This window comes from Lepus europaeus, chromosome 12 (genome assembly GCF_033115175.1).
Source record: "Lepus europaeus isolate LE1 chromosome 12, mLepTim1.pri, whole genome shotgun sequence".
NCBI classification, from domain to species: Eukaryota; Metazoa; Chordata; class Mammalia; order Lagomorpha; family Leporidae; genus Lepus; species Lepus europaeus.
Genome location: NC_084838.1, coordinates 97,392,690 through 97,536,868, shown reverse-complemented (window position 1 = coordinate 97,536,868; position 144,179 = coordinate 97,392,690). Strand labels below are relative to the sequence as shown.

The following is a 144,179-nucleotide window of genomic DNA, read 5'->3' as shown; positions in this document are numbered from 1 at the left end:
CTCTCCAGCCCTCAGCTCACTGGCCTTTGAATGACACCACTGGTTTTCTTGACCTCCAAATTACAAAATTACATCTCTCCAGATGGTGGAGCACCTCAGTCTCCATCACCAATTGTGTCAATACCTTCAAACAAGTCTCTTCTGTATCTCCTATTGATTCTGTTTCTCTGGAGAACACGGCTAATACAGACCCTACAGTGGATCTCTTCAGGTCCTCCTCGCGCTCAGTGTACTAAGCTTGGGAGGAAAATGTGAATTTGGACAAAGGCCAGTTGGTTCAAGGCTGGACTTATTATTAGAATTTTCTCAGGAAAGAATAAGAAAGACTCTTGTTTATATGTTTTATTGTCTTATCTAGGGAACATCTGGAAAACATCATGGTTGCTAACTCACTCCATTTGTACTGTTCCCCTAAGAAATAAAAAAAAAGATATTAAAAGTAAAAAGGAAATCCCAAATAACAATGTTTTCCTTTGCGGGGCCAAATATTCTCTTTATCATAGACATATTTAACTATAGACACTGATATGTCTCTTAACATTTGGTAAGTCAGGGTTATGGTGAATATACACCATCATAACTTTTTAATGTTTATTTTACTTATTTTTATGTTTATTTTACTTATTTGACAGAGAGAGAGAGGTCTTCCATCTGCTGGTTCACTACCTAGATGACCACAAACCTGGGCTGGGCCAGCCCAAAGTCAGAAGCCAAGAACTCCATCTGGGTGGCCCATGTGGAAGACAGGGACCCAAGTCCTTAAGCACCACAATGTTGGCCCCTAATCACAATTATTGTTAATAACAAGTGTTCAGTGAGTATCTCCCATATATGCAACATAATGTTTCAAACTGTGAGAGATACAACATTTAAATATGGCTCCTGTCTGTGGGCAGCATGGGGTCCCATTGGAGAGAGAGCTGTTCATGTTTCTAATGCAGTTTGAGATAATCCCTTGTATGGTTTTGACAGTAAGTGGTCAGTAAGGAGGGTACTAGAAGCCGTAAGGTGTCTGGGCTGCTCCTTCAGGGCTGGGCTTGCGTTAAGGAATTGAGATTTGCCTTGCTGTGTAACAGAGTATCCCAAGCCTCACCAACTTGAACCAGCATGTATTTCTTCTCTCTCGGGTTCTGCGAGTTCTGAGTGATGTGGCTCAGGGTCTCTCATGAGGCTGTAGTCAGAGCGTTACCCAGGGCCAGGGCTCATCGGAAAGCTGAAGTGGAGAAAGATCCACTTCCAAAGCCCTGCCTGTGATTCTTGGCAGGCTTCAGGCCCTGACGTGGGTGGGCAAACAGCTTCTCCACTGTGGGCTCTTAGGTGGCTGCCACCCTCAGCGCCTTGCCGTGGAGCCCCTCTCACCGGGCAGTGTGCTTCCTCAGGTTCATCAAGAGGGGCGGGCATTTGGCCTAGTGTTCAGGACACTGCCTAGGATGCCCTGCATCCCATATTGGAGGTACCTGGGTTCGAGTCCTGGCTCCATTCTTGCTTCCAGCTTCCTGCTGGTGCATAGCCTGGAAGTTAGCAGGTGCTAGGCCGAGTAGCTGGGTCTCGGCACCCCTACATGGATCCAGGCTTCTGCTTGGTGCAGCCCTGACGGTTGGAGGCATTTGGAGAGCGCACTAGTAGATGGAAGGTCTCTCAGTCTCTCTATCTTTCAAATAAAGTGAAAATAAATAAATGATTATTTTAAAAATTATTTATTTGAAAGGCGGACTTACAAAGAGAGAGAAGGAGAGACAGAGAGAGAGAGATCTTCTATGCTGGTCCACTCCCCAACAGAATGAAGTGTTTGGGAGGATGTGCAGAGGTCCCGTGCAAATACCATACTGTTGTGTAAGAGGACGTGAGCACCTGCAGACTACGGTGCCTGTCGAAGCTCTGGGAGTCAGTCCCTGCACGGATGCAGAGGGCCAAGTGTGCCCTATTGGTTTCTGGAGGGACGGTGCGAGGCATTCAGGGATGACGTGTCATGAACGCTGTCATCGATGTTATAATGGTTCACAACAATGTGTACGTAGTCTTGCACTGGAGGAAGCAAACTACTCAGACTTGGAATCACGGCGGTACTCATGTACTCTAAACAGCATCTATCTCGCTTAGCCTTATTGGTCACACTGGGCATCTCCCCTCAAACCAGCACTATACTCACTCAGCAATTCTCGCTGTGATTCCATGTTGGATTGGAAGCAGTCAGGTGTTGTCAGCAGGCTTTCTCCTGGTGGACAGTGGCTAACTTGGACAGTGCTTGCTTTCTTACCTGACGGGAAGACTGGAAGCAGTAGTTGCTAGTGTACGTTCAGCGGCTCCCTGAAGTCCTCTGAACTCAGGATCTTCCATCTCCCTGTTCCTCTGTCCTAGGTTGGATGGGTTTCACACTCACATTCCCTGCCTCCTGGCGGCAGGTGGCTGTGACACCCTCTTGGGGTGGCATAGTCACATTATTCTCTATCAAGGAACCTCCCACTGAACCATGGGACGAAGCGAGCTGGAAGGGAGGGAGTTCAGGAAACCAGTATTTCCCTGTCGTAACCTCGTTCAGGTACAAGCCAGGGAGTGGGGTTCCGGAGGAGCTGACGTAGAGGGTTTAACTCCAAGCAGAACCTACAATACCTAGACATACTTCTTTTTGAAGATTTATTTATTTATTTGTAAGTCAGAGATACAGAAAGAGAGAGAGAGGGAGAGACAGAGATTTTCCACTTGCTGATTTACTCCCCCAGATGGCTACAACAAGCTAGGGCTGAGCCAGGCGGAAGCCAGGAGCCAGGAGCTTCATCTGGGTCTCCCACATGGGTAGCAGGGGCCCGAGTACTTGGTCCATTCTCCACTGCTTCTCCCAGGCACACTAGCCAGGAGCTGAATCAGAAGTGGAGCAGGTGGGACTCGAACCAGCACCCATACGGGATGCCAGCCTCACAGGCGGTGGCTTTACCTGTTAGGTCACAGTGCTGGCCCCTACCATTTCACAGGTATCTCTAAAAAATTAAAATAAAACCCAAAGTTGAAAACTTTCCATCTAAAATTCATTGAATTTGGTATCGATAGAGCATTACTTCCTTCTGGAAACATTTCACAAGCCTCCAACTACCTGCTAGAAATGGGGCTAAAGACCCAGGAGACAGAGGTGGACATGGGCTGTGCCATGTCCTAGGAAGGTTTACAGTACCATCGAAGAAACAGGCCTGTAAATAGTTATAATGTGGGAAAGATCCTGAAAGAAAAAAAAAAAAAAAAAAAACCACTCAATGGGCAATGACAACCTCGCCTGGGGACCCAGCAATGTTTTGGAGAAGCGTTGCCTTCCCAGTTGTTAGAGAAGAAAATAACTCAAGCAAAGGTCTAGTGACGAGGGCAGCTGGCTCCGCGGGGAGCTGCAAGTGGTTTCGTGTGACCGCTGGTGGGAGGGGTTTGTGCATGTTCCTAGAAGAATTTCCATTTTTCAACTTTGCAGAAAACGTGCAAGGCGGGGAGTGAGGAGTCTTTTGGTCCTGCTGCTGATTAACTGCCTGAGAGATGTAGTGGAAGATTTAACTCAGGGAGCCCCTTTATGTATCGCTACAATCTTAACAAGGTTTCTAATCAAGCAAGAACGGGAGGCGCGTGCTGTGTGTGCACCGTGCTCTACCGGGTAGCTGGCGGGGCGGCGGCAATTGTAGCCATCTGCTCGCACTCGCTCGAGTGTTTTGCCGAACAAGCCAGACATAACTTACTACAGCAAATTTGTACCTGGAAATCACCACGATGTGATGGCAGACAAGCTCTGTGGTCCTTGAGGGAGTCTTGCCAAATTACAAAGAAACCTGCGTTTTCGTGTGTGGGGATTTCTGAGGACGGCACCGGCTTCCCAAGGGCAGCAGGCACCACCAAAACAAACCATTCACAGAAGGAAAATATTTTCAATCAGGAAATACTGAAAGACGCTCGTATCTGCCAAGTGGGGAGAGAGCTCACACCACGTCATCAGCACCTTGCTGCATTTTCTTCTCTCTTCTTTTAAAATAGAAAGCTTTCGCCTCTCCTTTTTTGGTCACTAGAGCTTTTTGCTAGTGGCTTTAAAAATGTCTTTTATTCCATGACATTAGGCGAAAGGCACTTTCGGAGCTATAGTTTAGTTATAAATGACTCCGCCACAACTGTTTTTTATTTCCATTTTGTTTCACTGACTGAGAATGTAAATTGAACTTTAGTGCTATTGTGCTTTGTTCTGCCTCTCTTTGTGAAAATGTGTTCTGAATTAGAGTCCACGAATACACCAGGGCAGTCGCAAATACTGCCCTTCAGCTTTTGAACAGGCTGAGCCAAGAAAAGACAGAATGTGGTTTTATGAGCCCCAGATGGTGCAGTGGGTGTCACAGATGTCTTTACGTGGAGAGGTCACGGGTTCAGGTTCCATCTGGAGCCGTCCCAGAGCCACTTCACTGCCGGGGAAGAAAGGTGGAGTTTGGGGCGGAAGGCGGCTACCTGCGGGGAAAAGGTGCAGGCTGCTTTCTCAGCCAACTGCTCCCCCGAGCAGCGCCACGGCTGCCCCCGACTCAGAACAACGTACTCTCATGGAGGTGGGCGTTTGGTGTAGGGGCGAAGACACCACTGGGGACTCTCACAAGCCCTATCTGAGTGCCAGTGTTCAAGTCCCGGCTCCAGCTTCTGAGGGCACCTGCCTGTTCATGCACACCCTGGGAGGCAGCAGTGACGGTTCAAGTACTTGGGTCCCTGTCTCCACTCGGGAGACCCGGATGGAGTTCCTGGCTTCCAGCTTCAGTCTAGCTCCGCTTTGGCTGTTGGGAGCATTTGGGGAATGAACCAGTGGATGGCAGTGTTCTGTCTCCGCCTTTCAAATAAACAATGTGTTGTCTTATGTGAATTAACGGTATAACTAGTACTCAAACAGTAACTTCATACTTTGTGTTTCTGTGTGGGTGCAAACTGTTGAAATCTTTACTGAGTATATACTAAATCGATCTTCTGTATATAAAGAGAATTGAAAATGAATCTTGGTGGGATGGGAGAGGGAGCGGGAGATGGGATGGTTTCGGGTGGGAGGGAGGTATTGGGGAGAAAAAGCCGCTATAATCCAAAAGTTGTACTTTGGAAATTTATATTTATTAAATAAAAGTTTAAAAAAGTATGAATGTTACTTAAGTATCTTTATTAAACTTTTACTTTTTGACACAATAAACTTCTGAATTCATGGAAAAAAATTAAGAAAAAAAAACCCTCCATGGTATCATGGGTTAGTTCCCCACAGTCTTGTCTCCACCAACTTTGTTGTGAAGATCCTTGAATGATTGCCTTCCCTCATTCATTGCTGGGAAGCCTAGGCCACTCCCTCACTGGGTCAACTCCTGAAACAAGTGGCAAGTAGGGTGCTTTATAGGAATATTTTCTGTTCCTTCCTTTGCTGTAGTCCATCAGAGAGGACTTAAAGCTAGACCTATTGATGCTTTTTGATCTGGCTTTCAGACAGTACTGAGACAGTAAAGACACAGTCAATTTGTGGCCATGCTATTAATCCGTGTACCATTTCCCTTCCATTGTTAACAGGATTTTTAGTTGTAGTGAAATCTACATCATATGAAATTTATTATCTGGACCAGTTTTAAGCATGTATTCAGTGGTATTAAGTACATCCACATTGTTGTGCCATCACCATCTTCTCTCTACAGAACTCTCGTCATAGTACAACAAAGAAACTCACCATCAGACATTAACTCCCCCGTCACTACCATGCTCCGCTCCCAGGCTAGGGCAATGTACTTCATTCATATATTTTTGCTAAATCTTCAGGTGTGGGCTAAGTAGAAAATATTTTCCCTCTTTTCTCAGTGTTCAGAGCTTGGCCCATAGAGGGGAGAAAATTTTTTGTTTCTCCTCTTCCTATTTTAGGTTCATTGTTTGGACCTCTGTCAATTAGATGGACCAAAGACAGGTTAATAAGAGACAAACTGGAGTTTATTAATGTGTGCACTCTGCATACACATGGGAGCACACAGAGATGAGTAACTCAAAGGAATGGTGACAATTTGAGCTTGTATACAATCTTTTTTTTTTTTTTTTTTTTTTTAAATTTTTGACAGGCAGAGTGGAGAGTGGGAGAGAGAGATAGAGAGAAAGGTCTTCCTTTTGCCGTTGGTTCACCCTCCAATGGCCGCCGCGGTAGCGCGCTGCGGCCGGCGCACCGCGCTGATCCGATGGCAGGAGCCAGGTGCTTATCCTGGTCTCCCATGGGGTGCAGGGCCTAAGCACTTGGGTCATCCTCCACTGCACTCCCTGGCCACAGCAGAGAGCTGGCCTGGAAGAGGGGCAACCGGGACAGGATCGGTGCCCCGACCGGGACTAGAACCCGGTGTGCCGGCGCCGCAAGGCAGAGGATTAGCCTGTTGAGCCGTGGCGCCGGCCTGTATACAATCTTAACAAAGAAAAATAAATTTTGCAGAGAAGTGACAAGACAAAGGAAAAGGATTTGGAGTTTCTTTGAGCAGCAAACCGTGGAAAGACAGGTGTACAGGGACATGGCGAGTTGGGAAGATTTGTCAAGTGGGTTCCTCTGGAGATCTCTCCAGCAATTCACTTTTGTCCTTGGCACAGAGGCAATGGGGCGGCTTCACCTCTTGGTGTCCTGCTTTTAGGCAAATAGGACAAGAGAAGAGGGTCCTCCTTGTTTCTCTCTCTTTTTAAGATTTCATTTATTTATTTGAGAGGTAGAGTTACAGACAGTGAGAGGGAGAGACAGAGAGAAAGGTCTCCCATCTGCTGGTTCACTCCCTAAATGGCTGCAGCTGAGCTGATCCGAAGCCAGGAGCCAGGATCTTCTTCCCAGTCTTCCACACAAGTGCAAGGCCCCAGCCCTTGGGCCATTTTCTACTGCTTTCCCAAGCCATAGCAGAGAGCTGGATTGGAAGTGGAGCAGCTGGGATTCGAACCGGTACCCCTATAGGATGCCGGCACTGCAGGTGGAGGATTTACTTATTGTGCCATGGTGCCAGCCCCCTCAGCTGCTCCACTTCTGATTCAGCTTCCTGCTAATGGCCTTGGAAGGCAATGAAAGATGACCCAAGTGCTTGGGCCCCTGCACTCATATGGGAGACCCAGAATAAGCTACGGGGTCCCTGGTATCATATCAGCCAAGCTCCAGCCATTGAGGCCATTTGGGGGAGTGAACCAGTGGATGGGAGACCTCTCTCTCTATCTGTAACTCTGCCTCCAAATAAATTTTTAAAAAAATGAATGGAACAAAAAAAAATGAATGGAACATAGAAAAGAAGTACTATTCTCCAGTCATCTTTAACACTAATATAACTGGCATTTTGATCTCTAATTTTCTTGATTATCAACTTGGATTATTTACAACTTGGAAAATGAGGGGTGTCATGTCCTTTTTCTCTTTCAAGATCACATCCAGAGACTTTCTTGCATTTAATTGTCCTGGCTAACTCCCAGGGATAATTCCTTGGCCTTTCCTGGCGTTTCCAGACCTAGGCATACTTTTGAAGAATGTTGGCCAGTTCACTCCATAGAAACTCTCTTGATCTGGCTCATCTGATGTTTTCTCATGATTAGGCTGAGGTTATACCTATAAACCTATGCAAGGTTGTGCACACCTGTGCACAACGCATTTTATCAGGAGCTCATCATTCATTATGTCTCATTCTTGATGATGTTAACATGATCACTTGAATAAGTTTATCCTGCTGGAGCCAGTATCATGGTATAGCGGGTAAGGCAACCACCTGCAATGCTGGCATCCCATATGGGCACTGGTTCATGTCCTGGCTGTTCCACTTCTGATCCAGCGCCCTTCTAGTGGCCTTGAAAAAGCAGCAGAAAATGGTCCAAGTGTTTGGGTACCTGCTACCCATGGGGGAGGGCTGGAAAAAGCTCCTGGCTCCAGATTTCGGCCTGGCCCAGCCCTGGCCATTGCAGGCATCGGGGGAGTGCACTAGCAAAGGGAAGATCTCTTGTTCACTTTCTCCATGTCTCTCCCCTCTCTCCCTGTAATTGCAACTTACAAATAAATAAATAAATGTTTCTTTAAAAAAGATTGCACCTGCTGAATTTCTACACTGTGTAGTGTAATTCTCAAAGGTGTGTGTGTGTGTATGTGTATGTGTGTGTGCTATTTTCAGACAATCCAAATGTCCCGATTCTCCTCAAATCTTTTCTTTTTTCTTTTTTTTTTTTTTGACAGGCAGAGTGGACAGTGAGAGAGAGAGAGACAGAGAGAAAGGTCTTCCTTTGCCGTTGGTTCACCCTCCAATGGCCGCCGCGGTAGGTGCGCTGCAGCCGGCACACCGCGCTGATCCGATGGCAGGAGCCAGGTGCTTCTCCTGGTCTCCCATGGGGTGCAGGGCCTAAGCACTTGGGCCATCCTCCACTGCACTCCCTGGCCACAGCAGAGAGCTGGCCTGGAAGAGGGGCAACCGGGATAGAATCCGGCGCCTCAACCGGGACTAGAACCCGGTGTGCCGGCGCCGCAAGGCGGAGGATTAGCCTAGTGAGCCGCGGTGCCGGCCAAATCTTTTCTTATCATCCAGCAGTGGATCTTGCCTGCGACACCTATCACCACAGTATTTGCCTAATAGTGATTTTCTTTTTCCCTATTTGGTTCTACCTTTGCTAATTGAAATTCATCTGTAAGAAACACCTGTTCTGGGGCCAGCACTGTGGTGTAGTGGGTTAATCCTCCACCTGTGGCGCCGGCATCCCATATGGGTGCCGGTTCGAGTCCCGGCTGCTCCTCTTCCAATCCAGCTCTCTGCTCTGGCCTGGGAAAGCAGTGGAAGATGGACCAAGTCCTTGGGCCCCTACATCCACGTGAGAGACCTGGAAGAAGCTCTTGGATCCTGGCTTCTGAACCTGCTTAGTTCCAGCCCTTGTGGCCCTTTGGGGAGTGAACCAACAGTTGGAAGACCTTTCTCTCTGTCTTTCCCTCTCACTGTCTGTAACTCTACCTCTCAAACAAATAAATAAAATCTTTAAAAAATAATTTAAAAAAAAGAGTTTTCTTTCTTCCTTATTTATTTATTTAATTATTTATTTGATGGTAGAGTTATAGACAGTGAGAGAGAGACAGAGAGAAAGGTCTTCCTTCCATTGGTTCACTCCCCAAATGGCCGCTATGGCCTGTGCTGCACCGATCTGAAGCCAGGAGCCAGGTGCTTCCTCCTGGTCTCCCATGCGGATGCAGGGGCCCAAGCATTTGGGCCATCCTCCACTGCCCTCCCGGGCCACAGCAGAGAGCTGGACTGGAAGAGGAGCAACCGGGACTAGAACCTGGCACCCATATGGGATGCCGGCGCCACAGGTGGAGGATTAACCAAGTGAGCCACGGCGCCAGCCCATCTTTCCCATTTATTGATGCAAGTTTTTATATCAGTATGGACTTGAAATTATTTCTTTTTTTAAATACTGACTTATTTGAAAGGCAGAATGACACAGAGAGAGTGGAGACACACAGAGAGAAACAGATCTTCCATCTGCTGGTTCACTCTCCAAATGGCTGCAACAACCAGGGCAGGTCAGACCAAAGACGGGAGCCTGGAGTTTCACCCAGGTCTCCCATGTGGGTAGCAGGGGCCCAGGTACTTAGGCCCTCTTTTGCTGTTTCTACAGGCACATTAGTAGGAAACTGGATCAGAAGTAAAGCAGCTGGGACTCCGACGGACTGATACATGATGTGGGTGTCAAGCAGCCACTTAAGTTGCTGCACCACAGCGCCAGCCCCTATCTCTTTCATTCTAAGGATCTCAATCTACTACTATATTGCCTGCTTTGTTACTCTGACTGGCATCCACTACTCTTTTTTAAAGGTTCAATTATTCATATTTATTTTTATTTGAAAAGCAGAGTGACAGGGAGAGAGGGGGAAAGAGGAAAAAGTGTGAGAGAGAGAGGGAGCGCGATTCTATTCGCTGTTTAACTCTCCAAATGCCCACAATAGCCAGGGCTGGGCCAGCCAGAAGCAAAGAGCCAGAAACTCCCTCTGGATCTCCCACATGGGTGGCAGGGACTCAAGTACCTGAACCATCATCTGCTACCTCTAGGAAGATGGATTGGAAGTGGAGGTGGGATTTGAACCAACGCTCCAATGTGGGATATGAGTGTCCTAAGTGTGGCTTATCCCATTGCACCACAATGCCTGCCCCTACTACCTCTCTCCTGGTGTGCACAGTGGAGTGTATGTGTGTATGTGTGTGCTGTTCTAAGACCAGATACAGGTACTGTTTCATGTTCTTTAACACTCCAATGAGTGTTCCATGCAAAAGTCCTTGGATTTTTTTCTAGTATCTTAAAATAATATTCTACAGCCGGCGCCGCGGCTCAGTAGGCTAATCCTCCACCTTGCGGCACCAGCACACCGGGTTCTAGTCCCAGTCGGGGCACCGATCCTGTCCCGGTTGCCCCTCTTCCAGGCCAGCTCTCTGCTGTGGCCAGGGATGGCCCAAGTGCTTGGGCCCTGCACCCCATGGGAGACCAGGAGAAGCACCTGCTCCTGCCATCGGAACAGTGCAGTGTGCCGGCCGCAGCATGCCTACCGCGGTGGCCATTGGAGGGTAAACCAACGGCAAAAGGAAGACCTTTCTCTCTGTCTCCCTCTACTGTCCACTCTGCCTGTCAAAAAATAAAAAAAATAATAATAATATTCTACTAAGTCATATTCATTTCATGATTATATTTATCAAACATAAGAAACTCAATGTGATAGTGTTTGCCTGGTTTTTGAGTTAAATACAGTGTTAACAAATTGTAGGGGGTTGGCCGGTGCCGTGGCTTAACAGGCTAATCCTCCGCCTTGCGGCGCCGGCACACCGGGTTCTAGTCCCGGTTGGGGCGCCGGATTCTGTCCCGATTGCCCCTCTTCCAGTCCAGCTCTCTGCTGTGGCCCAGGAAGGCAGTGGAGGATGGCCCAAGTGCTTGGGCCCTGCACCCGCAAAGGAGACCAGGAGAAGCACCTGGCTCCTGGCTTTGGGTCAGCGAGATGCACCGGCCTCAGCGGCCGTTGGAGGGTGAACCAACGGCAAAGAGGAAGATCTTCCTCTCTGTCTCTCTCTCTCACTATCCACTCTGCCTGTAAAAAAAAAAAAAAAAAACAAATTGTAGGGGCTCATTAAATGATAATCATTATTGTTCTGAGTGGTTTTAACACTTATATACATTGTTCAGTTATAAACAGGAAAATCCATGAAAATGCCAGTGGAAATTCATTCAGAAAAGATTCCTCATATACGGAGTGGGAATATGCCTGCCCCCAGAGTTAAACACACACATGCACACACACACAGTGCAAACATGCATAGCAGATAAATTTCTACTAATATATTTTTCTTAATTATACATATTGAGATATATATATATGTATATATATATATATATATATATATATATATATGCAGGTCTTCAACAAGTTTGTAAAAAGGGAGAATTAAAACATAATATACAATTTCCAGGGCTGGTGCTGTGGCATAGTAGGCTAAGCCTCCCCCTGCAACACTGGCATCTAATATGGGCACCAGTTCGAGTCCCAGCTGCTCCTCTTAAGATCCAGCTCTATGTTATAGCCTGGGAAAGCAGTAGAAGATGGCCCAAGTCCTTGGGCCCCTGCACCCATGTGGGAGACCTGGAAGAAGCACCTGGCTCCTGGCTTCGGCCTGACCCAGCTCTGGCCATTGTGGCCATCTGGGGCATGAACCTGCGAATGGAAGGTCTTTCTCTCTGTCTCTCCTTCTCTCTGTACCTCTGCCTCTCAAATAAATAAATAAATAAAATCATTTTTTAAAAGGATAATATACATTTCCATGAATTTTTGTAGTATTCTCACAAATAGATAAATATCTATTGCTATAAATAGGTAATAATTATTATTTATTAAATGTTACTCGTGTCTTCTTCAAACATTTCTTCTTCAAGGACTCTCTTCCTATTCACTGATCTCTGCTGCTGATTAAGTTACTTTTTTCAAGTCTTAAAAGTAATGTTTTAGCTACTTCTGTGAGGTAGGAGTAAGGGTGAATTTGGGGCACAATGTTTTCCTGAACTTATAAAGCTTTTATGCAAAAGCCTACCTTTCTTATACTACAATAAAACGTTATTTTAAATACTTCATGGTGTAATCTCGCAATTTTGCTCAAACTGGAGTAGAAGTCCCACTCTACAGGAGAGATACGATCCTTTTTTCCTGTTCCTGGTATTGAAAGGCAGTGTGTCCCCTTGGGCACACAAACTTGTTTGTTTATGCATTAGAATGGTGTTAGGTAGATTATTTTGTTAGCTTGTAAAATACACACAATTTTATTCCTGGTGCTCCTTTTGAAAATAGAACCACCAGGAAAATATGATCAGTCAAACTCTCCCCCACACAGTAAGGAATTTTAATTTACTTATGTTTTGGCTTTGAGAAGCAGGATTGCTTAAACAAAGTCCCTGCAGACCTAGAGTATGGCAAATACTGGATTAAATTAAACAAGTCGTGTTTCCTTCCCTAAGTGGAGCTGCAGAAGAGTATTAGCACAGCATTAAGCCGGAATTTGTTCACCATCTATTGTTAAAACCTCGAATGCAGCTTTAGCCTAAATCAGTTTAATTCAGAAAACCCTTTCTACAGACGTAAGCCTTGAAAGTGTTGTTGTTCAAGCAAACATTTGGAAGAAAGCCACCCACCCTCACTGCAGTCGAGTGAAGGGAGCTGAGTGTCAGCCGTCTGTTCCCGAACTTCTTCCGAGGTCGGGAGTGGCTCAGGAAAAGCCCACTCCCAGTGGACAGGGCTGGCCCAGCACGGCTGAGATTCCTAGCAAGGGCCCAAATTCCAGCCCCTCACACATCCTGTAAGTCTGCGAAGCATTTCTTTGTAGAGAATGCCCATTCTAGTGAAAATCTCAGGCTGTGCTCTTGCTTAATGAGGATTAAGGACCCTGCCCCCAAGAAGCCTCGTGGGGCATTGGAAAAGCAGGGGCCTTCTCCACCTGTTTGCTCTTCTGTGTCCACGCCTGCCTGAGTAGCTGCTTTCCCAAGCCCGTTAGCAGGGAGCTGGATCAGAAGCAGAGGAGTCAGGAATTGAACAGGTGCTCCAGTATGGGATCCCTGTGTCACAGGCGTGGCTTAACCCACTGTGTCACAAAGCTGGCTCCCAGAAGAGGCTTATTTATTTAAAAGATCAGGCCGCCTGGTCAGTTCCCTCTGGTGAGGTCCTCATGGTGAACGGTGTAGGAAAGGTGGGAGAGGGTGTGAGATGGCACACGGTGAGACAGGAAATCAGAGAGTCAGAGGTCAGGTTCACTCTCTGTTTTGTTTTATTTATTTATTTGAGATGTAGAGTTACAGACAGAGAGGCAGAGGCAGAGAGAAAGAGGTCTTCCATCTGCTGGTTCACTCCTCAAATGGCTTCAATGGCCAGAACTGAGCCGATCTGAAGCCAGGAGCCAGGAGCTTCTCCTGGGTCTCCCATGCGGGTGCAGGGGCCCAAGGACTTGGGCCATCCTCCACTGCTTTCCCAGGCCACAGCAGAGAGCTGGATCAGGAGTGGAGCAGCGGGGACGTGAGCTTGTGCCCATATGGGAAGTCGGAGCCATGGGAGGAGGTTTAGCCTAGTACACCACAGCGTTAGCCCCAGGTTCTCTTGGAAACAACTGTCTCCATGGAAACCAGTTAGGTCTGCAACAAAGCATTAATCCCATCTAAGAATGATGCCTCTATAATGTTTATTTTTTAAAAGATTTGTTTTATTTATTTGAAAGGGGGAGAGAGAGAGAGAGAGAGAGAGATATCTTCCATTTGCTGGTTCATTCCCCAAATGGATGCAACAGCCAGGGCTGGTCCAGGCTGAAGTCAGGAGCCTGGAACTCATCCAGGTCTCCCGGGTGGGTGCAGGGGCACAAGCACTTGGCCCATCCTCTGCTGCTTTCCCAGGTGCACTAGCAGGGAGCTGGATGGGAAGTGGAGCAGTTGGAGCCCCAACTGGTGCTTTCATGTGAGATGCTGATGGGGTGGACAGCAGTTTAACCACTGCTACAACACTGGCCTCAGCCCCCATAATCTAGTTCATTTCTACCAGGCCCCATCTCTACAAGAGTCTACCACCTCGGAATACCGCCGCATTGAGAACCAAGCCTCCAGCACAGGCACCTGGGAAGATAAGCCACATCCAAGCCAGAGCACTCCCCAAGTTCCAGGCTTCCTGCCACTCTCTGCTTCTCCATCTTCAGCATCTTGGTGAGGCCACTCCTCATATACAGGAGATGGCTGCACCAGCTTCAACCAAGGAGAGTGTCGATACAATAACACCAACCCCAGAAGATGTCCAATGACTGGCCGAGGGGCCCCACAGGACTGTAGCTGGCACGACCATGGTTCCTCCCGGAGTGTCCTCAAATTTCAGTCCTGGGAACAAGCCACAAAGAGGAGACAGCTGTCTGGTGCCCAGGCTACAGTGTCTGTTGCAGTAGAGACCTGCATTGCTTCCTCTCTGGAAGTTTAGGATTACCAGTCCTTGATGGTGTTTTGGGAGGAAGGAGATAAACTCAAAGCTTCACAGCCCTTAATACAGACTTGGTCAGAAATCTTGGCTGCGGTGGAGGTATTTAATGAAACCTCGGGAGAATGGGAATCTGTTAAAACAGGTATTTGCAAAAGAACAGCATTGAACTTTTGTTGGGTGCAGAAGGGAGTATTCAGGGCTCAGCCTGCTGAAGCTCCATTTGTTCTGGATGTCGTCATCGTGCGGGAAGCTTCTAGGTAAGTCTTTGGGATAAGAAGGGTAAGGGGCTTTCTTGTCATGCTGATAATGTTGCATTAACAGTTCCAAGGATGGCTTTCTTGTAATTTTGAGACTAGAGCATGTTTAACACAAAACAGTCCACACTTTCAAACTAGACAAGTGTAGACTGTATTTGCTTATGGGAAATTGCAAATTGTATTTTTTTTTCAGAAGATTTATTTATTTGTTTGAAAGTCAGAGTTTCAGAGAGGGAGAGACAGAGAGAGAGAGAGAGAGAGAGGGGTCTTCCATCCGCTGGTTCACTCCCCAGATGGCCACAACTGCCAGGGTTCGGCCAAGCCAAAGCTAGGAGCCAGGAGCTTCTTCCAAGTCTCCCAAGTGGGTGCAGGGGCCCAAACACTTGGGCCATTCTCTGCTGCTTTTCCCAAGCCATTAGCAGAGAGCTGGATCAGAAGTGGAGCAGCCAACACAGGAACTGGCATGCTGGTGTTGTACACAGCTGCTTTACCCGCTGCGCCACAGCACCGGCCCCTGCAAATTGTATTTCTTGTTGAAAGCTGACTTTGCTCACAAACCTCAGTGACTCACAATGACTCAGTCCCTTTGCTTTAATTAGCTTACCCGCCTCAAACTAACAATGCTGATTCTCCTAAAATTAGAAACATAGGTCAGGCATATAGCCTTTAATGAATTTATATTTATAAATGGAACAACAAGACTTTAACAGATTAACTTTAAACACAGTTCAGAAACTTTCCTTGCTATGACAGCTGAAATTTCATGATGATGCACTTTGGTATGTGTCTTTACCTCGTCCTGGGAAATTTCTATGAATGATTTTTTAAAATTTATTTCAAAACCAGAGAGACAGATCTCCCCTTCACTGGCTCACTCCTCAAACGTTCACAATAGGCAGGGCTGGGCCAGGCTGAAGCTGGAAGCTAGGAACTCAGTCTGGATCTCCCACGTGGGTGGTAGGGGTCCAACTACGTGAGCCATCCCCTGCTGCTCTGGGTGCATGGTAGCTGGGACCTTGAATTAGGTGTGGAGATGGAACTTGAACCTGGGCAGTCTGATATAGGACATAAGCTTGCCACGTGACATCTTAACTGCTATTCCAAGTGGCTGCCCCATATATTAATTTTTGAGTCCCATTTATCCATTTATTTATTCTAGAAGGCCTAAATCAAATATTTCTGTTGGCCAAGTTTTTAGATAGTTTAAACATTTTTCTGTTCTTAATTTCCAAAATACCTCCAATTCATTAACTAGAATGTTACAATTAGTACTGCCTAGAATGTTTCTCTAATTATCTTTTCTACTTTCCATTCCTTTTGGGAAAAAAAATTTATTTGAAAGGTAGAATGACAGAGAGGGAGGGAGAGAGTGAGGAGAGAGAGAGAGAGAGAGATCTTTTATTTGTAGGCTCCTTCCCCAAATGCCCGCAATAGCCAGGTCTGGACTAGCCTGAAGCCAGGAGTCAGGAACTCCATCTGGGTCTCCCACATGGGTGGTGGAGATCCAACTACTTGGACCATTTTCTACTGCCTTCCCAAGTGTGAGAGAAGGGAGCAGGGGTTGGAGCTGTGGCCTAGCAGATAAAGCTACCGCCTACAGCGATGGCATTCCATATAGGCACCGGTTTGAGTCCCAGCTACTCCGCTTCTGATCCAGCTCCCTACTAAAGTGCCTGGGAAAGCAGTGGAAGATGGCTCAAGTGCTTGAGTCTCTGCACCTGCATGGGAAACCCAGGAAAAACTTCTAACTCCTGGTTTTGGATTGGCCCAGCCCTGGCAATTGCAGCCATTGGGAAGTAAATGAGCAGATGGAAGACTTTTCTCTCTGTCTCTCCCTCTCTCTGTCTTAGCTCTACCTCTCAAATAAATAAGTAAAATATCTGTGTTTTTTTTTTTTTTAAAGGATGGAGAGCAGCTAGGACTCCAGCCGGCACTGTGACACGGGATGCTGGCGTTACAAGAGGTGGCTTAACCCACTGCGCTACAACACCAGCCTTTGCTTTTCATTTATCTACCCCTCTTACCCTGATAATTCCTTGGCTTTATTTTCCACCCCACCTTTTACCCGAATTGTCTCTGTTTCTGTCTGTTCATTTGTATTGGGTCTTCCCACTCCCATGCAGATAATGCTTGTGTATCTGTCACATTTAGTGGGAAGGGGTAAGCTTCCTGTTGGTTCTCTGTGGGTATGAAGCAATCTTTTTTTTTTTTTTTAAGATTTATTAATTTATTTGAAAGGTAGAGTTACAGAGAGGCAGAGGCAGAGAGAGAGAGTCTTCCATCTGCTGGTTCACTCCCCAGATGGCTGCAATGGCTGGAGCTACACCGATCTAAAGCTGGGAGCCAGGAGCTTCTTCAGGGTCTCCCACGTGGGTGCAGGGGCCCAAGGACCTGGGCCATCTTCCACTTCTCTCCCAGGCCATAGCAGAGAGCTGGATCGGAAGTGGAGCAGCTGAGACTTGTAACAAAAGGGTGCCCATATGGGATGCTGGCACCGCAGGCGGCGGCTTTACCTGCTGCACCACAGTGCCGGCCCCATGCAGGGATCTGAGGTCTGGGGGCTCCCCATTCAAGTGAGCTTGGAGGGAGCCAGATGCTTCACTCCACATGTCAGTGCCTGACAGTCTCTTCTTCAAAGCAGGGTCCCCCGGCAGGGTGGCCCTGGGCGGTGAGGGGTTGCGTGCCCGGATTCTGGAAGGAAGGTAGGGCAAGTGTGCAGGATATATCCTTTCCAAGCAGACCCTGCTGCCCCAGGTGTTAGCAGGCAGCGTTCAGCTCTCAGCTCCTCCTGGGCGCCCCCACCCATTGCCTGATGGAGGTGAACGCCTGCTGTCTACCTGGAGCCCTGAGCTTCAGTGGCACTGGCGGGTCTGCCATTGCACAGAGAACAGGGAGAGGCAGCACAGGCCAACAGGGGGTGCCACCTCCTCTTGTTCCTAGGTTTAACGCTGAGCGACGTGAGGATCCTCCGTCACCGCGGGGCTCTCCTTTGCCAATCTTGTGACCCAGCGCCCCATTCCCTGAGAGCTCGTCTGTCCAGAGGAGCGCGTTCCAGGCAGGTGAGAAGTGCTTGGAATTAACATACCTGGAGCTGGCCTCAGTCAGCAAGAGCAGCGACCTGGAAAATGGGCCAACTTCCTTGTGCACCAAGAAGTGAACCCAGGGGCTCCCTCCAGGGCTGAGTCCTGGCTGCCCATGGGGGAAGCTTCTCACTGTGAATGCTCCCTGCAGTCACGGGGTCGCTCCCTCTTCACTGCCTGCGGGAACTCCTGGCACTGTTTGCTCTTGAGTCCTTGTCTCACTACCTGCTTCTGAGTCGAGATTCAACTCATCGCCCTGACTTGCCCTCTCCTGGGCGGCACCGGCCTCCAGCCTGCTGGGGTATCCTTTCCACATCCCAGATACCCCCTGTCTCGCGCAGCAGGGTCACCTCATTTCACGGATGAGGAAACTGGGGCCCAAGAAGCCGCCCAAGGCCGCGCAGCTAAGAGACTCTTGGGCTGTTTCCGAAATCCCTATCTTCCTGACCCCAGAGCCCGACGTCCTTAGCCATGAAGCATCTGCCTTGCTTGGAAAGAAATCAGATGAAAAGTGATTGAAAACTACCCTCACAATGCTAGCCTCCCAAGACTGTCCACGTCCACTTGCTGACAAACACGTTAGTTTCTCTCACTGTGTTGTAAGTCATTTTTTTTTGACAGGCAGAGTGGACAGTGAGAGAGAGACAGAGAGAAAGGTCTTCCTTTTTGCCGTTGGTTCACCCTCCAATGGCCGCCGTGGTAGGCGCACTGCGGCCGGCGCACCGCGCTGATCCGATGGCAGGAGCCAGGTGCTTCTCCTGGTCTCCCATGGGGTGCAGGGCCCAAGCACTTGGGCCATCCTCCACTGCACTCCCTGGCCATAGCAGAGAGCTGGCCTGGAAGAGGGGCAACCGGGACAGGATCGGTGCCTCGACCGGGACTAGAACCCGGTATGCCGGCGCCGCAAGGCGGAGGATTAGCCTAGTGAGCCGCGGCGCCGGCCTGTAAGTCATTTTTGATACACAGACACACATGGACACCCCAGAAGTTGAAAGGGCAAAACCTCACATTTAAATGTAGAAGGTGGGGCTGGTGCTGTGGTGCAGCGGGTTAACGCCCTGGCCTGAAGCGTTGGCATCCCATAAGGGTGCCAGTTTGAGACCCAGTTGCTCCCCTTCCAATCCAGCTCTCTGCTGTGGCCTGGGAAAGCAGTGGAAGATGGCCCAGGTCCTTGGGCCCCTGCACCCGTGTGGGAGACTCAGAGGAACTCCTGGCTCCTGGCTTCGGATCAGCGTAGTGCTGGCCATTGCGGCCATTTGGGGAGTGAACCAATGGATGGGAGGCCTCTCTCTCTCTCTCTCTCTCTCTCTCTCTCTCTCTGCCTCTCCTCTCTCTGTGACTCTGACTTTCAAATAAATAAATGGAGAAGGTGGTGGGTGGGGAGAACCTTCTAGTTCGGTGGCACAGAGAGGGCATTTTGGATGAGGAGTCCAGGGCTGACTCTGGGTCCCAGCTGCAGGGGGTGGTCTTCAACCCATCGCGCTCCTTCTCTTTCCTTCAAATGCATGGCGCGGGGTGGGGGTGGGGGCTTGGATGACTTCACGGAAAATGCGTGTTATGCAAACCTGGGCAAGGAATGGAATTCTTTTCCACCAACATCAATACATCTTTTCATTCCATTTCGATGAACGTTTTTGCATTCCCCCTTGTATACCCAGAAGTAGGCTTGCTGCGTCACACAGCTGATTTTTCATTTTTTGAGGACGCGCCTTTCTGTTTTCCGTAGTGGCTGTAATAGTTCACATTCCCAGCAACAGGGTGCAGGCCTTCTCCTTTCTCCACGGCCTCATCAGCATCTGTTATCTTTGGTCTTTTGGATGACAGTCGCTTTAGTGGAAGTGAGGTTTGGTTTCACAGTGGAATACTATTCAACATAAAGAGATAAATCCCGTCACTCGTGACAATATGGGCGAACTTGGGAAACGTAAGCTTCGGTGAAATAAACCAGGCAGGAAAGGCAAACACTGCTGGATTTCACATTTCGCTCGCACGTGGAATCTGGAGCAGCTGATGGAGAAGAGACAGAGGGCGGTTACCAGCCTGGGGAGGGTGCCGGGAAGGATGGGGAAAGGTTGGTTGATGGATACAAAGTCACAGCTAGACAGGAAGAGGACATTCTGGTGGACTGGGGCACAAAGGGGGTGATTATTGTGCAGTTCCAAGTAGCTCCAAGAAAGTATTTTTTTTAAATTAATTATTTATTTATTTAAAAGGTAGAGTTATAGACAGTGAGAGAGAGAGAGAGACAGAGAGAAAGGTCTATCCTTCCATTGGTTCGCCCCCAAATGGCTACTACGGCTGGTGCACTGTGCCGATCCGAAGCCAGGTGCTTCCTCCTGGTCTCCCATGTGGGTGCAGACCCAAGCACCTGGGCCATCCTCCATTGCCTTCCCGGGCCACAGCAGAGAGCTAGACTGGAAGAGGGGCAACCGGGACTAGAACCCAGCGCCCAAATGGGGTGCCGGTGCTGCAGGCGGAGGATTAACCAAATGAGCCACAGTGCCGGCCCCTCCAAGAAAGAGTTTTTAATGTTCTCTTCACAAGGAAATGATAAATGCTCAAGAAAATGGACAAGCTCAATATCCCAAATTGATCACTACACCACATGTCTGTGGGTCAAGCATCACACTGCATCCATAAAAATGTTGTTATTGTGTATATTTTTTTTAGATTTTATTTATTTATTTGAGAGGTAGGGTTACAGAGAGAGGGAGTGACAGAGAGAGAGGTCTACTGTCCACTGGTTCCCTCCCCAAATGGCCACAATGGCTGGAGCTGAGCTGATCGGAAGCCAGGAGCCAGGAGCGTCTTCCAGGTCTCCCACGTGGGTGCAGGGGCCCCTTGGGTCACCTTCTACTGCCTTCCCAGGCCATTAGCAGAGAGCTGGGTCGGAGAAGGAGCAGACGGGGCATGAACCAGTGCTTATATGGGGTGCCGGCGCCACAGGCGGAGGCTTAGCCTGCTATGCCACAGCGCTGGCCCCAGTTATTGTATCTTAATGAAAGTGGTTTTTAGAAAGACCTCAAGGGAGGTTCACAGAGCCTTTGGGAAATGATTGTTTTTCTAGGATTTTATCTTCCCTCGCCCTTTGCAGCCGTGTGTGCATTTCTGTGTGGTGGAGGGAAAGCAGCAGCAAACAGACTGGGAATCCAGAGCCAGGACTGGGCTCTACCCTGGCTGGGAGCCAGAGGCAAGTTCGTCGGTCTTTTCTTCGGTCTTGAAGAAGGTTTAAATGAGATGCAGTTTATTAGTGACCTTTGAGGCAAAAGACCGCAGATGCAAACATTCCACATCCTTGGGTACCTCTAAAGTTTTACGTATTTTTTTTTTGACAGGCAGAGTGGACAGTGGGAGAGAGAGATAGAGAGAAAGGTCTTCCTTTTGCCGTTGGTTCACCCTCCAATGGCCGCCGCAGTTGGCGCGCTGCAGCCGGTGCACCGCGCTGATCCGATGGCAGGAGCCAGGTGCTTCTCCTGGTCTCCCATGGGGTGCAGGGCCCAAGGACCTGGGCCATCCTCCACTGCACTCCCTGGCCACAGCAGAGAGCTGGCCTGGAAGAGGGGCATCCGGGACAGGACTGGTGCCCCGACCGGGACTAGAACCCGGTGTGCCGGCGCTGCAAGGCGGAGGATTAGCCTAGTGAGCAGTGGCGCCGGCCAGTTTTACATATTTGAAAGGCGAACAGAGACAGAGCAATCTTCCCTCTGCTGGTTCACTCCCCCAGATGCCCACAGCAGCCAGGGCTGGGAAAGGAGCCCAGGACTCAATCTCAGCCTCCCACAGGGAAGTATGGGCGGCAGGGACCCAACTTCTTGAGCCACCGCTGCTGCCTCCCAGGAAGCACCTTAGCAGGCAGCTGGGACGGGAGGCAGAGCTGGGACACCAAGCCAGGCGCTCTGATACAGGGCGTGGGCTTCCCAGTGGGGTCTTAACCACTGCAGTAAATGCCCACCCCTTGGGTACTTTCCGGGTAAGTCTGGGGGAGGAGGCTGGCGTGTGTGTATAAATGAGAATCTGGGGGGCTGGCGCCGCGGCTCACTAGGCTAATCCTCCACCTGCGGTGCCGGCACCCTGGGTTCTAGTCTCGGTCGGGGCGCCGGCATCCCATATGGGCACCGATTCTGTCCCGGTTGCTCCTCTTCCAGTCCTGCTCTCTGCTGTGGCCCGGGAGGGCAGTTGAGGATGGCCCAAGTGCTTGGGTCCTGCAGCGTGCCGGCCCGGCCCGCAGCAGCTATTTGGGGGGTGAACCAATGGAAGGAAGACCTTTCTCTCTGTCTGTCTCTCACACTGTCTAACTCTGCCTGTTAAAAAGAGAGAGAGAGAGAGAGAGAGAGAGAGAGAGAGAGAATCTGCATTTGAATCCACAGAATTGGCACAAATTCCTTCTCAGTACAGACTCTCTTCCCCAAATACTTTGCAGTGTCTTTTACTGATACGAAAGCTCTTCAAAATATCCTCATCTTCGAAAAAACAAATGCACTTGGAACTTGGTTTCTAGGAAATTATTTGAAACAACTGGAAGGAGGCAGCATAAAAACTTTTTAGATGTGAAAGTGTTTTTTCCTTTTAAAAAAAAACAAAACTGTGATCCTGAGGGTTATGCGCACCTGAAATCAGAAAACAGTATGGACAGATAAACTTCAAGAATGCTTAGAACAAACCAAATATGGACATCAAATATGTTTTGCACCAGGATAAACTTCTCTTCCCGTTCCGTTTCCCATGAACTTTTAGAAGGACCTTTGTATTAGCTGCTGAAAACTGGGGCGGGATCCAATTTCACACCCTCTTGTTTGACTTAGGGAGGGAATGCAAAGGACAGCTTTGTTTTGAACCTGTGACCACTGAATGTGCAGAAGTGTGAAGACGCCCAGTTACGGTGAGCAGGGAAGACCGCAGCCCCGCTGAACCCCCGGGGCTCTCCCATGCTTGTTTTTAATGGTAGGTTGTGTTGTAGGAGTTGCCCTTTCATTCTGTAAGTAGTCCTTCAATCACCTGGTTAGCATCACTTACATTTCAGAGGGAAGAAATGAAATGCAAATTGCTGTAGGTTGAGTTTATCTGTGGGGGTGAAGATGGGGGACTGCAGATGCCATCTAGAAGGTGCCATTCTAAAAAACTTACGGATAGGAGACTGGAAGACAAAGCCAAGCGTTAATAGAAATGCTTGTATTTCTAGCTCTTCGGAGCCTACGTGCACCTCCCGGGTCATCGCGAGATGCACGGTCGGCCTGCAGTAGCAGCTCCACAGGGGAGTGGATACCAGCGCCCCACAACCTGATTTAAAGTAATCAGGTCCAGATGCTGCTGCCAAGAAAGAGGCCTGGGCCGTACACCGCCGTGACCTGGATCGTATTTCAAAAGTGTCAAATCAAAGCCGTCCCACCGAAGGCTGATTTCGTAATGAATTCCGTATGTGCTTCATCTCATGACTGCAAAAGTGGGGTATCCTCTGGGGAGTAAGATTCAGACTTAAGAAAACAGAACCTTGCGGGTGTGAGCCCTCGTGGAACCCACCCCCGCGCAGTTGGTCTCTCTCTCTGCAGAGCTATTTACTGCTCCATTAAGATGTTTTCATTTAAAGAGCCACGCCCGAGAGTCATCATAATATTTACAGAGAAAGGGAACCGTGAACGCAAGGAAGTTCAGTGGAAATCTCAATGTTTTAGGGAGATCCTGAAGTTCTGTCCTATTAATCCAGGGCTATTAAGAGCAAAAACTCACACCAGAGCTGTGGTATAGCTGGTAAAGCCTTCACCTGCAGTGCCGGCATCCCATGTGGGCGCCGGGCCGAGTCCTGGCTGCTCCACTTCCCATCCAGCTCTCTGCTGTGGCCTGGAAAAGCAGTGGAAGATGGCCCAAGTTCCTAGGCCCCTGCCCATGTGGGAGACCCAGAAGAAGCTCCTGGCTCCTGGCTTGGGATCAGCTCAGCTCTGGCCATTGTGGTCATTTGGGGAGTGAGCCAGTGGATGGAAGACTCTCTCTCTCTCTCTCTCTCTCTCTCTCTCTCCTTCTCTTTCTCCCTCTCTCTCTGTAACTCTGCCTTTCAAATAAATATATAAATCTAAAAAAAAAAAAAAACAAAACCCCACACACAAAGAGTAAAAATTCACACGTTTTGTCATTTCTATATGCTGAACACTGCCATTGCTCCTAGGAGAAGGTTCTGGCAAAACAGGTGTTCTTCAGTCCTAACTCATTCTGAGTATGTCTGGATACCTAGCTGCAAGTGTCCTTTTTGGGGAAGATAAAAGAACGGGCAGGTGTGGTGCAGTGGGTTAGGCTGCCACTTGGGACACCTGCGTCTATACTGGAGGCATTTGGGGAGTGAACCAGCAGATCAGCAGATGGAACATCGCGCTCTCTCTCTTTTTGCCTTTTAAATAAATAAAATGTCTTTTTAAAAAAGGAAGTGAAGATTGATCCTCAAGGTGAATGGATAGAGATCCATTCAGAAAGACAGATGAATGAACAGACAGATGTGTAGGTGGATGGATGGATGAATGGCTATAAGGTGACAGTAGTATCCTCAGCTTTTGGAAAATAACAACGTCCTACTCCCAGGTCACCAGTTCAGGTGCTTTTTTTTTTTCCCCCAGAAATATTCAGCCTTAAAGCCTAAGAGATACTTGCCCAATAATTCAGGGAAAACCTTAAAAATAAATACTGAAATTGGAGCATGAGGCTGGCGCTGCGGCTTACTTGCTAATCCTCCACCTGTGGCGCCGGCACCCTGGGTTCTAGTCCCAGTTGGGGCACCGGATTCTGTCTCGGTTGCTCCTCTTCCAGTCCAGCTCTCTGCTGTGGCCCGGGAAGGCAGTGGAGGATGGCCCAAGTGCTTGGGCCCTGCACCCGCATGGAGACCAGGAGGAGGCACCTGGCTCCTGGCTTCGGATCAGCGCAGTGCCGGCCGTAGCGGCCATTTGAGGGGTGAACCAACGGAAGGAAGACATTTCTCTCTGTCTCTCTCTCACTGTCTAATTCTGTCAAATTAAAAAAAAAAATTGGAGCATGAAACATTCATTCAACAGGTAATTCTAGAATGTCCACTGTGTACCACAGTCCAGCAACGATTCCTGCCATTGTGGTATTTAATTGGTTTACTCCCATTTGCATTTGCAAAGTCTCTATGGCACTTTCCATTCCAGGATGACAAACCATACTCACTTCCATCTCCTCTTTTCCTCTAAAAATAATTAAATGCCCTTAAGACAATTCAGTGGACAATGATAAAATGATTCTGAGTGACAGGAAGAAGAAGGTAGACTGGACCTCAGGGCTTCGGGAAAGACAACGTGGTGAGTTCCTAGGATTTTTTTCTTTTCTCTCCCATGTGACTCAAGCCTAAGAGGCCCAAGGCCTCTAGCAGGCGTGGATAAACAAACAGATATGGGACCCCCGGCCGCAGAATTAGAAAGAGGAAGCCCAACAGAGGCCAGACCAGGAATTCTAACCCTTATTTCACACCCAGGCACAAGCAGGTGGCCTGACTTGGTTCTACAATCGTGGTGGGCTGACCCACCCCCTACTCCATAGCTGAGTGATTGGTGGGTGGTAGCAAAGCCCAGCGACCCCCGCCCTGTATGCAGTGACACGGCCTGCACACCTTCCCAACCCCTGTGGCAGACGGCGGCCTCACAGCACCAGGTGGTCACGGACGGCGCTCCACTCTCCGGGCGGCAGGAGCAGGGACTGAGCGAATGTCCCCAGGCTGCCAGAACCATGAGGCAAGCCACAGCAGAACCGCAAGTGCCCTGGAAACGAAATGTCACTGCCGTGCAGCCACTGAGGCAGACCGGAACCTAGGAGTGTAAATGTCTGCCAACGGAGATTTCAGTGGCATCAAGGCGCTCGCAACAGAATACAGTGTTTATGATACAATACACATGTACTCATCCTACTAGGAACCAGGAAAATCACACTTTTAATGGAAAAAAACTGATGCCAATACTGTGATTTTTATGGTAAGAATTTTAAAACAGACACAGTAAGAATGTTTCAGCAAGCAATTATGAATTCTCTGGAAACAAGTTAAAAATAGGCACTCTCAGCAAAGAAATAGAAGTTACAAAAGAGGAGAATATAAAAATCTTAGAATTGAAAAGCATGACAATTGAAATTAAAAACTTATTGGATAGGGGACGGCGCCATGGCTCACTTGGTTAATCCTCCGCCTGTGGCGCCGGCATCCCATATGGGCACCGGTTCTAGTCCCAGTTGCTCCTCTTCCAGTCCAGCTCTCTGCTGTGGCCCGGGAGTGCAGTGGAGGATGGCCCAAGTCCTTGGGTCTGCACCCGCATGGGAGACCAGGAGGAAGTACCTGGCTCCTGGCTTCGGATTGGCGTAGCTCCAGCCGTGGCGGCCATTTGGGGGGTGAACCAACGGAAGGAAGACCTTTCTCTCTGTCTCTCTATCACTGTCTAACTCTGTCAAATTAAAACAACAACAACAACTTACTGGATAGACCCAATACTAGAGCAGAGATGAAGAGGGATAGGGCCCATGACCTTGAGGACAGATCAATAGTTATTTAATCTAAAGAACAGAAATAGACAGGGAAGCCACGAACGAAGCCTCAGGGATGTGTGGGAGTGATAACCAACTAAATGTCCACATGTCTCGCATTCACGTCATCAGAATTCCATCAGGAAAAGAGAACAAGGTTGAGGTAGGGGCTCAAAATCCTCAGAGAAATGATGACTGACAATTTCCCAAATTTGGTGTGAGACATAAATCTACAGAAGGAAGAACTCGAGCGAAATCGAAACAGCACAGGGGCCGCGCTGTGGTGTAGCACGAAAAGCCGCCATTACTTCAAGACTTGCGTCTATCAGCATCCAGTGCTTCATAGTTTCTCATGATCCCTTGTGTTTCAGTGGTGGCAGTAGTAATGTCCACTGTTTCATCTCCAGTTTCATTAATTTGAGTTTTTTCTCTTTTTTCCTTTGTCTAGAGGTTTATCTGTTTTATCTTCTCAAAACAGCTTTTTGTCTTGTTGATCTTGTATTTTTTTAATTTCAATTTCATTTATTTCTACTTTATCTTGTTAAAAACGAAAAAAAAAAACTTCTCACTCGCTGTGATTTGGGGTTTGGTTTGTTCTTGTTGGGAAGATGACATTAAAAATAAAATAGGCAGAGATAAAAGGATGGAAAGGTATATAGTGCGGACACAAATGAGAAAAAAAGCAGAAGTGAGTATATTATTGTCTGATAATTTTATTGTTAGAAATAAAAGGACGGCGCCGGCACACCGGGTTCTAGTCCCGGTCGGGGCACCGATCCTGTCCCGGTTGCCCCTCTTCCAGGCCAGCTCTCTGCTGTGGCCAGGGAGTGCAGTGGAGGATGGCCCAAGTGTTTGGGCCCTGCACCCCATGGGAGACCAGGATAAGCACCTGGCTCCTGCCATCGGAACAGCGCGGTGCGCCGGCCGCAGCGCGCTACAGCGGCGGCCATTGGAGGGTGAACCAACGGCAAAGGAAGACCTTTCTCTCTGTCTCTCTCTCTCTCTCACTGTCCACTCTGCCTGTAAAAAAAAAAAAAAATAAAAGGAGGCACTACATAATGGTAAGGAGGCTATCTTCCAAGATACAGCAGTCCTAACGGAGTTAGGATACAATAGCTTCAAAATATATGAAGTACAATTCTAAAATTCATATGGAATCACAAAAGACCCAGAACAGCCAAGGCAATCCTTAGGGGGGGGAAAAAATCAAACTGGAGGCATCACAATATCTGACTTCAAAGCATACTACAAAGCTATCGTAATTAAAACAGCATGATACTGGCATAAAAACCAACACATGGATCAGTGGAAAAGAAGAGAGAACCCGGAAATTAATCCACATCCATACAGCCAACTGATTTTTGACTAACGTGCTCAGATCATACATTGGAGTAAAGATAATCTCTTCAACAAATGGTGCGGGCAAAACAGGATGTATATATGCAGAAGAATGAAATTAGATCCATTCCTCTCATTGTATACAAAAATCAACTCAAGATGGATCAAAGGCCTGCATTTAAGACTATGAAGTTGCTGGAAGAAAATGTAGGGGAAGCACTCCAAGACTTTGGGGTAGGGGAAGATTTCTTGAATAAGGACCCTAAAGCCCTAGGCAATAAAAGCAAAACTAAACAAATGGGGCTAAACCAAACTCAGAGCCTTCTGCACAGCAAAAGAAACAATCAATAGAGTGAAGAGACATTCTAAAGAATGGGAAAAAATATTTGCAAATCATCTATCCAACAAAGGATTAGTATCCAGCACTGTGGCATGGAGAGTTAAGCTGCTGTATACATATGGGCGCTGGTTCCAGTCCCAGATGCTCTGCTTCTGATCCAGCTCCCTGCTAATGTGCCTGGGAAAGCAGCAGAGGATGGCCCAAGGAGCTGGGTCCCTGCCACCCACATGGGACACCTGGTTGGAGTTCCAGGCCCCTGGTTTCAGCCTGGCCCAACCCCAGCTTTTGAGGGCATTTGGGGAGTGAACCAATGAAAAGACGATCTCTCTCTCCCTTCTGTCACTCTGCCTTGCAAATAAATAAATGTTTAAATAATAATTAGCCTTGGGCTTCTCCCTTGTTCTAGTCGTGGTGTCCTGCCCCCTGGTGTTTCGATTTGCCTCGTCCTGTCCTACATCATGGATTTCTTTCTAAATGCTTGTTACGGGCAACACGGTAAAAAAAGTATTTGCCATGATGACTCCAAGTCCACTCACGCGTTAATACCCATGCTCCGTGTCCAAGGTTAATGCTTGTTCTCGAGTCAACGGTCTTTAGTGTATTCACGGAGTGCTGTGTCTATTGCGACCAGCCAGATTCAGAGCTTCCCTATCGCTCTGAACACAGCACATCCCTTGTGCTGCTTTCCAGTGAGCCCCATTTGCAACTGGAAGAGCCAGGGGTGGGGGAGAGAGAGAGAGAGAGAGATCTTTTATCTGCTTGTTCACTCTCCAAATGCCTGAACCTGAGCCATCGCCTACTGTCTCTGAGGGTGCACATTAATGAGACATTGGAAATAGAGCTGGGACTTGAACCCAGGCACTCTGAAACGCAATGTGAATGTCCCAAGTTGTGTCTTAACTGCTGCACCAAATGTTTATTTTGTTTATTATGTTTATTTTGGTGCAATTATTTTGAAGTCCATGCATTTATTTTAAATAATGCTCAATTTCCATGAACTTTTTGAAGACTCCTATAATCTGCAAATAATTTTTAAAAATATTTATTTGAAATATTTATTTTAAAATATTTATTTGAAAGACAGAGTTACAGAGAGAGGTAGAGACAGAGAGAAGCCTTCACTCCCCAGATGGCCACCGATCCGAAGCCAGGAGCCAGGAGCCAGGAGCTTCTTCCGGGTCTCCCACACGGGTGCAGGGGCCCAAGGACTTGGGCCATCTTCTACTGCTTTCCCAGGCCATGGCAGAGAGCTGGATCGGAAGTAGAGCAGCCATATGGGATGCCGGCACTGCAGGCAGTGACTTTACCTGCTACGCCACAGCGCCAACTCCACATTTTAATTTATCATAATCTACTTCAGAGCGACACTAACTTAATTCTGGTAAAAGAGAAAACTTTTTTTATTCCTCACTCCATTGAGCTATATTCGGCTACATAGGTTTATTACTCTATCACAATCTTACATATTTTAAAGGAGTCAACGTGTTTATAGTCTTAAAAAAGTTTACTTACCTTTGCCCGTTTTAGAGCTCTTCATTTCTTCTTATAGATTTGACCTACCGCCTGGGGCTTTTCCTTCCAGGCTGAGTCCTGTGTTAAAAACCTGTTGTGCGTAGGAACGTTTTGCTCACTCCAAAAGAGATTCCAAATCCTTCTGTGGGCTTCTTAGCTGTAAATGACTCTGTGGCGAGTGATGAGACTGTGAAACTGAACACGGCTTTGTTTCTGGGCTTGCGATCAGCTCCCGTTGATGAAAATTGGCACGTGGTGAATGGTCCCATCATGACGCACACCCGCAACCGTTTCTGTCCAGGTGCCTTTCCCCTCGACCGTGGTTTCACCTTCTGCAGGGTCAGGGGTGTGTGGTCAACAGCAGTCCAAACATTTTAGATGGAAAATTCCAGGTGGAAACGTCTACGTTTTAAGTCGCATGTCATTCTGACTGTGGCAAAATGGAGTCCCATCCTATCTCCTGCACACCCTTGTCCACCACGTTCACACTGTATAGACTACTCACACGCTCGTTAGTCATCAGTTGTCAGATGTCTCAGTGACTGTGTTCAAATAACCCTTTACGGTAGCCTACCTGCCCAATGCTACGTCACAACGCCTATTGTCATTCACACTTCATCTCATCAAATGGCATTGCAGCATGCTCTATCCTAGTGGCATGAGTTACTCTATTTTATTGTTAATCTTTTACTACAGCTAATCAGAGGTGTGTATGCACAGAGAAACCACAGTACATATAGGGCTGCAGATTGTCTGTTTCCAGGCACCCCTTGGAGCTGTTGGAATGCAACCAGGGTCAAGGCGTGACTACCAAGGTTCTTACAAGGCATGTCTGCTTGCAATGAATTCTCTTTGTTTTCCTAGGAATGCTTATTTTTCATTTTCATTACAGAAGGATTATTTTGCTGGATATGGAATTCTTGGTTGCCAAGGGTCTTTCTGTCAGCACTTCAAATACGTTTGTTCATTGCATTCTGCTTTCTTACTTCTGATGAAAAAATCATTGTTAACCGTGTGGTCCACATATACAGTGAGTCATTCCTCTCTCCCTTTTAAGATTTTTCTCTTTATCTTTCACCATTTTGACTAAAATGTGCCTAGGTATAAATCTCTGTATGTTTACCCAACTTGGCGTTGTTGAGCCTTTATTTTTTTTTAAATCAAGTTTGGGAAGTTTTGGGACTCTACTTTGTTCAAAAATATTTTCTTTGTCTCTCTCTCTAACTCTGCTTGTCCAAAAAAAAAAAAAAATACATACTATATATATATATATATTCTGCTTTTATCTGCCATCTGCCTTTGCTGTCCCAAATGTGTTGTTGAGCCTTGCACTGCCCCACCGGGTCTCGGATGCTCTATTCATGTTTCTTCAGTCATCACAACTCTCTCCAGACTGGCTATTTGCTATGGATCTGTCTCCAAGTGCCTTGGTTCTCTGCTGTGTTCCTTTGAGTGAATTTTTCTTTAAGTAATTTCTATCTTGGTTAAGATTATTTGCTGTTGTCACACTTCTAATTTTACTAACAGGGTTTCCTACAGTTGGGGTCATATTTGGAATAGCTGTTTCAAAAAAAATTTTTTTTTCTAAATCCAGTATCTGGCGACGACAGAGTTTCCATTGACTTGCTTTCCCCTCCCCTCCTCCCCATGTTGTACTTTTTCATTTTTGAGAATCAGTTAATAAACGGATTCATGGGGCTGGTGCCATGGTGCAGTAGGTTAATACTCTGCCTGCAGTGCCGGCACCCGACATGGGCGCCAGATCTAGTCCCGGCTGCTCCTCTTCCGATCCAGCTCTCTGCTATGGCCTTGGAAAGCAGTAGAAGATGGCCCAAGTGCTTGGGCTCCTGCACCCATGTGGGAGACCAGGAAGAAGCACCTGGTTCCTGGCTTCGGATCGGCATAGCTACGGCTGTAGCGGCCATTTGGGGGAATGAACCAGCAATGGAAGACCTTTCTCTCTGCCTCACTCTCTCACTGTCTGTAACTCCGCCTCTCAAATAAATAAATAAAATATTAAAAAGAAAAAAGAAACGGATTCATGCTTGCTGTGGACCAGGATCTGTAAAATTCTTAGTTCTGTTCTGTAATATCTGGGGTGTGTATTGATAAACCACACACACACGCCACACATACACAGGGTAAAAGTCGATCTACTGCCTTGTAATCTTGTCTCACTGCTCATGTCATCTATAGCCCTAAGTATTTTTTGCCCACTTGATTTTTCTGACTACAAGTTCAAACCCCCAAGTGTGCTCTACTTTTCCTTGAATGTGCTGCAGCAGCATTGGGAACGTGGGTTGTTGTGATATTTAGAGCATAACTATTCGTAACTGTCACTATTTTGAATCATGTCCTTTAGAAGTACATGCTTAAGGTCGACTGGCTTGACTTCCATCTTGTGTGATTCCACTTCAGCTTGCCATTGACTTTGGGTGTCTCTCCTCCGAACAGAGCAGCTGTCTCTTGCTGTGTGAACTGTTATGAAAACTTTTCACTGGAGCAGACATTAGGTGTGTGTACATCTATTTGTGTGATTACTGTGCCTGGTTTCTACTCATGCTATTTTGCTGTATTTTGGTCTTGTTATCCCCTCCCCAGCTCCCAATCCCTCACCAAGGTCTTATTTTGCTCTTTATAAATTTAGGTTGATTTGTATTTGCTACACTAGTTATCTTTACAACAAAGGCCCCTCACGATGTCCTTAATCCCCCTTTTCTTAGTTGACCTTCCAGCTGACACCCTTACCCTCCACTCCACCTAGTCCCTGCACCGTAGGTGGGCTTCTTCTGCTCCTCCTCTCTTCTCCCATGTATTAGTAATGTTGTATCAGTGTGTAACATTTTACCTCCTATTTTTCCACTTGTCTCCATATTTTATTCTAATTATTTTCATGCCCCCAATGGTCCTTTTGCTGAAATTTTGTTACTTCTTGATTAGATTCAGTCTCTTAAGTAGATTCTTAAGAAGGAGGACTCTGTAAGAAGAGACTGTCTAGAGTTCTCATTGTAAACTGCTTTTCTGTAATCTTGTTATTAGAAAGACGGCTTCGGGATATAAATTCCTTTATTCGTGTTTTTCTTTTGAATCCCCGGAAGATGCTGTCTCCTTGGCTTGCTGCTGTGGAGACGGCGCTTTCCCATTCTGATCACTCTTCCTCACCACGCAGCAAGGAAGGAGACAGCAGCAGTCTCTGAGCAGGAACCCACACTGCAGGTGGCAGGTGCGGAGGTTTTGACTTGATGCCACCAGGAAGGAGACTGTGTTTCTGGGAAGACGTATGGAGACAGTCACTGTAGGTGGCTACCGTTAGCCCTGGACATCTTCATCTTCCGGGACTGAAGTTTTCTGTCCACGAGGAAAGACGGCACCAGGCTCCCACAGCAGATCATTCAGTCTGTCTGCACAGGTTTTCAGAAGCACCTTTTGCACACTCTGATACTGGAGTCCATGTTACAGCTGACAGCACATCAGACAGCAGAGTTCTTACCGTGGCACATACAGTCAACGGACACAGCACAATCAGTGCAGTTCTGCATTTTTTTCTGTTTCAACTTGCCTCAAAGCTCCTGTTTGGCAGAGCTGGAATCTGGCTGTAGACAGTATGGAGGGAGCAGCCATGAGGGTCCTTGCTCCCCGTGGGCAGCTGTGTTGAGTGGAAATGGGTTACACACTACATACCCCAGACTTCTACCTTTTTACACACGGGGTCGCTGACAGCTCTCAGAGCCTTGTCATGCTTTGTAACACAGAAGCGTGTAGCCTGCATCAGATCTGACAACGGTCCTCAGCACTCTGCCTCAGTTTGATCCAAATGTTTTCTTTCAGTGATTTGTGTGTGTGGTCTTTATTACTCGACTGTGGTCGCTCCACAGTTTTAATACACTTACTGAAAGTAAAATAGAGCAGGCTGCTCCACGATCTTCCCCAGAAACTTCTCATGTCCTTAAAAGCAATAATCAACATCTGGAGACTACCTGACGTTGTAAGTTTTTTTTTTTGTTTTTTTTTTTTTGACAGGCAGAGTGGATAGTGAGAGAGAGAGACAGAGAGAAAGGTCTTCCTTTTTGCTGTTGGTTCACCCTCCAGTGGCCGCTGCGGCCGGCGCATCTCGCTGATCCGAAGCCAGGAGCCAGGTGCTTCTCTGGTCTCCCTTGCGGGTGCAGGGCCCAAGCACTTGGGCCATCCTCCACTGCCTTCCCGGGTCATAGCAGAGAGCTGGCCTGGAAGAGGGGCAACCAGGATAGAGTCCCGCGCCCCAACCGGGGCTAGAACCCGGTGTGCCGGCACCGCAAGGCGGAGGATTAGCCTGTTAAGCCACGGCGCCGGCCCGTTGTAAGTATTATTAAAGAAGCTAAAGTTATTGTCTGTTTATAAAAATAACAGGTATTTATGACTAATGCTTAAATCAGTAGCAATCCAGGAAACTTCAGATATAATTCTTTCTTTAGATATCAAGTAAGGGACTTAAAAAAGTAAATTACTTTCTAAAAAAAAAACAAAAAGAACACTGGCCTAGGTTTGCAAAAGTGCTTAAACATTCTGCTGAATATATTACATATGCAAATAGATTGATCATCAGGAATGCAGGTTTATTTCATTAAAAAACAAACATAGATTCACATCCCTAGAGAACTATATCCTTTAAAGCAGCAGCAATCACAAGGCACATACGTATGAAATAACTCAAGAACAGAAACTGAACATTAAAAAATGATGTTATTTAAAAAGATGGTGACGACCTCTTCTGAATGTGAATACAGATTATAAAAATGACCTTTTATAATTTTATTCCTCTACCTTTAATAAAAGAAGGACTAATGGTGTCATATTTATGCAAAATTTTTATAGCACATATCACAAATCCTTACCCACTCAACTTGATTTGCTAAAGAAAAAACAGATAGCTAAAGCACAGCTTAAACATTTAACTTCTTAGTGACTTTACATCTTTCTTATATATTTGAAATTCATAAGCTTAAAAGAAAAGTTCTCATTTCTTTGAGCTTAGGCAAAGCCTATAGTTATACATCCTGAGGCAATCCATCTCTATATAAAGGAAATACATCTGAGATACCCTAAGGTACCCAGGATATAGTTTCTCTTTTTGGGATCAACATGATAACCTTCTTAAAACAGATTAGAAGTCAACATGTAAGTGCAAAGGTCAATCATATTAAAATAAGATTTGATTTAAATTATTGCTTATGTAGAAATTATAATGAATATTCTCTGGTTAGGAATGCTTAGATTAGAAATGGTGTCACATTAATATTTAGTGTATATAAAAATTCTAGGAATAAAATCTAATGAAAAGTCCGTAGTAATCTCACAACAAAGTGCTCCTTTACGTGGTTTTCGATTCACGTGATGTGGCTGGGTTAGATCTTCAGTTCCACCCTCTGCACCAGGAGCGAGCATCCTCCTGGCTCTGCTGCCGCACGGTCCCTCCCCTGGGCAGTCTTCTGGAGTGCACACAGAATCATTCCCAATAGAAGGCAGAGGAGACAGACTGAGGCTCCAGTTTTAAACAGTGACAATGAAAAGAATACAAAATACGAGGGTAATAAAGCTTTTAAACAGTACTAAAGAGCACAATTTAAATACATGTTATATGCTGTCATTAGCTGTCCTCTTTAAAAAAAAAAATCAGTTCCTGGGTTTTTAGAAGTGTTTTCTTTTTAAAAATAATCAGCTTCTTTCTCCTGGGCACACGCTTGGTCCATACGCACTGTTTGGTGATAATCCTGTCAAACACCCTGGAGTTCTCCTTAGGGCTCTCCTTGGCCTGTGGGAGGTCTCTGTTCTTCTGCATGTCGTGCGGTAAGAGCCACCAGGGCTGAGCTCGGCCTAAAGCAGGACAGCCTGGGCCACCTCCTTGATGGTGGCTGCAGCTCTCTCCAGCTCGTCCTCTGTCTGCTCCACTGTGACCACGACCCTAATGCTGAGAAGTGAAAGGCCACAGTTACCGAGTGAGAATACACCACGGCTCAGCCGGCCGTGGCTACGAGGAGCTCACCCTGCCCATTAGTTCACCTCATGCTGTGGCAGCTTTCTCCCACCGTGGTGGAGGTGAGCAGCTGTCCCAGGCACCTGCTCTGCTGCCTGGCCCCTGCCGTGAGTACACTTCTGGTGGCAGTGACCCTCAGTGCACCTCTGTTCCTGAGGTCGGAAAGCCAGGTCCTTTCCCCAGTGCCATGCTGGGTGTCCGCCTGGAAGTGCTTTGAGGACAGAACCCGGGCTTCCTCACTGCCTTTCACAGCTAGTGCACACCACCGACTCTAGATCTCTCCAAGCCCGCCTTGTTCAGGGTTTGAACACGTGGCCAGCAGAGGTGGTGTGGCAACCGCATCTAGGTTGCCATCCCTTTCCTGCACGCTGTCCTCATGGGGCAGAGAGTGAGACTGCTGGCAAGGGACATGCCTCCCTCAGGACACGGGAAAGGTCAGCTGACGGGACCCTCACTTGTTCCCACTCATTCTTGGGACTCCAGACATTTCACTGAGCTAACTGGAGGGTGCACAGTGGGTCCTGTGGGGCTGGATGCTAAAATGTGAAAACACTTAGGTTAAGAATGAAAACAGGTAATGTACTACACTTATAGGAAGTTCTTTCTTATTCTGTGATAGTTTTTCAAAATTGTTCAAAACATGATTTCCTACAGAGTTTAGGGTAGGAAAAAAAGGTAAAGTCCTATTTTAACGTCAACCAACCTCGGAGGAGGGAGGCACTTCTCTTCTTTGTCCAAGTAGCGTGCCTGAGTTAATGCAATACTTCTGTTCATGCACTGTATGAAGAAAAAGGAATACATTGGCAGCAGGAAGTTCTGACACTGCGGTAAGTAAACCAGGAAGCTATGCTGAAGTCCCTCAACAGTTTTCACTCACCTTCCCCAGCATATATCTGCTAGAAGACAGAACTACAACACCATCTCCTAACGCCCGCCAGCACCCGCTCTCCACAGAACATCCTGCAGGCACAGGCACGTCCATGCTGGGCACCCACCACAGTCACTGTAAGCCCCACGGGACTGCCCTGGAGACACGGCTGCCACCACTGAGGCTGCTGTCTGTCTACCGTGCTCAGCAATGATGAGTTCCAGGTGTTACATCTGGTCCAAGACTCTATCCTGACAAATTTCTGCCCGTCTTTCTCATACTTAACCACCATTCATCCTTGTTCTTTTTTAAATAAGAACACTCTCTACCTAAAAACAAATAAATAAATAAAGCATAACACCCAGAGCAAGGTAATAGGCTATGTAGGTTTCTTTTGGGGGTGATAAAAATGTCCTGGAATTTGTGATGGATGCACAACCTTGTGAATATACTGAAAACCACTGAGCTGCACACTTTCCAATAAACTACTTTTATAGTATGTGAATTAAATCTTAAAAAAAAAAAAAAAAAAAAAAAGTCGAGGCCAGCACTGTGGCGTAGTAGGTAAACCCACCTCCAGCAGACCTGGCACCCCATGTGGGCACCAGTTCAAGTCCCGGCTGCTCCACTTTCGATTTGGCTCTCTGCTATGGCTTAGGGAAGCAGTGGAAGATGGCCCAAGTGCTTGGGGCCCTGCCACCCATGTGGGAGACCCAGATGGAGCTCCAGGTCTCTGGTTTTAGCTTGGCTGTTGTTGCCATTTGGGGCCTGAACCAGCATATGGAAACTCTCTCTCCCTCTCTCTTCCTGCCTTTCAAATAAATCAATTAAAAAAAAAAATTTTTTTTAGGGGCTGGTGCTGTAGTGTAGTAGGCTAAGATTTTGCTTGGGTGCCGTATTCCAAATGGGCACAGGTTTGTGTCCCAGCTGTTCCTCTTCTAATCTAGCTTTCTGCATATGGCCTAGGACAGCAGAGGACCGCCCAAGTGTTTGGGTCCCTACACCTGTGTAGGAGACCTGGAAGAAGCTCCTGGCTTTGGATCGGCCTAGCTCCACTGCGGCCACATTTTGGGGAGTGAACCAGCGGGTGGAAGACCTTTGTCTCTGTCTCTCCTTCTCCCTGTCTGTAACTCTACCTCTCAAAAAATAAATAAAATTGTTAAAAAGACATATTTTTTTTAAAGATGGAAGCTATGATTATGCAAAGCAATGGTGAGATTTTTCTGTTTTCTTTCTACTTTTATTTATTTTTAAAATTTTTTAGATTTTTATTTTATTTATTTGAAACACACAGTTACAGAGAGAGGTAGAGACAGAGAGAGAGGTCTTCCATCCACTGATTCACTCCCCAGATGGCCGCAACAGCCAGAGCTGCATCAATCTGAAGCTAGGAGCCAGGAGCTTCCTCCAGGTCTCCCACATGGGTGCAGGGGTCCAAGGACTTGGACCATCGTCTACTGCTTTCCCAGGCCATAGAAGAGAGCTGGATCAGAAGAGGAGCAGCAGGGACTAGAACTGGCACCCATATGGGATGCTGGCGCTTCAGACCAGGGCTTTAACCCGCTGTGCCACAGCACCAAGAGTTTCTAGAGTGCTTTGTCCCTGTACTTCCCCACTCCCCATCCCTTCCTGCGCATTCTCTCCTTTCTAGACCCTCCAGGTGACTCCCGACAGCCAGCACCCAACTGGGGCCTACAGGGAGGGCCCTGGGATCTGACTGTCCTCATGGATGTGCACTTCTCTTTTCACTGAGGATGCCTACGTGTGGGTGCTGACTGGTCTCTCGGGAACAACGCAGCTACACTGCTCTCTACTGAAGAGAGGGTACAGTGGATTCCATGTGGGACTGACTCATGGTATGCGGAGGCGGCCGTGTCTCACAACATGACGTACGTGCAGACCTGTTCCGGGGCAATCCGAGGGAGACGGGAGTCTGAGGGAGGAGGATGGAGCCATGGGAAGAATCCAACACAGGACAGAGCTGCAGTTTACCAGTGCCTGCGACCCACACTGCCAGCGTGGCCCCAGGGAGTTTCACTCAAAGTCCAAACTACCTGTTACAACGTTACATCATGAATCGACGGCTTGTCCATTCAGTTTGTGTTGAACTTAGAAACTTGTTTTGGTTTTACTTTTGTGTAAGAACCCACATCACAATGATGCTGTATTTACTCATGTGTTTGTGGATACTTAAGCAACATGAGAATAAAAGCACTGAGGGCGTAAAGGGAGCAGTGGCACATTTTGGATCTTTAAGGATGGCCTGCTATCGTCATGCCTGCAGAGCTGTGTCTGAGAAACACCCGTGACATCGCCTCACACCACAAGCCTAGTCACTGCAGCTTGATCGTTCCTACTCTCTCCTCAACGAGGACTCTCAGGGTCTGAGTGTTTCCAGCTTTGGTTTTTGGATGTGAGAGTAAGAGAGTGTAAGAAGGCCACCAGTTGTATGCAAGTCTCCATGGCTCCATTTTTCCAGATTACGTGGCTCAAACACTGTAGGACAGAGGGAAGTTGAGGCAGGCCGTGCAACCAGAGGTCATCTGCACTTAGAGCAGCCATGGTGACAGGAAGTGCCATGGACAGAAACAGGCAAGTCTCTGACAATTCCATTCAACAATGAAGTTGTCATTAGTAGGAAAACGATTTTCAGAAGATAAAGAATTCTTTAAAAATGTCTCAAGTTAAGCATGCTACAGAAGGGTCTTCCTTCCTTCCTTTTCGATTAGCAGTGTCATGATGGCAGGACGACAGTTAACAGGCCATCTCTGAGAACGCTGGGCATCCCCCAACTCGGCCTGCTGTCCAGGAATACAAGCAATTCCCACTGCTTCCCCTCCTGTATGCCCCAAAGCCTGGCCTTGTTTACAGGGAGGAGTGGTCGGCTAGCTCATTACATTCAGAGTAGAAGTCAGGTGTATTTAGGTTCAATGTGGCACTCGGTGCAGCAACCGCAGTGGGAGCTGAGAACTGACACTGTGGAAAGGCCACGGCCTGACCCTACGGGGATGCTGTGAACTCGGCTGAGCAGAGCTGGGCACCTTGAGGGACCCTGAGCCTTAGGACAGCAACTTCAGTCACACCCTATTTCTAAGGACAAAGGTGCATTTTTTAAAAACGAGGTTAAAAAATGAAGTGCTCAAGGAGGCAGGCATTTGATACAATGGTTAAGGTGCCCTAGTCCCACACTGGAGTACCTGGGTTCAAGCCTTGGATCCCACTGCTAACTCTAGCTTTCTGCTAATGCACACCCTGTGAGTCAGTGGAGATGGCTCAAGTGGCTGAGTTCTTACCACCCAGGTGGGAGACCTGGGTTGAGCTCCTGGTTGCTAGGGCTGGCCGGACCCAACTGTGGCTGTCGTGGGCATTTGGAGATTGAACCAGCAGATGAAAGTCTGTCTCCCTAATAGACAAATGAAGATTTATAAAACAAACCAACCAACCACTGCTTGGAGTGAGGACAGAAACAGGAAGGTTTCCTGGAGTCACTGATACCTACCTGATTTACGATTTCCTGAAGCAGTTTAACATCCTTCTCTCGAGACCCAGTGCTCTCTTCCAGATGCAGGTGAAATGCAGGAGAAAAGGATTCCCCCATCACTCTCAATCCAGAAATGCTGAGGAAGGAAACACACACACATCCGTGAATCCCTTCCAGGCCCAGAAATAACTCACAGACAGAAGTTAAGTCTAAGCTGTCAGGGCTCGCTGAATGCTAAAGAAACCTGTGGCAGCTGGGAAGCATCATACAGTGCAATTCCAACTCCAACAAGAGGGGTAAACAACACGCTCTGGAGAACATCGACGTCTTCTGTGAGTGCAAGGCAAGGAGGACACCTGGCCACCTACATGGAGCCTGGACATCTACGCATCCCCTTTGCCTGCCTGCCAGTGCAGCAAGCTACACCTCCTTCCCCTCATCTCCCTGCTGGCCCCCTGCTCTGTTCTTTCCTTTGTGCACTGCACATGCCTGGTCCCGGCTCCAGGGTTGCCTTCCTGAGGGTCACCCTCACCACCTATGTTAGGGAAAGGTCTAAGGTCCGCTCCATCATTTTCTATTATTTATCCTGCTTGACTCCTTTATGGACTCTCTACTCCAATTTATAAGATTATGTTTCCTTGCTTTATTATCTAAGCTTTCAATTGTATTTTGTCTCTCATAAATTATAGAAATGATTTCTCACACTGAAAACATTACGTTTTTGACCACCAGCAGCTGTACACTTAGACTTAAAAATTTCTTTCTTGTTTACATGTTTAATTCGACTTGGATTAAGATTATTTTCTTCTTTCTCAGGATCAACAGCACAGAGAGGGGTGGTTTCTCAGGGAGAACGACCGGTTTCTTTAGGGTAAAACGCTGTATTTTACAATGATTTACAGGTGTTATGAAAACTGTATGCCATCCCACACAGTCAAGTCTATTTAAACTCCATGTTAGCCTACAATATACTGTTTGGTTCTGGCCTCTGTCCTGAGACACAAATGGTGACTGTCTTTCTGAAGTTGAACGGAATGACTGCTCCTCAGTCTTACTTAGAAAGATTTGTCTTTCTCTTAGAACAAAATGACCACAGAAAGCACCAGGCGGCACATCTGAGCCATCTCAGGTTAGGACTCAGCAAGCTTCACAGAACGGCTACTGCGTGCTATGAACCACGTGCAGTGGGAAGCCAATCTCACCTTGGTGCAAACCACCCTGAGACTTTGTTAGTCAGTGTCTTCTTTAAGTGTATACCTCACGCTAGGACCTCTCATGAATGCAGGCTGCAGGTCCGTTTGAACTGTGGAGTCTCAGAATGTGGGAGAGCCTTCTAGATCAGTTCTTTAACACAGAAACCATGCAATGTGGTTTTGAAGTGTTAAACCCCACACCAAGAATTATCACTCTCTTTTAGGTCATGTACTCTCAGGGGAGAACTTAAAAAACTGCTTTTCAAATAGCACGTCATATGAATCAAATAGCCTTGATTTTCCTAATATCTACAAGGTACATGAAGCCCAAAGCTGTCTTGGGCTTTGATCAAAAGGGCTCATCTCACGTGGCAGATGGGACAGGCTGCTGGGAATGAAACAAATGTCTTGTGTCTGACTGCTCACACGCTGAATGTCAGAGGTGCTTAATGTAAAATGGACACAGAATTGTAGCTCGAGTTCAGAAACTTAGAAGCTCTTTATAGAAAAACGTTGGTAAACATCACTTTATCCACGTGAGTAAATAAATACTGAGCACTAGGCTAAGTACCAGGGACAGAGCAATCAAAAAGGCAGCCAGGGGCTGTATGTTCACAACCTGGGGAGACAGCCAGAAACCAACAACCACGTCTGCTGAATCTGGGCCATGTTCAAGTTTCTGATACGTCAGCCTGGCACATGCTGCTGCTTCCCTCTCCCACTATTCCAGAGATGAAGGCAGGGGATCACTGATTACAGGAAATCTTAAAAAAGTATTAAGAAGTAAACTGCCTCTAAAAATGTTTACCTTTACTATATTGATTGGAAAATAAGAATAAACTAACTCTAAGAAGCTGATAAAGAATAAGATACAATCCAGTGAAATAAAAGTATACAAAAATAAAGAAAAAATAGAAAACAAACAGGTAAGAATGCACAAAACCAAACCTGTAAAAAAAAGAATGTGCTAGGGAAAATTCTGTAAGATTGTAGTGAAGACAGAAAGAAAAAAGAAAGAAAGAAGAAATAAAATGGGGAGATAGTATACACACAAGAGAGATAATCACAGACTATCACTACCCAAAGGCCCCAAACCTAGAGAGTGGCCCTGCCCAACTTTTAAGAACTAATCAGGGACCAGCACTGTGGCATAGTGGTAAAGCCACCGCCTGCAGTGCCAGCATCCCATATGGGCACCGGGTGGAGTACTGGCTGCTCCACTTCCAATCCAGCTCCCTGTTAATGTGCCTGGGAAAGCAGTGGAGGACTGAGACGTGAGAGACCCAGAAGAAGTTCCAGGCTCCTGGCTTCAGGTTGGCCCAGTTCTGACCCTTGAGCCTATCTGGGGAATGAACCAGTGGGTGGAAGACCTCTCTCTCTACCTCTGCCTCTCTGTAACTCTGCCTTTCAATAAAATAAATTAATTTAAAAAAAAAAAAGAAAGAAAAAGAAATACTCAATCAAGCCTGGTCTCGGTGGCTCCACAAAGCAGAGTAGAAATGGCCAAATCATTTACTGAATTTCCCATAACACTGATTCCCACATTACTTAACAATGGTACAGGGGTCAATACTGTGGTGTATGGTTTAAGCTGTTGTCTGTGATGCCGGCATCCCACATCAGCGTGCTGGTTCTAGTCCCAGCTGCTCTGCTTCTGATTCAGCTTCCTGTTAATGTGCCTGGGAAAGCCCAACTACATGGGAGACCTGATGGAGTCCTAGGCTCATGGTTTTGGCTTGGGCTAGCCCTGACACCTGCAACCATTTGGAACCAGCACATGCAAGATCTCCATCTCTGTCAGTCTGCCTTTCACATAAATAAATCTTAAAAAACGGAAAACAACTGGGGCCAGTGCCGTGGCTCACTTGGTTAATCCTCTGCCTGCAGCACTGGATTCCCATATGGGCACCGGGTTCTAGTCCCGGTTGCTCCTCTTCCAGTCCAGCTCTCTGCTATGGCCCGGGAAGGCAGTGGAGGATGGCCCAAGTGCTTGGGTCCCTGCACCCACGTGAGAGACCAGGAGGAAGCACCTGGCTCCTGGCTTCGGATTGGCGTAGCTCCAGCTGTAGTGGCCATTTGGGGGGTGAACCAACGGAAGGAAGACCTTTCTCTCTGTCTCTTTCTCACTAACTCTGCCTGTCCAAAAAAAAAAAAAGGGGGGGGGGTATAATAATATTACAGGTACATGTAAGTTATAAATATAGATACAAAAAGCCTGATTGGGGTGGGCTGGTGGTCCAGAGATTAAGATGCCACTTGGGCTACCATATCCCATATCAGAGTGCCTGGGTTGGGGCCTCTGCTCCCATTCCAGCTTCCTGCTAATGCACACCCTGGGAAGCAGGAGAGTGACGGCTCAATTACTTGGGTCCCTGCCACCATGTGGGAGACCTGGATTGAGTTCCAGGCATTTTTTATGGGATTTGGGGAGTGAACAGCAGATGGAAGGTCTCTATCTCTTTCAAATAAATAAAAATAATTTACAAAAACTTTCAGATTAAAATATTAGCTAAGTAAATCTAACTGTAGAATGACAGACTGTAATCAAGCAGAGGTTTTCTCAGGAATATAAGGACAGTTTAACATCAGAAAATCTTTTGATGTAATTCAGTCATGAGACAAATGTATGAAATTTCTTAAGTTTGAAAATACTCTGATAAAGTTTAAGACCTATCTATATTTTCTTAAACCAGGTCTCCAAATCCAGGAATAATTTGGTAAAAGCCATGCACCTAAAACCTAAATACAGTGTTCTTAACTTAATGAAGAAATGCTCTGTATTGGGAATTAGAAAGACAAGTGTATCTGCTGTGATAGAGGACTTCCCAAAATAGAAACAGAAAAAGAAAAAAATAAAAAAAGAAAGTTATCCTAGGAATGGAATGCTGTCATTATCTACTTTCTTGTGATGGTTTCAACTTCTACTTGTCAGCACAGAGTGCTGGTGTTAGCCCATGCCACACAGCACAGCTTAGTATGTGTTTGGAAGTAACATTAGGTATATTACAGGAAGCTAAACATTATCAATAACTATATATGCATGCACAATATTGTATCAATTCCTATAGCTGCCATGTTATCATTAGAATATCCAATCAAATGCAGGTATGTAATCATATATGGGAGAAAAAGAAACTAAAAAGACATATAAGAAAATACCCCTCTTTGTTCAGGGCTTAGTCTTCCTGAACTTGAATCCAACTGAGCCTTATGCAATAATAATAATAATAATAATAATAATAATAATAAGAAGAAGAAGAAGAAGAAGAGGAAGAGGAAGAGGAAGAGGAAGAGGAGGAAGAGGAAGAGGAAGAGGAAGAAGAAGAAGAAGAAGAAGAAGAAGACGAAGACGAAGACGAAGAAGAAGAAGACGAAGAAGAAGAAGAAGAAGAAGAGAATACGACGAAGAAGACGAAGAAGACAACGACGATGACGACGACGAAGAAGAAGACTGCTTCCTGTTAAAGGCCTTGGTGTCTCATCTCTGTTTATGAATTCCGCTACACTGCTGTTATTAATTAACCCAGTATTATAGAACCTGGTGAAAGTGGTAAGAAGAAAAAGAACCAACATGTTTAAGAACTAGGAAGGAAGAGAAAAAAGCCATTCTGGCACATAATAGGATTTTTACGTACATCATCATACCTGAAGGAAACCAATACTAAAATTAACAAGAACTTAGAAAGACTGCTCAATTTAAGACCAGTTTAGAGAAAATTAATATTCTCATAAATCAGCAATAATCAAGAAGAAAATAAAAGACAGCCCTATTTGTAATAGCAACAAAATCAAAAGGACATCTAGGAATTCTTTAAGGCCACAAGGATTTCAGAGAGAAAATTTAAACTCTACTAGAAGACACAAAAGATTCAAATAAATAAAGCAATCATATTCATGGACGATGATTCCCTTCACATCAATCAAAAACTTTAATGCAATTCTAGTTAAAATTCTAGCAATAATTTTGGGGGAACCTGTACTCTAAAACTCATACAGTGATAAAACAGACTCAGGTACAAATGGGACATCGATGCATGAAAGAGACAGTACCAGCAATAAGCAGAAGAAAGGAAGTAGAGTTTGGATGTTATTCAAAAACTGAGCTCATTCATCTTAAAATAAACAAGACATCATGCCTTGACCCAGTTCTTCCTCCAGCCACCATACTGTTTCTTGGTTCCTCTTTACAGCAAAACTCCTCCAGTTGTCGAACCTGTGTTCAATGCATCTCTTCTGAGTCTCTCTTGAGCCTACTTCCATCAGGCATTTTGCCCTTAGCAGTGCTCATTGTCACAGAAAGCTCCACCTTATGAAATCCAAGCATCAGCAGCTGGCTCAGAGGTGGCAGCACGTCACAGCTGACCTACATAAACTTTCCTCACTGGGCTCTGGGACTACAGGCTCCCCTGGTCTGTCTCTTCTTCACTGGCCATTCCTTCTCCTTGGCCAAATCTGACCTCTTCACGCTGAAATGCTATCACGAGCAAAATACTCAAAAATTTATCTCTAGCTCAGAACTTTCAAGTGCTCTCTCATACTTAAATCTGCATATCCAAATGCTGCTTTCCACAAGGTATCTGACATTTCAAGCTAAACAACACCCAACACTGAACTGTTCCCACGACTGCTTCTTCCACAGGTGTGTCCTCCCCCTTGCAATTCTATCTAGTCACTCAGACCAAAGACCTTAGGGTGAATGCTAAGTGTTCTTCAGCTGGCTCTCTCTTAAAAAAATTATCAGAATCCAAATACTTCTCATTGTCACTAAGAAGATCAGTCACACCATCTTTTGCCTGTATCAAAAAACTTTTTTTTTTTTTTTTTCACATCATGTGAGTAAATTCATTTAGACCGAAGTTCATTGGTTCCAGGCTACTTCTCTGCTCAGAACTATGCCATGGCTTCCGACCTGAGTCAAGGGTCATGTCATGCATGGCCTGCAAGACACTGCAAGGGGTTCGTGTCACCTGGCCCTCACTTTCTGCCAGGTTCCCCACTTGTCACATTGGCTTCCTGGCTGTTTTGTTTGGCCTACATCATTTCCTCTTATTTTGGTGTGTGGTTGGTGTGAGATAGTTACCAAGTAGGAATTGCACATGAGACCTAAAGCCTTAGACAATACACAGTGGAAACACAAACCTGCAAGTTATCCACACACAGGTGTCATGAAACCATCTGAAGTTCAGGTATGGGAGAAGGTAATTCTCCAACAAAATAATGAGAACAGAGGACCACGGGATGCCGGTGCTGTGGTGCAGGGGGTTAAAGCCCTGGCCTGAAGCGCCAGCATCCCGTATGGGTGCTGGTTCGAGTCCCAGCTGCTCTACTTCTGATCCAGCTCTCTGCTATGGCTTGGGAAAGCAGTAGAAGATGGCCCAACTCCTTGGGCCCTGGCACCTATGTGGAAGACCCTGGTAGAGAGGAATCCAAGGAAGGAAAGAATGGCCACCCATGCTGAAAGCTCCTGACACATAAACAAGCTGCACTCTGACGATGGCCCACCATCAGAGCACCAGGGCAGTTGCTGGTCCTCCCCACAGGAATAGTCTGGGTAGAAGTCTGATCTCAGTAGTTTCCAGGGTAAATGGGAGATGAGGATGTGTAAAAAGCCTAACAATTCTTGAGAGTAGCTACAAAGAGAAACAAAGAAATGGCATAGTTGCTAGAAGGGAATGTAGAGTCAGGGCAAGTGAACTTGAATGCTAATGAAACGGCTTAGGAGAAAGGGAGAAAAGACTGATGGCAAGACAGAGGGAACAACCAAAGGCACCTGGTCCTTACGAAAGAAGGGTCCATAATGGCTATAGGAACACTCCTTTGGTTACCACAGGAAGAAAGAATGATTCAGATGCATATAGGTATATAGATTTTTTTTAATTAAAAAATGAGGGGGTTCCCAAATGACAGTATGAGGCCAGGATGTAAACTGAAGGTGGGTGGAGTGAAGATTCAGGGTCAGGGATTTCCAAAACAGCTGGGGAAGGTGTAGGATCAGACTTACAGCATTTGAGGTTGTGTTCATGAACTTGAAGTGACTCCATTGTACTGGCATATTAATATTTCACAAACCAATGTACCTGGAGCCAATCTATCATAAATCATGCAAAACTTGTTACTATCAGATAGACACACCCAGAATTTTAACTGTCCTTGCTCCTGTTTTATCTGGAACAGCTGTGATATACTCATTTCTCAACTCTCCTTTTCTTTTAGCAGTATCCGGTTTCCGTATCTGGAAATAGAGACGTAGGACTTTCACAACTGAAAAGGCAATGCTCACCTTAGGAAAGGCAAAAGAAACAGCTTGGGCCATGTGAGAAAATCTGCTTGAAGACATCACCAATCTCATGTTTCTTCTCAACTCTGGAGGAAGCTTACAGCACTACCTCTGTGGTTTTTTGCTTTTGCTATTTAAAGAAATACTCGTAAGAGTCCCTTCAATTTCTTTTACGTCCTTTCCTTGTCTTAATTTAAAATAAAACTCACCTACTAAAAATGAACATGGACATGAGAATCTGGTGTCATCTACTTACTAATGCATAATTGTATCCGTTCATCTGCACAGGTGTGAGGAGATGCTCCAAGGTTTAACCGGGTTAATCCTGGGGTAAGACGCTGGGTTACTATAATTTTTATACCTTCTACACTATAATATTTTATTAAGAGTTTGATGCATGTTTAGAATAACAAAGGCATGACTCTAAAACAGAGACAAAGTGGCTGCTCTGGCTTTATATAAATAAACCAATTGGTGTGAGCTAAGTTTCTGCTTTCTTAGTTGCAAATTCGGTCAAACCGACCCAGGTCTACCATATTTAAAATTACTGACTTGCGGTTTAAGGGTGGTATAGATAAATAATGTGCTGACTGAAAATATCTAAAACTTACCCTTGTAAAGCTTTATGAATTTTTTGGCACTTTTCCTTCAAAACTGCAAAAATACCTGAATGAAAAAAAATAACATATGACATGGAACATTTGATAGCACTAATTTAAAACATATTTTTGCAAACTAACACTTGACAGCACTAACTTAAAACTGTGCCAGCAAAATCTGGGACAATGCCTCTGAGCAAAATGGTAGCTCGTATTCTTATCAAGATTCCACAGATAAAATGGCTAAGAAAAAAAGTGTACAGATCTATTACTTATTCTTGTTTCTAAACAATTTGGTAAAAAACAAACAAAGTTGTACCAAAGTAATTCTTTGGTCGTCTCTTGATATTTTCCTTTTGTTCAAAGAAATTTAAAATCTAAAGAATTCACCAGGAGGCAGGAGTGCCAGACCGCACGAACAGCATGTAGGCGTTGCACCTGCTGATTCTCTGATTTATCATCCACCTTTAGGATTCAGGAACCCTGGGTAAAGCCTGCTTCTCCCTTCCTGTTTTAAGCTTTGGTAAGGCAGTGCTGTAGCAGACAAAGACCACATGTTAAATTCTTAGCTGACTTTTTATCTTGCTCACTAAGTTCTTTGTTGGCAAATTTGTTTTGGCTTTAGTACCAAATGATGATTAGTTATGCAGATAAAAAGGCAGTACATTTCAGTTAATTTCTCTAACAACCATAAGCTAAACAATAGGCTTATTTACATGATTGGAAATCTTTAGGCCCAGAATTGGAAAAGAGGCCCTCGTCTTCCAGGCACCTTCACACTGAATGGGCCAGCCTTGCTCTTGGCTCCAGCTCTGACCCATGTTCCCAAGACACAGTTTCCTTACTGCCACTATTTCTACAATGCCAAATAATACCATTTAGAGCCAGAGTTTTGCCTGGCAAATAATTTCTTCTGGATAATTCCTCCAAAAGCAGACCAGTACATGGGTAATGTAGCTTGAGATCTCTGACTTCCTGGGTTTAAAAGATTATACCTGGGTTCTCTTCCATGATGTTGAGGGCTTCAATGGCAGCAGCAGCTAACAGGGGAGGTAACGAAGCTGAAAAGCAGTATCCCTGCCCAGAGAGTCGCTAAGAAACAAACACATCAAAAACATACACATAGATTTTCTCCATCTTTTTGGGTAAACATTTGAAAGTTATTGATTCTCCTCTACACTACCTACTAAAGTATGCACCCATGGTAAGGGAGTTAAATCCAGCCATCATACATGTAAGAAAAAAAGACCTTTTGTTAAGAGGGCAATGATTTCTTAATACAAATATTTACATTGCAAATAAAAATAGTGTGATAAACTCACAGTAGAGTATTGTGAAGTTTCATTTGCAGCAGTTTTGGTTTTTGCTTTTGTTTTCAAAGAGAGCCTACTTGGGGGCCAGTGTTGTGGTACAGTAGGTTAAGTGGCCGCCTATGATGCTGGCACCACATACGGCAGTGCCAATTTGAATCTGTTTCTGATCCACTTCCATGCTAATGTGCCTGGGAGAGTAGCGAATGATGGTCCAAGTACTTGGGCCCCTACCATCCAAGTAGGGCACCCAGGTAGAATTCCAGGTTCTTGGCCATTGTGGCCATTTGGGAAGTGAACCAGCAGATGGAAGACCTCTTTCCCTCTCTGTGTGTCACTCTGCCTTTCATATAAATAGTAAATCTTCAAAAAGAAAAAAAAAAAGCCCACCTGATGGTCAATGACAAAGGACCTTCCACAGCAGAAACCTCCCACAGAAGCCAAGGAGTTCTCCATATTGGCACTAATCAGATCAATGTCATCAATCTGCCAGAAAATCGGGAGACAGTCAGCTACCCCTTGATTGAAAGGGAAACAACAGCAAACTCAAGCCTGGAGAGAAAAAGCTCAGCATTTAGCATCAGCATTTATTGTAACATCTGAATTTCTTAAAGAGACGACCTATACGAGAACAAAGGCTATATCACAGAGAATCTATGGCTAAAAAGGATGGTAGTCTCATGGCCCATCTCTGAAAAGTATGTCAGTTTATATACTTTTCAGCCATTTCATCATACACTGACATTGTTCTCAAAGTGAAAAAGATAATAAACGATAAAACCCCAAGCTGTTTGGTATTAAAAAGTCAGAGATCCCTCCAAAGATTATCTCGTTGCTAAAATAGTACTCTAACAAGTCTTCATTACTGAAAGCAATTGAGATAAACAGAAACAAATCTATCCAAGTTTTGAGCACTTGAATCCTACATTCAATTTACCTTCCATTGTTTCAAAAATCCCAACATCATCACAACAGAATCCAAACCAACTGTACCACCCCAAGTGCCTCATGGGCTACTGGGTTCCCATGTCTTCTTAAGTCCTCCCTTGCTGCCCTGGCCTGCACAAGCTCCAATCATCCTTAGTAGGCACTGAATAAATTCTTATTAAGAGCCAGGATGATGGCTCCTCAGATCATATCAATCAGGTGTATTACTGTTTCCCAGATCCAACAGAGAAACCCCTGTACTCTTTTCTTAAAAAAAGAGTTCTTATCTGTTATGTTGAAAAATTTCAAACACACACCAAAATAGAAAAATAAATAATCCCTACCACCCAGGTTCAATCAGCAATAACTCAAAGACAACCTTGTTTCATCTATGGTAACTCCTGCCTTCAGCATTTCTTTGGAGCAAATCCTAACTTCATGGGGTTCCCTCTCTAATTATTTCAGCAGATAAAATGATCAAACACACAATCATAGGGGCATATTTGGCCTATGGGTCTAGACACCAGTCAGGGTATCCATGTCCCACACTGGAAAGCCTAGGTTAGATAACAGCCCCTGATTCTAGCTTCCTGCTAATGTGGACTCTGGGAGACAGTGGTGATGGCTCAAGTTACTGGGTTCCTGACACTCACACAGCAGACCTGGACTGAGTCCCCAGTTTAAGCCCAGGCTGCAGGCCATTGTGGAGATTTGGGGAGTGAACTTGTGGATGGAAATTCTTTCTCTGTGTCCCTCAAATAAATTTTAAAAATGTACAATTTCGAGACTATTATCACACCCAATAAGTTAACAACTCCTTAATATCATCAAATATTCAGTATTCAAACATACTTGATTGTTTTACAAAGTTTGTTTAATAGCATTTGTTTGAATCAGGATCCAAGTAAGGCCCATAAATTCTGCACTCTAAGACCTTCATTAATATTATATCTCAGTAACAACCGCTGAAAGCATTTAGAAAACTACAAAAGTCAAGTTAACATTTTTCCCATTTACAAACTTTTCACAATGGCTCTTCTGCATGGATTAAACTTGCTTGGATCATATTTCCATGACCCTGAATTCCTCAGTGCACTGAACTGCCAATACCAGTCTGCCTAAGAGGAGTGTGCTTCCACCTACCTTCACGCTGCTATTCACTGTGCTGTTTTTCTCTGGGACTATATGGGTGCTAGGCTATAGTTAACTTAAGGTGATTTTTTATTTTATAGCTTAATTCTGTAATGCAGGTTGCAGAGCTTTTATGAATATGATTTGGAGAACAAGCTTCCTGTAGCTCTCTCCGTGGTGGATGATAAAGGCAGTTGCCCACCACTGAGGTTCCAGAAGCAGAACCCACTAAGCACTTTGGGCCTGGGGCCAGTTCTCTCCAGCTAAAAGAAATATGACAAACTTAACTCCGGCTTTTTGGGACCTCCAAGGGCTCTGCTTAATCCATTCCAGTGGTGTTTCTGATAGTCTCTCTCTATATAAAAAGATGGCATATCTACCATCTACCACCTCCAAATCACACAGAATTTTAAATGCTAGAATCTGCTTCACTGACACAATAAATACATTTAAAAGGACTACTAAAGGAACTCTTAATGATTTTAAGAAATAAATGGAAGGCAAAATTGGTCTCTAGAGACATTATAATCCTGATCAAATGCTCCCATGTGAACAGAATATGAATGCCAGGACTGGCCCTTTTATGATTACAGGTAGGCAGGGAAGAGGGCCCAGGTCTGAGACAGTGGATAAAAGCATGCTCAGCAGAATGAACTTCCTATTTCCAGGATGAGGGGAAATGCTACAAAAAGAACTCACATTGATTCCATAGTGTTCAGTGACACCTCGGCCATGCTCCCCAAGGACTCCAAAGGAAAGGCTTTCTTCCAGAAAGATCCTTGCTTTGTATTTGTATTTTAATTTAACCTAGGTGTTAAACAAAACACAATTTTATCAAATTGATGATTAGCAGCACAAGAGAGCACCAGCATACCATACGGGGGCCAGTTTGTGTCCCGGCTGCTCCTCTTCCAATGCAGCTCTCTGCTATGGCCTGGGAAAGCAGTAGAAGATGGCCCAAGTGCTTGGGGCACATTAACAGGGAGCTGGATCGGAAGTGGAGCAGCCAGGACTTCACCTTGAAGAAGCTCCTGGCTCCTAGCTTCAGATCAGCCCATATCCAGCTGTTGTGGCCATTTGAGGAATGAACCAGTGGAGCCAGTGGATAGAGGACCTCTCTGTCTGTCTGTAACCCTGCCTCTCAAATAAATAAATAAATAAATCCTAAAAAAAAAAAAAAAAAAAAAAGTAAGGACATGTAAGGATTCTGGAATATCTGCTCATTTAGCTTCAAGACAGTTTGTAGAAATTTATACTTCCCAGTGTTACAGAAGCAGTCTTCATGCCATCACACTTGTATTCTATCTCTGCTTGTGTATTATTAAATATGTGACCTATTTAAAAAATTTTTTTATTTTTTTAAGAATTATTTTTATTTATTTGAAAGACACAGTTACAGAGAGAGGTAGAGCCAGAGAGAGAGAGGTCTTCCAACCACTGGTTCACTCCCTAAATGACCGCAATAGCCAGAGCTGAGCTGACCAAAGCCAGGAGCCAGGAGCTTTTTCTGGGTCTCCCATGTGGGTGTAGGGGCCCAAGGACTTGAGCCATCCTCTACTACTTTCCCAAGCCATAGCAGAGAGCTGGATTGGAAGAAGAGCAGCTGGGACTTGAACTGGCACCCGTATGGGATGCCGGCGCTGCAGGCTGCGGCTTTAACTCACTGCACCACAGCACCAGCCCCAATATGTGCCCTATTCTGACAGGCAAAAGTCCTTGCTTAGTTTCCTTGGGCATGAATATCACAGCAGCTCTACACATAATACACTAAAGGTAGAGTAATGCAAATATCCATCAGTGGATGGATAGAGAAACAAAATATAGTATATTGATAATAGAATAGAACTTCGCAATTAAAAAAGAATGAAGAGTTGACACAAGGTACAATGTAGAAGAACTTTGGAAAAAATAATAAGTGAATGAATCTAGACACAAAAGTCAAACAGTGTATGATACTATTTACAGAAAATATTCAGAACAGGTGAATCTAAGAGACATACATAAGACCAGTGGACTGTGCCGGCGCCGTGACTCAATAGGCTAATCCTCCACCTAGCGGCGCCGGCACACCAGGTTCTAGTCCCAGTCGGGGCGCCGGATTCTGTCTCGATTGCCCCCCTTCCAGGCCAGCTCTCTGCTATGGTCCGGGAGTGCAGTGGAGGATGGTCCAAGTGCTTGGGCCCTGTACCGCATGGGAGACCAGGAGAAGCACCTGGCTCCTGCCTTTGGATCAGCGCGGTGCGCCGGCCGCAGTGCGCCAGCCACAGCGGCCATTGGAGGGTGAACCAACGGCAAAGGAAGACCTTTCTCTCTGTCTCTCTCTCTCACTGTCCACTCTGCCTGTCAAAAAAAAAAAAAAGACCGGTGGACTGCAGAGAGCTGGCCGGGTGGGGTGGGGAGGGGTGGGAGGAATGCGGAGATGGGCAGGGACTGCTCAATGGGTATGAAGTCTTCTGTTTTGTTGGAACTAGAGTTGAAGGATGTACAACATGGTGAATTTATTCAATGCCACAGACCTATACATTTTAAAAAATGGTCAATTTTGTTTTATATGTGAATTTTACCTCCACAAAGAAAATTTCAAAGATTACAGTTTCCAAAATCTATACATAGTTTTTACCATTAAAAGGTGACTTCTACAGAATAGAGTTTATTTATATAAAATTATCCAAAAGGCAAAACTAATCTATAGTCTTTACATGGGTACCATGAAGACAGAAGTCTGAGGGAACTTTCTAGAGTGATGGAGCCAGCGCTGTGGCTCAACAGGCTAATCCTCCGCCTTGCGGCACCGGCACACCCGGTTCTAGTCCCGGTCAGGGCACCGGATTCTGTCCCGGTTGCCCCTCTTCCAGGCCAGCTCTCTGCTGTGGTCCGGGAGTGCAGTGAAGGATGGCCCAAGTGCTTGGGCCCTGCACCCACATGGGAGACCAGCAGGAAGCACCTGGCTCCTGGCTTCAGATCGGTGTAGCTCTGGCCGTAGCGGCCATCTGGGGGGTGAACCATCAGAAGGAATACCTTTCTCTCTGTCTCTCTCTCTCTCTCTCACTAACTCTGCCTGTCAAAAAAAAACCTCACTGAATTTATATAATGCATTTTATATGGTAATTTTACTGCAATAAAGTTGGTTGTTAAAAGCTAATTAAGTCTTGCTTACTCCTTAAAGGCTGGCATTGACATTTAATAACATTTCCCTTATATGATTATAAGATGCTTATGATACCTACTGTACAAAGCAGTATGGATGTTATACATTAAAAGTGAGAACTTTTGGCCGGCGCCGTGGCTCAACAGGCTAATCCTCCGCCTTGCGGCGCCGGCACACCGGGTTCTAGTCCCGGTCGGGGCACCGATCCTGTCCCGGTTGCCCCTCTTCCAGGCCAGCTCTCTGCTGTGGCCAGGGAGTGCAGTGGAGGATGGCCCAAGTGTTTGGGCCCTGCACCCCATGGGAGACCAGGAGAAGCACCTGGCTCCTGGCTTCGGATCAGCGAGATGCGCCAGCCGCGGCGGCCATTGGAGGGTGAACCAACGGCAAAGGAAGACCTTTCTCTCTGTCTCTCTCTCTCTCACTGTCCACTCTGCCTGTCTAAAAAAAAATAAAAAAAAAAAAAATAAAAATTAAAAGTGAGAACTTTTAACATAGACAAAAGGTATTTCTGCCAAACAGTCTAAATACTGAAATAACTACCTATGGTTGCTTACCAGTTCTGGAAGAGGACAAATAGTTCCAGTATTCATGTATATTCCTTCCACTACAATGAAACGTCGAGTCACACGAGCCTTGCGAGGATTCTTTAAAAGAAAAAAAGAGACGTCTTAAATTTCAGTAGCTGCAAATACCAGCTCTGTTACATACTCCCTAGCACTTTACCTTCCAAGATTTATTCATTAACAAATTCAAAACCCAATCTGAATAAACAGTGACAACGTTTTCATGTCACAACACCAACTACAAGGGGGAAACCCAAAAAGCTCATCAAAATGGAATTAAGAGAGTACAAAAGAATTCTGAGATCCAAACAACAAAGTTTTTTCATAATATGCATTTTCCATGAACTTTTTTGAAGACCATACTAGGCACCCTCCCGCCCCCACCACTGCTGAGGAATTCTAGAATACTAAAACACAAATAAACCCTCCAACTCCAGAATGATTGGGAAGGGATCTGAGGGAATTTTCTGGGACTATGAGAGTGTTGTATATCATAACAAAGTGGTGAGACCTAGTTTACATTTTAGTCAAAACTGTATGGCTGGGACTTATGCATTTAAATGTCTCTGTATTTTTATCTTAAAGACCCATAATGAAGATTAGCATCATCACCATGATGGAGATGGGGAGGCGGCTAACTGGACAATGGCAGACTGCTGGTAACAATTCCAGAGAATGGACCTTCATTGTACACAGTTTCCTTATATGTACTGGCAGATTTCCAGAACCCAAAAGCCACAAAGCAGAACAAATCCCATTCTCCTTCACCCGGCCAAACCATGAAACTCTTCCATTCCTACTCCTGACCGACCCATCCTGGGTCAAGTAGAAGTGCACTCCGACCTTGCCCAGTGAGGTTCCAAGGCAGTCAGGCACAAGGGCCTTTCCAAACAACACACACACCTCCCATACCCTGCTCCAAAGTAAGTCACACAAAGACCCCTCACACATATAAATCTGTACATGTTCAGGAGTGCTGGACTGAAAAAACAGAGAGTTCCACCAAGAATTTGCTAATATCTTCCTATACAAAGATTTCTTGCCTCTAAGCTTCTGCTCCAATGAACTATTAGAAACTCAAGTATCATCACACAGTACCCCCTACATATGTAAAAATAATGTTATGTGCCTGTTAACGTCTTCTTTTAAGTGAGAGAAATAAAATTAAAAAGCAGGCACTGTGGTGCAGTGATTAAGATGCTTCTCAGGACACCAGCATCGTGTATCAGAGTGCCTGTTCAAGTCCCAGCTGCTCTGCTTGCCATCTATCTTCCTGCTACTGTGCCAGGGATGGCAGCAGATGATGGCCCAAGTACTTGGGCCCCTTCAAACATGCGGGAGACTAGGATAGAGCTTCTGTCTCCTGGTTTCAGCTTGGCCCAGGCCAGAATGTTGCAGCCATTTGGGAGTGAACCAGTGGATGGAATATCTCTCTTTCACTTTCTCTCTGTTGCTCTGCCTTTCAGATAAAAAAAAAAATCTTAAAAAAAATTAGCTACTCATATCAAAAATAGTAAGTTTTGTTTTTCTTGTATATTCATATAAAAGCACTTCAAAAAGCCTGTGAAAAATTGGAATTAAAGCATAAAAATGGGGCCAGCGCTGTGGCATAGTAGGCTAAGCCTCCGCTTGTGGTGCCGGCATCTCATATGGGCACCGGTTTGTGTCCCAGCTGCTCCTCTTCCAATCCAGCTCTTTACTGATGGCCTGGGAAAGCAGCAGAAGATGGCCCAAGTGCTTGGGGCGCCTGCCCCCAACACGGCAGACCAGGAAGAACCTCTTGGCTCCTGGCTTCAGATCAGCCCATACCCAGCTGTTATGGCCATTTGGGGAGTGAACCAGTGGATAGAGGATCTCTCTCTCTGTCTCTCCCTCTCTGTCTGTAACCCTGCCTCTCAAATAAATAAATCTTAAAAAAAAAAAGTAAGGACATTTAAGGATTCTGGAATATCTGCTCATTTAGCTTCAAGACAGTTTGTACCAATTTATACTTCCCAGCGTTATAGAAGTAGTCTTCATGCCATCACACTTGTGTTGTGAGTATAATCTCTGTATATTATTAACTATGTGCCCTATTTTGACAGTTTAGTTTCCTTAATTGTTGGTGAGGTGAAGTTAGTTTTCATTTATCCATAGTAATGTATACATTTTCTATGAACACTATTCATAGCTACTGCCCATTCTTTAGAAGAATTAACATGGGACAAGAAAACATGTTGGAAAAGGGATGAAAAAAACCTCTCTGCTGACAAAGCTTGACTCAAACCTGGATTAAATTGCAATATTTTAATTTGTTTTCAAGTAAAGGTATGTTCAAGTAGAAAACATTCAAAATAGCTAGTCAAATTTATTATTTATATGAAAATGAAAAATATTTCTAAAATCCAAAATGTAAAGTTATTTAGAAATCTTAACTCTTGGCAGGAAAATATGGCATAATTTAACTTGTAAAAAAGTAAAAATCACAGAAATAAATAAATTTCAAGATAATTAATTTTATTTATTATTCACAAAAAAGCAGTTCCATGGATTATAAATATTAAGGGGCCAGTGCTGTGGCATAGTGGGCTAAGCTGCTGTCTGCAATGCCAGCATCCCATTTGGGTGCCGGTTCGAGTCCTGGCTGCTCCTCTTCTGATCCAGCTCTCTGCTATGGCCTGGGAAAGCAGTAGAAGATAGCCCAAGTGCTTGGGTCCCTGCACCCTCATCGGAGATCAGGCCGGAGCTCCTTGATCCCGGCTCTGGATCAGCTCAGCTCTGGCCATTGTGGTCATTTGGGGAATGAACCAGTAGATGGAAGATTTCTGTCTTTGTCTCTCCCTCTCTCTGTCTGTAACTCTACCACTCAAATAAATAAAATTTTTCCAAAAAATCTTATTAAAACACACATGAAAAACTTAGATATTTCTCCAAAAATTGTACAATACTAATTTGGCCAAATAAACTACAAGAGACTGATTCCCTGTCATTCTTTTCAAGGCTGTATTCTTCAACCTGGTGGGCTGTATTCTATTACTGAATCAGAATAATTCTAATTTGTAGGAAGACATCAACCAGTAGAATGGTCTCAATTTTATGATTTTTTTTCTCCTGTAGATTTTTTCTAAATTGAATAAATAAAAACTACTGGCCTAGTACAGACCTAGCATAAAATGGTAAATCTACGCATGTTCATCACATGAATTGTATATTCAGGAAGTACTGCACTGAAGAGGACATCTAAACCAAGACAACAGGATCCTAAATGAATAATGCAAATATTTGGGAAAATGGAAAATTAATGGATGTGATGAGCATTTTTATGGGTTCTGAATTACACTGGCAGAGTCCTCTTGAAAGTGGTATTTGAACAACCGATAAAAAAGATAGGGTATGTGTCAAAGAGATTTCACAAATAAGACCAGTGTAAGCAAATAATGAAGGATAGAATTAAAAGGGAGAGAATGATCCTGTGGGGGAAGCAGGACACACAGCAGACTCATAGAATGGCAAATGCCCAAAACAGCACTCCTGCCTCAGAATCAACCCTTGGGACATTCAGATCTGGCTAGAAGGTCCATGAGAGTCTCACAGGCATGGAAAGCCATGACACAATGGCAAAAAACAATATAAATGAAAGACCCTGGTGAACAAGACCCCAGCAGAAGGAACAGGCCATCAAGGAGAGAGGCGCCTTTCTCTGAAGGGAGGAAGGAACCTCCATTGTGACACGGCCTTGACTAAACAAGTTCAGAGTCGGTGAACTCAAGGGACTTCCATAGCCTAGACAGCTCATAGCAAGAGTCTAGGGTGATTGCTGACGTCACAAATAAGAGTGCCAATTGTTAAATCAACAACGGGAGTCACTGGGTACATGCTCCCCATGTAGGATCTCTGTCCTTAATGTGTTTTACTATGAAACTTAAAAACACTACTAGTCGAACAATACCCTATACCTTGTGCGGTTGTGTGAATGCAGCCTGTTGAAATCCTTGCTTAGTATATACTAAGTTGATCTTCAGTATATGAAGATAATTGAAAATGAAACTCGATAAAGGGTGGAATGGGAGAGGGAGAGGGAGAGGGAGAGGGGAGGGCCACGGGAGGGAGGGAGGTTGGGGGGGAAGCCACAACAATACAAAAGTTGCACTTTGTAAATTCACATTTATGAAATAAAAAATAAATAAATAAATAAATAATAATAAAAAAAAGAAAGTGGTATTTGAGACAATACATAGATGACCAGGCTCCCAGATCCCAGGGAAGTCTGCACCACAGTGTCCTGAGGCTGAGCCACAGAACACCACTACCTTTTCCATGCATGTCATCAGGGGAAAATAAACTATAATCTATAATCCTAACAGTGGGGCTTTGAACACAACTTCCTCCGTTTCACTCTCTAATCAGAACCCCACGGAGCTGCTTCCAAACCACCAATGCCAGCAGCAGGAGCCAAGTGGTCTAAGAGGAAGAAAACCAAGCTGTAGGTGAGGAACTCTGTCGGCGCAGGTGTTTCCCACAGGCAGTAGCTGCTCAGAGCTCCAAAATGAAGGTGGGGTGGGAAGAAAGGGTCTTCCTTTGTTCATAAATTAATGTTAAAATCTGCTGCCATGATTTATACTGAAATAAAGAAGCCTATTGTGAGATGAATAGGTGCATCTCATTAAAACCTTAATGAGTGTGGTGTTACTACGCAGAGCTTAGATCACACATCCCTCACCTACCAGTGCCCCAATACATGTTGCTATTTCTCTGTCTGCCTCCCCCTGCCCCTTCTGTCTTAGAAAGCTGCCTGGATTACTTCCCTGCAAATTTGCTATATGTAATTATGGCAATGACAAGGCAATTACAATCAGACTTGGCTCTCCAACACGAAGTACATTTAATAAGCAAGAACACCCTTCCTTAATATCCAAATGTGATCCGCAGGCAAGTTTTCAATGACAAATTACCATTTCATATATAATTTAGCTGGTTAGAAAGTACAAAAGAACTGTATAATTTTCTTCAAAGGACTCATACCTTTTGATCTTCAATCTCTTGTTCTTTTAGTAGTCGCTCCAGGTCAGCCATATCATTATGTTTAAATATCTTAATGTCACTACGTGATGCCTGTAATCCTTTCTGAATAGCAAAGCAGGCAGCTTTATCTCTGCAAGGAAGAGAGACCCACAAAATTGGGGCTTAAGGACCTTGTCAACATTCTCAAAAAAAGAATGCTTGCTTTTGGAAACTGATCAATCTCCAGCTGTCCATGTGAACATGGCAAATAAATAAAACATGCTTAAACATTAGTATGTCCTGTCTGCGCTTTTCAAGTCCTTTCCATACAACTACAATGTTTAACCTATTCTAAGAAGCACACTCTCGCCTTGTTTTAGCCTCTCTGAAATCAGCATGCATTTTACCACGGATGTCCTATCAGTAAACTCATACATATACTTTCCTCTGAGAAATACATAAAATACAGGTGCATCTTACCATCAGCAGCATCTCTGATCTAACTGCCACACTACTCTATTATCATGCCATGAGAAACAACTGGCAGCCCAGCTCGACAGACAACTTGTGGACAATAACCACTCTGAAGCCAAACAACGCAGGAAAAAAAAAAAAAAAAAGAAAAAAGAAAAAAAAAAAACACCCTCACCAGCAAAGGCTGAATGGGGAACCAACACTTCAACCCTGGAAAGGCCACCCAACACCCCTGATAAAGTAGTGTCTGAGAGGGCCAAGCAGGGAGCAGGGATTTTCATTCCAGCCAGCTGCTATCAAGTGGACCCTTCACCCTCTAGTGTGGAATGCATGAAGACCACGTGGACAGACTGACCTCCCACCCTCCTCTGATGGAATGGGACACCCTACCCACTTCCACTTGGACAATGCGGAGCAGACCTAGCAGAGATTCAGCACTGTCACCATCAATCTGCAGCAAGGAACTCCCACTGGAGCATTAATCACAAAGGCCAAACAGGGACCCTGGACTGAAACCCCTACTTCCCAGTGCTGGCAATAATGAGGCAACCGTTCCTGACCCCTTTCCCTGTTGGAACAGTGTCAGAGAAAGCCAATTAAAACAGATGACGTAAATAAGCTATAGACTTATTATATGGATATATCTAGGTTATAATCAAATATCACTTATACCAAGAATCAGAAAATATCAACTAGCATGAAAGAACATGATAAATGCTAATATCTGAGATTATAGCTCCAGCAAAGAAAAATATACAGAGAAGAATCCTAAGGAGATACTAGTAGAACAAAAAAATAAGAAAAACTCATTATCAACATGGAAATGACAGCGGAAAGGATCAGTGAACTCAGAGAGAACAAGAGAAATCACTCACTGTGTACAACAGACAGAAGACAGACTCTCAGACATGAGCAGAGTGGGAGTAAGAGAAAAGATTCAGATTACTGGAGTTCCAGAAAGAGAAGAAAACAAGGGTGGGGCTAAAAAAGTACTCAAAGAAACAACTGCTAAAAACTCCCCAAATCTGGCAAGTGGGTTAAGCCCACAAATTATAGACGCTGAGTGAAATCTAAACAGGGAAAACCAAACAAACAGATGACAAGACACATCACAGTCAAACTTCTGAAAGCTAATGGCAAAGCAAAATTCTTGAAAGCAGCCAGAGAAAAAGACTTGGGAAAAAATACACAGAAGGGGACGGCACTGTGGGGCAGTGGGTAAAGGCGTCGCCTGCAGTGCTGGCATCCCATATGGGCACCGGTTCGAGTCCTGGCTGCTCCACTTCCGATCCAACTCTCTGCTATGGCCTGGGAAAGCAGTGGAAGATGGTCCAAGTGCTTGGGCTCCTGCACCCACATGAAAGACCTGGAGGAAGCCCTTGGCTTCTGGCTTCGGATCAGCTCAGCTCTGGCCATTGCGGTCTTTTGGGGAGTGAACCAGTGGATGGAAGACCCCTCTCTTTCTCTCTGACTCTTACCTCTCTCTCTATAACTCTTTCAAATAAATAAAATAGATATATATAAAAGAATACACAGAAGTCCTGTATGTTTCCTTATAATACTTGTGAATCTATAATTGCTGCAATATAAAACAGGTTAATTTAAAAAGGTATGCAATATAATATGGACATAGACTTGGTAATCACAGCACAGACCAGCACATGATTGCCCAGTGTGCTGAAACCTACTACAAGCAAAGCACTGTCATTTTTTACCCAAAGGAAAGAAATGAGGCCTCCAACACAGTACTTATGTCTAATGTGAGTTTTCAAAATCAGTTTCCCAAACACCATATTTACCTTTAGCACTTTTGCATTCAAACCAATTTAATGCAGGAATAATTGAGTTTCTAATAACTCACTGGTAACTGAAGTTTTAAGACCCTGGGCATAATATAGGAAGTGAATTTAGCTTAGGCATCCTAGCAATAAAAATAAAAAAAAGAAAATATATAATTTATTGTCTGACAAAGAAAGCATAAAATTCACCTGTAACAACAAACTTTTTCAGGACTTAAACTTAAAAGGGAATTTACAATGGGGTGCTTGCATAAAGTGATACTGAATGACATGGCAATTCTAACTGCTTTTACAAAACCCTAGAAACTTATTTCTATCAGTGAGTCTCAAGCTTGCACTAAGTCAGTCATAGTTGATTTTTTAAACTGCAGCAGAGTCAGCTAAATGCTATAAAAGACAAATACAGCGAGACTGATGCAAGTAGGCAGAGGAGAGCGAGTGTGTGTGACTGTGGGAGGGAGGTCTGAGACAGTGATCTTGACAGGTAGCGAGTGCCCCTTTGGGCAGATTCATGAGGATACCAAGTTCTCTCTGTCTTGAGCTGTTCTCAGAGCCTGAGAAGGGCTTCCCTACAGAGGAGTTGCATGTAGAAGATGAGCAAGTAACAAGTAGAGAAGGAGAAACAGTAGAGTAGGCCAGAGGGCCTGGCGAGTGCAAAGGCCTTGAGGAGAGGGGGAGCCAGCACATAAAACTGCCGAGCCTCCAGCCCTTCTCATCGAGGGAAGATGGTGCAAAAGGCGTCTGAAAAGGCACTCACAAGATCCCAATAAGGACTTGGGTCTTCATTTTGGAGAACATGGAAATTCTTAAATATATTAAATGGAGTGTGACATAATCAGATGCGTATATTTTAAAAAAATTACTCCATAGTGTTAAAACACTCCATAGTGTTAAAAAGGAAAACAGGAAACAAAAGTAATTTTGAGACTTAAAATTAGAAGACCTTTAACAGCCGCCTCATAAGATGGCAGAGGCTCGGGCTAGAGGGGCAGGCGCTTCTGGCCGGCACAGTCAGCTGCTTGCTGCCCCTTCCTTGCAGCACACATTCAGGCTGCACATGTACCACTTCGCAGATCTGCCCGTGGGCGGCCAAGGACATTCCTGACTCACGGCTCCAAAATCCCTAATAAGCTACGAAGCAAGGTCAGCAGACACCAGAGGCTGGGAGATGGGTGATGAAGAGTGGAGTGAGCTCATGAAGTTGTGACCATGCGCTTCCAAGGGCCAGCAGATGATAGGTCTCAAGCGGACATCAAAAAATAAACTCATAATGATAGATAGGTGACTACTGACACTATTAAGCATCCTTTGAGTGGGAGACTCACATCCCTTAGCAGGGGCTATCATGTATTTCTTTAAAAACAAATGAAAAGTCAATATTATGTTGGGCCAACAGTTTCTGATAAACGAATCCTCTAACAAGTCAGTATTATTTCCAGAGGGATTCTGTAAAGGTTGCTTACACAAACACAATATCTCCTCTCTTAGAGTAAGCAGGAATAGCGCTGGCTATGGTGGCAAATCCATATGAGTATATGATGGCCTCTTCTGTCTTCATAAATTTGGCCAGGCGGTCTTCCAAATCCAAATGAACATCTATTTCAATAAAGAAAGGTAAGCAGTTAAACCATCTTATAATTCTTTTTCCTCTATTAAAGAATAAAGAAAAAAACATAAGCAGTTTAATTATTAAAACTTCTACCTGATGGCCAAAGTGAAATTGCTTTTAAAGAATAAGTTATACAATATCTACCAAAATAATTCTAGGCCAAAATTACTTCTAAAATAGATAAACTAAATCAGTTACTCATCTGTCTGTAAAATGTGCTACTGGGGCAGCTTTGCATTTGTATTATTCTACAATAAGCATCCAAGGTCCACTGACCACCTCTTTAACTTCCCTCATTCAAAAACACTGAGGCTTTACCATGGTTGATTTTAACTTATCAATACATTTTTGGAAAAAAAAAAAAAAAGTCCTGTGTACTCTGCATCAAAATAGTGACACCTCTCAGATCGCCAGCAATCTCTCTCCTAACAATCTAAGTCACAAATCAGTGTGGTGCCTGTCATCCCGTTATAGGACACAGCTTCATCTGAACTCCCAAAAAGTATACTGGGAAATTCAAATTTATGTACCAAAAAGAATTATGACAGGGTGGTATACGGTACAGGAGATAAGACGCCACTTGTTATGCCAGCCTTCCACATCAAGACGCCTGGGTCTAAGTCCTGGCACCACTCCCAACTCTAGCCCCCTGCTAATGCATACCCTGCGAGGCAGCAGGTGATAGCTCAAGTACTTTGGTCCCTGACACCCTCGTGAGAGACCCAGATTGAGTTCCATGCTCTTGGCTTTGACGTGGCCCAGTCCTGGCTATTGTGAGCACCTGAGGAATGAAACAGCAGATGGAATATCTCTGTCTCTTTCTTTCTAGATCAACTTTTTTTTTTTTTTTTTTTAATTTTAAAAATAGCCCTTTAATAGAAGTAGCTTAAGAAGAGTGCAAATATAATGGTGGGATAAATTAAACTTCATGGTTCTTGTAGCCTTTCCCCTTCCAGGCTGAGCCAAAAGGAGTCATGCTCTAGCAGGGAAGGCCCAATGAGGCTCAGAGAAAACAGGTTACGGACTGGCTCTGAATCTTAAAACTTCAACATGGCCTTAAACAGAGCATTCCTGAGGCAAGAGATGGGTTTATAAACATCCCTTTAGCTCCTCTACTTCAGGAGCATTTACGAGTGGAGAGCTAGATCAGAGCTTCAGCACGTGGCCTCTGGAAGAGTACGCAGATTCTGAAACCAGCCCCGGAGCTCTGCGGGAGGAAGGGAGGATCAGCGGTCACAGAGGCGATTTTTGAGATGGTGGAAGAGGGAGCTATCATGTGTCCACTCAGGGAATTCAATGTGTACGAAAGGCAAGGGGTCTGGAAAGTACTAAGTAAAGGATGGGCAGAAGGTGCTGCCTGGCAGAGTCCGGTTTGTTTACAGACTTCCTACTGAGTATTATAAAATTGTTAAAATTAACTATCCCACTCCAATCAAGCAGTGATAAAATATTAAGCATGCTTCTTCCCATTTACAAGTTAAAATGAACACAAACATAGTCTGGAAGTATCATTAGATTTCCATTACCAATCAGTTAACAGTAATTTTATTGAAAGGATATTTTTCATTATGTCAACATTAAATAAATATAGGATTTTTATTTTATTTACTTATTTTGACAGAGTTAGACAGTGAGAGAAAGAGACAGAGAGAAAGGTCTTCCGCCAGAGCCGCGGCTCACTAGGCTAATCCTCTGGCTTGTGGCGCCGGCACACCGGGTTCTAGTCCTGATCGGGGCGCCGGATTCTGTCCTGGTTGCCCCTCTTCCAAGCCAGCTCTCTGCTGTGGCCAGGGAGTGCAGTGGAGGATGGCCCAAGTGCTTGGGCCCTGCACCCCATGGGAGACCAGGAGAAGCACCTGGCTCCTGCCATCGGATCAGCGTGGTGCGCCGGCCGCAGCGCGCCAGCCGCGGCGGCCATTGGAGGGTGAACCAACGGCAAAGGAAGACCTTTCTCTCTCTCTCTCTCTCTCACTGTCCACTCTGCCTGTCAAAAAAAAAAAAAATTAAAAAAGAAAAAAAGAGAAAGGACTTCCTTCCGTAGGTTCACCCCCCCAAATGACTGCTATGGCTGGCACACTGCGCCGATCCAAAGCCAGGAGCCAGGTGCTTCTTCCTGGTCTCCCATGAGGGTACATGGCCCAAGCACTTGGGCCATCCTCCACTGCCTTCCCAGGCCACAGCAGAGAGCCGGACTGGAAGAGGAGCAAGTGGGACAGAACTAGTATCCCAACCGGGACTAGACCCCAGGGTGCCGGTGCCATAGGCGGAGGATTAGCCTAGTGAGCTGCGGCGCCGGCTGAATATAGGATTTTAATCACACAACATTTAGGCAAGTATGTCCCTGCAAACCTGTAAGTATTGGATCTGTGACGTTAAAAGCACACAAAGTCCAACACCTTGAACTGCTGCCACCTTCTAGAAGAGATGCTATCAGTGAAAGGTTTCAGGCAAAATCCAGCAAGAAAGAGGAAAGCAGTGAAGCAGTTAAGGGAGCAGGTCCCCTCCCAGGTAGCTGAGCAGGGGTTAGTCTCTTTAGTGTTTCCTGAGCATCATCACCTGCTGTCTCTCACTTCCATAGCAGGCAGGTTGAGGGCAGAACTTCAGATGACAACTCTGCCCCCAGTGGGGAAAATCTACCACACACTCCCACAATTTATTCAGTAGACAGATAACCAAGGCCAGGGTGAATTGCTTTCACTTGGTATCTCCCATCCAAAGAGAGAAACATGCTATGGATACAGGTAAACTATTTTTGTTAAGGGGACTTTAAATCACTGCAGGTTTCTTAGCTCTAAAGGACTCTTTTTATTGATGAGTGATGAGACTCCAGAACTGAATATGGCTTTGGTTCAGGGCTGAGTGAGCACCAAGCTGATGGACAACAGACAAGTATTCCCATCACCATGTACCCATAACTGCTTACACACAGTCCCCTAAATGCTAAGAAGAATCTCTCAGAAGAATACTTCAATGACTCACTGGTTCTTGCCTCATCTCAAAAGCTTCAAAAGATGGGCCTTTTCTTCCTATCCGAGAGACACTGGGTTTCAGCGGATGTCAGCCTTGCAAAGCAGGTTTTCTGACAGGTAAACATGGATGCCTGTAGAACTCGTTTCCCTTCATGCTACTTTGTGCAATGAAGAAACTCTCAACCTCGGGCAGGGAAGGCAGCAGGGAGGAAAACTACCAGGGCACAGTTCTTCCACGTCTGACATTCCTGTCTCTGTGTGGGATGCATTTCACCCACTGGTGCCAGAGATCTGTATGAAACAAAAGCCAAGCGCTGTATTCTCTCGCTTACAGCGGCAGAGAGGAGGCGCCCCCAGTGAGCCTCTGCCCGTCCTGCAGCACTCGCCTCTGACTTCCTAACCAGAAGCTCACAGATGGGAGGCCTGGCCTCGGTGGTAATCACAAGCTCCGCCTGCAGCTAGGCCTGGGGTTCAAGAACTGGGCTTCCTCTCACCACCAGGTGTGTACCTGGACAAGCCTGGAAATGCTCTGTGCCTCCCTGTACCTTTCTTTGCCAACCAGAAGTAAGAGCAGGACCTTCCTTAGAGAGCTGGTAGAAGAGCAATATGGGTAATGCTGAAGAAACACCTCAGTGCTCAGCACACAGCAAGTAGCACACTTCAGAGCAGGGCTTCCTTTTTCTGCCACAGGCCATTCATAACATTACGTGTGGGCCTTAAACATTCAAAATAGCCTATTAGGGGTCAGTACTGTGGTGCAGCAGGTTAAAACCCTGGCCTGCAGCGCCGGCACACCATATGGGTGCCAGTTCTAGTCCCGGCTGCTCCTCTTCTGATCCAGCTCTCTGCTATGGCCTGGGATAGCAGTAGAATATGGCCCAAGTCCTTGGGACCCTGCACCCACGTGGGAGACCTGGAAGAAGCTCCTGGCTCCTGGCTTCAGATCGGCATAGCTCCGGCCACTGCAGCCATCTGGGGAGTGAACCAGTGGATGAAAGACCTGTCTCTCTGTCTCTACCTCTCTGTAACTCTTTCAAATAAATAAAATAAATCTTAAAAAAAAATAGCCTATTATATAATTATTCAATTTCGGGACTTGTGTTTATTGCTGCCTTGGCCGGACCAGACCAAATGATTTTGCAGGCCTTATACAGCCCATAGGTTGGATGTTCCCCACCTCTGCTCTAAAGTATATTCAAATAAAACCATGTTTGTAGAGTAAAAGTAAAGGTGGCATTTTAAAATGGAGAATCCAGTTACACTTTAAGTTATCCTCTAATTAAGTTATCTGAACCCCAAGTGAAGAGTCCCTTCTATTCAGAGCTGCTTGTTCGGCTTCTCACTGACAAGAAGGGGCAATGATGGTCTTCCCAGTGGGTTTCCAGAGGACAGACCACAAAAGTCAGTCTTGGAACAGTTTAGAAACAATTGACCAACCTCGTTTTCTCTTACAGCCTTCATACTTTTGCACAGGTATTGTTCTTTAAAAAAAAAAACAAACCCTCAGGGACACAAATTTTTTTAAATACAAGTAACAGCATGTACAAATTCATTAGAAATTATAGTGCTGAATGTTTTTCAAAATGTGTTCACAGGCAGAATCTTACAAGGATCTTAGCAATGTGCTATAAGCTGTGCAAGCAAAGACTGTTCCATCCTACACCTGAGAAAACTATGACCTCAAGTCTGGTAGGAAGAAGCGGCAGATCTGGGAATTTCTGACTAGATGTTCTTCCAACTAAAACATGAAGTCATGGTTCAGCTGACTGCTCTAAAACAAAAAAAGGAAAAAGTTTTAAAAAACTACCCAAATGAACAACTACTTACTAGTGGCTCTAGAACAGAATTAAATGCCATAATTCAGACTATTAACTCTGTCACACAATTCTCTTTTGATGTAGTTTTAAGACCAAGAACTAGGCAGAAATTAAATACACATAACAGGTTCTAGGACAGGGGGTGTGAGGAGGGTGGTGGTGGAAATCACAGACAAGATTTGAATGTATTAGAAAAGAAATATAGAGGGCAAGTGCAAAAATCTCTGACTGTCCAATGTGCCTTTGAGAAGACCACTGAGAAGCTCATTCAGACACCTGTGGGAGAGTGAGACCCAGGTTAAAGGCATCAGACTGACACACAGGGAAGGCTAGAGAGCAGGCACCTGCAGCAGTTACTGTTCTGTTCTGTAAACTCTGGGAAAGCCCATCTCTTGCCTATTTGAGGATAGTGACATTATTTTGTATTCATACTCTTTAATATTTGGGGGACCTTGCTGCTTTGCACATACTGTGTTTGCATCATAGCAGTAAGTAATTGCAAGAAATCCCACGCATTGACTTTCCCACGTAGACTATTATAGTTAGCATGCAGTTTGCAGTCTGTAATTTTTTAATGTAACATAAAACAGGTATACCTTTATGAATGCATTTGATTTTATCATTTACATGTATCATGTAATTTTTAAAAGAATCCATTTATCTAATATATGTTGATACAAGGTCTACTTTTGGTCTCTTCCTTTGTGCCTAAATCCTTTCAACTACCAGGTCACTTGGTATGCAGAATTCTAGAACCCTGGGGAGGTATATACAGGCATCATCAGACCTGCCAAATTTCCTTTCAGGAATGACAACGACTATGATTTCACAGCTTTCCTGGGATGTTCCAGATTCTCTTCTAGCACTAAGCAAAATCTACACTACAGAATGTAGCCCAGGACAATTTATTATTAAGTATCTTTCTGTCTTGATGATGCTTCTAAAATAGTATTGACATGTTATAGAAATTTGATATTAATTTTTAATTTCATTCAGTGATTAGTTCAGTTGCTTAAGTAGAATTTTAATCTTGAGATATGTGTCCTGGACTCATGGTCCTCTATAGCATATTGAGCAAATGTGGTTATTGGAAGAACAGCAGTAAAGTTTCCCCTCATTTTGGTTTCCGAACATATATAATGTGTTTATTTTAACTTCTGTCATATTTATCACCTTTAAAACCAACAATTTTTTCATCACATATGCTGTAGTATCTATCCAAGTTCTTCTGTTGTAATTTGTATAATGTTGACGAGTATCAATTTCTTACGGCTTTTATAAATAGCAGCCGGCGCTGTGGCTCAGCAGGTTAATGCCCTGGCCTGAAGAACTGGCATCTCATATGGGCAAAGGTTCAAGACCCAGCTGCTCCACTTCCAATCCAGCTCTCTGCTATGGCCTGGGATAGCAGTAGAAGATGGCCCAAGTCCTTGGGCCCCTGCACCCGCGTGGGAGACCCGGAAGAAGCTCCTGGTTCCTGGCTTCGGAGCAGTTCCAGCCATTGCGGCCAATTAGGGAGTGAACCATCGGATGGAAGACCTCTCTCTCTCTCTGCCTCTCCTCTCTCTGTGTAACTTTGACTTTCAAATAAATAAATAAATAAATAAATCTTAAAAAAAAAAATAGCAGCTGATACTCAAAACCTGTTTCTGTGTTTTGAGGGGTAGGACAAAGACACTAGATGACAATTTCAGACAGGCATTTTGCTTCCAGATTCTGATGTATGTAGGAAAATACTATTCCAATGAAAATCTTGACAATTTATTCTAATAAGTAATCAATAGTTTATCAAAACCAACTTGTACAGACTAATAAATCTTTTCCACAGTATTCAGTTTTCTGAAAACGATAAAATGGTGGGCATTATGGCACAGCAGGTCACTTGGGTATGTCCAAATCTCCTACCAGAGTGTCTGGTTCAAGTTCCAGCTACTCTGCTTCTAATCCAGCTTCCTATTAAGACAGGCAGCAGGTTGACAGCTCAGGTACTTCGGTCCCTGTTATCCATGAGAGACTCAAATGGAATTCTGGGGCCTGGCGTCAGCCTGAGCCAGTCCTGGTTGTTGTGGGCATTTGGGGGTGTGAACCAGTGGATGGGAGCTCTGTCTCCACCTCTTAAATAAGTAAACTTTTAAAATGTCTTTCCTAGTTTCTCGTACCTAAATTCCAGGAAATGATTCCCTACCATTAAAAACCAGGCAGCCAATCCATGTTTGCATTAGGCCAGAGCAAGTGGGAGATTGATCTGAGCTCTATACTTTTGAGTTTGCCGACAAAACTGAGGTCAGAATACGGGCTTTCCAAGTTTTGGGTTGAAATTTATGAGCTGTAATTGTGAGGAAGATATTATCCTCTCTGGACATCTCCTAGCTGGGATGATGGAACACGAGATTCTTGAGATCATTTTCACCTGCAGGATTCTTAGACACTAACTGTCCTCATCTATTTCCAATACCAATAATGTAATCACCATATTACCTGAAGAGTAAAGACAGGTGCCCCTTACATAACATCCGGTTAAAATAAAAACAATACAAAAAGGACCAGAAATGGATATAAAGAGAAGACAGAACGTATTTCCCTTGCTCTACTTTCATCACACTATGACACTGTGTAAGCCAAAAATGTTATTTCCAGAATATATCCACTGGAATAATGATTTAATGACATGTTTAGAAGCAAAGAATAATACAGACAATAAAAACAATCATTGATGACTGTGAGTTAGGGAGTTCACGGTACTCAACATCATACACTTCTCTGAATATTTAGTTAGCTTGCCTTCAGGGTATCCACACCCAAGGAAATCAGTGATTTTTCACTTTCAGGTCCTTTCTTCATTTCCAAAAAGAAAAAAGGCTGCAAGTTTATCTCCACCCAACCCTTGCAAGAATATGTTATCACCTTTTTCCCTGGTACAGTGCTGCCCAGCTAATGCTGTTTCCCAGCCCCCCGGTGGTTAGGGTGGCCTAGGATTGGTTCTCCCTTGTGGACTGTGGGCATCAGTGACATGCAAGGGTCTCCTTCCCTGCAAGAAGGCACTGCTATTCTCTTTCACTGTGACGTGGCATCTGCCATGCAGGCAATGCCAGGACCCCCTTCACTGGAGCAGTGGGATGGGAAGATTCAGGACCTTGTACGGCTATGAAATGCAGTCACTTAAGCTAGATCTTCACCTCAGAGTAGTTATGTACAACAGAAACAATCTGTCTTCTCACACCAGAGTTCCCTGGGGGTGGGCCACGGACACCACCTGACCTTCCTGATGTAGCAGAACCCGAAAACCTGCAGCTCTCCCCTCCACAGGTCACCTCAGCCCCAGACCAATGTGTTTCCCACCAGTGCTTCCAAACCACAGGGTGTCCTAGAAAGTTACATAAAAATCATACACACCAGCTTAACATGGCAAATTAAGGATATGTATTCTGAGGTGTTCTGAAATAAAACTGAATCTTAACTTTTTGAAGTAATAGTCTGAACAAGAATATGACAAAAACTTACCAAACGTGCCATAAAATCCTCTAGGTCCACAGGTCCCCACACCATACTTCTTCAGAGAGGCTAAGGCTGCTGCCTTTATTGAAGTAAAAATTATTTTTAATCATTTATCTTTTAAGAGTGTAAAACTGAAACTTCAGACCCTTTAGCCCACACAGCTCCTTCCTCTCTCCCCCAATTTTCTTTGCTTCTTAGAATGATGAAACACTGATATAAAGACTTATATAACTTTGGGCTGGCATTGAAGTGCAGTAGGTTAATATTCCGCCTGCGGCGCAGGCATCCATATGGGCGCTGGTTCTAGTCCCAGCTGCTCCTCTTCCCATCCAGCTCTCTGCTGTGGTCTGGGAAAGCAGAAGATGGCCCAAGTGTTTGGGCCCCCGCACGGGCATGGGAGACTTGGAAGAAGCTCCTGGCTCCTGGTTCCTGGTTTCAGATAGGCGCAGCTCTGGCCGTTGCAGCCATTTGGAGAGTGAACCAGGGGATGGAAGACCTTTCTCTCTCTCTCCCCCTCTCACTGTCTGTAACTCTACCTCTCAAATAAATAAATAAAATCTTAAAAAAAAAAAAAAAAGATTTATATAACTTAAACCACAGACAAGTTCCAATTCCTGGATTTTCAACGCCTGATTAACATAATGACTCTATACTTTTGTGTTTATGGGCCTGATTCTGTCTTGAAAAATGCTTGTTAGTCCACAATCCCAAAAGGAGATGGAACACTTTCCAAGATACTTTTCTGACCTTGTCTGGCTTACTCAGTCCCCTGGCTGTCACCAACATGATGCCCCATTCACACTTGGCCACCTTCTGCCCAAGTCCAGATGACAACTCCGTCAGACAAAGGGTAACGGGCAACACCTAAATAGGCTTGAGTGTCTGCATCTTTTACTTCATGTGTGGTTTCGTAAGTCAGTGATGTTCCGCCCATGTCAGCATCAGATGCCACTCACCTTCACCCTAGGGTTATCCAGCAAGCCAAGAAAATTAAATGAAGCGAAGTTTATACATTCTTTTCCATTCACCACAATGTTGTGGCTCGGAGGGCTAGGGAAGAGAGAGAGTGGAACTCTTCAACATACTAATAGTACACAGTGTCACATCACTCTGGTGACTGGCACTAATAGTGCTGTCATTCTATACTATCTGAGTACCACTATTTGCTTTAAGTAAGTAAAATCAGAGAATGGCACATTTAAACTCACAAACCTTTCCATTAATTGTATTTTTAATAAGTTACCCTTGTGCTACTTGAAAAAAAAAAAGGTAGACTTCTGCTACGGTTTGAATTTCTGACCTATGAACTCAGTGGTTTGGACTGCAAAGTCTTATATTAGCAGCACCTAGACAGAGGAAACTTAATCCAATTATGGCATTCAGTGATTGGTGGATTGGATTAGGTCATTATGGCAGAGTCTCCATGATCAGATGATAGATGTGTATGCTGCCCCTCACCATCACCAATAACAAGAGCCAGCAAGAACACCAATAACAGAGGCTAACCCAGTGGCACTTGTCCAATCTTGGACTGTGCACCTCCAAAACCACGAACCAAAAAAACCTCTTTTCTTTATAAAATCAGGATGCCTCAGGTACTTCATTGCAGTAACAAAAAAAGCTGACCAATATAAATTCCAAGATGGAAGAATGGAAACTTTTGTTTTGGTTTTAAAGTTCATTTAAGAAAGTAACTAAGATCTCAGGAAGCATCTGGAATCAGTTGAACAGGAAGGAAATGTCAAAGACAAGCATAAGAAAATTGAGTTATGATCTTACAGAGTTGAGTGGCTTAAAAATAAATGTTATCGGGGTCTGCATTGTGGTGTGATGGGCTAAGCAACTGCCTGCAATGCCAGCATCCCACATGGGTGCTGGTTCAAGTCCCTGCTCTACTTCTGATCCAGCTCCCTGCTCATAAGCCTGGGAGAGCAGCAGAGGCTGGCCTGGGTCCTTGGGCCCCTGTACCCATGTGGGAGATCCAGATGGAGCATCTGCCTCCTGGCTTTGGCCCATCCCAGCCCCAGCTATTGCATCCATCTGGGGAGTAAACCAGCAGATGGAGGACCTCTCTCTCTCTCTCTCCCACCATCCCCAACTTTGCCTTTCAAATAAATTATATATATATATATATATATATATATATATGTTATCTATAGGAAGACACTAAAAGAATATGTGTGATATGCTATTTCTCAAGTTAATGCTGGGAGCCAGTAATGTGGTATAGTAGATAAAGCTGTCATCTATAGTGTCAGCATTCCATTTGGGTGACAGTTCAAGTTCCAGCTGCTCCACTTCCAATCCAGCTCCCTGCTCATGTGCCTGGGAAACCAGCAGAAGGCCCAGGTGCTTGGGCCCTATACCCCTAAAGGAGACCCCTCTGGCCACTTTGGCCATTTTGGGGGTGAACCAGTGGGTGAAAGATCTCTCTCTTTCTTTAACTCTGCCTTTCAAATAAATAAATCTTTAAAAAAAGTTAATGCTGGTTGCTACTTAAGGTGAAACTCCATGTTTTCAGAGGGGGAAAAAAATGAGGGTAGCTAGCTACACAGGAGTTGGATCTTAGCACAGCATTGATAGGAGAATGGGCATGCATGGAGGCACCTGTAAACCCTCTGCTGACACATTCTTAAACTCTAAGCCATGCTTCAAAACCCAGTTTCGAATATGATTCATGAACCATTAACGGGCTGTGAGGACAAATAGTCCACAGCAGCCTGTTTTAACTAAAGGAACTGCAAGACACAGTTGAATGGTAAAGATACAACTTTTTTGTTGTTGTTGCAAATGACCAATGGTATTAAGTAGAACAAACAAAAAATACTAAAAGGAATAAAGTAGTAAGTTGTTCCTTGACAGTCAGGACAAGGGCTGATCAAGTCATTGTTTCTCCTAGTGTCCATTTCACTTCAACAGGTTTCCTTTTAGGTGCTCAGTTAGTTGTAACCAATCAGGGAGAACATATGATATTTGTCCCTTTCGGACTGGCTTATTTCACTCAGTATAATACCATTGGTTGAACTCTTTAATTAAAACACAATTATTCTTAGGTGTTTAAATTTAACTGAAAAGTGATCCCTGTTAAATATAAGTGTGGGAATAAGAGAGGGAGGAGATGTACAGTTTGGCACATGCTCAATCAGACTTATCCCTAATGGTAGAGTTAGAAACGTGCCAGGGGATTCCAATTCAATCCCATCAAGGTGGCATGTACCAATGCTATCTCACTAGTCAAAGTGATCAGTTTCAGTTCATAATTGATCATAATGATAGGATTAAGCGTCAAAGGGATCACATAAACAAGACTAGTGTCTGCTAATACTGATAGAATTAAAAAGGAGAGAACAATCCAACATGGGAAGCAGGATACACAGCAGACTCATAGAATGGCAGATGTCCTAAATAGCACTCTGGCCTCAGAATCAGCCCTTAAGGCATTCGGATCTGGCTAAAAAGCCCATGAGAGTATTTCAAGCATGGAAAGCCAAGACACTGTGGCAAAAACAAACAAACAAACAAACAAAACCCTAAATGAAAGATCTCTGTGAGATCCCAGTGGAAAGAACAGGCCATCATAGAAGGAGGTACCTTTCTCTGAAGGGAGGAAGAACTTCCACTTTGACTATGGCCTTGTCTAAATAAGATCAGAGTTATCATGGCCGGTGCCGTGGCTCACTAGGCCAATCCTCCGCCTGCGGCGCTGGCAACCCAGGTTCTAGTCCCTGTTGGGACACTGGATTCTGTCCCGGTTGCTCCTCTTCCAGTTCAGCTCTCTGCTGTGGCCCGGGAATGCAGTGGAGGATGGCCCAGGTCCTTGGACCCTGCACCCGCATGGGAGACCAGGAAGAAGCACCTGGCAATGCGCCAGCTGTGGCGGCCACTTGGGGGGTGAACCAACGGAAAAAGGAAGACATTTCTCTCTGTCTCTCTCTCTCTCTCTCTCTAACTCTGTCAAAAAATAAATAAATAAAAAAGAAATATAACCGGGTTCTAGTCCCGGTCGGGGCACCGATCCTGTCCCGGTTACCCCTCTTCCAGGCCAGCTCTCTGCTGTGGCCAGGGAGTGCAGTGGAGGATGGCCCAAGTGTTTGGGCTCTGCACCCCATGGGAGACCAGGAGAAGCACCTGGCTCCTGCCATCGGAACAGCGCAGTGCGCTGGCCGCAGCACGCTACCGCGGCGGCCATTGGAGGGTGAACCAACGGCAAAGGAAGACCTTTCTCTCTGTCTCTCTCTCTCTCACTGTCCACTCTGCCTGTCAAAAAAAATAAATAAATAAATAAAATAAATAAATAAATAAAAAAGAAATAAGATCAGAGTTATGGAACTCAAGAGGCTTCCATAGCCTTGGTAGCTCATGACAAGAGTCTCGAGTGATTACTGACGTCATAAATAAGAGTGTCAATTGTTAAATCAACAACAGGAGTCACTGTGCACTTACTCCCCATGTAGCATCTCTGTCCTTAATATGTTGTACTATGTGAATTAATGGTATAACTAGTACTCAAATAGTACTTTATACTTTGTGTTTCTGTGTGGGTGCAAACTGTTGAGATCTTTACTTAGTATATACTAAATTGATCTTCCGTATATAAAGATAATTAAAAATGAATCTTGATGTGAATGGGATGGGAGAGGGAGTGGGAGGTGGGATGGTTGCAGGTGGGAGGGATTTTATGGGGGGAAAAAGCCACTATAATCCAAAATTTTTACTTTTGGAAATTTATATTTATTAAATAAAAGTTAAAAAAAAAAAGAAGTAACATAAGAAGCTGGGAAATCATAGAAGGTTTCAAGTGAATTCATGAATGCAAACCAACTCATAACAAAGGCAGGAAGACTCAGTGAGAAGATCCTGTGTTGTAGAGCTGTCCGACAGACCCCATGCATCACAGCTACTGAGGGCTTTGGAAGCTCAGAGACATCATCTAGCCTCTGCGGCCCTCGGTTTCTTCATCTATAAAGTAGGGTAAGAACCTACCTCGGAGAGTAATTGTCATTATAAAGTGCCTGGCCCTAAGAAGAGCTCTGTCAACATTTCTTCCTTTTTCCCCAGTGTCTTCAGGGGCTTCTCTTTAAAATCAAGCACCACTTGCTTACTCAACCACTGTGATTCTGAATCCATAATGTTAATTAATTCCCAACTTCCTAGGGCTTTATTTCTTAAGCCCTACCTGATTATACAGGTACAGGAAGCCACATAACAAAGAAAACACAAAATTCCTAGGGAAATAAGCCTGTACTAAAAGTTGCTGCTATGAAGAGTTAAGGCCATTCTACAGACACTGTAACACAAATAGAAAACAATTAGAATAAGTACATCTGCAGTCCCTAATCACAGCCCATCTACTGTCAGATGACAGCATGAGGTGATGCAAGGGTGCTCTCTCTGTCCAGCACTTCGAGTACCAAAGGAAACAAAGGATTTGGTAAGAAATGGGAGTCTCACACCTGTGCCCCACATGGGGGAGCAGCACTTCTTCATAATGAGTATCTGACACAGGAATTCTAGAGCCTAAAACCCTACAGGGTATCTCCTAGAAGCCAATAAAAGCAATCTAGAAAGATACCTCAAGAATCAAAGCCTCAGAGTACTCAAAGGATGGAAAAGAAAACCCTGCCCACTCAAAAGCCATAACCTACCATACGCCAGAACATGCAAGCAAAACAGAAGGACCAGCATCCAGGAGATGGATACAACTGAACACTGACAACTGCTAAGGACCAAAAGCACAAACAGAAGAGAAAGTTAAAGCACTGTGAGGAAAGGACAGGAAGATCTGTAAAATAATCACATACAGCTTCTAGAAACAAGACCATCAAAAAAATCAGAAATCTAACAGACGCACCAAATGTCCAATGAGACACAGTAGAAAAGCAAAAGAGCTGAGAAAATTATAGGGATGCAAATATATGAAAGGGTGCATATGGACATGGAGGACACAAAGAAGTTAAAACCACATTAACAGAAACTCCAGAAAGAATGGAGGAAAAAGGAAGAGATAACAACTATTTTCTAGATCTCATATAAGACAGGACTTCACAGACTTGAAAGGGAAAATGAATCCCAATCAAGATAAATAAGATCTATGGTAAGACATATTATAGTGAAATTGCAGAACTGCAGATAGCTGTGAAAACCATCAGAAAATATAGAAACTGATATAATCACACAAGAAAGCCTGGGACAGAAAATACTTTAGGAAAAAAGGAGTTCTAAGCCCAAAGACACTGATGGATAAAGCAATAAATACCTAATAGTCAGCAAATAAACCGGTAAGTAAATTAAGTAAATGGTGATTCTCAAATAATAATCCTGGGGAATGTAAAATAAGGAAGAACTCTCAAATACACAGACCAAGACATCAGGGAAGGTGGAGATGGGGAATGAAGTTGAAAGAAGCTGGTAAGTCCCTGTGCTGCTCAGTATGGCAGAGAGAAACATTAAGTAAAACCTAGGCAGGAGACACTTAAGGTTAACCACACGTGGTATTTAGAAAAGGTAACAAACAATATCTATGAACAAGCATATTTCCTAGTTATGCCTGCAATAATAGGCAGTAGCCACGTAGGTGAGTTTTCGGTCTCTCCCACCACGGGGCACTCCTGCAATTACACTGTGCTGTTTGTGTGAGGCATGCAGCAGAGATCAGCAGCTGCCAACCTGACATGTAGTCTCTTGTTCCCACGCTGCCACCTGGAACAAAGACCACATTTTCCAGTTGCTCCTACGACTAGGTGTGGCCAGTGGTGCCCTAACCAAGCTGACAAGCAAGAAGGTGCCTCTTTTCTGCCCACCTGGCTGCCATGCTGTCTTATGGGGCCTTATGACTGGAGCCACAGTACTCATGGGTGGAGCAGTGGGAGGGGAAACCTGGGTCACTCATCATCTGTGGAGCCTCTCTCCACACTCACGGGTGAGGGAAAAGAAACTTCCACCTTCCTTAAGCCATGGACGTTTGGGTTTCCTACTACGTGAGGCTGTGCAGCTTCAGACAGAAGTGACCTCTGTGAATGCTAACCTTAGGTATTTTGACAAAATCAGTTTTTTGCCCCCTATAGAGAGGCAGAATAACAACACATACTACATCTTCCAGTACGTAAAAAAGCGTACGTATTGACAGTACGTATTCTTAGGAGTGGTATTTAACTATACCATGTAAAGCACTGCAGAAACAAACTTTTTAGAGACCACACAAAAATAATAATTGGGATTACTGGGGGTGGTATTGTGGCACAGCAGGTTAGGCCATCACTTTTGATGTTGGCATCCCATAAGCGTCAGTGCAAATCCCTGTTGCTCTACTTCTGATCCAGCTCCCTGCTAACATGCCTGGGAAAGCAGCAGAAGATGGTCTGAGAGCTTGAGCCCCTGCTACCTATGTGGAAGACCAGGACAGAGCTCCAAGCTCCTGGCTTCAACCTGGCCCAGCTCTGGCTGTTGCAGTCACTTGGGGAGTGAACCAGTGCATGGAAGATCTCCCTCTCTCTGTGTAATTCTTTCTAATAAACACACAAATAAATTTCAAATAAGATTATTTCTTGTACACCCCTTTAAGTTTACATATCAAACTAGCCAAAATCTGTTGTAAATTTTACTGGGTAAATTGTCCATCATCTCATCTTTCAGCAGATATTAGCATTTATTATACAAATAAATTAAGAATCACAATACATGTAAACAGATTAAAATCCTCAGTTAAAAGATTATATACAATTAGGTACAAAAGAAACAACTGCACATAACAGCACAGTAAAACTGAAAAGAGAGCAACAGTCAAATTAATCACTTACTGAACTAAATGGAAACTGGTGTAGCTATGCTGCTAACATAAATAATTTCAAGACAAAAAAAGATAAGGAATGTTGTTATATAATGACCTAAGAACATTAAAAAGATGCAAAAATGCTGAGCCCATACATACTCAACAACATACCCTCAAACTAAACAATATAAAAAACAGAGAATAGGGCCGGGCCGGCACTATGGCTCACTAGGCTAATCCTCCACTTACGGTGCCAACACCCCGGGTTCTAGTCCCGGTCGGGGTGCCGGATTCTGTCCCGGTTGCTCCTCTTCCAGTCCAGCTCTCTGCTGTGTCCCGGGAAGGCAGCGGAGGATGGCCCAGGTCCTTGGGCCCTGCACCCACATGGGAGACCAGGAGGAAGCACCTGGCTCCTGGCTTCGGATCAGCACGGCGCGTGGCCACAATGCGCCGGCCATAGTGGTCACTTAGGGGGTGAACCAATGGAAAAAGGAAGACCTTCTCTCTCTCTCTCTCTCTCTCTCTCTGCCTAACTCGGCCTGTCAAATAAAAATAAATAAAAACAAACAAAAAACAGAATAAATCCATATGGTGAGTAACACTGATCTCTATCATCTTTCTCATTTATTTATAGATGGCTAAGACTAAATTAATCGAACAATTAAAATATTTGATGCAATGGACACAAAATATCTTGAAATTAAACAAGTATGGAACATACACCTATAGAACTTTGCAAAAATTTAGAATAAAGTAAGACTTTTTATAAAGCAAGGCTCAGCAACAGCATTATTATCATTAAGATGCTTTCTAATCACATGGCAAAGAAAGTCCCATGAAAACATTATGCTTCCAAGAAAAAAAGCAAATAAAAATTAGAAGACACTTAGGTATGAGTAACACGTATTTAAGTATATACTAGAACAGTACTTAGAAAGGCACTTACATCCTTAGACCAGATACAAAAGTTCTTTATTCCTTTCTCACATTTTTTAAAGTTTGCATTAAATTTATCTGGCAACAAAACCTGTCCTAATCTGATGGGGAACTATTTATAGCTTTTATTTACCCCACTGGAATGAAAATATTTAGATGAGATGTTGCCCTTCATGAGAGTGGCTTTACATATATATAAAATAAGGATGATGTACTTTATTATCTTTTTAAAACTAAAAAATTCTGAATTATACTCAGTTTTGGAAAAGAGATTATGAATCATTACTAAAACAGAAAAAAGCTGTTCAAAATGTTCAACTACATTTGAAAAAGAACTGAGTCAACCTAAATGATACAGAGGCAAGTTAAATAACAGCAAGCAGGATTTATTTTCAGATTGAAAACATTATGCTAAGTAAAATAAGCCAGACACAAAGTGTCCAGCATAGGCAAACCGAATGAGAAAGTGGATCAGTGATGCCAATGCCCGGAGGAAAAAGCCCTGGGGAGTGACTGCTAATAAGTGTGGAATTTCATTTGTGAGTGATGAAAATGTTCTGGAATTAGATGGTGGTGATGATTGTATAACTCTGTGAATATACTAATAACAACTTAATTATGTATTTTAAAAGAATGGATTTTATGGGCTATGGGTTATATCTCAACAAGGCTATTATTTAAAGAAAAAAAAAAAATCCAACTTAAGAAGATTCAATTACTTGCGCGTCCGCTCAGTAATGAATGTAAATAGTCATTGCATTAATTGAAGAAAAACGACACTCAATACATCAAAATCAACAAAATACCCTTCAATTTTTTCTTGACGTTTTTGCAAAATAATGGTGTTAAAAATGAAATACCACAGTAAGCACATTCTGCATATTTAAAAAATGAATAGATGCTAAAGATCACTAGATATTATCATCAGGTATAGGTCAAGGTCATTCCTGTTCACCACTGAATGGAAGGTTTCCTAGCCAGTGCATTAAGACAAGGAACAGGAAGAAAAAGATTCTTGATAGAAAAAAAAAAAAAAAAAAAACTCCCTGATATAAGACAAAACTCTATTAAAACATATGCAATACCAACTTCCTGGTTGTGATTCTGTACTATAGCTAAATACGACATTACTACTGGAGGCAAATGGAAAGGGGTATAAGGATCTCTCTGTATTCTTTTTTAATGACTGTACATGAAGCTACAAATATTTCAAAATATGAGATGAAGAAAAGACAAGTAAAGCATTTACAACAGAAAATACATACATTTTGAATAGGAAATAAATGACTGAAGTACACAAGTGATACAACATGTTCCTGGGTGATGAGATTCAGTAACAGAAAGATACCAGTTCTCTCCAAATTAACCCATAAATTTAATGCATTTCTAATAAAAAAAAATGCATTTCTGGGTCAAAGTTAAGCAGCTAAACCTAAACTTGAGGTCCAGAATAAAGAGTCAAGAACAGTCTAGGCAATTTTGAGAAATAATGAGGTAGAAAGACTCACTGTAGTAAGATTATTATAAATCTGTGGTATTATCATGAGTGAAATTCTGGCACAGAGAGACAAATATACCAAAAGAACAGAAATAAAGACTATAACATGGATCCTTTACAAGAGAATCTGACATAGAAACAAAGGCAAATTTCTAATCAAAGTTAAGACTCGACTATTCAATTAATAAAGCTGGGACAATCAGACATAAGACAGAAAACAAGCAAATTAGATGTCTAGAGTAAGACAGGATTTCTTAAATGCTTAAAAAACCAAACAGCAAGATAAAACATTAGTTAAGTCTGATTTTAGAACATGGAAAATTTCTATAAGACTAAAGAGATCTATAGAAATGAGGAATAAAATTTCTCTTGTGTCAGATCAGAAGTAGAAAAATATATTCAGAATAACCTGTATCACATTTTAACAAACACTAAGTATTTTCACAGTAACAGGCATGTGGGTAAAATTATAAATATCAGCAAATGAAAAACATCTACTAACTTCAACACAGTGGTTATTTTGTATGGGAGGTAAAAGTAAGCAATGGATGAGAAAAAATTTCTTAAGTTGTACTTGTAATGGGGCCTAGTGGGAGGTGTTCTGGTCATGGGGTTGAGCCTTCATATACAGATTAACAACCTTATTGCATTAGTGAGTTGCAGGGCCAACTTAGTTATTGCAAGAACAGTTTGTCATAAGGTCAGGCTGTCCCTCGTGTTTGGTCTCCTTGTTTTTCTACCATAAGATGAAACCAAAGATGAGCAAATGCCAACACCACGCTCTTTGATATCCCAGCCCTCAGAACTGTGAGCCAAATTAAGTTCCTTTTCTTTATAAACTATCCACTCTTGGGTATTCTGTTACAACAACAAACTACAACTTCTGAATTTAAAAAATAGAATAAAATAATCAACAGAAGAACTAAAAAAATAAAAATAGATCAGACATTGGAAGTAATGAGAGAGGTAGCATAAGTGAGACAAGTTTTATAACGCATAAAGGGTCAACAGGAGTTGTTTGTAGTCAATGAATCAAGAAAGAGCAATGTAAATTCAGTGTTAATATCCAGAGTTATGAAGGTAAATTATGACCAATCTAAACATCACAAACACACAAGGGAAAAAGGAGTCTGTCGCTTTTCATTTTAAAGGTGTCTGACCATCTGAAATATTACTATGTGCATGCATGAGTGTGAAAAGAATTTTTTTTGAAAAAAAGTTAAGTTTTCATTCTCAAATTTGAGACTTAAAAAAAATGATCATATCATCCCTAAAAGAAAATTTATACTGCCAACTAAAGCAGCTAGTTATTTCAGCTGAAAAAAGAATACTATGTAAACCAAAATACATTTTAACAAATCACCTACAGAAAACCGAACACAAGTTCTTTGAGTAGCAAAACTGATTTACCCTGAAACAATATTATAGTTGAGAGCAGGATGGTCTTTGGAGACAGGAGGAACCAGAGGTTCTGGCTGCCACTCCTCAATCAATTCTTCCTTTTCCTACAGGAGAAAAGAATTTAAAATACAGCACGGTGCTAGCTCTTAAACGTCAACTCCAGAAATATACAGACTGTTTGTTTTAATGGAGAAATCTTAATAAATGTACTATGAGAAATGCCACATATAGTTAGTTATAGCTAGACAGAAAGAAATCACTCTTGAGTTGTGTGCGTGTTCTACTCTCATCTTGTTCCTTAGCACAGGCTAAAAGTTCTTTTCCATATAGAGTTTTGTGGGTGACACAACAATTTAAGAAAGTTTTATTTCTGTGTTCAGAGTTTTTTTCCTTTACCATACACAGCAAATCAAAATTCAAGCTGGGGTGGTGTGGACAGGATTACTTCCAACTCCAAATCTTTATGAAGACGAGAGAAAGCCCACCTTTAGGATTTAGAAACAGGTGTACTTTTTCTGAGTAACTCATGTAACCATGTTATGGTCATTCAAAATCTAGTAATTGCCATGTTTCCTTCAAATCATCTATTTGTCAGACTGCTGTTCAATCCTAGCAAACTATACAGAACCATAATAGGGTAATCTGTTGGATACTGACTTTATCCCTAACTTTCCCTGTATTTTGCCTACCCTCATAATATCTCATTCCTCTTGATTTATTTACATTACAGAAAACATTTTAAGAAATATAGTAAGCTAGGATCGGCATTATGGTGTAGCAGATAAAGCCACCACCTGCAATGCCAGCATCCCATATGTGTGCTGGTTTGAGTTCTGGCTGCTCCACTTCCAATCCAGCTCCATGCTAATGCGCCTGGGAAAGCAGTAGAAGACGGCTCAGGGCCTTGGGCCCCTGTATCAGCGTGGGAGACCCAGAAGAGGCTCCTGGCTTTAGATCAGCCCAGATCCAGCCTTTGCAGCCATTTGGGGAATGAAACCAGTAGATGGAAGACTCTCTCTCTCTCTCTCTCCCTCTCTCTCTTCTCTCTCTCTTCTCTCTGCCTCTGCTCCTCTGTAAGGCTGCCTTTCGAATAAATAAACAAATCTTTGGGGAAAAAAAAACAAATATAGTGAGCCACGACAAACTCTTTTTGTAAAGATATAGCAGCTAAATTTTATGTCAAAAAATAAAATAGGAATTTAATTTCTTACCTTGAGCGTAAGATCAGATCGTTCTTGTAATTTGTAAGTTTTTGAGAAAAGAAGTCTGATTATCCAGAGTATTAAAATTCCTTCCAAAATAAGATGGTAAGCTGGAGCCTAAGAGTGAAAAACAAAAAGGAAACGCACATCAAATTTAGCACACTTGTATATACCCCCCATGACAGCTAATCTATTATTTACTGCAACTTACTTTAAAAGCCCTCTTCATTTCTACTCACTTTTTCCTGTTTCTAACAGTAGGCAATTTCTTTTTCATATGAAAAATCTCTAATATTTCAGCTTTTTGAAACCTCTTTAGGAATAAAAGATGAATTTAAAAAGATAAAATCTGACAGCAGAGAATCCCATTATTTAAAAATAATTATCACTATCAGGTAACTTAAAAAAAAAAGTTTGCTTTTTTTTCCAATTTGAAAAAGAGAAATACAGCAACAGAAAGAAGGTGCCTCTGTCTACAGTCTCCTCCCTAAAATGCCTGCAAAGGCTGGGCTGGGGTCCAGAAGCCTGGAGTTAGCAGTGGGATCCAGGTCTCCCATGGCAGTGGCAGGAATCCACTGGCGCCATCACTGTTGCCACACAGGGTCCGCAGTAGCAGGAAGCTGGAGTTAGGAGCCAGGCCTGGGGATCCAGCCCAGGTAATTCCATGTGGGAACTAGGCAGTAATTTAAAATTTTGCCAGTAGGAAATGATGTAACAAAACATTTCACAGCTTAACAAGTCTTCTATTTCCATCCAGCCATGGATGTGTTAACAGAGTTATGTGGAAACCAATTTCCACAATTTTAATGTTTTGCACATCTTACTATATTTTCTGTATCCTGATAAACCTCTCTGAATCCTTCTTGGATTGAGGCAGAGGAAAAAAAGACTGCAAATGGTCAAAGGAAGAGCAGGCAGAGGGAAAAACGACTGTAAATGGTAAAAGTAATAGCAGGTCTCTCTCTCTTTTAACCACAGTTCTCCAAAAGCAGCCAGTGTTTTCTAAGCCAGGAGGCATAAAAATACCTTGTCAAAATTATTTGTCTCAAGTCTTCTTTTCAACTTTATTTTCATGATAAAGGTCAGGCTTTCACTGGAAAAATCATTTAAAAACTTAAACACAGACTATTTTCAAATATTAGAAAGTGATGGGGATATGCTATTGTTTAAAAAACAAAACTAGAATTTGGCAACTGGAAAACTTCTGATTAGATTCACGTGTAGACTTCCAAAACAATGCACAAACAACGTAAAACTGTATTCAGAGGCTGTATGTGCACAAGTTATGGTTATTGGAGTAAGCCAGACAAGATCATTACATTCTACATGCAAAGTGCACAAAAACTGGAAATAATACTCTTCGAATAGTCTGATCTCGTTTAAAATTAAAGGACTCTTTTAATTTTCTCAGTCACAACCAACTCCACAAAGAAATCATCCTAAGTACAGTTGAAAAACTACTGGTCCAGCAAATTAATAAACACAACAATGTCACTTCTTTTCTTTGCCAGAAAATGCTCCATAGAGGAGTCTTCCCAAGACTCACTGTTGATCAATTTCAGGGTAAGAGAAATTATTTAAAAATCGGTTTATGCATCAGAGAAAATTACTCATTTCTTTAAAAATTTTAGTGGTTCTATCTTGTTGCTATCCTTAACCCGAGGCCGACCATCGCTTACACAAAATAGGCGGGAGCCACATGCTCTCTCAAATATTTTTCAAGAAAAAAAAAAAAAAATCCCGCGATATCTTGCACCACTACCGGTGCCAGCAAACAGCAATATTAAATTTTGAAAAATCATCACATTAGAGTGAATTTCAGTTTACATAAATATAAACTCTGTAAGCACAGGGATTGGCTTGTTTGTCCACTGCACTAATCCTAGCTTCTGAGTTTTGCGCGGTCCAATACGTAACCGCTAGCCCACGTGTGGCTATTTACGATTAAGTTCAATTAAAAATTCAACTCGTCAGTGCCTAATACACACAATGCGGTTAGAGACTAGACTACCGTATCGAGGGCCTTAGGGACAAAAGGCTCACAAAGTTCTAGAGGAGAAAGAGACGGAGACAATAGATGAAGGAACATTCTCTGAGACAGGCATTTGGATCACCTTACACACTTGAAATAGCCAGCTTTTCAAAAAAACACAAAACCTCGCTCACCTACTCTCCCGTCAAAATCGCCCCTGGTCTCTTTATAAAAAACGGGACTCGGGCGGAAGACTGACGAGCTGTTTCGCATTCGCACACCCTGTACCAATCCTTTCCTAGCCCGCGCTCCCCACCTGGACAAACACTGGCCAAGTCCAGTTTACAACAAGGCTTATGCCGAGGCGCTGTTCCAGACGTCCAAGGGCTTCACTTCCCCAGGACAGAAATTTCCACTCGACTCTCCCAACTCCGTGTCCCAACCGCAGGCGTGGACAGACCCATCTGCTGGAGAGCGGGACCTCGGGGACTCTGGGTGCCCGGCGCCCCCTGCCCCGTCCCTTCACCACAGTCTGCCGCGGGGACTAGAACGCCCAGGAACCAGTCCAGGCAGGGACACCGACTCAGGGCGTGCCCGAACCGGAGGAAGGCTCAGGCCACAGATCCACGCGCGGCGTCCCACCCGCCCCACAGCCAGGGGGGTCGTGTGTCACTCGGGCCGCGGAGCCCACCTCGTACAGCGCCTGTACCATCTCCACCAGCACCCACTGCTCCGCGGCGTTCGCCATGGTCAGCCGCCGGGCTTCCTTCCGGAAGGCCACAGGTACGTCGACTCGCGCGTGGCGCGGTGCAGTGACGTCCCACGCCCTCGGGGGCGGGGCCTGGGCCGGAGCGGCCGAGCGCTGGTCCCCGCCTCCTCGCGCTTGCGCAGTGAGTGACGGGGAAAAGAGGCCGGTGCGCGCGGGGCCGGAGGCGCACCGGGGAAGACAGAATCTTTAAACAGGTGGTCGCCATGTGTCTGTTAATTGCCGGACCCGTGCTGGACTCGCAATAGGCTAAGTAATACCAATTGGTCCTTGCCCTTGGGCGCAGAGACTTAAGATACTGGCAGCAAATTCCTTTTAAATTGTGTAGGTAATCCAGGGGTGCATCATGAAAAAGCAGAAGTTCGTGCAAAACTAGCCAACTCCTAGGTAACACTGTGTGTTTGGAGAAGAGCCTTGGTACGAGAGACAGTATGCACACATGCACACTTAATTAGATTGCATTTCTTAAATATAATGTGGCTCATAGGGACAATATTTTTCTATAACTTACTTTTACCTTGTCTGTTTTCTCCAGTAGCTTTTTTTTTTTCCCTTTCAGTATAACTTGTTTTGTAATGGCTGAATTCTATTTCTTGGAGTAATTTGTATATTTCTTGATCTGTTTTCCCCATTGGTGGGCATTTGGTTGTTGCAGCTTTTTTCTCATTTATAGACAGTGCTGGCTGAAGTTAACTTGGATGTTCCACGTGCCTATCTGTCAGTCTGTGCGTGTTGGAGCATTTCTTCTGACTAGTTTCCTCAAAGTATGTACATTATTCATTTGGTAAGATACTGCCAGAAGTTTCTCCAAAAGAGCTCCACCAACTGACAGTGTGTCCACACCATAGTCCATGATGGACATTATGAGTCTCTTTTAAAATCTTTAGCAATTTAATGGATATAAAATGAAAACTCAGAGCCAGCGCTGTGGTATAGAGGGGGTAAAGCTGCTGCCTGCAGTGCCGGCATCTCATATGGATACTGGTTCGAGTCCTGGCTGCTCCTCTTCTGATCCAGCTCTCTGCTATGGCCTGGGAAAGCAGTAGACGATGGCCCAAGTCCTTGGGCCCCTGCACTCGAGTGGGAGACCCAGAAGAAACCAGAAAAAGCTTCTGGCTCCTGGCTTTGGATTGGCCCAGCTCCAGCCCTGGCCATTTGGAGAATGAACCAGTGGGTGTAAGACTTTCTCTCTCTCTCTCGCTCTCTGTCTCTCTCTCTCTTTGCCTCTGCCTTCCTGTAACTCTGCCTTCCAAATAAATAAATAAATTTTTTAAATGGTACCTCATTGAGCTTTATTCTTCATGCTTCTGGCTACTCATGAGCTTGAGCAACTTCGATATTTATTGGCAACAGTAGATCTTCTGTGAAACACCAATTCATGTTCCTTGTCCATTTTTCAATGGATTATTTTTGTTTCTTCATGAATTTTTTTTTTCTTTTCTTTTCTTTTTTTTTTTTTTTTGACAGAGTGGATAGTGAGAGAGAGAGACAGAGAGAAAGGTCTTCCTTTTTGTCGTTGGTTCACCCTCCAATGGCCGCTGCGGCCGGCGCACCGCGCTGATCCGAAGCCAGGAGCCAGGTGCTTCTCCTGGTCTCCCATGCGGGTGCAGGGCCCAAGCACTTGGGCCATCCTCCACTGCACTCCCGGGCCATAGCAGAGAGCTGGCCTGGAAGAAGGGCAACAGGGACAGAATCCGGCGCCCCGACCGGGACTAGAACCCGGTGTGCCGGCGCCGCAAGGCGGAGGATTAGCCTGTTAAGCCACGGCGCCGGCCGGATGTATTTTTAATTTTAATGACACAAAATTACACATTTTTATGTGTATCTTAAAATGTTTCTATAAATGTATGCTCTGCAGTGTCCATCAGAGTAAACATATCTATCTCTTTAAACATTTAACATTCCTTTAGGGTGATAACTTTAAAAATAATTTCTTCTAGTTCTTTTTCAAGGAAATATGCAATATTATCATTATCTGTAATTCCTGTACTGTGCAATGGAACATCAGAACTGCTTGCTGTAAGATAACTTAGTACCCTTACCCCACCCCACCATCACTGCTGGCCCCAGCTTCTAGTAACCACCATTATCCTTCCTTGAGATAAACTTTTCTAGGTTCCACATATGAGTGAGATAATGCAGTCCTTGTGTTTCTTTGTGTTTCTGTGCTTGGCTTATGTCACTTACTGTAACAAGATCTGGTTCTATCCATGTTGTTGTAAATGACAAGATTTCATCATCTTATTTTTGTTCTTTAAAAGATCTAGTTATTTATTTGAAGGGTAGAGTGACAGAGAGAGGGAGAGAAAGAAAGATCTTCCACCTGCTGGTTCATTTGGCTGCAATGGCCAAGTCTGGGTTAGTCTGAAACTGAGTTAGGAGTCAGAATCCTGGTCTCCCACATGGGTGGCAAGGGCCAAGGCACTTGGGCCATCTTCCCCTGCATTCCCAGGTGACTAACAGGGAGCTGGACCAGAACTGGAGCAGCCAGGACTTGAAGCAGTGCTGTGATATGGAATGCCAGCTTGACCCCCCTGCTCCATAATACTGGCCCCGATTTCATAATTTTAATGGCTGAACAGTATTCTATTATATTTCTGTAGCTCATTGTCTATCCATTCATCAGTTTATGGACACGTAGGTTGTTCCTGTCTCTTGACTATTGTGAATAGTGCTGCAATAAATGTGGAAGTGCAGTTGTCTCTGACAGACTGACTTCATTTTCCTTGGGTATGTACCCAGTAGTAAGGTTGATGGGTAATATGGTAGCAATATGTTTAGTATTTTGAGGAAACATCATATTGCTTCCCTCAATGGCTGTACTAATTTTCATTCCCACCAACAATATATGCATCAGTTGCTTTCTTTTTAAAATTATTTTAAAAAGATATGTTTATTTATTTGAAAGAGCAACACAGAGAGAAGAGACAAGAAGAGAGAAAGATCTTCCATCTGCCAGTTCACTCCCCAACACTGGCTCCAGCAGCCAGGGCTGGGTCAGGCTGAAGGCGCTCCATCTGTTTCTCCTACAAGGATGGCAGTGGCCTACGCCCTTGGGCTATCACTCGCTGCCTTCCAAGGCACATCAGAAGGAAGCTGTATCTGAAACGGAGTAGCCAGGACTTCATCGAGCACTGTGCTATGGGATACCAGTGTCACAACTGACAGCCACAACACTGGCCTCTGCATGTGCAAGTTTTTGTGTGAACATCTGTTTTTCTCTCTCTTGGGCATATACCTAGGAGTGAAATTGCTGGCTTCCATGGTAACTGTATGTTTAGCATTTTGAAAATATGCCCAACTCTTTCGAGCTATTGAATCATTGTATATTCCTACCCATGGAATAGGAGGTGGACATATATTATACATGTCATGTGTTTCGTGAAACATGCATGTGCAGACACCTTGGCATTGTATCTACTCAATTGAAACAATGCTCTTTACAACCAAGCCTCTAGCCCACATGGTAAGAAATATGTTGACAGCTGTATGTTCTAACATTTCATTAAATAGCTTACTGACTGTTAAACATTTGAATTCATTGAGTTAAAACAATTTACAACACAACATTTATTTATTTATTTATAGCTATTACTTTCTTTTTTTAAAATATTTTATTTATTTATTTGAGAGGTAGAGTTACAGACAGTCAGAGGGAGAGACAGAGAGAGAGAGGTCTTCCATCTGTTGGTTCACTCCCCAGATGGCTGCAACAGCCAGAGCTGCACCAATCTGAAGCCAGGAACCAGGTGCTTCTTCCCAGTCTCCCACATGGGTGCAGGGGCCCAAGGACTTGGGCCATCCTCTACTGCTTTCCCAGGCCATAGCAGAGAGCTGGATCAGAAGTGGAGCAGCTGGGACTTGAACTGGTGCCCATATGGGATGTCAGCGCTGCAGGCGGAGGATTAACCTACTGGACCATGGTGCCGGCCCCAACAACACATCTTTTAAACGAATCCTTAGAATAATATTTCCAATATGTGTTCCCAAATGCATCCTGACCAACACTTTTTATTGCCTTTTTTTAAAGATTTATTTATTTATTTGAAAGTTGGAGCTACACAGAGAGAGAAGCAGAGGCAGAGAGAGAAAGATCTCCCATCTGCTGGTTCACTCCCCAATTAGCCACAACAGTCAGAGCTGCACCAATCCAAAGTCAGGAGCCAGGAACTTCTTCCGGGTCTCTCACACAGGTACAGGGCCCCAAGGATTTGGACCATCTTCTACTGCTTTCCCAGGCCATAGCAGAGAGCTGGATGGGAAGTGGAGCAGCCGGGACTGGAACCAGTGCCCATATGGGATGCGGGTATTACCTGCTACGCCACAGCGCTGGCCCCATATTGTCTATGTTATTGGTTGTAACCATCCTAGTGGGTGAGAGGTGCCTCTCATTGTGGTTTTGATTTGTATTTCCCTAATGACCAAGGATACTTAACATCTTTTCATGTGTTTGTTGACCATTTGTGCATTCTCTTTGAAGAAATGTCTATTCAAATCCTTTACCAGCTTTAAGCTGTTACTTCTGTTTTGCTATTGTGTTATCTCTGCTTTGTGAGAAGCTATATAACTTTCTTCACATTGTCATCATTATCATTCTTAGTGACATCTTTGGTTCATTTATACTTTTTATTCCTTTTGAAACTCCTATGCATATTAAACAGGTATCAGATCTTCCAAATCAGCTTCCCTGTTTCTGCAGCTTGCTGGTCTCCCCTTGCTTCCTTTCTCCTTACTCTTTTGTGCTACACACTGAAAGGATTTCCAGACTGATCTTTCAGCTCAGTAATTCTCTTTAAGTCAAGACTATTATCTTGCTCAACCTTCTGTTTTTTAAAAATTGAGGCTTGGAGTGGGTAGGTTTTTTCAAGTTGAAGAATTCATGTCTTCAGCTCTAGAAAAATTTCAAGTAGTTCTTTAACTATTTTATTCTCAGCATTTCTATTCTCATGTTTTTAAAAACTCCCGTTTTGGGGAGAAAATATTTGCAAAGTATATACAAGGGTACTTCAGTGTTCAACTTCCATGTTCATGGAAAAATGGAGTTAAAAGATAATATGAATTTTCTATGAACATTTTGAAGACTCCATTAAATCTGATAAGGAGTTAACATTCAGAATAGATAAAGAACTCTGATGACTTAACAACAACAACAAACAACTCAGTCAAAAATTGGGAAAGAACTTGAATAGACATTTTTCCAAAAAAGATAAACAAATGGCCAGCAAATTCATGAAATGATGCTTAATGGTACAGAATTATAGAAATATCCTGAAAAATGGTTGAAATGTAAATTTTCGCATATATATTTTATCAATGAAAAAATGTTTTCTTCATGTATATCATATATATATGATATATAGTATATATATATATATATCATACACACACACACACACATACATACGCTTACCTTTTCTATTGCAAAAGCAATGTGGAAATTGTTGAAATCCAAATGTAGTTAGTTGTTTCAGTCCCAACTAACTAAATAAATAAGAAAAGGGTTCTTATTCTTACATATGAGTGCCTAATAGTATCACAAGAGAATGTCAGAATCATAGGCTTGTATAGAGGCCACCAAACCTTATACAAAAAGTACTTTTACAAGGGCAACTGTTTATCCTCAGATTAATTTCACCCTATTAATAATCATTGTGTTCAGATATTATTGTTGCAAAATATCTGATGCAACCCCTCCTTGTTTTTGCCTTTAAAAACTTTCCCTTGCCTCAACCTCTTTGAATATACCCATAGTTTACTATGCATGTGTATTTCCATTGCAATTCTCTGTCCTTCCCAAATAAATATCAGTGTTCTTGAGAGAATCTCCCTACCTGGTTGTTGTTTGTGTTTATTTTAGTTGACACTACAAATTAATGTTTGTTTGTTTTTTTCAAAATTTCCAATTTTTGTCCCTTTATGTTTAATTTTGGCAAACTCCTGCTGTCAGCAGTCTAGTACATCGGTTTTTTCCTCAGTTGCGAGCATACTCCGTAACAGACAATGGTCTGATTTAGAATTTAATTTCAGCTTTAATGTCATTTCATGTCATTTACATTTGATTGGTCAGAACTAGGTCACATGCTCACCTCCTAATTGATCACTGGAAAAGGAGGGGGGAGTGTGTTAGCCAACCAACCATAAGTTGTCTCCTGGGTCTGTGCACTGGCCCGTCTGCACCAGACTAAAGGGTCTCTGATGCTGCTTGAGTCAAATGGGAAGGGGGGAATAGAGGAGCTACCTTTCCTTGGTTCTGCGGTCTCGCCCCACTGACCTTCCCCTTCCTTTGCCTGTGCAGTTCACCGGCATTCTCCAGACCTGGGAGCCCTCTCTTCTCGGCCGACATTCTCATTCCTCAGGTCTCAGCTCAGGTGCTGCTCTCCAGGGAGGAAGCCCCTCCTGAGTTTTATGCACTCTTAGGACCCTGCATTTCTTGGTCTATTGTAATAAAGCCCAAATATGTAATTGTGTTATGTATAGATTAACTTCCATCCTCTCCACAGACCCGAGATTGGAACTGTGACATTTCCATTTCCATTTCCATCTCAAGTATCTAGTGCTCAGAAAATAATCATTCTGTAAGTGAATGATTGTGTTTCTGACCCCCAACATCACCCACACCTCTCTAGCTGATGTTGTGTAAACACAGAAGTCATTGTTAAGTGTTGTTCGGAGCCTTAAATAATGAAAAAATTTAACAGGATGGTCTTAGATTGTTCCCACAATAACCTCCATTTTGCTTAAATGAGAGCTCATTTTATGCTTGGAGAAATTTGTAAGTTTCAGTTCAGGATACTACAAGTAAGCAATTTATAATGACACATAATCTTAATTCTTTTTCAAATCTTGAATAACTATGACACATGTGTGGGGGTAAAAAGTCCAGACTAACACGATTAGGAGACCCCTGCTTGAAGATGGACCAGACTGACTGCTCAAGAAACTGATGTCTTTCACTAACCTGCCCAGCTCATAGAGCTCACAGGTGAGCCTGTGTCCTGGTTTGTTGGGGAATTAAATCTTAAAATTAGAGGAGATCTTAAAAGTATTCTCTTAGACAGTGGGCAAACTTCTGGGCCAAGATTCTATTGGGAAATGTTAGAAGTAATATTTTCTTTTTTTTTATTTTTTATTTTTATTTTTTGACAGGCAGAGTGGATAGTGAGAGAGAGAGACAGAGAGAAAGGTCTTCCTTTGCCGTTGGTTCCCCCTACAATGGCCGCCACGGCTGGCGCACTGCGCTGATCCGATGGCAGGAGCCAGGTGCTTCTCCTGGTCTTCTATGGGGTGCAGGGCCCAAGCACTTGGGCCATCCTCCACTGCACTCCTGGGCCACAGCAGAGAGCTGGCCTGGCGGGACAGAATCCGGTGCCCCGACCGGGACTAGAACCCGGTGTGCCGGCGCTGCAAGGCGGGGGATTAGCCTAGTGAGCCGCGACGCCGGCTAGAAGTAATATTTTCATACATTATTACAAAGAAAGTGGAAACATCATTCTATGTCATAGTTTGTTCTTAATTCCTCCTACACTTCTTTTTTTTTTTTTTAAAGATTTATTTATTTATTTGAAAGTCAGAGTTACACAGAGAGAGGAAAGGCGGGGTTGGGGGGTGGAGAGAGAGAGAGAGGTCCTCCATCTGATGGTTCATTCCCCAATTGGCCGCCACAGCTGGAGCTGCACTAATCTGAAGCCAGGAACCAGGAGCTTCTTCTGGTTCTCCCACGTGGGAGCAGGGGCCCAAGGACTTGGACCATCTTCCACTGCTTCCCCAGGCCATAGCAGAGAGAGATGGATCAGAAGTGGAGCAACCAGGTCTCGAACCAGTGCCCATATGGGATGCCAGCGCCTCAGGCCAGGGTGTTAACCTGCTGCACCACAATGCCAGCCTCTCTCCTACACTTTGGACTTGTGTGACCTTGGGCAAGTTGCTTAACTTGTCTGGCCTCAGTTTCCCCAATTGTCAAGTAGGCCTAAGATTGTTGTGAGGACTGGGGGAGTTAGTACCAAGTGAGGACAGTGGCTGGCCCCTGGTCACTGCTGTCGCCCTGCTGGTTATTATTCCCATGTCCAGCACAGCAGCAGGTCTCTAAGGGTGTGGGTGTTCGAGGTTTGAACCCAGACCCTACCACTTAACTAAGACCTTTGGTCAATTAGTTAACCTCTGTTGGAGGGGCACCAATACCCACCTGATGAAATGAGGATTAAATGAAGTCGAGGTGTGGCTGGAAACACCTGACATACTGCCTTGCTCTCCCACACAGCTCCGGAATTATCTCCACCACCAAGAAGCTATCGTCCACCCACACTGGCCAGGACCCCTGGGAGTGTTGGGCAGGAAGGACATGTAGAGGCCATTGAGTTCAAGTTCAATATTTTTTTTTTAGAGGAAACAAGCTAGGGCTTGAGGAAGAGCCAGCTAGTTAGAGATAGGGAGAGCAAAACCCATATTGTTAAAATAAAATAATCGTATGTCTTCGTGATTCATGGTAACATCTGTACAGTTGGCTCCTCGCATCCATGGCTTCTTCATCCAAAGATTCAACCAAAATATTAAGGAAATATAGTGCATCTGTACTGAACATGTTCAAGTTTTTTTTTTTTATTGTCATTGTTCCCTACACAGTACAGTATACCAACTATTTGTCTAGCATGTACATTATATTACATATTATAAGTAATCTAGACATGATTTAATGTGTATAATTTCTTTTTTTAAAGATTTATTTTATTTATTTATTTGAAAAACAGAGTTACAAAGAGAGGTAGAGACAGAGAGAGAGAGGTCTTCCATCCGATGGTTCACTCCCCAGATGGCCGCAATGGCCAGAGCTGGGATGATCCAAAGCCAGGAGCCAGGAGCTTCTTCTGGTTCTCCCACATGGGAGCAGGGGTCCAAGGACTTGGGCCATCTTCCACTGCTTTCCCAGGCCATAGCAGAGAGCTGGATCGGAAGAGGAGCAGCCAGGACCAGAACTGGCGCCCATATGGGATGCTGGCACTTCAGGCCAGGGCTTTAACCAGCTGCGCCACAGTGCCGGCCCCATAATGTGCATAGTTTCTATAAACACTATACATCTCATATAATAAAATACAGCAAGAATGCATGTAATAGAAAACCCCACTGACTGTTCACTGTTGGTGATGTGTCACTACATAAGGACACAGGGTAGGAAATGTACTGTTTTCGGAAGGGCTAGTCATATGAGAGTACTTGAAAAAATAAAATGAAATTAAAAAATAAATTTATTTTAGTGCAAAAAATCTGAAATCTATGCATATCGTTTGATGCTGTGTATTTTCCATAAACTTTAAAAAAAGATTCATTTATTTATATTTGGAAGTCAGAGGTACAGAAAGAGAAAGTGAGATTTTCCATCAGCTTGTTCACTCCCCAAATGGCCACAATGGCCAGAGCTGGGCCAAGCCAAAGCCAGGAGCCAGGAGCTTCTTCTGGGTCTCCCACCCGGGTACAGGGGCCCAAGTACTTTCCCAGGCACATTAGCAGGGAGTTGGATGGGAGGTGGAACAGCTGGGACTCGAACTGGTACCTATATGGAATGCTTGCATCACAGGTGGCAACTTTACCCACTATGCCACAATGCTGGCCCCTCCCCATGAACTTTTTTTTTAAAGACTTATTTATTCATTTGGAGGTCAGAATTATAGAGAGGCAGAGGCAGAGAGAGAGAAAGGTCCTCCAACCACTGGTTCACTCCCCAGATGGCCACAAAGGCCGGAACTGTACCTATCTGAAGCCAGCAACTTTTTCCTGGTCTCCCACGCGGATGCAGGGGCCCAAGGACTTGGGCCATCCCACACTGCTTTCCCAGGCCATTGCAGAGAGCTGGATCAGAAGTGGAGCAGCTGGGGCTCGAACTGGTGCCCATATGGAATGCCGACACCGGACCAGGACTCTAACCCACTGCATCACAGCACCGGCCCCTCCATGAGCTTTTTAAGGACCCCCTTCTTATGCATAGATTTCAAAAGATTTTTTTTTTCACCAAAATAAATTTATCTTCTAATTCCATTTTCCATCAACTTTTGGAAATATCTTTGGACAGCCACTTCTGTTTTCAACTCTTATGGCCATACCAGATGCAATAGTGGTGTCATAGGTTAAGCTCTTGCCTGCAAAGCCAGCATTCCATTTGGCTACCAGTTCAAGTCTCAGCTGCTCCACTTCCCACCCAGCTCCCTGCTAATGTACCTGGGAAAGCAGCAGAAGATGACTCAAATGCTTGGGTCCGTGCACCTATGTGGGAGATCTGGATAAAATTCCTGGCCCCGGGCTTTGGCCTGGTCCAGCTCTTGCCATTGCAACCATCTGGGGAGTTTACCAGTGGATAGAAGACCTTTCTCTCTCTCTCTAACTCTGCCCTTCAAATAAATAAAATAAATCTTAAAAAAAAAAAAAAAGAAAGGACTAGGTCCTAGGGTTTAGATGAAAGTAAAATTCATCGTGAAGGTGAACTCAGTGGGAAGCAAGGCGGGTGCAGGAGTGTTGGGAAGATGGATTTAAACCTTACAGCCCATCTTCATCACTGAACTTGGCTCGTCTTCAAAATCCATGCACCTTGTGTCCTCTTCAACAAACAGAGACAGTGGCAGAACTCGGCCCTCAGGACACTGTGGGGGAATACATGACCTGGTCCCTCCTAAGTTCTTAGGACCCTGCCTGGCACATGGCCAATGTTCACTAGGCCTTTGCTATTATTGTTATGCTGAGGAAAAAATCTAAATGTTTTAAAATGAAACATTTATATAGAAAAATCCCCAGACACTTTTTACTTTTGTTTTGCTTCCTGTTTTATGTGATTTCCAATAGAGCTATAATTGTTTTCATCTTTGTGTCCCTATCATGTTTTGAATGTGGAACTTTTACACACTTCTCTCAAATAACTTCTCTTAACAACCTCAACAATGGCACTAAAGAATAACTTTACAGTGTTTGTAGGGTTTCAGACAAGAAGCAGAACTATGGAAAACATGGAATTGAAAGTTAAGATGATTCAGGTACAAAAATATTAAAATTCATGCATCTGAGCAATCTTCAAATAGTTCATAAAATGCAAATTATGAAAAAATGCATATATGTCAAATCTTTTTGCATTAAAGTAAACTTATTTTTTAAAAGATTTATTCATTTATTTATTTGAAAAACACAGTGAGAAAGAGAGAGAAAGAAAGGATAAACAGAGATCTTCTGTCAACTGGTTTAATCCCCAAATGCCCACAACAACCAGAGCTGGACCAGGCTAAAGCCAGAATCCTGGTACTCAGTCTGGGCCTCCCTCGTGTGATCCACACACTTGGACCATCATCTTCCACCTGCCAGGTACATTAACAGGAAGCTGGATCAGATGGGACTGATCCCACTCCAGATGGGAGGCAGGGGTCCCAAGTGATGACTTAATCCACTGTACCACAATGGCTGCCCCTAAATTTACCTTTCAATCTTGTTTTCCAAAGGAAATCTATATCTATGTATATCTATCTCTAACCATCTCAATATTCTATTTATGCTCCACTGTGAGTAACTTCAGAGTAATGAAATAGCCCAAAAAAAGGAGGTTTTTGCTTTAGCATCTTTTTCCTTCTATATCTATCTATATCTATCTCTAACCATCTCAATATTCTATTTATGCTCCACTGTGAGTAACTTCAGGGTAATGAAATAGCCCAAAAAAAAGGAGGTTTTTGCTTTAGCATCTTTTTCCTTCTATATCTATCTATATCTATTTCTAACCATCTCAATATTCTATTTATGCTCCACTGTGAGTAACTTCAGGGTAATGAAATAGCCCAAAAAAAGGAGGTTTTTGCTTTAGCATCTTTTTCCTTCTCTCCCTTTCCTCTTACTTCTTTTTCCTTTTCCATCTACTGCATTTCTTTGTTAGATGGATACTCTGTGGCATAAAATAGTTGACTCAATTCTCCCTGTTAGGTTACTGAGGATCAGCTTGGGTTCCAGGTATGGTGTGAGTATGGAGGATCAAAGAACTGAAGTTGGGTTCTCAAAGAAGACTCCCTTTTTGGAGAGAGCCAGATTGGGAGTGGAGGCTACAGAACAGGGAAGAACCAAAGTTATTCAAGCCCAATTAGATGGATCTAGCCTCAAGCCTTAGTGTTAATGCCCTTCGCACATTAAAAACAAAGAAATAAACAAAAACCTCTGTGCTGTTTTGGTTTTATCATCTGTACTATGGGGACGGAGAATCAGGAAGATAAAATAATTTAACAAATAGGAAGCCCCCAGCAGCACCATCATAGATAGCATTAACTGGCAGTTGCTTCAGCTTGTTGGGGACAGAAGGGCTGGAATTCCTTACTAGACTGCCAGAGGATGAGTCCAGACCAGTTCAGGGAGCACCTCCCTCCTGGTGACCCAACGAGATCTCCAGCTGGGATGGGATCAGGCATGCCTGCAATGGCTTCATCCGAGTTATCTAGGATGAAGAAAACCTTCACACCCAGCCTGAACAAAACATCCAATCCACCAGCGATAAGACAAAGGGAACCCAGGACCTGCTTTGATTTCACTTCTGCTCTTGCTCCCCCATGACAGCCAGCCAGTGTGTAAAGAAAGAAGTTTTGCACCTGGGCATGACCCATCTTGATGCAATGAATGAATGTGTTCCATTGTTGAATCGTTAGGATCCAACCACCCCTGTGTGCCTGGTGCTCACTCCCTCAGGACCTGAGATGAGTCATTCTACTTTTCTTGGCCCAGCTTTCAGTTCAGGACCCAGAGAAGGGTTCACCGAACGCTCACCAAGACTCCCCACCACTCACTCACCTCTGTGGCCTTGGTCTCTGTGAGTGAGCTTCAGAACTGGCTGAAATGAACTGGATCTACCTGCTAGATGATATAGTCGGTCAAATGTGTGGTAGGCAGAGGGCACTAGCACAGCCCGTAACGGGATGCCATGTCGGTGGTCTGGTAGATTCGAGCTCACAGAGGGCTCTAAGAAGATGTTGGGGGACCATGGATGAGCGAAGGGGAGCCCACACCTCATCAGCGCTTAATCTGCAGCTGCACACACTTGGTGCAGCCCCTCCCAGACAGAGCCCTAAAATCCTCACTTCACCCAGCACTTGGATGAGTTGGATTTGAGTAGATTGTTAACATAAAACTCTATTAGAGCTTTGTGTCTGAGACATTCAGCACTCAAAATTACTGGGTTTTTGTGTCAGAGACTGGAGAAAATGAGTGACTACTTCGCCATTGGACATAGGCGAATGCTCAAGCATGTTGTAATTTTCTTGGTCCTGAACCCAGACGGTATCTGGTTTGGGTGGGAATCGGGGGAGGAACCCAGGAGAGAGGGAGTGCCGTAACATACTGTCCCAAATACCTTGATTAGATCCAAGTGACAGGCTTGGGAGGAAAGGCATCAGGGATCCACAAGGAGAAGGACGAGTTTGACAACATCGCCATCTTCTTTGCTGGGTTTCCCAATAGCAAGCTTGCACAAGAGCACCTAGCAGCTCCCTCATTATAACTCCGTGTTCCCTTTTCATCCTTGTGATTAGACATGGATCTAAACTCTGGAGCTGAATGTCTATGGACAGCAGGTAGTTTTCCCCAATCCAAAGCATTGCTGTGCACACGTGAGCTCCTAAACTGCCCCAAATTCCTGAGGGAGTGAGCAAGTGATTAGAAATGTGCTGACTAAAGAAAGCACCTGACACACTTCCTCACTCTCTATCAGGAAAATCAGCAGTGCAATTACTACAAGATTAGTCACAGGTGTGATTGTTCAGGTCCTGGCTCCTATGGTTATTATTTTATTTTATAACTTTATTGCATACATATGCATTATAAAAGAACTCAAAGAATAATTAAGGTCATAGACTTAAATACAAAAGACCTTTTGTACCCACACATCATTCTCACTCTCCTTCTTAACAGAGGTAAACATCTGTAATTTGGTGGGTATATTCTATAATCTTTTTCAAAGCACTTAATTCATTCTTATGAATACATTCACACAATCTTTTATAAAAGCTTTATCTTTATCTTACCAGGATTTTACATTTATTCATTCATTCATTCATTCAAAAATATGTGCTGTGAGGAAGGTACAATGATGAGAAAGACCAGACCTGGTCCTCCCAGAACCAGCTGGAGCAGGAGACAGACAGATCACAAATCCCACAGGTGCACGTAGGTCTTCAGCCCTGGCAGATGCTGCTCAAGAACAGAGGGAGTACTGCAGAGACTGGAACAGTGGAACCACAGGCCTTGAGAGGAGACAAGAGCGAGTGGGGCGGAGGGTACAAGACAAGGAGAGGCAGAAATCTGCTGTGGCTTCCTTTTCAAAGGTTAAAATGTCTTGAAGACATTTCCCCATCAACATCTACATTGAAGAGCATCTGGGTAGCTTCCTTTTCTCAGACAAAATCTGCACGTGGGGATTTTGCAAGAAATGAGTCAGACTGGGAAATCAGACAAATGCATGCATTGAGACACACACACACACACACACAGAGCCCAGCAGGTCCTGTAGGGTGATGCTGGATGGAGGCAGGGAGTGCTTTCATTCATTCGGTATATGCAGTATTTATTAAGCCCCTACTGCACGCATTGTTTTACCACCTGAGCATTCAGCAGTAAAGAAAGCAGCTGAGCTTCCTGCCTCCTGGACGTGAGGTTTCGGAAGCAGGAGACAATCAGCCAAGGAATCAGGATTCATGGCCAGAGAAACTACAGTCTGAACAAGCAGTGCTGGAGTTCATTGCTATTCCCAGACTTCCTGAATATATATATTTTTTGGCAACCTAAATCTAGGCTAAGGAAAGAGGTATATGGATGTACTGACCATAGGGAGTGGGAAAAAAAAAACCACAAAATTTAAGCAAGAAATTCTGGATGAGGTCATTGCTATGGGCTGCAATGTGTCCCTCAAAATTCCTACGTTGAGGTCCTCCTAACCTCCAGTATGGAGGAATGTGACAATAATTAGAGACAGGACCTTCAAAGGGCTGATTAAATTAAGATAAGGTCATCAGGGTGAGGCACTAATCCAATACTTTCAGTGTCCTAAGGAGAAGACGGAACTTGCAGGTGGGAACTGTGGTTCACAGTGATGTATCATATTCTGTGTAAAAGGCTGGGGACGGAGCTGCCAAGGCTCCCAACACAAGGAAAAGGTAAGGAAGGAGATGGAAAGGCTGCTTGCCTGATTTGATTGGTTTACATTGGTGCAGATGCGTTGCAATATTGCACCACACCTCATAAAATATGTACTTATTACAAGGTAATCAGAACTTCAACGAATAAAACAATTTAAGAAAAAATGGAAAAAGAGCTTTTTCTCCTTTCCCCTGCCATCGTCACGTCTTCCTTCTCCCAAGACCTTCAGAATCGAGATATTCCTGGCCAAAAAACCACAAACAAAACTGCCCATTCCCCAGAGGATTCGGATGAGCCCTGGTCATTGAATCAGGTGTAACGCCAAGAGGAGACACTGGAGAAGAACCAAGCTGGGTCCATGTGAGACCTTTTAAAAGCAGACATTTAGGCATGCCTATGTGTCCCTGTGAGGACACAAGGAGTAGACACTTTCCACCAGCCAGGGAGAGAGGCTGCAGAGAAAACAACCTGCTGACAATTCCACCTGCGGCTTCCAGCCTCCCGGGTTGTGAGGGATGCGGTTCTGTTGCTGAAGCCGCTCTGCCTGGGGCTGTCTGTGAGCAAAGGAACACAGGCAGCAAAGCCGAGTTTCCCCCACACTGTAGTAGGGTGGGGTGGGAGCCTCAGGATGGGGTCAGCATCCCCGTAAGAAGACACAGCCTAGTACAGTAGACTTTAGCCTAGTAGTTCAGACACCTGCCTCCCACGTCAGAATGCCTGCAGAGACACCCGCCTCTGCCTTCTGACTCCATCGTTCTGCTGATGCAGACCCTAGAGGCGCAGGCGATGGGCTGTGTTTTGGGAAGTAGTACTGTGTCGACGTGAGATTCCTAGGGTTTATCCTTTTTCTGTGAATCCACAGATGTCCTTGTTCTCAAGTATGTAGGAAAGGACGAGGCACAGCGTCTGAAATTTACTCTCCAATTGTTTTGGGGAAAAAAGAATGGGGAAGAGAATGATAAAATAATCAGGGCGACATTCAGGAGCTCTTCGTACTATTCTTGTACTTTTCCACAAATTTGAAAATAGATCAAAAACAAAAGTTACTAGAAGGAAATATCTCAACAAAAGAAAACTCACAAAAACTTGTTAAAAATCCTTGTCTTTTATATATATATAAATGTATGTTTAACACGTAGTTTAGCATGTAGTCTAATATGTAGGGTCTAATATGTAATATGCAGTATTATATATATATCCTACTTTCTTGGAATGTATACATGTAAAGAAAATTGAACTCCATGATAAGAGGGGTCTTTAAAAATTCATAGGAGGGGCTGGCGCTGTGGCATAGCCGGTTGGGCCTCCACCTACAGTGCTGACATCCCATATGGGTGCCGGTTGGAGTCCCGGCTGCTCCACTTCCAATCTATCTCCCTGCTGGCATGCCTAGGAAAGCAGTGGAGGATGGCCCCAGTCCTTGGGCTTCTGTGTCCACACTAGGACCCAGATGAGGCTCCCCAGTCTGGAGATGAAATATCTCTCTGACTCTCCCTCTCACTCTCTCTCTCTCTCTCTGTAACTCTGCCTTTCAAATAAATAATCTTCTTAAAAAATTCATAGGAAATGTATATGATGAACATACTATACATGGATTTGAAAAGCCTTTCACCAAAATAAGCTTAAAAAGATTTAATTTATTTATTTTTTATTTGAAAGGCAGAATGAGAGAAAGGGAAAGAAACACACACACATGACAGCAAGGGAGAGAGAGCGAGCGAGAGTGAGAGTGAGCGCGAGAGAGGTCATTCATCCTTTCATTCATTCCCCAAATGCCTGAAATAGCCAGGGCTGGGCCAGGCTGAAGCCAAAGAGCCAGGAACTCCATCTGGGTTGCCCACATTTGTGGCAGGGGCTCAAGTACCTGAGCCCTCATCCACTGCCACGCAGGCACATTTAGCAGGGAGCTGGTTCAGAAGTGGAGTAGCCACGACTTGAACCAGGCCCTCCACTATGGCGCATGAGCATCCCAAGCCCTGGCTTGATCTGCTGTGCCACAGCACCTGCCCCTAAACTCATCTTTTAATTTCATACTGCCCCACGTGCTAGCAGACAGCCACACACGTCTGAAAGTTTACACTCATGTTATGCCCAGATCCTTGGATCCCCAAACGCCGCCAGAGATTCCAACACATCGAAATGCAAAAGCAAGGTCTAGGTTTTATTTCGGAAGTACAAGCTGCGCAACAGGGACCCCGTCTAACCAACCGTGCAGCACTAGGCAGAGGAAGGACTCCAGCCGAGCTCGGGAGCATCTTTTATTTTTATTTTTATTTTTTTTATTTTTTTATTTTTTGACAGGCAGAGTGGACAGTGAGAGAAAGAGACAGAGAGAAAGGACTTCCTTTGCCATTGGTTCACCCCACAATGGCCACTGCAGCAGGCGCACTACACTGATCCAAAGCCAGGAGCCAGGTGCTTCGCTTGGTCTCCCATGCGGGTGCAGGGCCCAAGCACTTGGGCCATCCTCCACTGCCCTCCCAGGCCACAGCAGAGAGCTGGCCTGGAAGAGGAGCAACCGGGACAGAATCCGGCACCCCGACGGGGACTAGAACCTGGTGTGCCCACGCCACAAGGCGGAGGATTAGCCTAGTGAGCCGTGGCACCGGCCTGGGAGCATCTTTTAAAGCAGTGTTACGTCAGCAAGGGGTGCGGGGTAACAGTGGATTGGCTAGGGTCACCGTGGTCGTTCCTGATTGGCTCGGACCCAGGGCATTTCCTTATATGGTGAATGCTAGCCAGCTGTTCTTTTGTAAGTTTCGCGTTCTGGTGTAAGTTTCGGTTTCCCCAGAGTGACGCTGCTTTTACGGGATGTCAGGCCTGCCTCTCAAGATGGAGGCGCTTTTTCAGAATGTAGTTACTCCAGCCCTTCACTCAAAGGCTGAGTTGAATGCCCCAGTAGCACAGTACCATCACACAATGCCGGGGAGCAATCCCTCCAAGTCATCACAGATGGGGGCTCATCCAGCCCCCACGTCAAGTTTTCACGTTTAACTGCCACTTGGCTCAGAGCTGTCCCTGGAATTCTGGGGCTCAAGTCCTTGGGTCCCTGCACCCTTGTGGGAGACCTGGAGGAAGCTCCTGGCTTCTGGCTCCTGGCTTTGGATCAGCTCAGCTCTGGCCATTGCGGCCATTTGGGGAATGAACCTTTGGATGGAAGACCTCTCTCTCTCTTTGCCTTTCCTTCTCTCTCTGCCTTTCAAATAAATAAATAAATATTTTTAATAATGTATAATAAACAGCCTCTATGCTAATCCAGGAGCTGGTTTTCAGGGCTTCTGTGTTCAAAGAGATATTTCTTTTGGTTAGATAAATTTCTATTTTCTCTTATAAAAATTATACAAGGAATTGGCACTATGAAATATAAGTAGGACTGTGTTTAAAATACATCACAAAAATGGCAAATTAGGAAATTAACTGGAATTATGGTACTTAAACACTCTTCAGACCACTTTCTTGATTTATTATTTCTAAGGTTTTGACTGAGATTAAAACTGATGTGTGGGCCAGCGCTGTGGCTCACTAGGCTAATCCTCCACCTGCAGCGCTGGCACACTGGGTTCTAGTCCCGGTCAGGGCGCCAAATTCTGTCCCGGTTGCTCCTCTTCCAGTCCAGCTCTCTGCTGTGGCCCAGGAGGGCAGTGGAGAATGGCCCAAGTGCTTGGGCCCTGCACCCACATGGGAGACCACTGTCTATAACTCTACCTGTCAAATAAATAAATAAAACAAAAACAAAAAACGTTGCACCTTTTTTTTTTTTTTTAATAATTGAAGAGGTAAACTGGGCTGCAGGGCTCTGAATGCATTCTTACGGGAATTAAAAGGAAATCATTGTCATTGGACAAATCACAACCAGTAGAGGTTAGACAAGACAGACACACATCAAAATATGTGCAGGGAAAAAAAAAACAACAGTGAATATAATGCATACATTGGGATCTTACAGTTCTGGAAGTAAGTTAGAAAACAGCTCCTCAGAGTTTGTGAGCATCTACATGTTATAAAACAAACAAAAAAACCCCTGTGTTTATAAATGCATGTATAAATATAGATATACAAATACATACGTGCACAATAGATGTATACACACATCAGGTTTTTTATTTTATTTTTTTGATAGGCAGAGTGGACAGTGAGAGAGAGAGACAGAGAGAAAGGTCTTCCTTTGCCATTGGTTCACCCTCCAATGGCTGCTGTGACCAGTGCACTGAGCTGATCCGAAGCCAGGAGCCAGGTGCTTCCTGCTGGTCTCCCATGCGGGTACAGGGACCCAAGCCCTTGAGCCATCCCCCACTGCCCTCCCGGGCCACAGCAGAGAGCTGGACTGGAAGAGGAGCAACCGGGCCTAGAACCCGGCGCCCTTATGGGATGCCGGCGCCACAGGCGGAGGATTAACCAGGTGAGCCATGGCGCTGGCCCCTACCTCTTCGATTATTAGCACGCAGGAAAACCCAAACTGGAAAATATTTCTTCTTCTTCTTTTTTTTTAAAAGATTTATTTACATACTTGAAAGTCAGAGTTACACATAGAGAGAGAGTGAGAGGTCTTCCATCTGCTGGTTCACTCCCCAATTGGCCACAATGGCTGATCCGAAGCCAGGAGCCAGGAGCTTTTTCCAGGTCTCCTACGCAGGTACAGGGGTCCAAGGACTTGGGCCATCTTCCACTGCTTTCCCAGGCCATAGCAGAGCTGGATCGGAAGTGGAGCAGCTGGGTCTCGAACCGGCGCCCATATGGGATGTCAGCACTTCAGGCCAGGCCGTTAACCCACTGAGCCACAGTGCCGGCCTCTATTTTTTCTTCTAAAAGCCAATCGTATTGTGCATCACAGGTAAGTATAGTTGAGACCCAGCCTTAGTTTCAAGTTCCATTATAATTACATATAATATAAAAGCATCACCGGCGCCGCGGCTCACTAGGCTAATCCTCCGCCTTGCGGCGCCTGCACACCGGGTTCTAGTCCAGGTCGGGGCACTGATCCTGTCCCGGTTGCCCCTCTTCCAGGCCAGCTCTCTGCTGTGGCCAGGGAGTGCAGTGGAGGATGGCCCAAGTGCTTGGGCCCTGCACCCCATGGGAGACCAGGAGAAGCACCTGGCTCCTGCCATCGGAACAGTGTGGTGCGCCGGCCGCAGCGCGCCTACGGCAGCGGCCATTGGAGGGTGAACCAACGGCAAAAGGAAGACCTTTCTCTCTGTCTCCCTCTACTGTCCACTCTGCCTGTCAAAAATAAAAAATAAAAAATAAAAAAAAATAAAAAAATATGAAAGCATCATAATTTAACTCAACAGAATCTCTGTAGATCAAGTTCAAAGAAATATATTTTCTAAGTCCATCAAATTCAGTTGTAAGAGAATTTGTAGTATTTTCAGCATATAAGTTTTCATTTTAGCAATGAAAGTATTCCAAATTTTATAAGTGATTTCTATAAATATACTCCAAGGAGCCGGCGCAGTGACACACAGGTTAAGCCACCACCTCCAGTTCTGGCATCCCATATGGGCACTGGTTCAAGTCCTGGCTGCTCCACTTCCAATCCAGCTCTCAGCTGATGTGCCTTGGAATGTTGTGAAGGATGGCCCTGTTCCCTGGGCCCCTGCTACCAACATGAGAGGCCCAGAAGAAGCTCCTGGCTCCTGGCTACAGCCTGGCCCAGGCCTGGTTATTGTGGCCATTTAGGGAGTGAACCAACAGCTGGAAGATCTCTCTTTCCCTCTCTCTGTAACTCTGACTTTCAAGTAAATAAAACACATTTTTAAAAAAAGATATTCCAAAAAGTTCTGGAAATATTCTGGAATTAAAAGATAAAATGTTTTAAAAAATTTGTTTATTTGAAAAAGATATATATATAATGTGTGTGTATATATATATATATATATATATATATAGAGAGAGAGAGAGAGAGAGAGAGAGAGAGAGAGAATCTTCTATCTGCTAGTTCACTCCCCAAATGTCTGCAATAGCCAGGCCTGGGCCAGGCCAAAGTAAGGATTTCCCAAGTAATTGGCAGGGGTCCAAGTATTGGGCTATCTTCTCTTGACTCCCCAGGAACATTAGCAGGAAGCTGGATTGGAAATGGAGCAGTCAGAACTTGGACAAGCGCTGCAATGTGGGATGCTGGTGTCTCAGGAAGTGGCTTAATCCACTGTACTGCAACACAGGTCCCAAGGTAAGTTTTCTTTTTAAAGTATCTATTTATTTATTTGAAAAGCAGAGTTATAAAGAGACAGGGAGAGAGAGAGAGAGAGAGAGAGAGAGATCGATCTTCCATCTGCTGGTTCACTCCAGAAATGGTCATAACATCCAGGGCTGGGCCAGATGGAAACCAGGAGCTGCTCCCAGGTCTCCCACATGGGTGGCAGGAGCCCAAGCACTTGGACCATTCTCTACTGCTTTTCTGGGCCATTAGCAGGGAGCTGGATCAGAAGTGGAGCAGCTGGGACTTGAACTGGTGCTCATATGGGATACTGGCATCACAGACAGCCACTTAATTTGCTACTGCACAATGCCAGCTTTCTCCCCCGCCCTGACCCTCAAGATAAGTTCTTGATGCAAAAAATTTTTTGAAACTCAAGAATGTGTTTTCCATCAAAGTCATGAATTTCAAAGTTCTTTGTACCGAAATAAACTTAGCTTTCAGTTCTATTTTCAATGACCTTTTTGAAGTATCTTCATATATGGTACATCTTTTGTAAGCTGTTTAAGACATTTGTATATTTCCTGGCAGATGTTGATTTTGATAGAAGAGAGTCAGCACTCATTCTGAAAGACTAGAGTCAGTGTTGTAGAAAAATTACAACGTTCAAATAAAGGCTGGTGGCAGAATTGAGAATAGAGTTCTTATGTTCTATTTGTTTGATTGTAGAGTTCTGATAGGTCAACGTGAGTCACGTGCTGGTGTGACTTGGCATTTTAACTCAAGATTGTTAATATCTACTGGCAGTATTTTATGTATTTATGTTTGAAACCTTATAAATTTATTTCAGAGGCAAAGCAAGAGGGGAGGGGGGAGCATGTCCCCATCTGCTGGTTGACCCCCCAAATGCCCACAATGGCTGGAGTCAGGCCAGGGCCAAATCTACAAGCCAGAAACTCAATCCAGGTCTTCCCTGTGGGTGGCAGGAGCCCAATTACTTGAGCCGTCACCTGCTTCCTCCTAACCTCTGTATTACAAGGAAGATGGAGTTAAGGGCCCGAGCTGGAGGGTGGTATGGAACACAAGCAGTTCAATATGGGATGCAGGCCTCTTCCTTGCTAGGCTAACCGTCTGCTTGTACTCCTGGTATTTAAACAGAAGCATATGTTGCTAGTTATGTTGCTACTATTCATGTGTCCCATGTTCTCCTCTTTCTTTTTTTAATTTTTAGTTTTTAAATGTATTGTATTTATTTGAAAGGGAGAGAGACAGAGGCAGACAGACAGATCATACACCCACTGATTCACTCCCTAAATGTGTACACCAGCCAGTGTGGGCAGGCTGAAGCCAGGAGCCTGAAACTCAATCCAGGTTTCTGGTATAGGTAGCAGGGATCCAAGTACTTGGACCTTCATCTGCTGTCACTCAGGGTGCACATTAGCCGGAAGCTGGGATTGGGAGTGGAGCCAGGACTCAAACTCAAGTATTCTAACACGGGATACCAGCGCCCCAAGCGGCGACTCTCTTCATTGCCCCACAAGGGCCTTTTCCTGTTGTTGTTGTTTGTTTTGTTTTGCTTTTTTTTTTTTTTTCTGAATCTAGTTTTTTTTTCTTTTGTATCAGAGAGCATCCTGGAGGAATTCTGAAAAGTCTGTGTGCAGTAAACTTTCCTTCTCTCGGCATGTCCAAAAGGATCGCTAGCTTGCTTGTTACCTGAATGTTCATTTGCCAGCCTCAGAGTTTGTGAGGGAGCGACAAGGGGTCCTTCTGGGAAGGCAGGCTGGATGCGGTTATGTTAGTAAGTGGGGTGTGCTGCACATAATGCTTGCAAGTGAACTATTTCAAGATGGGCACGAGGTATAATTTCAATGCCCACATTAACATTTAAACTTACTTAGAATTAAAAAGTAAAAGTTTTGAATAGTGATCTTTCTTAAGTCAAAAAATTTGGTTTAGTCTTTGAAAGAATTAATGTCTCCAAGTATTTTATCTAAATCTAGCCTATTTGCATGCAATGTATCATAAATGTAGTTAGCTACTTCTTATTTTCCAAGAGATTTGTGAAGATCTAGGTTTATACATTTTGATAGTATCTCTAGGTTTTTAGTGTTTTCTGTTAGTAATAAATTATTTGTATGACTCCTTAAATAGATGTATCTCTCTGCCTCTCCTCTCCTCTGTGTAACTCTGACTTTCAAACAAATAAAATAAATAAATCAAAACTGGCACCTGTATGGGGTGCTGGCAGCATCATAGGGGGTGGCTTTACCCGCTACAGCACAACACTGGCCACAAAAATACATTTTTAATTAAACAATGAGTCAAAGGAGAAATTCTAGTGGCAATTATAAAGTAGTTTGAACTGAATAATAACTGAATTACTATACATCAAAACTTATGGAATGTAGCTAAGTCAGTATTTAGAAACAAATTTATTGCCTTATGTACATAGATGAAAAAGATAAAACTCAAAAAAGTTAAAGAATTAGGCATATCTATTTAGGAGTTACAAAAAGAACAGCAAATTAAACTCAGAAGAGTGATAGGAGTGGTTGACATGTGGCAAAGTGGGTTAAGCTGCCACCAGCAATCCACCAGCTTCCTGCTAGAAAAAGTGGCAGAAGATGCGCCAAGTGGTTGGGCCCCTTCCATCCACTTAGGAGACCCCAGGAAGCTCCTGGGTCCTGGCTTCAGCCCAGCCCTAGCCATTGTGGCCATTTGGGGAGTGAACCAGCAGACAGAAGACCTCTTTCTCTCTCTGTGTCTCTCCCTCTCTCTGTATATCTGTCTTTTGAATAAATAGATGAATCTTAGGGGGAAAAATGTGAGAGGGAGAAAATAATAAATGTAAAATTGAAAATTAATTATATAAGGGCTGGTGCTGTGGTGTAGCAGGTAAAACTGCTGCCTACAGTGCTGGCATCCCATATGGGCCTCGGGTCCAGTCCTGGCTGTTCCACTTCTGATCCAGCTCTCTGCTATGGCCTGGGAAAGCAGTAGAAGATCATCCAAGTCCTTGAGCCCTGTACCCCAGTGGGAAACCCAGAAGAAGCTCCTGGTTCCTGGCTTCAGATCAGCCCAGCTCTGGCCGTTGCAGCTATTTGGGGAGTGAACCAGCAGATGAAAGACCTCTCTCTTTGCCTCTGCCTCTCTGTAACTCGGCCTTTCAAATAAATAAATAAATCTTTAAAAAAAGAAAGAGAAAATTAATGATATATAAAAGTAACAAAAGCCAGGATATTACCCAAATTATGGGCCCATTTCCTGGCTAGCTCTAAGAAACACACCAGGAGTTTTCAAAAAATGTAATTTACAGCAAACTAAGAAGTCACAGGGAATAATTTCCTAAGCCATGCCTCCTCAAGCAGGGGAAATGGGCGTATTTTATTTTGGAGGGAGATGAATAGGTAAGAGCTGACATTCTTATCATCACATGTAGGGGTGGGTACAAGTCCATGCAGGTGCAGGTCAGAAACATGCTCCAACACAGGTCTATGTTATGGTAATAAAGCTTCAGCTCCTCCTGGGGCAGAGATCTGGGTACTGATATGGAGCAACGTGTTACCTCGGGACACCTCACATCCATCTGTACAGACATCGCTTCTGCAGTGGGTTTGGACCACTTCAGGGTGGCTAGTTACTGCATCTCTCCCTGGAATGCGATTGAAAACCCAAAAAACAACTTTGCAAACAGCAAAGAGAAAACTGTAGAAAAAGTGAACATGCCTATAATCATTAAAGAAATTGAGTCTATTAAATATCTTCCCACCAACACAACTCCAGCTCCAGATAGCTTCTAGTAAGCATTCAAGAATTCATTCCTATCTTACACAAAATATTACAGAAGACAGGGCACACTTGTTATGGTTAATTTTATGTGTCACCTTTCATGGGCCACAGGTGCCCAATATTCAGTCAAACATTATTGTGTGTCTGTGTCTGTCCAGATAAGATTAACAATTGAATTGGCAAACTGAGTTTGTCAGTGTTCCTCATTCAATCAATCAATTGAAGGCCTGAGTAAAACAAAAGGTTGACCCTCCTGCAAATACAGGGAAGCTCCTGCCACCTGACCAGTGGAGTTGGAACATTAATCTCTTCCTGTCTTTGCACTTGTACTGAAACATTGACTTTTCTTGGTCTTGAGCTTGCTAGATTTCCATCTTGAACTACACTGTCAACTCTGTTGGGTGTTTAGCTTGCTGACTGCATATCTTGGAACTTCTTAGCCTCCATAATTGTGGTATCCAATTCCCTGCAATAAATGTATTTACGTGCACACACACGCATGCACACTCACGCCTCCTGTTGCTTCTGTTTCCATGGAGAATCTGGACTAAGATTCTGATTTTGAGAAGTGGGATGCTGCTGTAACCAAGAACTAAAAATGTGTGGCTTTGGAAGTAAGTAATGAGGAGAGATGCTGGAAGGATTCTGAGATGCATGTCAGAAAAAGCTAAGGTTACAGTTGAAACTGCTGGTAGAAATGTGGACATTAAAGGTGATTCCGATAAGGGCTCAGAATGAAGAGGGGACTGGCTCTGTGGCAGAGTAGGTTAAGCTTCCACCTGTGGTGTCAGTTTGAGTTCTAGCTGCTCCGCTTCTGATCCAGCTCCCTGCTAATGGCCTAGGAAAGCAGTAGAAGGTGACCCAAGTGCTTGGGCCCCTGCATCCACGTGGGAGACCCAGAAGAGGCTCCTGGTTCCTGATTAGTATAGCTCTGGCCATTATGGCCACTTGGGGATTGAACCAGCTGATGGAAGACCTCTCTCTGTGTCTCTCCCTCTCTGTCTGTAACTCTGCCTCTCAAATAAATAAATAAATAAATAAATCTTTTTAAATTTTTTTATTTTTATTTATTTTTTTGACAGGCAGAGTGGACAGTGAGAGAGAGAGACAGAGAGAAAGGTCTTCCTTTTGCCGTTGGTTCACCCTCCAATGGTCGCCAAATCTTTAAAAAGAAAGACAAGAGACAAGATGAAACAGACCGTGGATATATGGATGTTAAGGGCCATTCAGTTGAAGACTCAGAACCAAGGGGCAGGTTAAGGGAAGCTGGAAGAAAGATGATTTTTAATACAAAGTGGCAAAAGATTTGGCTGAATTGTGTCCAAATGTTTTGGGCATATAGAACTTGGGAGCAATGAGACTGGGTATTTAGCACAGGATATTTCTAAGCAAAATATTTAAAGTGCAGTTTGGGTCCTTCGTACTGCTTGTATTAAATGCAAATGCAGACAGATGAATTGAGGGATGAATTATGAAGCAAACAGAATACATTTAAGGCTTGGAAAATTCTCTCCTTAACCATTTTATGGAAAAAGAGAAAGTTTATTCCCAAGAGCACACCAAGAGCACGCTGAACAACCATCTGATAACGAGACCATGGGCGACTAATGGACTTCATCATTCACCAGCGGAAACAAGGGATAGAGATGCAATTACATCAGCAGAAATATTGAGTTTGGACTAAGGAAGACAGGGAAAGTGGGATGGAATAAAGTAAAGTTGTAGGATTTTGTGGATTCTACAGGACTAGATCATAGGCTGTGACCGCGTGCTCTTCTTCAAGAACAGACAAGGATGGCTCTGAATTTGGTTCAGAGATCATTCAGAGAGGGCTCTCTCTCACCACAAGCCCAGGCTTAAGGTTGGGTCCTTTTAGTGAACCATGGAGGTGCTGCCCCACAGAGCTGTGGGAGCTTGGACTAGAACCGGTGCCCATATGGGATACTAGCTCTGCAGGCAGTAGCTTTACCCACTAAACCACAGTGCCAGCCCCATGAGGGTGGTTTTTAAAGTCCATGGAGTCCCAACTGCTCCACTTCCAATCCAGCTCTCTGCTATGGCCTGGGAAAGCAGTAGAAGATGGCCCAAGCCCTTGGGCCCCTGCACCCACATGGGAGACCCAGAGGAAGCTCCTGGCTCCTGACTTCAGATCGGCACAGCTCCAGCCGTTGCAGCCATCTGCGGAGTGAACCAGCAGATGGAAGACCTCTCTCTCTCTCTCTGCCTCTGCCTGTCTGTAACTCTGCCTTTCAAATAAATAACTAAATCTTTGTTTTTAAAAGCACCTCATATGATTTATGCCATTTCCCACGGTAGTTGCCGCCTTTCACACTCACGAACAGATTTATGAGAGGAAAAAAATGAGGAGAGAAAGTGTGGAAACAGGGAGGGAAGCAGAGGGGAGTCAGAGTAAATGCTGTGGGCTGAGGTCAGGGGTTGGAGGGTGGAGTGTAGAGATAGGCGGGCAGCTAACAGAGGCAGACAGATGATTTTCAGTTGTGCCAGGCAGCGTGGAGAGCTGCCTGTGCAAGGACAAGGCCTTGTCCCAGGGAGGCTTATGGCTCTACCCTCAGAGAGCAAATCTGTCAGCAACAAGTGACAGATAGTATTGCTTTTCTGTCCCAACCTTCAGCATAAGGCTTTATTATTTTATTGGAAAACTTACGACTTCCTAAAATGTTAGCTACATAGAATTTAGTACCAGGAGTTAATTGACAAATAGAGTTTTCAATACTCCACACCAAAGAAGCATCAATTAAATATTATATGAACAGTGGATAATAATTTCATGACAGTGGTCACATGAATTAACAAATATTATCCTCAACTTCAGAAAATGAACAAGGCATTTGGGGATTTAAGCCTCGTGTTCAATGTTGTCTTAAACTGAAAACAAACTTAGTAAGTAATCTATGAAGCAGAGCTCCCCTCCACATGTCATCAATGATTTCTATGACTTATTGTGGTTGATTCTGTACACAAATTTTGTTCTGGCAGCCCAAGACATGATTATACAAACCCACAGTGGTGACTCGAGATGAAGGGGTATGTGGGCCTACTTGTGTTGGACTTTCCATCTTTTCCTCCAGCTGCCTCAATCCCTAAATCCCAAATTACACCTGCCATCACCATCCCCTCCATCACTACTACCGCCATCTTCTGTATACTAAATATGAGGCTTAGGGGCCAGTCTTGTGCTGCAGTTGGTTAAGCAGCAGTTTGCAATACTGGCATCCCATATCAGAGAGGTGGTTTGAGTCCTGGCTGCTCTGCTTCCAATCCAGCTTCCTGCTAATGCATCTCTGGTGGCAGTGGAAGATGGCCGAAGTACCTGGGCCCGTGCCACCCCTGAGGGAGACCAGGATGGAGTTCTTCAAACAAGTATTTTTATTCTCCAGTGACATACAAAACACCACCACTATGGGCTCTCCTCATCTAACAACCAGTCTACTCCTATATGGAAGTCCTGGAGCATCCTCTGCATTTCTTTTAACAAACTTTCTAACTCTGGAAATCACTAACAAACTTTCTAACTTTGGAAGTAAGTAAGGGGCTTGTATTTGCATCATAAATCACAATGTTGATTCGTTTCTTTACATTTCATTTAGTACCTAATGCAGGTTCCCTCAGGAACAGAATTCACGAGCTAGTTTCTAGTTCATTTCTCTATTACTCACTCTAGGTGGAATCCACCTGCTCAATTTCTTTTTTTTAAATTTACTTTTAGTTGACACATGATAGCTGCAAAATAAGTGCAAAGGTACTTCAGAAAGCTTGTGAAAAATGGAATTAAGCAATATGCTTATTTTAGTGCAAAATGTTTTGAATCCATGCATACAAAAGATTTTCAAAAGCATACTATGAAAAACTATGCATGGATTTTTTTTGCACCAAAATAAACTTACCTTTTGATTCCATTTTCTATGAACTTTAAAAAATACTCTCATATTTACGGGGCTCAGTGTGATAATTTGGTCCATGTGTACAATATGGTAACTAGCATTTCCAGCTCCTTAAACTCTTATCACTTCTTTGTGTACGGAGCCTATAAATTCCTCTTTGTTTCTCTCTAAAATACAGAATAGATGTAGTGATCTGTAGCCAGCCTGCTGTCCTGTGGAGCACTGAAATTCATTCCACCCATCTCACTGGATTTTGGTACTTGTTTTCCTGCCCCATCTCTCTCCCTTTCCTAGACCCTAGTGACCATTGTTCTTTTTATTATTAGTATTAGTATTAAAGATTTATTTATTTGAAAGGCAGAGTGACAGGAGAGGGGAGAGAGAGAGTGGTTGATTGATTTTCCATCTGCTGGTTCACTGCCCAGACGACTGAAACAGCTACAGCTAGGCCAGAAGCCAGGAGTCACCAACGCCATCTGGGTCTCCCACGAGGGTGCAGGGGCCCAAGCACTTGGGCCATTTTCTGCTGCTTTCCCTGGGAACATTAGCTGGGAGCTGGATGGGAAGCAGAGCAGCCTGGACTCCCACTGGTATGCTGAATGGGATGCTGGCTCTGCAAGCTTAACCTGCTGTGCCACAGCACCAGCCCCGGCCCCACTGTTCTACTCTCTACTTCCATGAGATCAACTTTTCTAGCTTCCACAGATACTATCAGTAGAACAGGAGAGCAGATGAGGGGCAGCTCAGAGGTGCAGACAGCCTATGGTCTCGCATGTTGAAATATTCCTAACCAAAATACTAAAGCTACAGTGTATAACCCCTTACAGAGAAACACTACTGTGATGTTCGTGACTTGTATTAAGATCCATTAATCCTATCCTGTGATATCTCAAAGTTTTGTTTTCCCTGATTTGTTTTTACAGACTGATCTGGTAGAGAACATATGTGAGCAGAATCTGAAGATCAAGCTTTACATCAGTTCTGGGTCTACATCACCTTCCTCACACCGTGGAGATGAAGAGGACCCAGTTAAGGTGCCTCACTAGGGCACATTTGTTCTGTAATGTTCAGCTGTAATGAGGGAGGGAGGGAGAGAGAAGAGGAAGAAGAGGAAGAGGAGGAGGAGATTGGTGGAATGAGAGAAGGATACAGATAGATGACTAGATGGATGGATGGGTGGATAGACAGATAGACAGTAGACAGACAGATGAGAGAATGAATCCCTGACCAAAAGGTGACATCTTTGTGTGCTCTAACTTGTGCTCACAGATCCCAACTTGTCACAGCTCTCCTCTGCCTCACATTCACCTTCCCTTCCTGCCCTGTGAACCTCAAACTCCAGCATCAGATATAAGCACACATTCCTACAGATACTGCTTAACTAGCCCACACAACTGAATACATTTAATTGTTTTAATAAATTCCTTGAATCTGCCTATCCATCTATTTACCAACCTACCTAAATACAACTTCTAGTGGTCTGCTTAATCAACTGAAACTTAACAGATATAATTATTGTTTTGTATCAGACTTTTAGATATTAGCAGGATATGTGGGCATACTGGTAACTTTTGTGAATTTAATTTTAATTTTCCTTATAATTATGATGCTGAAGATCTTTTCATATACTTATTTGCCATTCAGGTATCCCTTATTGTGATGTCCTTGTTTGCCTTTATTAGTTGTCTAATTAGTTTACATGATATATTTTTCTATTTTTAAAAGGTTTATTTATTTATTTCAAAGGCAGAGATACAGAGGAGACAGAGAGAGAGACAGAGAGAGAGAGACAGAGAAAGAAAGAGTGACAAATCTTTTGTCCACTGGTTCACTCCCCAAAAGACTGCTGAGGCCAGGTCTGGGCCAGACCAAACCAGGATCCTGGAACTCCACCAGGGTCTCCCACATGACTGGCAGGGGCGTAAGCACTTTGGCCATCTTCTGCTGCTTTCCCAGACACATTGGCAAGGAGCTAGATAGAAAGTGGAGCAGCTGAGACTCCAACCTGTGATCATATAGGATGCCAGTGTTGCAGGGAGCAGCTTAACATGTTGTGCCATAATGCCAGTCCCAGCCTATGTATTTCTTTGAGGTGCTTCATTCTTTCAACATCTTACTTTATTTTAAAAATTAATATGATAAAAATTTAGTTTGTCTTTTTGATGTACAGTTATGGATTTTAAAATACAAATGTACACACACGAGGGAACTTCAAAAAGTTTGTGGAAAATAAAAATAGAATTAAAAGATACAAATCGAAAGTGTAATACATTTTATCTCTCAACATAAGCTCCATATCAAGTTCAAGACATTTTTGCTAAGCAAAGATACCGTTTAGTCCATTCCTATAGAACTGAGAGTCCTGAGAATTTAATCACATCAGTGCTGCGCTTATTTTTTTACATTACTAGCAATTACATTGCTGTGAATGGGCTGAGCAACCACAGGGATGCCTGCGTCCCATATCAGAGTGGCAGTTTGAGTCCCAGCTACTTGGCTTCTGATCCAGCTTCCAGCTCATGTGCCTGGGAGGCAACAGGTGATGGTCTGAGAGCCAGCAGAGAGAAGATCTCTTTTTCTCTCTGTCTCTCCTTTCTCTGTCATTTTTCTGTCTGTCGAATAAATAACAAATAAAATCTTTAAATTAAAAAGTTGTAATACAAAGTATCTTTTCTGATTACAATACAATTAGACTAGAAATTGGTAAAAGGAAAACTCCAAAATTCATAAATATGTGGAAACTAAACAACACACTCTTAAGCAACCACTGAGTAAAAAAGAAATCACAAAAAAAAATTAGAAAATAGTTTGAGACAAATGAAAATGAAAACTCAACATATCAGAACATATATGATGCAAATTTATATCTGTAAACATTTACATTTAAAAAAAGACCTCATCAACAACATAAAATTTATAAGCTAAGCAACTACAGAAAAAACTAAAATTGAAAATAATAGAAGGAAACAGTAAACATTAAAACAAATAAATAAATAATAGAAAAATATTCAAGAAAATCAACAAAATTAGAATTTGGCTCTTCAAAAAAATAAACAGGATTACAAAATTTTAGCTAGATCAAAAAAGAGAGAGAAGATTCAAATAAATAAACTAGAAGTCTTTCTAAGACTTTGCAAGGGATTTTCTCCACTAATATCCTGTTTTCAATTTTATTTATTTTTGGCTCTAATTGTTATTTCTTTTCTTTTGCTTACTGTGCATGGAATTTGTTCTTCTTTTCCTAGTTTACCAAGAGGGAAAGTTAGATGATTTTCATGTTTTTTTCTAATATATGCAGTCAGTGCTCTCAATTTCCCTGTAAGCACTGCTTTCACTGCAATCCAGAAATTTTGATAAATTGTGTTTTTATTGTTATTAATCTCACAATCTTTGTTAATCTCCTTTGAAAGTTCTTCCTGCTCCACATGTTACTCAGAAGTATATTATTTAATGCAAATATTTGTTTTTTTTCCAGATTTCTGTTACTGATTTTTAGTTAATCCCATTGTGATCTGAAAGCATATTTTGTATGATTTGTCTTCTTTTAAATTTATTAAGATGTGTTTTATGCTCCCAAATGCGGTCCAGGCTGGCAAATGCTCCTGTGCCCTTGAGAGGAAGTCTTCTGTATGCACCTGCTGTCCAGTTGATGGGCGGTGTTACTGAATTCAACTCTGTCTCTCTGCTTATCTGCTGGCTGCATCTGTCCATGCCAACAGAATAACGTTGGCGTCTCTGACTACCACAGCGAATTCATCTCCCCTGGCATTCTGCAGTTTTTGCATCGTGTATTTTAATTTTTTTGTGAGGTTTATACACATTAAAGGACATTACGTCATCTTGGAGAATGGGCCCCTTTCGTTAGGAAACACCCCTCCTATCTTTGCTGACTTTCCTTGCCCTGAAGGTTGTCTTTCTGAATTCAGGTCGTTATTCCTACTTTCTTTATTTAATGAATATTTATGTGTTTTTACGTTTAAAGTGAGTTATTTGTAGGCTACATGTAATTGAGTCTTGCTTTTAAATTTTTAAATTAATTAATTTATTTTAATGTACACATAATAATTCTACAATTATTTCTGAGTCAGTGAAGTTCCCTCTTTTATTTCTGATTTTCAGTAGTTTGAGTCTTTTCTCACTTTTTTTTCTTGGTCATTTTAGCTAAAAGTTTGTCAGTTTTGCTGATCTTTTTCAAAGGACCAACTTCCGATGTTTTTATTTTTTTTTAAAGATTTTATTTATTTATTTGAGAGGTAGAATTACAGACAGTGAGAGTGAGAAACAGAGAGAAAGGTCTTCCTTCTGTTGGTTCACCCCCCAAATGGCCGCCACGGCCGGCGCTGCACTGATCTGAAGCCAGGAGCCAGGTGCTTCTTCCAGGTCTCGCATGCAGGTACAGGGGCCCAAGGACTTGGGCCATCCTCCACTGCCTTCCCGGGCCACAGCAGAGAGCTGGACTGGAAGAGGAGCAGCCGGGACTAGAACAAGTACCCATATGGATGCTGGCGCTGCAGGCATAGGATTAACCTACTGTGCCACGGCGCCAGCCCCGATGTTTTTGATTTTTCTCAATTGTTTTTCTCCATTCTAGTTCTTTAGTTTCTACTTCAGTTTGTGCTATTTCCTCTCCTTCTGCTTCTCTGTGCTTAGTTCATTCCTCTTTCTCTAATTTGCCAAGGTGGAAAACTAAGCTATAATTTGCCATCAGAGCACTGTCTTTGCTGCATCCCATGAGTTCTGTGATGTTCTGGTTTTTTGTTTTGTTTTGTTTTCATTCATCATATAGCGTTTTCCTATTTCCTTTTGGTTTCTTTTTCTTTGATCCACTGATTTTTTTAAAAAAAATATTTATTTTTATTTATTTAAAAGGTAGAGTTATACAGAGAGACAGAGAGAGACTGAGGGAGACAGAGACAGAGAGGTCTTCCGTCCACTGGTTCACTCCCCAGATGTCCGCAACAGCTAGAGCTGCTCCCATCCAAAGCCAGGAGCCAGGAACTTCTTCTGGGTCTCCCACGTGGGCACAGGGGCCCAAGCACTTGGACCATCCTCCACTGCTTTCCAAGGCTCGTTAGTAGGAAGCTGGATTGGAAGTGGAGCAGCCAGGACTGGAAACGGTGCCCATATGGGATACCGGCACTGCAGACTGGGGCTTTAACCTGCTATATCAGAATGCTGGCCTCTGATCCATTGATCCTTTATTTCCACATAAGATGGATTTCCTAGATTCTCTGTTATACATTTATGATTTCATTCCTTTGTGGCCAAAGGAATGTTGTGGGGTATTTTCTATGTGCACTTAACATTGCATTCTGCAGCTTTAGCTGGAGTGTACTATAAAGATCTTATTGGATTATAGTGTAGTTCAAGTCAATTTCTTTGTGTATTTTCTGCCTAGTTTTTCTTTCTATTATTAAAAATCAGGTACTGAAGTCCTCTACTATTATTGTTGATTTGTTTATTTCTCCCTTCAATTCTTCAATATTTTGCTTCAAGAATTTTGGGGCTGTATTGTGGATATGCATAACTCTATGTTTATGTTATATATTCTTGATCCCCTTTTATGTTATTTGAAAGGCAAAGAGACAGACAGCGAGAGATCTTCAGTCTGCTGGTTGACTCCCCAAGTGCCCTCAACAATGGTCTAGGCCAGGCCGAAGCCAGGAGCCTGGAACTCCAGCCAGGTTTTCCATGTGGGTGGCAAGGACCCACACACTTCCGCCATCACCCATTGCCACCCAGGTTGCACGTTAGCAGGAAGCTAGAGTCAAAAGCAGAGCCACACTTGAACCTATGCCTTTCAGTATGGGACGTGTATTTTTCAAGCAGTCTTTTAGCTGCTATGCCAAATGCTCACCCTGGACTGACTCTTTTATCAATACAAAATATCTTTCTTTATCTCTAGCAGCATATTTTTTTCTCTTTTGTCGGATATTTGTAGTCACTTCAACTCTTTGTTTACTATTTACATGCTCTAAACTTACCTGTCTCTTTACTTTCAGCCTGTTTATGTCTTTGAGTCTAATGTGTGTGTTCTTAGCAAAATCTGGGATAATTTTTCATCCATTTTGTCTCTGCTTTTTAGGTGGAGAGCTTACATCTTATCCAGATTTACATTAAATGAAAATGAATTATCTGTCATTTTGATGTTTGTTTTCTATTTGTTTTTGTTCTATTTCTCCTTTCTTTCTTCTTTTGTATTAAGTACATATTTTCTAGTGTATTGCTTTGACTCCCTTGTAATTTATTTTGCTATGTATTTCTAATTATTTTCTAGGGATTTATTGGAGTTAAAATTAATATATTAATTTCTAGCAATGTTGTTTGTGATATGCAAAGTCAGTTATGATAGTATATAAAACTTATTATACAGCTTCATCTCCTCCTTTTAGACAATTATCATAATAAATTTAAATTTTTGTCCATTGTATGTCCATTAGCACAGATTTTAATTATTATTTTTTTTGAAAGGTTTTATTTACTTACTTTATTTGAAAGGCAGAGTGACAGAGAGAGAGGGTGAGACGGGGTGGGGAGGAGGCGGGAAGAGGGAGAGAGAGATCTTCCACTTCCTGGCTCACTCCCCAGATGGCTCCAAACGGCCATGTTGGGCCAGGCTGAAGCCAGGAGCCTGGAACTACATCTGGGTCTCCCATGTGGGTGGTAGGAGTCCAAGGACTTGGACCACCTTCTACTGCTTTCCCAGGCACATTAACAGGGTACTGGATCAGAAGTGGAGCAGCCGGGACTGGACCAGCACTCATATGGGATGCTGGTGCTGCAGGCAGCGACCTAACCCACTGCGCCACAACATCAGCCAGAAGGTAGCTTTAGAAGGATTAATCTGACGGTGGGTTTTCAAAATAATAAGAGAGTTTGGGAGTGTGTGTACATGTGTGTGTTGGCGACAGAAAATGAAGGTATCCTGGAGTACAGCTTGCAATAAATAGTCTGTTCTTCAGGTTGGATGCATTTCCACACTAGGTGTGGGAATTTCAAAAGGAAAGATGGGAGCAAGAAATGCTAGTAAGGTGACCTCATAGAACAAGGTGACCTCATAGAATATGGTGAGTGACAGAGAAAGAAAAATAGAAAGAGGAGCAACCGATGGCCCCGAGGTTTTAATGTCATTGAGACTGAGACACCGAGGATTGCACTGACAGTAGAAGGGATGTAATGAAGAGTGATTGTGTTGGGGAAAGGGAATGGATGCTGTTTTAGACGTTCAAGAAGTAGAAGAATATCAAGCGAGCTGGATCACGATGGAGCAACAGAGGCTGGCGCTGTGGTGCAGTAGGGTAAGTTTCTGCCTGTGGTGCCAGCATCTTATATGGGCACCCGTTCGTGTCCTGGCTGCTCCTCTTCCTATCCAGCTCTCTGCTTATGACCTGGGAAAACAGTAGAAGATGGCCCAAGTGCTTGGGCCTCTGCACCCATGTGGGGGACCTAGAAGCAGCTCCTGACTCCTGGATTCGGATCAGCCCAGCTCCAGCTGTTGCGACCATTTGGAGAGTGAACCAGAGGATGGAAGACCTTTCTCTCTGTCTTTCTCTCTGTCTCTGTCTCTGTCTCTGTCTCTGTCTCTCTCTGTAGCTCTACCTCTCAAATAAAAATAAATGGAAAAAAAAAACTAAAAAAAAAAAGATGGCACAACAGAGACTATATCTAACCTTCTACTTTAAACAACCAACAGTGCTGGACATTAAACAACAAAGGGCAGTGATCCCTGAAATTGAGAAACAGGTGAGCTCTCCATGTGCCTCGGGTGACAGCAGTGAGAAAGTTTCCAGTGCAAAAGACAGGCGGTGAAATCCCAGGCAGAGCCAGGTACACTCCCTAAGCTGAAAGACGACGCTGAGAGTTTGCTGAGACCATGGTAGCAATAGTTTGCATGAGATCGCGAGAGCAGGGAGCAGGAGGGAGCTGGTGAGAGTGAGGACAAGAGCACACGTGGGAGAGAGGCCGTCCTGAGAGAGCTGCAGAGAATCTCCCTCCAAGATTCAACACCTTACTGAGCAGGACATGCATGTGAGAAAACCTCCCGAGACCAGAGGACAGACCACAGAAAGGGTGGGAGGGAACAGTGTCTGCTCCGGCCAGCCACACTGCAAACCTCCAGGCCCTGTAGAGTATCAGAAGGGTCTTGCCTCAATAGTGGGGAGTAATTAGCTTTTCCATAAATGCTTTCTGGTTCCATATATCAAATTTTAAATGCAAGAGCTGACAGGATCAACCCTTTCCAAGTTTCTGCATGCCTGAAAAGACACAATTATGCAGCACCCAACATGATAACATCTATAGTGCTAGGCATTCAGTTAAAAAAAATTACCAAGTAGACAAAAAACAGGAAAATGAGACTCATGAGAAAAATTATTCAATCAAAAGCTGATGCAGAATCAGTGAAAAAAAAAGACATCAGAATAGTTATTACAATTAGTCAATGTTTTCAAAAAGTGAAGTAAAAAGACCCAGGTCAAATTTCTAGAGATAAAACTGTAATAGCTAACGTTAAAGGGACACTGGATGTGGTGGATGGCAGGTTAGACGTTGCAGGAGATAAGATTCAGTAATGAAAATGACCCTAAATGAAGCAAATAGAGAAAATGGACTGACAAAATTGAGCAGAATATCAATGAACTGTGGTAAAACTTCAAGTGCCCAGTAATATGTGCAATTTAAATCCTCGAAGGACTGGAGAGAGGAGGCCTGGAGAAAATATTTGAATAAAAAGATGGATTAAAATGTTTCCAAATTTGATACAAACTATAAGCTTCAGGCCTAAGAAACTCAGCAAAGCTCAGGCACAGGAATATGAAAAAACTCCCCAGAGAGTACACAGGCCACAGCGCTAGGCATCAGAGACACAAGCATATGGGAGGGGGAGCACCTTTGTAGAGATGGACAGAGTGATTTCCCATCACAAACATATAGGGGAAATATTTAAAATACTGAGAGAGAGCTTATGAGCTTTGAATTCTATACTCAGTGCAAAGACCTTTCAAAAATGAAGGCCAAATAAAAATATTTCTAAACAAAATAGCTAAAAGGATTGGTCTACAGCAGATTCATTATTCAAGAAATAGGAGTATGATCAGGACTCCTTCAGGCAGAAGAAAAATGATATCAGGTAATATGCCAAGCCCTAAAGAGCACTGGATATGATAGCTGGGTGTTTATTAGAGATGTACAAACTCGCCCCCCTCTATTTAAAAAAAAATCTCTTTAAAAGATCATTGACTTAGAGCCAGCCTGTGGCACAGTCTGTTAGCCCCAGCTAGGGACACCTGCATCCCATGTTGGCGTCTGATTACTTCTGATCTATCTTCTGCTAATGCTCCTGGGGGGCAGCAGAGGCTGGCTCAAGTGCTTGGGTCCCCACCACTCACGTGGGAGACCCGAATGGAGTTCCTGGCTTCGGCCTGGTCCAGCCCAGGAAGCTGTGGGAATTTGGGGAATAAACCAGTTAAACTACCGGGGCTGGTCTTGTGATGCAGTGGGTTAAGACTTCCCATATCAGAGCGCTGGTTCAAGTCCCGGCTGCTCCACTTCCAAGTCAGCTTCCTGCTAATGCACCTGGGAAGGCAGCAGAAGATGGCCCAAGTGCTTGGGGCCCTGTACCCATGTGGGAGACTGGATTGGAGCTCCAGGCTCCTGACTTTGAAGTGGTTCAGCTCCAGTCACTGTGGCCATTTCAGGAGTGAACCAGCGGATGAAAGACCTCTCTCTCTGCCACTCCCTCTCTTTCTCTGTCACTCTGCCTTTCATATAAATATAACAAATTTTTTAAAAAAAGTTAAACTACCAACCAACTTGTCCTGGTGATGTTTATAAAACACACTACACAGCAATAGCTCAATATACATGCTTTTCAAGCTAACATGGGATATTTCTCAAGATAGAACACATTATGTTTCATAAAGTAAGTGTCAAAATATTTAGAAAGATTTATATCATATAAAGTATGCTTTCTGACCATGTTGGAAACACTTTAGAAATTAAAAATAAACACCTCTGGGAAAAAAGCCTAATTATGGACACACTAATAACACACATCTACCTAATGCAGAGGCTGAAGAAGAATCCAAAAGGCAAATTAGAAAATACTTTTTCAAAATTCATGGGAGTCAATAAAAACAGTATTTATGGGCAAGGTTCCAGACTCAACTCTACGGTGTGAGAGGAGAGAAGGGTTTTAAATAAAATACCTCCACTTCCACTTTAAAAAACTAGAAAAAGAAAGGCAAATTAGATACAAACTAAGCAAAATAATGGAAATAATAAAGATCAGAGTGAAAATTCAGTGACTCAAAGGGCTGGCACTGTGGCAGAGACGCGCCGGCATCCCATAGGGGCACATGTTGAGTCCTGGCTGATGCACTTCCTGTCCAGCTCCCTGCTAATGAGCCTGGGAAAGCAGTGGAAGATGGCCCAGGTACTTGGGCCCCTGTGCTCATGTGGGAGACCTGGATGAAGCTCTTGGCTCCTAGACCTGGCCTGGCCCAGCCCCGGCTCTTGCGACCGTATGGGACAGTGAACCAGCGGATGAAAGACTTCTCTCTCTGTCTCTCCCTCTCTCTGTCTGTAATTCTGTCTTTCAAATAAATAAATCTTTTTAAAAAAAAAATTTCAGTGAAGCAGACAAAAGGAGAAGATCAATGAACGCAGCAGACTGATCAGCCAAGCAAGAAGGGAGATAAGTTACTGACAACATGAGTGATGGACATTACACAAGTGCAGGTTCTACAAGTGAGGGAAAATTGTGAGCAACGTCATCGAATTTTATACCTGAGGTGAATTGAGAATCCTGGGAAACACCTATGTTAGCATAGCTCACTCAGAAAAATAGTTGAATAACTCCATTTCTCTTAAGTACCCCAATTTTAGTAAAACACCACCTCCCAAACGCAAGCGCAGACTCAAACGGTTTCACTGAGACTTTTCTTTCAAACACCTGAGGCAGGCCTACTGTAAGTTCTACACGAAGTCTTGTAGGAAACTGAAGATTAGGAACCTGTTCCCAACTTATTCCATGAAGTCAGCGTTATCTTGAAACCAAAGCGAAAGACATAAGAAAAATACAAGGCAGTCTCCTTTGTGCACTTAGACACAAAAGCTCATAAAAGGCTAGACAGTCCAAGGAGAGGTCACAGTTATACCGCATCATGATAACGTGTGATGTATCTTGGGAATGTGTAAGTACCCCAGCACCAAGGGCAATGGAGAATTCCACCACATTAGCAGTGAGAAAAGCAAATCAAATGATTCTGTCAATAGATACAGTAAATGCATTTGGCAGAATTGTGTGTCTATTCATGACGAGCGAGCGCTTCGAAGGGGGCTTTCTTATCCTAACAGGCATCTGCGAAAACCCTGCAGCTAACATAATTGGTGCCCAAAGATTCAACACTTTCCCCCTTATCTTGTCAGGGAAAAGACAAGGTTGCTTGCGGTCAATACTCTTACTCAGCAATGTAGTGGAAATCCTAGTCAAGAAAGAAATAGAAATTAAATATACCCAGAAAGGAGAAAAACTGTTTATAGACTAAATGAATACCTATGTAGAAAACCCAATGTAATATACAAAACAACTCTTACGGGACCAGCGCTGCGGCACAGCTGGTTAAGCCTCCACCTGCTGTGCCGGCATTCCGTACGGACACCGGTTTGAGTCCAGGCTGCTCTGCTTCTGAACCAGCTCCCTGTTAATGTGCCTGGGAAAGCAGCACAAGATGGCCCATGTCCTTGGGCCCCTGCACCCACATAGAAGACCTAGAGGAAGCTCCTGGCTCCTGGGTCTCCCACATGGGTGCAGGGCCCCAAGGACTTGGGCCATCTTCTGCTGCTTTCCCAGGCCATAGCAGAGAGCTGGATTGGAAGTGGAGCAGCCAGGACTCGAACTGGTGTCCGTATGGGGTGCCGGCCCTATAGATGGTGACTTTACCTGCTACACCACAGCGCCAGCCCTCCAAGCACTGTCTTAATTGCTGTACCAAATGCCAACCTCTCAGCTCACTTTTATGGAAAACTTTCATAAGTATTTTTGGTAAAGAGCCCAAATACAGAAGCAGAAATTGTCTTGAATTTGAAAATGACTGGCTGTCATGCTTGCTTGTATAGAAATCATTCGAATTGGTGACATGAAGAGGATCCGTCAGCTTGAGCTCATCCTGCAAGGCCAGACTGTGGCAATGATCTATGGGCAAAGGCACCACCTGCAGCTTTTTCCCATGTCAGCTTTGGACAGACAAAAAACGGACATCCACAAGCTGGCAGAGACCGAGGGGTGTCTCCCATGGCTCCAGGAACCGTGTGCCACAGGGCCCACCCTTGCCTCTGTGCAGCCAGGAAAAGACGGGGGCACTGCTTTGAGCAGTTCCAGAGCCCATCTGAAGCCAGGAGCCAGGAGCCATTTCTCACAGAAAATTGAAAGAGGTCCGGGTCCAACGCTGTGCAGTGGATGGCAGCTCTGTGTGGGGTAAGGGACCCCTTGAGGAGAGATAGAAGCCGGTGTAGGATGCTCCATGCTCTTGTTCCTCCTTGCACACAGACCCCAGGATGCTGTGTGTGCAGTTGAGATCTCCAGGATCGAGTGCCTGCTGTGTCTCAAGAGCATCGGAATATCCATGGACAGCAGGGGCCTTCGTTCGAGGCCGGTGGAACTGATGTGGCCAGCAACTCCAACCTACTGCCTTAAGACTCCCTTACAATTTCTTTCCCTGTCTGCATCTTTCCCACCTTTTTATTTTAAAGCTTTATTTTATTTATTTGAAAGACAGAATCACAGAGAGAGGTAGAGATAGAGAGAGATCTTCCATCTGCTAATTCCATCTGGAGCTGAGCCAACCCGAAGCCAAGAGCCAGAAGGTTCTTCTGGGTCCTCCACAAGGATGCAGGGGCCCAAGCCTTTGGGCCATCCTCTACTGCTTTCCCAGGTGGTAGCAGAGAGCTGGATCAGAAGTGGAGCAGCTGGGACTAGAACCGGCGCCCAAATGGGATGCCAGCTCTGCAGGCTGGGGCTTTAACCTGCTGTGCCACAGCGCCGACCCCTCCTGCCTCTTTATTACAACTCCATCTCCTGTGCCCTAATATTGGAAATTCCAGGTTTTATTTTTGAAAACAACACCACTGAAGGTTTTCCTTAATTTGTGTCTTTTAAAGTAGAATCTCTCTAATGAACTGACATTGAAGTCATATGTTTGAAATAAACACAGCCTTAAATTTTTACTACATCCATGGGATAGCTTGCCTTGAACATATTCTGGATCCAAGTTGTTGCTTTGTGTTGGTATCTTTGCGGGCACTGACAATTTATTATGCAAAAGATTAACAGACCATAGGAAACAGTTACTAAGGAAATTATTTTTATTATTTTTGTTTTTTAAGGTTAGTTTATACATGTTGAGTATCCCTTATCCAAAATGCTTAGGATCAAAAATGTTTTGGATTTTGGTTTCTTTCTAGTTTGGAATATTGGCATATATACACAATGAGATATCTTGGGAATGGGATAGCCCCTAAATATGAAATTCATTTATGTTTCAGAGACACCTTAAGCACACAGTCTGAAGGTAATTTTCCACCATATTTTGAGTGCACCTGCTTTTTGCCTGTGATCTGTGACATGAGACGTCATGTGTGGCATTTGCCACTTATGGGGTTGTGTTGGTTCTCAAAAAGTTATGAGTTTTGAAAGATTTTGGACTTTTAGATTTTCAGGTTAGGGATGCTCAACCTGTATAGAGCACACATCTAATGGTTTCTTAATAGTTTTAGCCTATTTCATACTTTTATTAATGCAGTTCATCTTTTTTTTTAAAGTTTTGCTAATTTACTATAGAGAGACAGGGAAAGTGCACTGCCCTTGTTGGTTCACTCCCCGGTGCCTGCAACAGCACCCATCTGGGGCTGAAGCTGGGAGCCAGGAACTCAATCCAGGCCTCTCACGTGAGCGCCAGGGGCACAAGCACTTGGGCCATCCCCGCTATCCCCCAGGGTCTGTGTCGGCAGGAAGCTGCAGCCAGGAGCAAGAGCGGAGAATCAAACCCAGGTCCTCCAACGCGGGATGCGGGCTGAATGCTCTCTGCCCAGGCTGTCAGTTTGAAAAATACAGATGACCTTTTAAATTCTCTTATTGGACGGGACTTTGAGCGATTTCCCAGGCTAACGGTTAAATTTACCCGGCCGCAGTTAAGGGGAAGATGGAGACAGTGCACGTCCTCTGGGTTTGGCAGTGATGAGTGGAGACAGTGCAGCAAGCCTGGGGCAGGACGAGGCACACGTGAGGAGGCCTGACGCGCACTGTTGTGCTGGGCAGAGGGCCGGCGGTGAGAAGACCTCCGTCCACCAGTGCTGTCCCCTGCGTTGTCTCTGTCTCCCACCGTTCCTGCTGAGTAACCGACCCCGTTCCCCTCCTGCGACTCTGAACATTGTCCTCACCTTTGGTTTCCAGGACTTGGATAGCGATGTGCTTCTGTGTGGTTCTCTTTCTGTCTTCCCTGCTCCCGGCTTGGCCATCTGCCTAGATCTGAGGGTTGATCTCTTTGGTTAGTTTTGGGAAATTTTTCAGGAGTCATCTTCTGGGAAAAAAAATTTCAGATGGAATTATTTTCTTGTGTTTATTTTATTTTTTTTGTTTAAGATTTGTTTATTTTATTTGACAGGTGGAGTTACTGACCAAGAGAGGGAGAGACAGAGAGAGAAAAGAAAGAAAATGGCCGCAATGGCTGAATCTGGGCCCATCCAGAGCCAGGAGCCAGGAGCTTCCTCCGGGTCTCCCATGTGGGAGCAGGAGCCCAAGGACTTGGGCCATCTTCCACTGTTTTCCCAGGCCATAGCAGAGAGCTGGATCGGAAGTGGAGCAGCCGGGTCTCAAACCGGTGCTCATATGGGATGCTGGCACTGCAAGTGGTGGTTTTACCCACTACCCCAAAGCACTGGTCCCAATTGATGGGCTCTCAAAAAGTTTTATTGTTAGAGGAAACTGGATGGGGTGCACAAGGGAGCTCTCTGTATTATTTTTACAACTACCTGTGCATCTATAATTATCTCAATAAAAATTTCACTTAAAACATTAACAAAGGGGTGAACATTTAACCCAGCAGTTAAGATGCTTTTTTAAAAAAGATTTATTTATTTATTTGAAGGGCAGCATTACAGAGAGAGAAGGAGAAAGAGAGAGACAAAGAGATCTCTCATCTACTGGTTCACGCCCCAGATGGCCAGAGTGGCTGGGGCTGAGCCAGGCCAAAACCAGGAACTTCATCTGGGTCTCCCACATGAGTGCAGGGGCCCAAGTACTTGAGCCAGTCTCCCACTGTTTTCCCAGGTGTATTAGCAGGAGACTGAATTGAAGTGGAGCTGCATATGGGATGCCCTGTCACAGGCAGCAGCTTAACCCACTACACCACAACTGCCCGCTGGGTCCCCACAGTGGTCATCTTAATGTGCACCCCACAGAATGGATCCAGACCCTGGCCCCAACAGTGGACATCTTAATGTGCACCCCACAGAATGGATCCAGACCCTGCCCCACAAGAAGGTAGTTGGACATTAAGGTCCTGTGAATAAGGAATGAATGAACAGTGGAAATGGGAACGTTCTATTGTTCGTTACTGTAAGATACACTTGCTAACTTGGAGGCTTAAGAGGAGTGAAAAAGGAAAAGAAAATCAAACCTCGTGGTGGTTCATTTTATCACCAGTACTAGAGCGACGCATGATGTTTAGCTACATCGTATGACGTAAGCTTTTATAAATACACAGTCTACGTATTTATGTCACACGGCATAGCAATTACTTCCCACACACTGTTCAAAGTTGCTTTTACTTGTCACCGGTGTTCACTTAACAGTATCATTTGGCCTCCCGTGAAGGAAACAGTTACAGATAAAAAAAAGAGAGAGAGAGAGAGAAATCATATCAACAAAGCCACATTTCAGATTTCAATCAGGATTTCACAATAACATAAAAAATTTGCATCTTTTAAAAAATGATTATTTTCATCTCCTTGAGAGGTAAAATGAGAGAGAGAAGAGATTTTACATCTGCTGGTTCAGTCTCCAGATGTTGGCAGTAGCAAGGGCTGGGCCAGAAGCCAGGAACTGCATCAGGGTCTCCCATATGAGTGGCAGGAATCTAAGTACTTGGCCATCGTCTGCCTCCAGGGAGCATCAGCAGGAAGCTGGATCAAAGGCAGAGTAGCTGGTACTTGAATGGGCACTCCAATATGGGTTTATGAATGGTGGCTAACCCAATGCACCACAATGCCTAACCCCCAAATTTTGTATCTTTTAAAAATTTATTTGGGGGGCCAACACTGTGACACAGTAGGTTAATCCTCTGCTTGGGCACTGGCATCCTATGCATATGGGCACCAGTTCTAGTCCTGGCTGCTCCTCTTCTGATCCGCTCTCTGCTGTGGCCTGGGAAAGCAGTGGAAGATGATCCTGGTCCTTGTGCCCCTGTATATAGGATATATGCATATAGTCACATATAGGATGTGACTATAAGCCTGTATCCTTATAAAACTTTTTGAAGTACTTATTGAAACGATAATTTTGCTTTCTGTTATTTTAGTTTCAACCCTTGAATTGTGAAGGATACTTAAATATTTTACATTTGAAAGCAATTAGATTAATAAATTTCAAAAATAAGAAGACAGGTAAGAGAAAACTTCCCCTTGCTAGAAGAACTACTTCTAAGAGAGCCTTCCCCTAGCTGGCTGACCAAGTTCTAGCACTCATGCATGCAGAGGCAAGATTTACACCCAGGAGCCCCTGGCCTTAAAGTCTGGGCTCTTTACCCATAGTCTCTCGGGCCACACCTGCAGCTTGCCCAGGTACACGGATACACGCATGCACCTCTGGTGTGCCCTCCAGTCATTTTTCAGGAAGGACGTTCCCAGCACCCGTAACATTGGCCGCCATTTATAGTGTGAAAACTCATGCCTTCCCAAGAGGACTGGGTGTGTGTGGGCCCCACGCTGCAGCCCAGAGCCCACAGCAGCGCTGATGCAACCTCTCCCACCTACACCTCAGACGTTAGCAGATCTGCAGGTGTTGGAACCTCACGTTTGGATTCTAGGAACATGGAGGAATGTCCCGGTGTATCTGTCTGTGGCGTGGCTGCGGCTGCCTTCTTAGAATGCCACAGCCCGGAGCTTCAGCAACAGAAACCCACTGACCCCCCAGTGTAGGGGCTGCGGTGCAGGATCAAGGGGTCAGTTGGGTCGATTTCCTGGGGCTTGGAGGGAGCATCTCTCAGTCCCTTCTCCCAGCTTCCGGTGTCTGCAGCCATCTCTCCCATTCTGTGGCCAGTAGAACAGCATTCGTGCTTCCCTGCCTTCATCCCGACCTGGTGTTCTCACTGCGCCAGTGTCTGGATTTCCCCCTGCTATAAGGAACACAGTCGTGTTGGAATAGGGCCCACCTTATTGACCTCATCGTAAACTCATTATCTGCAGAGACCCTGTTTCCGGTTCTGGTCCCAGTCACTGGTACTGGGAGTTAAGACGTCCACATGTTAGGGGTGGCGGCTGGGCCGGGGTCAATCTCTGACAAGTGGTCTTAGTTTCTCTTTTGGAGTCTAAAATAATTTGAGGGTTTCTGGTTGGCAGCTTTATTTACTTCTAGAAATTGAGAGCTAAAAGAGAGCGGGTCTCAGGCTCCTAGGGATCTAGGGACTCACTGTAACACCACCCTCCCTTGTCCGCTTTCGCCCATCAAAAAGGTGAGGAACAGAGACCCCGTGAGAGACTCAGTCTCACTCTGGCAAGGGGCAGTGGGGGGGTGCAGATGCTGTCTCACCTGCTTCTTTCCATAGGGGGCCTCAGGAGTGTTTTGCTGCAGTAAAATAATGGCAATAGGGTCAGTGCTGTGGTGTAGCAGATAAAGTTGCCGCCTGCAGTGCCAGCATCCCATGTGGGTGCGGGTTTGAGTCCTGGCTGCTCCTCTTCCAGTCCAGCTCTCTGCTATGGCCTGGGAAAGCAGTAGAGGATGCCGCAAGTCCTTGGGCCCCTGCACCCACGTGGGAGACCTGGAAGAAGCTCCTGGCTCCTGGCTTCAGATCAGACCAGCTCCAACCATTGTGGCCATTGAGGAGTGAACCAGTGGATGGAAGACCTCTCTCTGCCTCTGCCTGTCTGTAGCTTTGCCTTTCAAATAAATAAACAAATCTTTTAAAAAAAAAACAATAATTGTAATCATCTTCACGTGTAGACTTACTCTTTATGCTCAATGTCCCTGCAGCGTAACCAGATATTTCAATACCCTTAAAGGCTCGAAAATCTGGAAAAAGTGAGCACAGACAGGGGAGGGCTCCCCCTCGTGGAGAGACGCCGAAGTGCTTTCTCCTTCCCCGACGGGAGATGCTCATTGGACAGAGCCGTGTGACCGGGTAAGAATGTTTGGTGTAGATGAGTATCACACCCCAGATAATCCTCCGAGGCCCGCGGGGGTGCTGCATGACAGCTAGCAGTGTCGCCCCTGCCCAGCTCCCCAGCGGCAGGGGAGTCCCACCGAGGGGCTGTGACCGCACATAGCCCACGTTGTGCGCCCCAGGTCATTTGTGAATAAACAAACATTGCTCTGTGCGCCTATGGATTGAAGCTGGCAGTAAATGCCAGAATCAAAGAGGCAGAAAAGCAGGCTGATGTTCTGAGTTGCAGATAAAAACTCTTCTAAGGTAGCACAGATTCTTTTAAAAATCAGAATTGTATGAGTAACGTGCAATAGGGCATTGGCTTCTTTGACGTCTGGTGGCTATCAAAGACGCTGAATTCTACCAAAAGCACAACATAAAACAACCACCCTTCAAGCTCATTTCTTAAAAAACTCTGCAAGGAAAGGGCATTCTTCTCCCCTCGCTGATTTTGTCTTTGGGGCCTCGGCAGGGAGATGAAACTCACCAAGACGATCTGGGTCTTTGCCTTTCAAGGTTGATTGCCCAAGCATGTTATTTGCTCTTGAATTTCTAAAGTGATCATTTCCAAAGCCCTGTGGAAGCTCCTCCAATTTCAAGTATGAAAATTAAATGCACTGCTCCTCGAAGCCAATTGTCTCCTTTTCTTATCTCTCTTCAAAGACTGCCTAGGGCAGGAGCCCAGGACCTGCCCCCACCTGCTCTTCCTTGGCCCAAGGACTAGAAGCATCCTGTGTCCTGGGGCCTGTTTCACGTTGAGGGGCTTCTGTGCCCGGAATAACTGGTGCAGTTGCTTTTGAAGTGTTCCCATGAAAAATTCCTGCTTTTACCTTAACAATAAAATTATTAACATGGACACTACAGGCTGCTTAACTGCTGCCTGACAAAGTATTTTATTTACTTCTTTATTTTAAAAATGTGTTTGAAAGAGTCACACAGAAAGGGAGAGACAGAGAGAAAGGTCTTCCCTCTGCGGGTTCACTCCCTAAATGGCCACAATGGCCAGAGCTGGGCCGATCAGAAGCCAGGAGCCAGGAGCTTCTTCCAGGTTTCTTAGGTGGGTGCAGGGGCCCAAGGACCTGAGCCATCCCCCACTGGTTTCCCAGGCCCATTAACAGGGAGCCGGATCAGAAGCGGAGCAGCCAGAATCCGATTCAGTGCCCACATGGGATGCTGGCGCCATAGGTTGAGGCTTATCCCACTACCCCACAGTGCCGACCCCAGAGAAAGTATTTTATTTTGAGACATTTCCTGGAATGGGATGGCCATTTAGAGAAGCTTCGATATTTATGTCTGAGGACTTAACACATGATTGTGCCTTAATTGAAAATAATAATAATGAAGTGTCTTATCTGGAGCCTTATTCTTGTGGAGTATAAAACATTCAGTGAAAATGGTTTCCGGCCGGCGCCGCGGCTCAATAGGCTAATCTTCCGCCTAGCGGCGCTGGCACACCGGGTTCTAGTCCTGATCAGGGCGCCGGATCCTGTCCCGGTTGCCCCTCTTCCAGTCCAGCTCTCTGCTGTGGCCCGGGAGTGCAGTGGAGGATGGCCCAAGTGCTTGCGCCCTGCACCCCATGGGAGACCAGGAGAAGCACCTGGCTTCTGGCTTCAGATCAGCGCGGTGCGCCGGCTGCAGTGCACCGGCCACGGCGGCCATTGGAGGGTGAACCAACGGCAAAGGAAGACCTTTCTCTCTGTCTCTCTCTCTCACTGTCCACTCTGCCTGTCAAAAAAAAAGAAAAAAAAAGAAAGAAAGAAAGAAAGAAAGAAAGAAAGAAAGAAAGAAAGAAAGAAAGAAAGAAAATGGTTTCCATGAAACTCACCAGCAGCGATGAAGATTTTGCTTGGATTTAAGGTGTGCTTTTGAGGATGCCACTATCAGTGGCCACTGACCACATTAAGATCCTGTGGCTGTGGATTGAAGGTTGCTGTGTTTTGGGTGTGGTTTGTCCACCAGGGATTCACGAGCGAGGAGGTGGGACATTCAGGAGGCGGGGCCTGGTGCCAAGGGGTGAGGTGGTGAGCATCTCTGTGGAGAGTGGGTCCGAGCTGCCCCCTAGGAGTGGCTCAGGTCTGGCAGGCCAGAGGCAGCTGTGTGGGGGCAGGTGGTTATAAAAAGCACAGGCCTGGTCCCTCCTGGTCTGGCTTCCTCTCACCCTCTGACTTCCTCACGCACTCCTGCCATTGTGAGGCCACAGACGCTGGCGCCATGACCTTGAACTTCCAGCACCCGGGAGCTAAAGGAGCCTCTTTGATAGCAACACAAAGGGAACTGACACAGAGCTCTGACCAACCGGCAGGTTTCTACAGACAGGTGCACCTGCCCTGGAGGCGGGGCAGGAAGTGGCGTTTCCTCACAGTGAGGAAGGAGGTGGGATGGACCAAGGGAGGGATGCACTAGGGAATATAGCCTCCAGGAAACCCACCTGCTCTGGAGCCCTGCCCCCACAGACCCCCACCTCCACCACCACGTGCCTTCCTGGCTGGCTTCCCTCCCCTTTCCCTGGTGAGCTGGGACATTGGCACCACCCACCTGGGCACAGAGAGTCAGGAGCCTCAATTAAAACAAGGCTGTCTGTGGGCCTGGAACCCTCAGCACCCATGTCCCCTGGGAATGCATTAGCAATGCAAGTCGGACGCCGTGGGGGAGGCCAGTGGTCGCGTTTCCACAAGTCCCCCAGGGGGAAGGCAGCTTCCAGGTTGTGAATTTAACTGATCTGGGTTGGTGGAGATGGCTTTGAGTGTAATGCGGGCCTTCCTAGTAATTGCAGCCTTATGGGGACAGTGGCTCTCAGCTGGAGGCAACCTTGCCCACGGAGGGTCATTTGCAAGGCATGGGGATGTGCTTGGTTGTCACAGTTTGGGAGAGGGGAATGGACAGAAGCCTGGGCGTGCTGCACAGGACGGGGTCCCCAGCCCCGAGGGACCGAATCCTCCATCCCCAAATGCCAGTGTTGACAAGATCCAGAAAGTGTGGGCCTCCGATGGTTAAGACAGCACCAGGTGCTGTGTGGGGTGAACTGGGGCTTATTTAGGGCGAGGTGGCCTAAGGCGGATGTGACAGCTTTCCCTGATGGTAACTTCTACCTTGTTCTGTGGACTAGGGATTTCTAAGCCAAAGCTTATCCAGGAAGATGATTCTTCTTCTTTATTTACTTCAAAGTCAGAGTTACAAAGAGAGGGAGAGACAGAGAGAGAGAGAGAGAGAGAGAGGGCAGAGGGGAGAGAGCGAGCGAGAGAGAGAGAGAGCAGGGGGGTGGGGGGAGCTCTTCCATCTGCTGGTTCACTCCCCAGATGGCCGCAGTGGCCAGGGCTGGGCCAGGCTGAAGCCAGGAGCCGGGAGCTCCATCCAGGTCTCCCACAAGAATAGAAGGGGTCCAAGCACTTGGGTCATCTGCGGCTGCCTTCCCAGGCCCTGGGCAGGCAGCTGGATTGGGAGTGGGGAAGCTGGGACAAGAACCAGCACCCATATGGGTTGCTGTCGTCGCAGGCGGTGGCTTCACCTGCTGCACCACAACGCGGGCCTCAGGGAAATGCACAAGGAGAGAAATCCCTGGCTGGTCCCAGTGCCCTCTGTGAGGCCTCTCGCTGTTCCGAAAGCTCGGGGCTGCAAGGTTAGGTTTTAGCGCCACCTTGTGGTTACAGGTGGTATAGCAGATGCGGAGTTGTCTGACTCCCCTAAAATGAAAATGATTTATCAGTAATGACTGATGAATCATAGTCAACTCTTGCAGAACTCGTCCGTTTTTTTGGCAAGCATTACCTAGAGTGGTTATTAGGAAGAGCAGTCAGGTAAAGAGATTTTGAGATTTTTCTAAGTTAATAACTTCTTTATCTTAAATTTAAAATATTATTACAGTAATAATGAACTCATTACTACATCAAAGTGAGGTGTCTAAAAAAAGCATTTTATTGTGAAAGATTTGATGAAAGGCAAAATGATTATTTATACAAATCTCTAGTTATAGAACAATTTAGTCCTGAGAATAATAATGGAACCTAGTCATTTTAGAATACTTTCATTTCTTGGAACACTTGCTTAAAACGATCTTTATTAAATAGATACTATTTTAGCTATTCTTTTGGATTTATTGTGAAAATGTTTGTGGTTTTAATTTTTAATAAACTTTATTAAAATGAAATGCACCCATATTAAATGTACACTTAGTTGAGTCTTGATAAATATGTGCACTCTGTAACAGTGCCATATTGAAGGCACAGAAGTTTTTCATTGCTCCCAAAGTTGCTTCTTATCCCTTTTCCCATACTAGTCTCAGGCAACCACTGATCTTCCTGTTTTTTTTTTTTTTTTTTTAATTCTATTTATTTTATTCGAGAGACAGAGGGACAGGCAGATAGAGGTTAGCCCCCAAATCTGCCCTCAGTGACCCTGGCTGGGCCAAGCTAGAGCCAGGAGCTAGGAAATCAATCCAGGTCGCCCACGTGGATGGCAGGAACCCAATTACTTGAGCCATCACCATCCCAGGGCTCACGTCAGACGGCGGCCCCACTTGGGACTGAGCCAGACTTTCTGCTATGGGCTGCAAGTGTCCCAAATGACATCTTATCCACTGCAGCAAATGCCAGTCCCCCGGGTCTTAGTTCCCCCCCATAGGTCACTTATGCTTGTTCTAGAATTTAACATAAATTGGAGCCATCAGCACGTGTCATGTTGCATCTCACTTCTTTTGCTTGGACTATTTTTTTTTTTTTTGACAGGCAGAGTGGACAGTGAGAGAGAGAGACAGAGAGAAAGGTCTTCCTTTGCCGTTGGTTCACCCTCCAATGGCCGCCGCGGTAGCGCGCTGCGGCCGGCGCACCGTGCTGTTCCGATGGCAGGAGCCAGGTGCTTCTCCTGGTCTCCCATGGGGTGCAGAGCCCAAACACTTGGGCCATCCTCCACTGCACTCCGTGGCCACAGCAGAGAGCTGGCCTGGAAGAGGGGCAACCGGGACAGGATCAGTGCCCCGACCGGGACTAGAACCCGGTGTGCCGGCGCCGCAAGGCGGAGGATTAGCCTAGTGAGCCGCGGCGCCGGCCTGCTTGGACTATTTTTAAGTATTCTCCATCTCACTATATATTAGTAGTTTCTTTCCTTCTTTTCTTTTTCTTTCTTTCTTTTTTTGTTGAAGATTTATTTATTTATTTGAAAGGAGAGTTACAGAGAGAGGCAGAGAGAGAGAGAGGTCTTCCATCTGCTGGTTCACTCCCCAAATGGCTGCAACAGCCAGAGCTGTGCTGATCTGAAACCAGGAGCCAGGAACTCAAGTGGGTGCAGAGGTTCAAGGACTTGGGCCATCTTCTACTGCTTTCCCAGGCCACAGCAGAGAGCTGGATGGGAAGTGGAGCAGCTGGGACTTGAACCTGTGCCCATATGGAATGCTGGCACTGCAGGCAGTGGCTTTACTCAGTACGCCACAGTACCAGCCCCTCCTTTTTTTTCGCCTTCCTTCCTTCCTCCCTCCTCCTCCTCCTCCTTTTTACTGCTTATTCAATTGTATGAATACACCAACTTTTGCTTTTCTTTTTACCTAGTCATGGGCACTTGAGTTGTTTCCAGTTTGCAGCTATTATACATAATAGGAGGTAGGGAGTGTCAGGAAAGTTTGGTCAATGGGTACCAAGCTGTAGTAGGAGAAGAGAAACAGGCTCTGGTGTTCTGCTGCACAGTCGTCTGACATGAATAAGGACACAGTTGTGTGCATTTCGAAAGAGCAAGAACAGATACTTGTAAATGTTTTCACCACCGAGGAATGACAAATGTTTCAGGAAACTGATGTGCTTACCCTGGTAGGAACATCACACTGTGTCCGCACGCATCAGCACTTCACATGCTAGCTCATCATGTGTACCAGCTTTATGTGTCAATGAAAAAAATGAAAATTAAAAAAAGGAAAAAGGAAAAAGCCATGAACATTCACATTGGGAGTATTTAGTAGACATATGTTTCCATTTATCTCAGGTAATTGCTTATGAATAGAATCGCAGGTCGTGTGTTAAGTGCTTGTTTATTTAATTACATGAGAAACTTCCAAAGGACTACCAATTTACATTCCCATCAGGAATGTGTGATAGTTCCAATTAAAGACTCATGCTTGCCGATGGGTGGTATTTCCTGTGGGTTTGTTGTGGTGTGTGTGTAATTTTACCTACTTTAATAGGTAAGTAGCGGTATCTCATGATGCTTTTAATTTGCCTTTTCAGGACCTGTGATGGGAAGACTTCCTCTGATTTCTGGCCTTTTCTAAAATATCTGCTCAAACCCTTTGCCTGGTTTTCAAAAACTGACATTGAACTGATAATTACAGAGTCACATGTACTTTTCTTAAATTTACTTTATTTTTAAAAATGTATTTATTTGAAAGGTAAAAATACAGAGAGAGAGAGAGAGAGAGAGAAACATCTTCCAATCTGCTGATTCACTCCCCAAATGGCTCCAGCAACTATGGCTGGGCCAGGTCAAAGCCAGGAGCCTGGACCTCAACCTGGGTCTCCCATGTGGGTGGCAGCAACCCAAGGACTTGGGCCATCACCACCTTCAGGGTGTGAATTAGCAGGAAGCTGGAATGGAAGTGGAGCAGGGACTCGAACCCAGGCCCCTCAGTTTAGCATATAGACATCCTAAGCTGTGTGCCTCAAGGGCTGGAACTGGGGCAATCTGAAGCCAGGAGCCAGGAGCTTCTTCCAGGTCTCCCACGCGGGCACAGAGGCCCAAGGACTTGTGTTGCCATTGAATTCTCTACAATGTAGCAGTGGGTTCGTTTCTGAGAAGAGCAGCGTGGTGGGGGCAAGAGGCGCGGAGTCAACACACAGACCCCGGGAGTCCGGTGAGAGCAGGCTTGAGGCGAGCAGCCTGCAGACTCGTTTATTACAGTTGATACAACACTTATATAGCCAAGACCAGTCAATCTGGTCAAGGGGCGGTCTATACCCCAACCAATCACAGCCTGTTGCCAGGCAGTTTCCAGAGCCATCCAATCACAGCCTGTCGCCAGGCAGTTTCAAAGCCATTCCTGACTAACTGACGCTCGCTTGCCAGTGGCCACCTTGGCATGGCCTTCTCATTCCACTACAGACTTGGGCCATTTTCTACTGCTATCCCAGGCCACAGCAGAGAGCTGGATGGGAAGAGGAGCAGCCAGGAGGGGATGCCGGCGCCAGAGTGGAGGCTTAGCCTATTACGCCACAGCACCGGCCCCAGAAGCTGGTACTTTCTGTACTGAGTTAAACGACAGTGGTGGGAGCTGACAGCCCTTCTGATCAGGTTAGAGCGGGGATAAGCCTGTCGGGGCTGCTTGTCATTGCCAAGTGCAGGGTCAGGAAGCGCAGGACTTGGGTGGCCTCTCCCTGGTGCGTGTAGAACACAGGACACCCTGCCTGCCTACTCTTCTTCCAGGTCTGGGGTCACGAACCAGTTTGCTTTTCCCTTCCCACCGTCTAGGATTCTCTTCTGCTTGTCTCTGTGTATTTCCAGGGTTTGCAGTTACGTTTGGTAGAGCAGAGCAAACTGCATCTAGGAGATCTTGCTCAGACCGGAAGGCTTCTTTGTCCAGTTTTAATTAGGTCGCCTACTGAGAATAATTGCTGTCAGGGTATATCTTGTTTTTGTTTTTTTTAGTATTCTCAATGGTGACTTTTGATTGAGTACAAATTGTAGTTGCTTGTGTCTAGTTTTTGGCAAGTGTTGCATGTATCAAGGCTATCCTTTGTAGGCAGTTTTGAAATCGTCTTGCTTTCACCCCTCTTCAAAAGAATTACAGTTTACCAGGTTCTTTGCATTTCCTAAGAACTTTAGTACTCTCTATTTTTTTTTTTTTTTTTGTAAAGCAAACTAACTAATGAAAAATCCCTGGCTAGTATTGTGTTCCATCATTGTGGAGGATCTTAATAATACTGAGTCTTCAAATCCATCGACTGGTTCAGTCCCAAAATGGCTGCAACAGCTGGGGCTGGGCCAGGCAGAAGCCAGGAGCCAGGAGCTCCATCTGAGCCTCCCACGTGGGTGGCACAGGCCCAAGCACTTTCCATGCGCATTAGCAGGGAGCTGGACAGGGAACAGAGCAGACAGGACTTGACCCAGTGCTCTATTATGGGATGTACTTACTGAAAAGCTTTGTTTAATAAGGTCAACAAATAGTTAAGTATTATAGAATTCAGATAACATATGACCTGCCAATCAGTAAGTGCAAAATGTAATCAAACACATCAGATAAAATAATTTTACCAACATTGCTATGTTTGCCAAATAACTGAGGTTGAAAGAATGAAACAGACGATGGTAATGTCAATACAAAAAATAATGGTTTTAGTTCAAGTTCTAAATATCAGAGCTGAATTCACAGAATTTAGGTAGTGGAAAAATTCGTCATTTTAATAAGCTGGACGCCACCATGTAAAATGAAGCTATGAAGTTTGATGATCTATAAGTGCAATGGTAGTAGCAGCACTCGTGAAACAAGACTGTATGGGATGAGATAGAAGGATGACAATGTATCAGAAGTGGGCTGCTATACTCTTTGCTGGTTTGAGAGCAGATCTAGAGGACAGAAAAAATAAATGGGATTGTGGAAGATGTAATAAATAAAGAACAGACAAAAAGGGAAAAGTTCCTTCTGAGTTCCTACGGAATATTCATCGAATAAAAGTGGAAAGTATATTAGGTCAACAATCTCAATAAATTCTACTCATCAGCCATTATTATGAAAGATATTCTGTAGCTACACTTTGATAAAGCAGGGATCGATAGGAAAACTGGAAAACAAAGAAGCTCTCTTCATATGGAAACTGAAACAGTATGTTGCAATTTATGGGAGAAAAGAGAACCCAAATGCAGAAATTCTGTAAAATATGAGAATTAGTGCTGTGTATGTTAGAACTGTGGGAAATGGCTAAAGTGATGATTAGAGGGAAACCATGTTTATCTTACTGAAAGTAATGTAAAAGAACAAAAACAAAAATAAGCCAAGTAGAAGAATGAATTTATTTAAAATAGAAATCAATCAACTACTAGGAAATGAGAAAATTTTAAAAAAATCATTTTTTAAAAACCCAATAAATGTTTCTCAAAATGGGAAAAAGTAAAATGGGTGAGATTTTAGCCAATTTAGCAG

General features: G+C 44.4%; 1 protein-coding gene across 3 annotated transcripts; it reads right to left on the bottom strand.

Moving 5' to 3' along the window:
- Positions 1 to 34,070: 34,070 nt before the first annotated feature.
- On the bottom strand, positions 34,071 to 87,718 carry SPTLC1 (serine palmitoyltransferase long chain base subunit 1). Of its 3 annotated transcripts, none has more exons than XM_062208580.1 (15): positions 87,618 to 87,718; positions 84,964 to 85,071; positions 83,762 to 83,856; positions 73,106 to 73,199; positions 72,156 to 72,228; positions 63,723 to 63,855; positions 60,008 to 60,137; positions 54,998 to 55,087; positions 51,995 to 52,102; positions 49,628 to 49,723; positions 48,923 to 49,019; positions 47,940 to 47,994; positions 39,877 to 39,994; positions 36,213 to 36,286; positions 34,071 to 35,411 (listed from the first exon to the last, which is right to left on the bottom strand). In XM_062208580.1, the coding sequence occupies exons 1-15, from the start codon at positions 87,672 to 87,674 to the stop codon at positions 35,123 to 35,125; spliced, it is 1,617 nt and encodes a 538-aa protein (XP_062064564.1). In that variant the 5' UTR covers positions 87,675 to 87,718; the 3' UTR covers positions 34,071 to 35,122. The 3 variants fall into 3 exon arrangements, with proteins under 3 accessions (XP_062064564.1, XP_062064562.1, XP_062064563.1); XM_062208578.1 differs by having other exon boundaries at positions 35,253 to 35,443; XM_062208579.1 differs by lacking the exon at positions 87,618 to 87,718 and adding an exon at positions 87,243 to 87,318 and having other exon boundaries at positions 35,253 to 35,443.
- Between the last annotated feature and the right edge of the window lie 56,461 nt (positions 87,719 to 144,179).

What these genes read in the sequence shown, in the direction of transcription:
- SPTLC1 (XM_062208580.1), bottom strand. Translation starts at nt 87,674, where the DNA reads ATGGCGAACGCCGCGGAGCAGTGGGTGCTGGTGGAGATGGTACAGGCG. An exon ending in AAGAGATTGAAGATCAAAAG is followed by an intron (nt 55,088 to 60,007) that starts GTATGAGTCCTT and finishes TTTCTTTTAAAG; the next exon opens with AATCCTCGCAAGGCTCGTGT. An exon ending in AAGTGCCTCCCTCCTCCGAG is followed by an intron (nt 35,412 to 36,212) that starts GTTGGTTGACGT and finishes TGGAGCAGACAG; the next exon opens with AGGACGAGCTGGAGAGAGCT.